The sequence below is a fragment of the Nerophis lumbriciformis genome, linkage group LG30 (assembly GCF_033978685.3).
Source record: "Nerophis lumbriciformis linkage group LG30, RoL_Nlum_v2.1, whole genome shotgun sequence".
NCBI classification, from domain to species: domain Eukaryota; kingdom Metazoa; phylum Chordata; class Actinopteri; order Syngnathiformes; family Syngnathidae; genus Nerophis; species Nerophis lumbriciformis.
In genome coordinates this window covers 9,896,603-10,002,586 of record NC_084577.2, presented here as the reverse complement: position 1 = coordinate 10,002,586, position 105,984 = coordinate 9,896,603, and the positions used below count along the sequence as shown (strand labels likewise).

At 40.3% G+C, this 105,984-nt stretch overlaps 1 protein-coding gene and 1 long non-coding RNA gene across 2 annotated transcripts; one reads left to right on the top strand and one right to left on the bottom strand.

Moving 5' to 3' along the window:
- Positions 1 to 25,462: 25,462 nt before the first annotated feature.
- Positions 25,463 to 89,896, top strand: kcnj13 (potassium inwardly rectifying channel subfamily J member 13). Its single transcript, XM_061925522.1, has 3 exons — positions 25,463 to 25,677; positions 68,328 to 68,855; positions 89,263 to 89,896. The coding sequence occupies exons 2-3, from the start codon at positions 68,339 to 68,341 to the stop codon at positions 89,835 to 89,837; spliced, it is 1,092 nt and encodes a 363-aa protein (XP_061781506.1). The 5' UTR covers positions 25,463 to 25,677; positions 68,328 to 68,338; the 3' UTR covers positions 89,838 to 89,896.
- LOC133572662 (uncharacterized) lies at positions 68,757 to 95,561 on the bottom strand. Its single transcript, XR_009810564.1, has 4 exons — positions 95,250 to 95,561; positions 90,294 to 90,494; positions 89,667 to 89,848; positions 68,757 to 68,905 (listed from the first exon to the last, which is right to left on the bottom strand). It is a non-coding gene; the product is annotated as an uncharacterized lncRNA (long non-coding RNA).
- Between the last annotated feature and the right edge of the window lie 10,423 nt (positions 95,562 to 105,984).

The following is a 105,984-nucleotide window of genomic DNA, read 5'->3' as shown; positions in this document are numbered from 1 at the left end:
AATTATTTGATATTTGTTCAGTATGACAAATGTGTTTTGGATATTGTTCAATTAAGGACACTTATGTATTGTTTAGCTTTAGTGCTTAAGTGAAGTGAAGTGAAATATATTTATATAGCGCTTTTTCTCTAGTGCGCTTTACAGAGTGAAACTCAATATCTAAGTTACAATTAAACCAGTGTGGGTGGCACTGGGAACAGGTGGGTAAAGTGTCTTGCCCAAGGACACAACGGCAGTGACGAGGATGGCGGAAGCGGGGATCGAACCTGGAACCCTCAAGTTGCTGGCACAGCCACTCTCCAACCGAGCTATACCGCCGCCCCGCTTAGTTGTTGTGTGGCTGCTAGCTCCTAGTAGCCTATAGCCTACCACCTTTTGTAATTGATTTTACTGAAATGCAAGAAAAGACCATGCAACCTTGTGTGCAGCACATTTAGCTCTTAACTGGCTGTCGAGCTCTGCACAAATTAACACGCTGCAGAACTGCTTGTATCAGAAGACTTTTATCTGAGATTTTAAATGCAAGCCGGTATAATTGAATACTTTGCTGAGATCAGACTGACATTCGGTATTAATATTGGATCAGGACACCGCTATCATAAACATTGGTGAAAAATATTAATCTCATTACACTAGTATCAATCTGATATTGGAATCGATACTAATTGTATTTTGAGTATTTTGATCAATTTGTCCAGTCCTGTTCAAAATTCTCTGCAGTGATTATTAAATATTTTCTACTCGTGTGTGTCGTTTTACTACTGGACCCTGACAAGACTATAATAACTATAATAAGAAATAATAAGTGTCACATGAACACGAACAACAGAAAAGTGACAAGGTCCCACTTTACACTAATCAGAATGAATGAAAGCACATGACTTTGGACATGCCACACATTCTGACATTTGGGACTACCATATCCCCAGGGGGACCACTGGAGGACAGCAGTGTGGTGTGACACTTTCAGATAATTCCTTTGAAAGCAGAAAACCTGTGCTACAGTTTTAGGCCTATGCTGGTCAACGTGCACACATTAAATAAAAAGAAAACTTAACTTTTGACCTGTGGTAAGTAGCAGTAAGGACATGCACTTTGTAACCAAGGGGTCACAGTTACTGAGTGAAAAATCCTAATGAACATACCAAAAAAAATATGTCCTCTGTTGAAAAATGTTTGTTTTCAGTCAGTCAGTCATCTGAATATGTTTAATCTATTCTATAAGAGCAGCCAAGTTTAAAGTAGGACTGTCAAATTTAATGACTTAAGACGTGATTATTCACATAAAAAATGGCATTCATAATCACACAATTTATTTTGAGCGCACATGCTCCTTAATCTTAACCGTGGATGGATACCTGAAAAGGGGCATGGGATGCTATATGCAAAAATGAATGAGGAGACTCCGACTGCGGGCTTACATTTTGTTTTAAAATACATCCAGATGCAGCTAACACCAGTAATTTGCCGCGATAAATTCTCTTATCTCAGCTAGGGATGCAACAATTATAGATTTTGACTGCATGATTATAGTCTGAATACTGGTAATAATAATAACGATTAAGTAATAACGATTATTAAGCATTAATTAATTTCACAACAAAGAATTTCTAAAATCCCAACAGGCGGGCTGGCCAGCGACAGGCCCACCATGACACAGGGCAGGTCAGCGGCAGGCTGCCGACGGACGAGCCAGGCCAAGGACAAGGCACTGGAGAAGCAGGAGACAACTAGCCCCCCCAGCCAGGGAGAGACCACACCCCACGCAGGCAGAAAGACGAGACGCCCTGCCCTGAGGGACCCAAAGACTCCTCGAAGCCGAACTGGAAGACCGCTTCACCGTCTTCAGTTTGGCCCGCGAGATATTCCAAGTTTAATATAAAGTCTGGCCCGCAGCATGTCTCAAATTTAACTTTAATTACTTTACAGTCTGATGCTACAAAAATGCCACCACTCTGCGGACTCTGTTGGTGGTTTTGGTCATAGACCATAAGTTTTAGTTTGTGGAATCATAAGCATTGCATTAATTTACATCACCCAATCCAAACAACCTTTCCCGCTCATGGTATAAAATACAAATAAATTATAACTGACACAGAAAGTCAACAAACATGGTCGCACATTACACACAGCCTGTACAAGCCTAACTTAATTTAAAATTACACCCATATAAATCCACAACAATGCATAATGAGTAATATGCTTTTTCTTGCCACACTTTGCCATGTTTGGCACATTTTAGCTGCTTGATATCCCTGATCAATTACAAAACTTTAAGGAAGTTGTCACAGAAGCAAACATGGTAGGAGGCAAACTTTTACTTTCTTTTAATATTCAATGTTTTATCATTTGTATTGTAGCATAATCAGAGTCTGATGTGGGGGTGATTACTAATAGTAATGTGTTGTTTAGTCTGTTAGCTTGCTTACATCAATGCAAAGTGAAGTGTCTGATCATTTCCTGACAATCCTACATTCTTTATTTTTGTATAAATGATTGTTGTTACGTCACGAAAAAAAAATTGTCATTATGTGTGTATTTGTTTATGTGTGTCTACGTGTGTGTGTGTGCGCATCCATATTAAAGTGTATTGGTGATAACCCTGGCAAATAGGGCTTTACGCTATTTGCACATCAACAACAATCAAGGGACTACAAACAATGCTGGTGGAGTATACACTTAGCAATGTTTTCACCAAAAGTACCACAGATTAATTTAATTCATTTCATTTAAACCTGTGTGTAAACTTGTGTCTGTGTTTTCATGCTAAAACCGCCAGCGTATGTATACTTTTGATCAGGGTAATTTAGGTCAGTGTACCTTAACCATAGAAAGTTGTACTACTATGCAGCCAATACTCGCACCCTAGAAGGCCACCAAAAATCTGTTTCTCAGCTGTGGTCGTATGGGCCCCACCTGTACTCAGTTGTAATACACTTTTCCTCCACTTGTAGCAGTAATGACAATATAAAACAAACGGAGGAAGTTTAGAGCTAAAGTAGCTCTAAAGCTAAAGTTTCTCAAGTGCAAAAACTATGACTAAAATGGTGAAGCTGCATTTTCATTTAAATTGTATTTACTATTTAGTTAAACATTGATTATTGATTTTTAATTTAATTTTATTTTAGCACAGCATATTTGTATGAGGATTTATTTTTCATCAGTTATTTATGAGTCCCTTCTTATGCATTCAATTTGCTTAGTACTTACTTTTCTAATCAGTCTGACCTAGGCCGAAGGGTTATGTGTTAAATAAATAATCTGTGCAACATGTTTTTATGTCATTTGACTAGATTGTAAACTGTAAGTATGTTAGATGTACGTAAATATTGAATGTGAATAAAATCAAGAGTAAATTGGTGTTAATATGTTAGTGGGCACTGGGACCCTCTGCAGTGGAAAGGTTGGGCCCTGAGGTCAAAAGGTTAAGAACCTCTGATTTAGGTAGTTTCTGTTGTAAATAGTATTTAAAAAGAGCACACAATTGTTTTATGAACCATGAGTGTAAGAAAATAATTTGTAATATTCATATTCTCTGAAAAATGGAGAATAATTCACAAATACTGCCGGGGTATGTAAACATGAGCACAACTATGCATTCACTATGTAGTGTATTTTTGAAACTTAAATTTTGGAAGACTATTTTACAGGAATGATCATGTCTAAACGCAATCTTTTTTAATAAAATCCCCTTAGGGGAGAGAAATGTTTTTAATAAATGATAACTGAGCTGATTATGGCCAGCATGTGTGCAACTTTAAGTCAGGACACAATGTCATGTCAATCCGCAATCACTCACAGAATAAAAGGTTTTGCCAATTTGTGTTTACTTGTTAATCATGAAACAGTGCTGAGATTGTCCTATCTGATTTCACAAGAGCAGTAAACAAATGTTCAATCAACAGGATATATTTAAATTAGGGCTGTCAAAGTTGACGCAATAATAACGCATTAACTATAAATTTCAAGAATGGCACTGATTTTTTTTAATGGGTGAGTAACGCACGCCCGTCCTTTTTGACCCTCAGGCCGTGCCGTAATGGGGGAACTTGGCTATAGTTCACTTGTTACTGATGAGCCACAAGCAAACAGAAATGGACAAAGGAAAGGTTATCTTATGGAAATATCAGGTTCAAAGCCATGGCAAGTTGTTTTCCCGACAAGACAGGACGATGTTTCACCTTGAGAAGAGGTGACATCCCTACAGCAAACGCCTGCTGCACACGTTGTGCTGAGGTGGGTGTTGCTTCACTTCCGTGTTCAGATTACGGTAAGGTGCAGTGACAACAAAACATTTAGATTGTTAATGTGACTGATTAACAGAAATGAAAGACAGTCGGCAAGAAGTTGAAAGGAGACTGTTTTTTTTTGCAAACAGTCGATCCAACATTTAAATGGTCAAGACACTTTCTCAAACCAATCACACACTTTTCCGGCTTCAAAATAAATGTGCTACGCTATACATTCGGTTTAACTACATTTAGAAAATGAAAATGTCTTAAATAACGATCATTCTTTGTCACTAGGGATGGGCACCGGATCTGGTACATTTTTGGCACCGACCGAAATCAGCCGCTACTACCGGGCACGATTCACCGATTCAGTGACATCACCATCCTCTACGTCTGCTCCAGGTAAAAAGCCTAGTGTATAAGAATACATTAGCTTTGCCTTTTAACTTGCAATAGCTTAACTTGCATATTCAGCTCGGTTCCCCGTACTGTACTTTGTAATGTTAATGTAAAGTTTTCGCTTCATTTTTATTTGTAATTTCAAACTTCTGAAAACATTTTTTATTTTTTTTATTTTTTTTTACTCTATCCTATTTTGCTTATTTGTTTTTAACCTAATCACATTAATTACTTCCGTGGACATATTTTCCAGATGTAATAAGAAAGGAGTACATGGATCTGGGGTTTATTTTGTGCAATACTAAGAAAATAACACTGCATTGTTGTAGTTCAGTGTTTTTATAAATTAGCAGAACAATTGCAAACATGTTACTATACAAATATTTTGATATTATTTTGATATATTTGAATAATCAATCGATAAAGAGAAACAATAATGTTACAATTAAACATTTTAAGATTTCATTATTACACAAAAATACCAAAAATTGGAAGCTTTGAGTACCGGTATTGATTCCTATGTACCGGTTCAAATGTGAACAGTACCCATACTTGCCAACCCTCACGGATTTTCAGGGAGATTCCCGAAATTCAGCGCCTCTCCCGAAAACCTCCCGGGACAAATTTTCTCCCGAAAACCTCCCAAAATTCAGGCAGAGCTGGAGGCCACGCCCCCTCCAGCTCCATGCGGACCTGAGTGAGGACAGCCTGTATTCACGGCCGCTTTCCCACAATATAAACAGCGTGCCTGCCCAATCACGTTATAACTGTAGAATGATTGAGGGCGAGTTCTTGGTTTCTTATGTGGGTTTATTGTTAGGCAGTTTCATTAACGTCCTCCCAGCGCGGCAACAACACACAACAACAGCAGTCACGTTTTCGTCTACCGTAAAGCAGTTCGTCTGCCGTAAACAGCAATGTTGTGACACTCTTAAACAGGGCAATACTGCCATCTACTGTACATGCCATCCATCCATCCATCCATTTTCTACCGCTTATTCCCTTTGGGGTCGCGGGGGGCGCTGGAGCCTATCTCAGCTACAATCGGGCGGAAGGCGGGGTACACCCTGGACAAGTCGCCACCTCATCGCAGGGCCAATACTGTACATGCATATGTGACAATAACATCTACGGCTTTTAGAGAGTGCAGTGCACAACTGTGCACACAACAAGGAGACGAAGCAGAAGAACGAGGAAGATACAGCCGTGGCGACACCGACGACGAGTAAGATGAGGAAATACGCTTGTAAGTTCCAAGCCGCAGCTGCGATTGAACATGGATAGCCTCCGGGAAGAAGTAGTGGACTACCAAGTGCTTGACAGTGAAGATCTTCCTCAGGAAGCAAAGATTGACCGGTTTTGGGCCATGCTAGGGAGAGATGGAAGATTCCAGACTCTAATGCATTTGATGAAAGCACTTTTGTGTGTGCCACACAGCAATGCATCATCAGAGAGGGTGTTCAGCATGGTTAGAAAAATAGTGACAGAGAATAGAACAAGGATGGACAATTCAACCCTTAACTCAACAATGAGTAGATGAGTGTTATGTGTGTGTGTATATATGTAAATAAATGAACACTGAAATTCAAGTATTTCTTTTATTTATGTATACATATAATAAAATAAATAAATATATATATATATATATATATATAAATATATATAAATATATATATATATATATATATATATATATATATATATATATATATATATATATATATATATATATATATATAGCTAGAATTCACTGAAAGTCAAGTATTTCTTATATGGTGAATTCTAGCTGTAAATATACTCCTCCCCTCTTAACCACGCCCCCAACCACGCCCCGGACCCCACCCCCCGAAATTGGAGGTCTCAAGGTTGGCAAGTAGGACAGTACCCATCCTTTTTTTGTCAGAGATGTATTGTAATGCTTTTGCCTGCTCAGTAGTGTTGGGTTAGTTACTGAAAACCAGTAACTAGTTACAGTTACTAGTTACTTTATTTCAAAAGTAACTCAGTTACTAACTCAGTTACTTACACCAAAAAGTAATGCGTTACTGTGAAAAGTAACTATTTAGTTACTTCTTTTCTTCTTCTTTTTTTTTTTTAAGGCTCCCATTAATGCCCTTTTAGCCTTCATTTCAGTACTGTATTCAGTGACTTATTCCTGAGTTGGTAAACAAAAACAAATATAATCTGTTGATCAACTTGACATGCATTTGCATCACTGAACTCAGAAAGCAATGTGGTCTACATACAACACACAAAGACAGATATGTTTCAAAGGGCCAATTTATTTCAGGCCAGAACAAATTGACAAAACTATTTTAAATAGCTGCAACATAACATACATAAGTAACAAACAGCATAATAACAGCATAGCTGTAAACCGGGCTTCACCCAAGGAGGGCACACATGACATACACAAAGCCTAACCAGGCATTTTTTTTCTCTCAAGGAATTCGGAAATAAAATCATGTATTCAGAAGATCAACACTGTACTGAAGCCCAGAACACTCTACGCATTTCCCCAGTTTTAGTTTAGAGATAAGGAAAGTTTGCCCTGGCCCACCAGGATCCCTCTTTATGTTTGTGAACTTTATAGTCTATACATTTAGAGTGATGTGATAATCAAACACTCTAGAAGTCTAGAATGAAAGAGTATATAAAAGAATTGACAGAGTGTGTACCTTCAATGATGAATGATGAGCAGAGGCAGAGTTTGGAGTGTTTTCTTTAGCTCGCTTTCCATGTTTATGTACTCACTGTCCAGGTACTTGGAACATGTTTTCCGTGCCATTTGCTGTTTGACGCTGGTATCATACTAATTAGCTGCCTGAAAGCGGGTGACTCCACTGTAGAAATAGCCTGCATGTCTTCTAGCACATATACTGCAATGGCTCTATCAAAGTTGTCCTGGCTATTAGTCCCGCCGTTAAAATCCTTAAGTGGAGGTGAAGTGGCATCGGAGTCTGTGTCTCTCTTTAATAGCTTCGTCGAAGCATGTTGCTTATGTAGCTGTTTCAGCAGATCAGATTTTAATTGCTGTTTTGGGCAGTATTCCTGGGCCCGGTCACTGCTGCTGCTCACTGCTCCCCTCACCTCCCAGGGGGTGATCAAGGGTGATGGGTCAAATGCAGAGAATAATTTCGCCACACCTAGTGTGTGTGTGTGACAATCATTGGCACTTTAACTTTAACTTTAAGTAGATGGGATCTTTGATCCAAGACACAACTTACATTTAAGTAAAATTGTATTTTCTTTTTGCTTGACAAAAGAAAAGTATTGAGAATGTCTCCATGTTAAGAAACTCAATTTATGGCTTCGCCAGGATGTCTTGTTAGTTGTTATGAGAGTTGCGTATTTGTGTGTGTGTGTGTGTGTGTGGCCCTTTAAGATATGACAGCATGTAAGGTGAGTGATGTCAGTGAGTGGGAGAGAGGTGAGGGAGCGGCAACAGTGAGTGCGTGCAGGTGATCTAGCTTGGTGGATGGCTATGTGCAAGACACCAATAAAGTTGCAACAAACCGCCGGCCTCGTCATTCACCCTTGAGTCCGGAGCTGTAAAGACCCACTGCCGGGTAAAGTGAAGGTTGTTAGCCCCGAAGTACAAAGGCCCTGGAGGAACGTCTCCCCTGCGCTCCTCAACTACGGTCTGGGAGCCCCCCCCCCCCCCCCCCGCCCCCACCCACACGCCTTTTCTTTTCCTAGTGACACAGAAGGACGACACAGAAGGACGACACCGCAGCGCTCCAATAAAAATACACTCAGATCTTCTGTTTCTAGCGATACTACATAAAAAATAACGTAAAATAACGCAGTAACTCATCATGTAGTAACGGTAACTGAGTTACTGAATATAAAAAATAACGCATTAGATTACAGTTACCGCCGAAAATAACGGCGTTACAGTAACGTGTTACTGCTGCTCAATGGCCTTGTGGTTAGAGTGTCCGGTAGGTCATGAGTTCAAACCCCGGCTGAATCATACGAAAGACTATAAAAATGGGACCCATTATCTCCTCACTCAGCATCAAGGGTTGGAATTGGTGGTTAAATCACCAAAATGATTCCCGAGCGTGGCCATCGCTGTTGCTCACTGCTCCCTTCACCTCCCAGAGGGTGTAACAAGGGGATGAGTCAAATGCAGAGGGTAATTTCACCACACCGAGTGTGTGTGTGTGTGACTATCAGTGGTACTTTACTTTAACTTTAACTTTAATGTTATTATGGGATATTTAAACATAAAGAAGTGCTAGTACAGTTTAGGGATATGGGGTGGGAGGGCTTTTATAACATATTTTGGTCAATTCCTGAATTCCAGAATGATTAGCAGGCTATTATATTTTATTAATTAATAGAACAGGTGAAAACATTGTCATGCAACAATATGAAGAACATTAACTTGTACAACATGTAAGGTACAGAATCTGAGAAGCATTAATCAGGTAGAAATATCACAGATTACAGCTGGGATAGGCTCCAGCTCCCAACGCCGTGATCCCAAAAGGGACAATTGCGGTCGAAAATGAATGGATGGATATTACCAAACATCTTTGACAATCAAAGAATGATCATAACAATCCACATTTTGTGTTATTAATGCGTGCAACTGTTATCTAAACATGGAAATGTAGCGCCTCCTATGAATTTCTACAAAATACAAAATCTGACAATACACCAACACACAGCAAGAAAATGTTTTTATTGTCATCAAATGGTGTTTGTTCTTTTTGTGTTGAGCCGTTTAAAAAAGCATAATGTTTAAAACACATTTCATTAAAGAAAATTGTCCGTTCATGGTGTTAAAACTTGAACATTAACTGTCTAAGGTACGCTTATTAATGATGAAAAATAATATACATCTGTGATAAATCACAATACATTTTGAGTCAACAATGAACAAAATGCGATTAATCGTGATTAAATATGTTAATGGTTTGACAGCCCTAATTTAAATATACAAAAACATTTGTATTAGTTGCAATGCTGGTATATCTGAAAGTAACAGTGACACAATGTCAAAGCATGGTGCAGTTTATGAGAGGGAGGCGAGGGAATGTTTGACATTTAACCAGCTGAATAACCAAACTGTCTGTTCTCTAATACAACCCATCTTCACCACATGCTTTTCTTGCCTGAGAGGAGGAAGGACAATTTTTAGCTGTTTTTCTTTTAGTTTTAAGTTCAAGAACATTTTTAAATTTAGATCCTGCAAATTAATTCTAGACTGTAAAATAAGTATCTAGTTTCACTGAGAAGTTAATGTATATGAACAAGTGGAATGGATAAGACAACACAACACATTAGTGATGAGCGATAAGGCCTAAAATGTACTGTATATTGCAATATATATTGCTGTCCCCTGTGATAACGATGTATCACACTATATTGTAGCTGAGATAGGCTCCAGCGCCCCCCGCGACCCCGAAGGGAATAAGCATTTCAAAATGGGTTGCAAAGAGTCCTAATCTGGCTACAGACATATTTGGTAACAGTGTGTTATTTCCAGTTCTATTATCATTAATAATATTATTTTCTCTAAACTATTAATAATTTATGTGTTAATATACTGGTAATGTCTGGTTAGTTTGTTGTAATATGTTTCTATCTACACTTCTGTTAAAATGTACTAGGCACCTATTATTCTGTTGTTTGATACTTTATATTAGTCTTGTGAGATACTTCCAAGTTGTGTATTGATCCAATTTTAAGTATTTACAGGGGCAGTATTAGCCATATTAATGCTGATACTGTTATGATTATATTTTTGATCACAACTATAACCAGAAAAAACACAGGATGGCGGTGTAACAATATCAATTAAATATGTCAATGTTTTTTTGCACTTCAAGTCCTCCTGTATTTAGTGACTTATTGCTGAGTTGGTAAATAAAAATAAAAATGTCAAAATATATTTTTGATAATAGAAAATATCGATCCAACCACTGTAGTACTGAATATATGTAATATTATACTTGGTATCATGTCTATGAATGTTTTCATTCATCCAATCCATTTTATGGCATCAATAGATCGCAACTGGACTGTTTGGTTTGTCTTGGAAGACCTTTTCGCCTCTCATCCAAATAGGCTTCATCAGTTCATGCTCATAGACTTAGATTGGTCAGATCTAGTCTAGCGACTGGTGTCATATCCCAAATGTTTATACTCCAAAAAACCAGTAAGGTGTGCCTGGGCAAGGATGGTTTCGCCATATCGTAGTGAGAAAAACAACTGTTTTGTTGCCACGAGCAAGCCTACTGTCAAAGCCAACAATGTATTGTGTGCAGAACGATCGCTGTGGATCGACTACTACCAGTCCAAAATAGTCGGAATTACTTTTTTGGACTGTGATGTCCACATTTGAGAAAACAGGGGCCTCAATGTTGGGGTTTACCGAAAACCCACACATACCGATTAATACCAACTTTTTGACTCACACCACCCACCGGAATACAAACTGGGCATTATCAGAATCCTACAACACAGAGCTGATAATTTTCCTACCAGCTCACAGGCCAAAGAGAAAGAGCATAGGCATTTGAGGGAACCCCTCAAAACCTGTGGTTACCCCACTGATTGTTTGTGAAAGTGCATCTAGTCCCAGAAATAACAGGAACAGGAGTGGATGAGGAGGAAAAAGGTGACAGACGCAACAATATTGTCATTCCATATGTATCAGGTCTATCTGAAAAACTCTGAATAATTTTTTAACCACCACAACATCCCAGTACACTGCAAACCAGGCAACACCCTTAACACAGAGACTGGTGCATCCTAAAGACCGGACACCCCAAACCCACAAAAACGATCTTGTGTAATGGTGAAAGCAGGGATTCATATATTGGGGAAACAAAACAACCACTAAGCCGATGCATATAACAGCATAAACGAGCAAACCCTTCAGGCGAAGATCCAGCTGTCTACCTGCACCTCAGGGAGAAACAGCACTCCTTTAAGAACAAAAATTTACAGATTCTTGACATTTAGGATAGTCGATACAGCAGAGGAGTGAGGGAAGCCCTCCATGTCAAGGTTGACACCACCTGTCTCCCCAATACAACACTGTCCTTTATACTATTCCTAAAATACACTGCAATTTAGCTTTCAACAAATAACAGGAGCTAGAAACATACTGGTCACCTTCTGTGACCAGTATGCCATTTGTTTACAACTGAGTGGAATGCTTACATGAGGGATTCCGACTATTTTGGACTGCTAGTAGTCGATCCACAGCCATCTTTTGGCTACAAAGTACCTCAATGCTAACAAGGGGAAATTACACTTCAACAACTGTTGTTGGCTATGACAATACTTGGTAATGTTACTGTCGATATAGGTATCGATCCGCCCACCTTTGTTTACATTCAAGAGCTCTAGGATAGTGGGTAGCTTATCCTGCTTTGGTGAGTAGTGTAGCATTTAAAATATTCCTCTTTCTCCAATGATAATACTACTTGTAAGAAATGTACTTTATTTTCCGCCATGGAGGCGAGGATTGCTGATTTAGAAGTGTCTTTGCACTTTGGAGGGAAGCTGCTAGCTTGCTAGAAAGGACCCAACAGTGCAATGAAGACGCGTTTGTACGCTTGTCACTGTCAGATTTGTGGGACACAGCTAGAATGTGTCACCATCATGTGTTATCACGATATAATGATAGCAGAGGTGGGACCAAGTCATTGCTTTGCAAGTCACAAGTAAGTCTCAAGTCTTTGCCCTCAAGTCTCGAGTCAAGTCCCGAGTCAAGACAGGCATGTCCCAAGTCAAGTCCAAAGTCAAGTCCAAAGTCAAGACTGGAAAGTCTCAAGTCAAGTCCCAAGTCCTGCATTTTGAGTTTCGAGTCCTTTTAAGGCCTTTTAACCACAGACTAATATATTTACACAGATTGTGTATGCTTTTAAAACGCTGTATTTATCTATTAAAACATAGTGCATTTGAAATTGCAGGAAAAAAAATAGTGCTGACATTGCACTTCATAATAGCACTATTAACCATCCATCCATCCATTTTCTACCGCTTATTCCCAATAGCACTATTAACCATCCATCCATCCATTTTCTACCGCAGTCATTTTAAATATTTAATTCATTCCTTTACAGAATAAACACATTTGAAAAAACAAGTGCAAGTGTACTTATTTGCACAAAGGTGTTAACATTGTGGGACGGCGTGGCGAAGTTGGTAGAGTGGCCGTGCCAGCAATCGGAGGGTTACTGGGGTTCAATCCCCACCTTCTACCATCCGAGTCACGTCCGTTGTGTCCTTGGGCAAGACACTTCACCCCTTGCTCCTGATGGCTGCTGGTTAGCGCCTTGCATGGCAGCTCCCGCCATCAGTGTGTGAATGTGTGTGTGAATGGGTGAATGTGGATATACTGTCAAAGCGCTTTGAGTACCTTGAAGGTAGAAAAGCGCTATACAAGTATAACCCATTTATCATTTATTATTTATTTCCATGGCATATTGCATTGTAACTAGTTCCACAGCAGTTTCTATCCTGTTCTTACCTTATCTCATTGATCTCATCTCATACTGTATGTGTGTTTATGTGTGCGTACACATGAAAAACATAAATACATGAACAAAACAATGAACAGAGTTGTACTTTTTAGATGTCAGGTCTAGTAGACGCAGCATTGGTTGCTGTGACGTGAGCAATTTGGCCGCCATCTTGAAGTGGTTGTATTTTATGAAAATAATATTACCACATTGTTGAGAAGGAGCAAAGATCTTCAATATTTGTATGTGAAAATCACAAAGAAATCTTCTGGGGGAGGATGACACCCCTACAGGGGTTTGGTTTACAAACTTTCAGCCCCACCTAAAACAATATTCACTAGCCGCCACTGATTATAATGCATTCTCATTTTAGGCAAAATATAAGACAATACTTTCTTAACAGTATAATTGTATCCATAAATAAGTCTTCAAGTAACAATATTCAAATACTAACATTGTTGGGTAAGACAGTATTTGGTTTTATTCTGAATCCAGTGAAACAGATTGGTGGTTTTAGCTGATATAAAGACTTTCATTTGTTTGTATATGTTTATGTTGAAGTATTTGGCAGACACTTTTATCCAAAGCGACATACATAAAAAATACATAGAAAACAATCACTGTAAACATGATCATTTAAGGGAAGAATGTAATAGAAAATATCAATACAAAGTGTCAAGACAGAATAAACTCTCTGCTGCTGCAGCAACAGAGATACAGTCTATAAGATATATAGATATCTAATGTATTCATACATTGTTTATGTAGGATATTAAATCGTCTTTTTTATATATAACCTAATCATACTGTGTCTTCAATTTAAAAATAGCTGACCGTTTTTTTCCCCCTTCTCTGGGATTATATTCCCAGTTTTGATCTCGGACGTCTGGTCACTTATAGCTTATAAGAATATTATATTACTGTTAAGCAAACTATGAATAATAAAACACGCCAAAACATGTGTCCGTTATCATAGCTACACGTATGACAAAAAAGTGCGTGAAAATCAGTGTTATTCAGTGAGGTAAGATGAATTCAATGCGCTGACAGTTCATTGCTCCTGCCAAAGGAAATGCACTGAGTGGAGCGGATCACCACTCCAAGATGGCGGCCCCGCGTCTCGTCTGCGCCAGTAGGCCGTAGCGCTCGATGCTGCGTCTACTTATAAGATGTCTATGGTTATAACGTTAGCAGTGAGTTTGCAGCCTCACTGGTTTAACTACACAGCAAATAAAAGTCACGTTACTTAGCCAATAAACGTTAGCTTACATTCAAAACTTACCCTTCTTTGTGTAACTTCAAATGTCGAACGAAGTTGGAAGTTGTTGCGTCTCCGTCTGTAATATTCGAACTGCGTGATTTGCATACGGCAATTTGTTTTTTGTTGACCAAGTCGTAGTTTTTATATCCGAACGAAACCAACTTTGGCAAAATTGTTTCTCATTGGCGCGTTGTTTGACAACTCTTGTTCATTGGTTCTCCTGCAATTTGATTGGATGAATGCTGTGTGATGAAAACAACGTAGATCTAATTTGATTGGCTGTTGTACTGAGAGCACACCAGCTGACAGGAACAACACGCTGATAGACACAGACGAAGAAAATGAAAAATACGGAGCGCTCCCAAAAAAAATTTTAAGCTTTGGGTTTTGCGGAAAGTAGCAAGTCATGTCAAGTCAAAAGGCTCAAGTCCAAGTGAAGTCACAAGTCATTGATGTTAAAGTCTAAGTCGAGTGTCATGTCTGTGTAATCATGTTTTGTTTTAGTCATGTTTTGTTTAGTTATTGACTCTTTAGTTTCTGGCTTTTCACTCCCTTGTCTTGTTTCCATGGTTACCCATTAGTTTCACCTGTTCCACGTTTGGACTCATTATGCACTCTTGTTTGTCACCATAGCAACCCATTAGTTTTCACCTGTCATGTCACGCACCTGTTTTGAGTCACGCACCTGTTGTTAATCATGTCTGTGTTATTTAAGCTTTTTGTTGGAATAATTGTTTGTAAGTTATCACAAAAGAAACGTTGTATTATGAATGCTGTCTTTCGAGGCCTAACAAGAGGAAGAAGGCTCGTGAAACGCCACTGTGATTTCAACACGGACAGATGGCAGGATCTGCTCAACTCCCAGAGGAACTCTCTTTGAAGTGTTAAACGAACTCTCTCTGAAGTATTTCACAAACTCTCTTCCAACTGTTTGGTGACCGAGGTCAACGCTGTTTACGACCCGCTGCCCTCTTGAAGTCACTGTGGTCAGGAGACGGGAGGGGTTATCCATTGTCCTCCTAACACCTGCCCCAGCTGGATCCAGGAAGAGCCCAAGCCCGAGAAATCCTCTTCTTGAACTTCAAAGCGACCGAAAACAATGACTGTTTTACATACGTCCCATTCCTGCTGTGACATGTGTTGGTGCGTGAACATTGAATATTGTAATAAAGAGGAGACGAAAACCTTCTTCGTCAGAGCGTGGTGCAGGACTGTGCAGAGAGTGCAGTGGCCATGTCTCTCCTCAATATTGAGTCCAAATTGAATTCTGTCTCTGTTTGATTCCTTGCCTTTTGTCTTGTAAAATAGATGTCCTCAGAGTTTGAACGTGACACTTTTCATTTTCTGTTGTTCGTCCTGGTGTCATATCTTTTCTAACCCTGCTATCCTCTCGTTTCAAGCCCTGTTCACGGTCCCATGCCACAGTAAGTGTTTTGTTATTTCGTGTTCAGTTTCTGCCTTTGTGCAAGTTTTGTTTTCATTCTCCAAGTTTTTTTACCTCCGCCATTGTGCGCGCTTTTCGTTTGTTCCTTTTTGATAGTAATAAATAAATCATGTACCCACCTTCAAGCCATGTCCGATCCAAATTCACTTGCATCTTGGGAAAACAAAAACTCCATAGCCCACGCTTTGACATTATGACACCAGCAAATCGCTTTCCCGCAAGGAATTTGGTCGAGGAAGGAAATTGGGAGTCGTTAGGAGCCATGGCGGAGCGAGACCTGACGTGGGGGCCAAATGGCAAGCTTATTCCTATTAGCTCCATTTGGCCCGAGGACGCCGCTCCAGACCGAGGACGTCAGGGAAGGCGAGCAGACCGCACGCAGCGCTCCCGCAGGCTCCTCCCACTCCAGGCGGAAGCAGGCTGCTGCCAGCTCCGCAGCTCCAAAATGACGTCACAGATCAGGATTTTTTTTTCAACTCTTTTTCTTTTGATCACTCACCTCCAGCAAAAGACTCTAATCCCATGACCATGATTCAACACTACCAAAATATGATTTTGAACATTAGATCATGTCAAGACAAACCACCCAAATTTCATGCACCGCCCCCCAGGACTCAAGTCAAGCCCAAGTCACAAAATTTTTTTTTTTCACCCACAAAAACACAGGTACAAGAAAAACATTTGGGACAATTTAAAGGGGAAGTTTCTGCCCCCCTCCTATCCTCCCTCCGCCCACCCCTAGAGAGAGTTCCAGACTGCAGGGAGCGCGTCTGGTATCCGCCCCTTGATGGGGGGGGGGCTAGGGCTGGGAATTGTTCAGATGGGGTGGCTCAGCATCACCATGTCAAGCCACAGCCTCCAGCACGGCCGCCACCACCAGTCTTTCGACCTGCCAAGCCACAGCCTCCAGCACAGCCACCACCACCGGTCTTTTGGCATGCCAAGCCGCAACCCCCAGCTAGGCCACCTCCACCTGCACCAAAGCTGCTGCCAGTAGCTTCACCACGCCAAGCTCCAGTGCTGCCAGTAGCTTCACCACGCCAAGCTCCAGTGCTGCCAGTAGCTTCACCACGCCAAGACCCACCACGCCAAGACCCACCACGCCAAGCTCCGGTACCAGCTCCACGACGCCAAGTGCCGCCAGTCCCAGCTCCACGACGCCAAGTGCCGCCAGTCGCAGCTCCACGACGCCAATTGCCGCCAGTCGCAGCTCAATGACGCCAAGTGCTGCCAGTCGCAGCTCAACAACGCCAAGTGCCGCCAGTCGCAGCTCAACGACGCCAAGTGCCGCCAGTCGCAGCTCAACGACGCCAAGTGCCGCCAGTCGCAGCTCAACGACGGCAAGTGCCGCCAGTCGCAGCTCCACGATGGCAAGACCCAAGCCAAGACTCGCCATGCCAAGACCAAGACCAAGACCCGCCATGCCAAGACCAAGACCCGCCATGCCAAGACCAAGACCAAGACCCACGCCTAGACCAAGACCAAGACCCACGCCTAGACCAAGACCCACGGAAAGACCAAGACCCACGCCGAGCTTCGCCGCCTGACGCGCCACGCCGAGCTTCGCCACCTGACGCGCCACGCCGAGCTTCGCCGCCTGACACGCCACGCCGAGCTTCGCCGCCTGCTTCATCTACAGCTTCCACGCCTGCCACGATGACGACGCGCCTGCCTCCTTGTCGACCACGGATATGGCCGCTACCTGGTCGCCTGCCACGCCAAGTGCGCCCACCTCCTAGTCGGCCACGAATGTGGCCATTCCCTGGGCGCCCGCCTCGCCTGCTACAGCGGCGTTCCACTCGCCGCCGCCACCTAACTCTGCCCCGGTGGATACGGGGACACGTGGTCTGGCGACCCACCGCCATGTCCCCCACCCGCCCTCCCATGACTATTGATCATTGTTTTTTTTGGGTTTCTTTATGGACATCTGGTATCTGTCCTTAAAGGAGGGGGTCTGTCATTTCTGTGTAATCATGTTTTGTTTTAGTCATGTTTTGTTTAGTTATTGACTCTTTAGTTTCTGGCTTTTCACTCCCTTGTCTTGTTTCCATGGTTACCCATTAGTTTCACCTGTTCCACGTTTGGACTCATTATGCACTCTTGTTTGTCACCATAGCAACCCATTAGTTTTCACCTGTCATGTCACGCACCTGTTTTGAGTCACGCACCTGTTGTTAATCATGTCTGTGTTATTTAAGCTTTTCATTTTCTGTTGTTCGTCCTGGTGTCATATCTTTTCTAACCCTGCTATCCTCTTGTTTCAAGCCCTGTTCGCGGTCCCATGCCACAGTAAGTGTTTTGTTATTTCGTGTTCAGTTTCTGCCTTTGTGCAAGTTTTGTTTTCATTCGCCAAGTTTTTTTTACCTCCGCCATTGTGCGCGCTTTTCGTTTGTTCCTTTTTGATAGTAATAAATAAATCATGTACCCACCTTCAAGCCATGTCCGATCCAAATTCACTTGCATCTTGGGAAAACAAAAACTCCATAGCCCACGCTTTGACATCGAGTTGCAAGTCTCTTTACATTTTGTCAAGTCGAGTCTAAAGTCATCAAATTCATGACTCGAGTCTGACTCGAGTCCAAGTCATGTGACTCGAGTCCACACCTCTGAATGATAGTATTAAAAGCTCTATTGTTGGCCAAAGGTATACCATTTATATTGTATATCGTCTATAACGCGGAACCCTACTATATACCATACATTAGCAATTTTCCATGGCAATTTCATCACCTTCAAATTTGATAATCAAACGTACAACTACAATTAAACAGATGGCGTGTAATAACTACAACACTCGGATCACCAAAAGACAAGATTGGGATATTATCTTAATACTTCTTCAGTATGGCAATGCAGCTAGGACAAACTGAAATTAATGCATACTTAAAAATGGAACTCAAAAATGTAAGAAAACAAAATAAAAACGGTACAGCAAAGCTCAATAACAAATATTAAATATGTTTATTTTTATTGTTAAACAAATTTACCTTGATTATCGCAAACACACAAATATCAAATAAACCTAAAATATAAGGAATTTGAGATTCTCCTCGCCAGTATTTAAACTGGAGGGTAATTCAACGATAGCTTTTCAAACGTTGACAAACATGCAACAATGTGACTTTGACATCCAAATACACATTCCCTGTTTACTGCTATTTACTGCTAAATATTTAAAATAATCCATGATCTTTCATACTTAAGGTAAAATATCAAATTTGGTGTAATTTTGTCTGTTTTGTGGGAAAACATACATTCATACTTCGTTTGCTTTTTCCCCACCTGTGGCATGACTGGAAGAGGAAGGCCAGGCCCTGGTACACTCGGCCATACACACGCTTGCATGGACGCAATGAAGACTTTCCAGAGAATAATCACTGCCCACCAGTAATTGATAATTGCCACCTTTCCTCATAGAAGTAAATACCAAAAAATCAACAGTCATGATCCATGGGACGCTCACAGCTGGACAGCCAGTTAACATCGAAATGTCCTCCAATAAGCACACAAGGTTGGTCTTTTTTGTATTTTAGAGAAGTCCTTTACAAAAAGGTAAACATGGTAGATTTTACTGTAGGATACTAGAAGGTAGCAGCTCCTGTACACAACAGCTAAGCACACAAGCTAGTTGTACGTAATTAGTGGTCTTAATTGAACATTATTGCAGAGTAGAACACTACATTTGTAAATATAAACAAGTATCAAAAAATGACAGTTTCATATTACTTAAAGATGCAAAGTCTCCAAATCGGAAAAGTATTAGAAAGTATCCACTAGCCAAAGTCTCTGGATCATTCAACATCCTGTGTCATGCCCTTAATTGACTGATTTATTCTGACCACTAGGTTTCACCAAAACACAAATTACCACTTCACTTCAATAGTATACAAACGTTTGTAGATCTGTCATATTTAGTGATTTTCATACCTCCCATTCTCTCTGTTTGAGTAATTTCACTTAATGAAACCTTTTCTGACATTCCATGCTACAAAAATAATAAAAGTATGTACCATGATTCCGGCTGATATTGTATCGGATTAATATCGGTATCGACCAGTACTTAAGGCTCCAATATCTGTATCGTATTGGAAGTGAAAAAGTCGTATGCGGACACCCCAATCACTTTATTTCAATTGTAAAATATCCTTTAAAAAATCAGGACGATGCTTTGGATCACCCCAAAAATCCAATCGTTCGCTATCTAAATTTTTTATATTGACTAATAGTTTTGTCAAAGTTTTTGAGCTAACTATAGCAGAATGAAATGAATGGAATGAAGTCTCTTGTTTTTCATATTCTCTGTTGGTCTCTGTGGGTGAAGGCTGCTCCATTTGCACACACACACACACACACACACACACACACACACACACACACACACACACACACACACACACAGACACACACACACACACACACACACACACACACACACACACACACACACACACACACACACACACACACACACACACACAGAAGTTTGTAACGTAAACGTGAAGTAACGTAAAAGAAATGATTAGGAACATCAAAAAATGTAATCACGTGTTCCTTATTACATTTCTGAAAGTTTCTAAACGTCTTTGAAAACTGCAAATAACGTTTTGCGCTATTTTGCTAACTAATTAACTAACTGACAGACAAACCCTGGTGTTCACCCTAATAAGCAACCTGGTGTTCAGTGGCATCAAGTAGTATTGCTGGGTTGCAACCACGCGACCTCGAGTCGTCGTTTTTCTTTCCAGTCTACTGTAAATACTTTATTTTGGTATTTTTGGCTGTGAACTATTGTGCTGTTAAAAAACATATTTTTCCATTGCTGACTCTGTCTTTGCATCCAATTATCCACAATAACATTTATCCATCCATCCATTTTCTATCGCTTATTCCCTTCTGGGGTCGCGGGGGGCGCTGGAGCCTATCTCAGCTACAATCGGGCGGAAGGCGGGGTACACCCTGGACAAGTCGCCACCTCATCACAGGGCCAACACAGATAGACAGAAAACATTCACACACTAGGGCCAATTTAGTGTTGCCAATCAACCTATCCCCAGGTGCATGTCTTTGGAAGTGGGAGGAAGCCGGAGTACCCGGAGGGAACCCACGCAGTCACGGGGAGGACATGCATACTCCACACAGAAAGATTTGAGCCCGGGATTGAACCCAAGACTACTCAGGACCTTCGTATTGTGAGGCAGATGCACTAACCCCTCTGCCACCGTGCTGCCCCACAATAACATTTAAAATATTTTATTTTTCTTTATTGGTGATCTACTTTCATTTCTGAGGCGTTTTTCTTGTCAGCCAGTGTTGGCCCATAAGATGTCTGGTGAATGCAAACATTGCATCATATTTTAGTTAACATTTTATACTTATGCATAATGTAACATATAGCTAGTGATATTTGTTTGACTGTGTTTGTAGGATAACGATAGATGCTATGCAGGGAAAATGTACAGTTTAAACCTGCCATGAGGATGCCAACGGTCTCTAAAAGCACCATTAGCTAACCACAGTCTCACAAGGCTGCTTTCACAGCTGTAGACTGTGTGCTTTGTTGTTTCAAGAGGTGCTCAAGATGTCACCAGTCAGTGCTGCAATGAAATTGCTGCTGGTGGTTTTAGGTGTACATTTTAGGTGTTCAGGATCCCTCGGCTATACTGAACAAAATGACATTGGGGTTGGCCAGTGTCTCTGATTCATCACTTCAGTATCAAGGCACCGTATGTGTTAAATTAAGCAATGCAAGATGTCACACACAGCATCTCATGAGATGCACCCCACAAATGTAGTTTATATCTTGCTTTTTCTTAAATTCAATTCAAATCAGTGCTGACACTTGATACTTTCTTTGGCCTCTTGTGAATTGTGAATTACATTTATATAGCGCTTTTTCTCAAGTGACTCAAAGCGCTTTACATTGTGAAACCCAATATCTAAGTTACATTTAAACCAGTGTGGGTGGCACTGGGAGCAGGTGGGTAAAGTGTCTTGCCCAAGGACACAACGGCAGTGACTAGGATTGCGGAAGCGGGGATCGAACCTGCAAGTTGCTGGCACGGCCGCTCTACCAACCGAGCTATACCGCCCCAATATAGAAGAATGCAGAATGATATGCGGGCAAATGGACTAGTTTCTTACACAAAATAATTAGTAGTGGTGTCCCGATCCGATATTGATATCAGTCCAATATCAGCAAAAAAAAAAACAAGTATCCAATTATATCAGTTAGCATCTAAAAACTGACATAAACTCTTCTGTACAAGAAGTCCTGCAACTTGTTTCCATGAGGTCCTTTGCAAAAAGTAAACATTGTTGGCTATAGGCTACTAGAAGCTAGCAGCTGAACAACAGATAAGCACACAATAGCACTCAAGCTCGACATAAACAGCGTCCTTAATTGAACAATATTGCAGATTAAACATCACATTAATCAATATAAGCAAGTATCAAATAATTATAGTTGCATCTTACTTACTGATCTCCAAGCCAGAAGCGTATTTTAATGTATCCAGTAACAAACGTGGTCGCATCATTCAACTGCATCGCAAGCTCATCCAAATGAAATATTGTGGCCACTATGTGTCACCAAAACATTATAATCACTGCCCCTTCAACTTAAAGACAGCATAAATCCATTCCATGTCAGGATTGGGTGAGCGTTGCTTGTAATGTCATGTGACCCAAAGGATGCAGAAATAGCAGACTGCGTGCAGGTAAAAGTATATGTATTGGCAACAGGGAGGCGCACAGGAAGCCAACCAACAAGTAGAATGATCCAGCACAGAAGAAGGGACCCAGGTAAAACTAAATAGAACTAACTAACGAGAATCAGGTGTGGTGGCAGGAGAAGGAACAGAAAGTAAAGGTGCTTCAAAACACAGAGACCAAACAGGAAATACTGACAAAACAAGAGCGCCAGGACAGGAAGTGATTAAAAAACGCAGGAAATAGAAACTAGAAGAGCACTGGTCAGGAATAAAAACACCAAACACAGGAAAACACCACATGACCAAACTGTCAGTAGCAAGCCTAAAATTCCAGACAGTTAGTAATAAATAAGTGCCTATCATTGTTTCCTGTTTGACTAATTTCGCTTGATCAAACATTTTCCAGCATTGCACTCTACAAAAAAGTAAAAGTATGTATGATTGCTGATATCGTATCGAACCGATATCAGCATCGGTCAATACTCAAATCTGTAATATCGGTATCGTATTGAAAGTGGAAAAAGTTAATTGCATTGAAAAAGCAGAATATTATAATTAATAAAATCATACAAACAAAAGAGCTTACAAAAACCGAGGTACCACAGAGCAGGGTTAGAGTTGTTTCGGGTAGTAAGTTAAGAATGTTAAAAAGACGCGTGCGAAAATGTTCTAGCATCCATTTTTTATTATTTTCCATGAAATAAAGCAGTATTTGAAAGCAACATTCAGAGGTTCCACTGCAAATTATGAATGTCCATTGTTATTAGACCAATAATGTGATGGATTAAGTGATTTTCTGTTGCTCAAGGGTCAAAAACAGTGTTGACATTTTACCTCCTGTCATGTGATTTTGCTATTCTTTTGTCACCAGCAGTTAATATGTTAACTATTCTGGGGTGAAACAGTGATGCAGTAACTGTGTCACACTTAATTAAGGAGGCCAAAGTCACATATTTCCAGATAAACTAAACCCTGTTGTCTTGTTTAACCCTTAGATGGTTTGACTTGCATTTAGACTTGACAACAAGAACTTCCTGGATTGCATATCATATTCATGATGTCTTTAGAAGGTTTCCAATAGCAGATGAAATACTTCTATTTTAATTAACTTTACATCTGGAATTTAGGTTCAGCAAATTACAGCAAATGTATAATACAAGTTTGAGATTGAAACCTTGTCTGAGTAAATCAGGATTGTCCAAACTTTTTCCAGGGAGGGCCGCATAAATAAACATTGAAAGATGAGGGGGCCACCTTGATATATTTTGTACATTGAATATACTAAAACCAAATCAATATAGGTCAATCAATATGTGCTATACTATCCAAACACAACATCTATACCTTAGTTTTGTGTTATCGGTAACAGATCATTTTCTGTCTCTTTGCCCTAAATTAACAATGTTCAAGCATAAAAATGGCCAAATGAACTAAAAATCCTAATACTACAGTCGTATTGGCCACTGGATGAGACCAAAACAATCAGACTGGGCTTTCCAGTATTGTGGCCACTGATTCACTCAGCCTCAGGCAGCGTTACCAGCATTAACATGCTAACTTTTCTAGCCAATTTTGCAGCCAAACGCCTCAAAGTCCTATGACCTGGTGCTTGACACATGCTAACTGTTAGCATGCAAACAGTAGCATTGTAACTTTTTTTTAAAGCTAATTTTACATATGTACGCTTCAGTTGTATGACAAGGTATTTGACACATTTTAACTGCTAGCATTTCAGCGTTCGCAAGTAATTTCTCCCAAAATTGCCCATTTTTTTTGTGTAGTGTTTATTTTATCTTTGGAATGTGTCAAGTACAGATAAAAACAAGTTGCGAGCCGCAAATGGCCTCCGGGTCACACTTTGGACACCTCTAGTGTAAATTAATACTTTAACACACAATGTATTCCACAATGTCCAAACTTTTTCTTCCCAAAAAGATACATTTTGTACATTCAAGATGCTCAAACCAATCCAATGGAGGTCATGGAGGTGACACAACAAATTATTAAAAATATTTAATGATTAAAGTTGTGGTATACAGGCTCCATCTAATGGTTCACCAAAGCATCACTTGATTAAAGTACAGTGTTTTTATTTTCTATATTTAAACGCAGTGTTACTGTTCAATCTGTGTGTAATGTTACATTGGCCAAAAATATTAAATATACTTGTTAAGTAAAACCTCTGCCTTGTTTTTAATGTTGGTCATCATGGTGGTACTTGAAAAGCCAAGTGTTTTCTAAAGTAGTACTTAGTGGTACTTAAAAAAAAAGGTTTGAGAACTACTGATGTAATGTTTAAATGCAGATTAATCACACTTTATTGTGACCGCACATGCCCCTCTACCTTAACTACTGATGATTACCTGAAAGTTGTAATGTGGTCGCTGATAAACTTGACTTCAAAAATACACCCAGACCGGAATTTAGATGAATGTTTTGAGCAAATAAATGACGTCCATTCAAGTTAAACATTTAAAACAATGTTCACGTATCACATTCTAGAAATAAATTTGCATCGGTGTCCAAATATTGGGGTCTTTTTTAAAGTTAACTCAAATCATGCAAGTGAGTAATAACCTGCGATTAATCATGATTAATCCAAATTTAAAAAGTGGGATCATTGGGATTTAACAAATAATCATTTGACAGCACTACTAATTATTGAGAAAATATCGATAAAAAAACAAACAAGCTTCCGGCCAAAAAAACGGGCCACACTCTGGACACCTCTCTGCTGTATGGAAATGCATCCAACGTCCATTTTAGCAAGTAGTAGCTGTGGCACACCAACCAGCAACAAGCTGCTTTTTGAATGAACTGTGACAAGGTGTTGTTCTTTCCCCCTCCCTCTGTCGTCTGTCTTCCGGGAAGGCTAATAGGCTCCATGCAGAGTAATGTGACCAATTGAATCATCCTGGGCCCAGAGCTGGCAGTTGCAAATCGGCGGGGCTGAGAGTGTTGCGCTCCCTCACCAAGAAAACCATCCAGTGGTGACACCTCAGTGGTTGTCTCAGGATTTTATGCCTTGTCCGCCCAAAGGAACTACCTTTTGCACCATTTCTATTAGCCTCGTCCACTTGGCAGACCATCATATAGGTGAAAAGGTCGGAGGGCCATTCTCTCAGTCGGTGTGCAGCTCGAGGTGAGTACAAACTTCAGTGATAAAGAAGGGACTCTCATCTCAGTTTGAGAAACCAAGCAGAATGTCTCCTTACTGTACCCATATTCTCCTGAGAAGCAGCGTCTTCTGCAATGGACATTTGTTTTGGTCAGTTTCTGTTGTCTGCAAAACACAAATGTCCACTACAGAGGACACTGGGTCTAAGGAGAATATTAACAGCGTTAGCTGCACATTGTTCATTTGTTCATGTGTTGTAAACAGCAAATGCTGCTTATTAACTTGAGCTATTTATATATGGTATATATGGTGTAATATGGTATGTCATCATGTTGTTTCTATTTAATATGATCGTGTAGCAAAGTAGAAGGTGGAAATTGATGATTACGAGGAACCACAATCCTTTTTATTTGCTTGTACAAACTCCTACTTGTGCATGAGGGAGTTGAAAAGGATGACACATCACAATCTCCTGTCGGCCATTATTACTAGTTAACACTCCAGCGCAGTGGTTCAAAACGTTTTTCACCAAGTACCACAACAGAAAAAACTTGGCCACCATAATGACAAACTTTAAATTACAGTAGCAAATTAAAGCTGCAAGCAGCGATGGACGGGAATGACTTTGACGGCACATAAAATCCAAACAGGAGCAGTAATTAAAACTCTTTCGTCAACTTTTAATCAGAAGGGTTCAATCTCTCTCCTGTGCGAGAGAAACCTTATCTCCTGTGAGGAGATAATGTTTGAAAAAAGGTGACCGGTTTTTACAAAACTTTTGTTTTGAAGGGTGAATTGCAAACTTCCTGTTGATTTTTGCTGGGGATTGTCAATCTATGAAATGTAAGTGAGACCTACATAGAGGTTGTTGTTTCATCTCTCTAAGACATTCCTACTGGAAGTTACAGGCAGTTTTGTCTGAGTTTTCTTTCTAGGAGCAGTTGTGTCTGTGTTTTCTTCCTAGGGGGCGCTAGAGCGCAATTTTGAGTTTTGGGGTTGGGTTTTTTTATTAGATTGCAATTTTTGCCAGTCCTGATGGGTGTGTGGAGTTTGGTGAGTTTTGAAGCATGTTAATGGGGTCAAATTACAGCTCAAAGAGGCAAAAGTGACTGTTTTTAGTAAACTTTTGTTTTGAAGGGGGAATTGCCAACTTCCTGTTGATTTTTGCTGAAGGATGTCAGTGTATGAAATCTAGGTCTAAGTCAGACCTACATAGAGGTTTTTGTTTCATGTCTCTATGACATTCCTACCGGAAGTTACAAGCAGTTTTGTCTGTGTTTTTTACTAGGGGGCGCTAGAGCGCAATTTTGAGTTTTGGGGTTTGGTTTTTTTATTAGATGGCAATTTTCGCCAGTCCTGATGTGTGTGTCAAATATGGTGAGTTTTGAAGCATGTTAAAAGAGTCAAATTACAGCTCAAAGATGCGGCCGGTATATTAATAATAAAACCTTACAATTACAATAGGGGTCTCTGTCCCAAAGGGACATTGCGGTCCCTAATTAAGCCTACGTATTCAATAAAAACAAAGCAGAGGTTATATTTAGCAAGTATATTTAATATTTTTGGCCACCGTAATATTACACACAGTTTGAACAGTAAAACTGTGTTTGAATATATGAAAATAAAACACTGTACTTTAATCAAGTGATTATTTAGTGTACCACCAAAATGGAGCCAGCATCCCACTAGCGTACATGTACCACAGTTTGAGAATCTTGCTCTCGTGAAGTAAAGCCTCCAGGTCTTCCTATGCCACATACATTGCGCAAAACACTGTTAGTTAGCTTCCTCATACATTTCAAATAAAAGGGATTATCTATATTCATAACAATGCATTTAAATGTGCAATATAACGATTTTAGAACAAAAAAAATATGTGTCCCCATATTTGCCACACCGCACTATAAGCCGCAGATATATACGTTGTGTATATACCAGTGACGTGCGGTCACTGGAGGCAGGTGAGGCGGGGCCTCACCTGCCATCATGGAAAAAAAAAAAGGTAAAAAGAAAAAAAAATATTTAAATTGTTATATGTATTCAGTGATTATACTATAAAGTTATTTTCCATTTAACTTCACCAGTTTTAGATTATTTTGTATTCAAAATCGCTGAATTTTCACATTTGCCGTTCAAATACTGAGAAGAGACGGTGCGGTGATCAGCAGCCAGTTGAGGCACGTCACTCAGTTGTGCCTCAACATGGATTGCGCAATGACTCGGCTAACTGCTGGCCTGCTGTGCAGTGAGACCGTATTGCTATATGAACTATATTATGCATTTCCATAGTTTAGTTAGCTGAGGTATATAATGTACAGTGTATTTTGTCAACAACTGTATGTGTGTAAAGTATTTCTTGTGCTGAGCAATCATAAAACTGCTGCGAAGACGCACTGTGTGAGGCTCGTAGTAATCCCGCCTCCTGGTGCCGGTTAATGCCCCCCCGCTGCAGAATGCACCCCCGACGGGAGCGCCACACCAACCAAAGCCGACACCCAAACCCTCCACGTGCAAGACCGAATCCACCCATAAAAAGTCACTTAACAAGAAGCCAAAAAGTGCAAAAACAACAATGCTCGCGCCGGAGGAGCCGTGAACGACTGCAGGGACACAACATTAGGTACACCTGCAGACTGCTGCACGGATTTCAAATTTCATTAATTCACAACTCCTCCAACACGAACGCCACTGTTCCCGCACTTATAAGTAAAGGTAAGACCATAATAACGTTTTTTTAATTTAATGTGCTTTTTTGTGTGCTACAGATTGTATGTGTAAAGTTAAAATTTAGTTAAAGTTCCAATGATTGTCATACACACACTAGGTGTGGTGAAATTTGACCTCTGCATTTGACCCATCCCTTGATCACCCCCTGGGAGGTGAGGGGAGCAGTGGGCAGCAGTGGCTCCGCGCCCGGGAATAATTTTTGGTGATTTAACCCCCAATTCCAACCCTTGATGCTGAGTGCCAAGCAGAGAAGAATGCTGGTATGAGCTTTTAAACAAAACCCGTTAACTGCTGCCAATCAAATGGTGAATAAGATACTCTTTAGGGTTCATATGTTTGTAAATCTGACTGTGATGAAGTTAGTGCCTCACCAGCCATGAACCTCACTGCACGTCACTGGTATATACGTGTTTTATTTACACAGAATGATTTTGTAAATATTTATTTACATACCTTAATTGTTTCCACACAGTGCATGTCAGGAAACTAAAACAATAACAAAAATAGCAAGCCAGAAGCGTATTTGAAAGTATCCAGTAATCTTGTGTGTTTTCTTAGTTGTGCTGATTTTTGTCACCTGCCTCTGATTAGTGGTCAGGACGCTTACCTGCTCCACTAATCAGAGAGCTATTTATTCCTGCCTTGCGCCACACTCTGCCTGGCAGTCTTGCTCGCTCTTCGCGACATTTACGTTGATTCCTGTTTTCACCTCACGTTTGCATTTTTCCTGGTGTAAGACTTTCTCACTGTTGCCCTAAGGCAATTATCTTGTTTTTTTTGCTCCACACATGACTAGTGTCTGAGTTTTTCTTCTTGTTGTCCTGCTTATTGGAAAAAATCACCTTTTTACCTGCACAATGCTTCCGGACGTCCTTCTGCATCTTGGAGAAACGACCACCGCAAAACCATACAACCCCTACGTAACACGCGGCCGCGTCATTCAACTGCATCGTAAGCGTAACTAAATGATATATTGTGGCCACTAGATGTCGCCAAATTATTATAATCACTCCGCTTCAACTGTAAGACAGCCTAAGTCCAAAGATGCAGAAATAGCAGATGGTGTGCAGGTAAACGTATATGTATTGGCAACAGGAAGATGCACAGGAAGCCGACTTTGATTGATTGAGACTTTTATTAGTAGATTGCACAGTACAGTACATATTCCGTACAATTGACCACTAAATGGTAACACCCGAACACGTTTTTCAACTTGTTTAAGTCGGGGTCCACGTTAATCAATTCATGGTATAAATATTTACTATCAGCATAATACAGTCATTACACAAGTTAATCATCATCAGAGTATATACATTGAATTATTTACATTATTTACAATCCGGGGGATGGGATGTGGAGGGGGTTGGGACAGGGGGGTTAGGTTTGGTTGATATCAGCACTTCAGTCATCAACCATAATATCATCTGAGAAATGGACATTGTGTCATGTCTGTGTAATCATGTTTTGTTTTAAGTCATGTTTTGTTTAGTTTCTGGCTTTTCACTCCCTTGTCTTGTTTGCATGATTACCCATTAGTTTCACCTGTTCCACGTTTGGACTCATTGTGCACTCTTGTTTGTCACCATAGCAACCATTAGTTTTCACCTGTCACGTCACGCACCTGTTTCACGTTTTGAGTCACGCACCTGTTTTCGTTAATCATGTCTGTGTTATTTAAGCTTTTCATTTTCTGTTGTTCGTCCTGACGACATCCCCGCATTTATGCCCCCTGTCACACTCTGTCCACCTCTGCGCACTTCATGTCCATGCCAAGTAAGTTTGTTTATTATTGCCACAGTTAGTGTTTTGTTTAATTGTTCATAGTTTCTGCCAATGTGCAAGTTTTGTGTTTATAGTCTAGTTTTGTACCTCCGCCCCTGTGCGCGCTTTTTGTTTGATCCTTTCTTTGTAGTTATAGTGTTAAATAAATCATGTACCCACCTTCAAGCCTTGACCAGTCCAATTCACTTGCACCTCGGGAGAACAAACCAAGCCATAGTCCCAGTCATGACAGATGTCGTCAGCAAAGAAGTTCTCCCGCAAGATTGGACGAAGGAACGTGGGAGGTCCTGCGCGCCATGGAAGCTGAGATGCTCCGCTATTCCCCCACGGAGCGCAAGGATCTCATGTGGGGTCCGACCGGCAAACTGGTGCCGATCAGCTCCGTTTGGCCCGGGGACGTTGGCGCGTCATCCCAGCCACGGAAGCGCCGCCAAAGGCGAGGGACGCCAGGAAGGACTTCCGCGAGCCAGCGGGACACGCCGCTCCCACAAGCCCCGCCCCCTCCGGGCGGAAGCAAGCAACAGTCTGCCCGGCTTCCCCAGGATGACATCACAGCCCAGGATTTTTTTTCAACTCTTTTTCTTTTGAACACCCGCCTCCAACAAAAGACTCTAATGGCATGACTTTGATAAATCATTATCAAAACATGTTTTTAGAAATCAGGTCTAATCAGTCCAAGCCACATCCCAAATTGCATGCCCCGCCCCCCAAGACTCATGCCCCGCCCCCCAAGACTCAAGTCTCGCCCCCGTCACAATTTTTTTCTTTTTTTCCGCCCACACAACCCCAGGTGGGGGATAAAAAAAAAAAAAAATTGTGGACAACTTAAAGGGGAAATTTCAGCCCCCCTCCAGACCTCCCTCCGCCCACCCCTAGAGAGAGTTCCAGACCGCAGGGAGCGCGTCTGGTATCCGCCCCTTGAGGGAGGGGCTGGGGTCGGGAGCTGTGTTGGTGGGGTGGCTCGGCATCACCATGCCAAGCCACAGCCTCCAGCACGGCCGCCACCACCAGTCTTCCGACCTGTCAAGCCACAGCCTCCAGCACGACCGCCCTCACCAGTCTTCCAACCCGTCAAGCCACAGCCTCCAGCATGACCGCCCTCACCAGTCTTCCGACCCGTCAAGCCACAGCCTCCAGCACGACCGCCCTCACCAGTCTTCCGACCTGCCAAGCCGCAACCCCCAGCTAGGCCACCTCCACCTGCTCCACGGCTAGCACCACGGCTAGCTGCTCCAAGGCTAGCACCTGTCGCTGCTCCAAGGCTAGCACCTGTCGCTGCTCCAAGGCTAGCACCTGTCGCCGCACCAAGGCTAGCACCAGCTCCTCCACGCCAAGTCCAAGACCAAGACCCTCCACGCCAAGTCCAAGACCAAGACCCTCCACGCCAAGTCCAAGACCAAGACCCTCCACGCCAAGTCCAAGACCAAGACCCTCCACGCCAAGTGCCGCCAGTCGCAGCTCCAAGACGCCAAGTGCCGCCAGTCGCAGCTCCAAGACGCCAAGTGCCGCCAGTCGCAGCTCCAAGACGCCAAGTGCCGCCAGTCGCAGCTCCAAGACGCCAAGTGCCGCCAGTCGCAGCTCCAAGACGCCAAGTGCCGCCAGTCGCAGCTCCACGACGCCAAGTGCCGCCAGTCGCAGCTCCACGACGCCAAGTGCCGCCATGCCAAGACCAAGACCCGCCATGCCAAGACCAAGACCCGCCATGCCAAGACCAAGACCCACACCAAGACCAAGACCAAGACCCACAGCAAGACCAAGACCCACACCAAGACCAAGACCAAGACCCAGACCAAGACCAAGACCCACACCAAGACCAAGACCCGCCATGCCAAGACCCACACCAAGACCAAGACCAAGACCCACGCCGAGCTTCGCCGCTGGACGCGTCACGCCGAGCTTCGCCGCTGGACGTGTCACGCCGCTGGACGCGTCACGCCGCGCTTCGCCGCCTGACTTGCCACGCCGAGCTGCCACGCCTGCCAAGTTGACGACGCGCCTGCCTCCTCGTCGGCTACGGATATGGCCGCTACCTGGTCGCCTGCCACGCCAAGTGCGCCCACCTCCCAGTCGGCCACGAATGTGGCCAATCCCTGGGCGCCCGCCTCGCCTGCTGCAGCGGCGTTCCACTCGCCGCCGCCACTTGACTTTGCCTCGGTGGATTCGGGGCCACTTGGGCTGGCGACCCACCGCCATGTCCCCCTCCCGCCCTCCCATGACTTTTGTTAAGTTTTTTCTTGGACATCTGGTATCTGTCCTTAAGGGAGGGGCTCTGTCATGTCTGTGTAATCATGTTTTGTTTTAAGTCATGTTTTGTTTAGTTTCTGGCTTTTCACTCCCTTGTCTTGTTTGCATGATTACCCATTAGTTTCACCTGTTCCACGTTTGGACTCATTGTGCACTCTTGTTTGTCACCATAGCAACCATTAGTTTTCACCTGTCACGTCACGCACCTGTTTCACGTTTTGAGTCACGCACCTGTTTTCGTTAATCATGTCTGTGTTATTTAAGCTTTTCATTTTCTGTTGTTCGTCCTGACGACATCCCCGCATTTATGCCCCCTGTCACACTCTGTCCACCTCTGCGCACTTCATGTCCATGCCAAGTAAGTTTGTTTATTATTGCCACAGTTAGTGTTTTTTTTTTGTTGTTCATAGTTTTTTGCCCCCGTGCAAGTTTTTGTTTTCGTTAGTCCAGTTTGTACCTCTGACCCTGTGCGCGCTTTTGGTTTATTCCTTTTTTGATAGTTTAAATAAATCATGTACCCACCTTCAAGTCATATCCAGTCCAATTCACTTGCACCTCGGGAGAACAAACCAAACCATAGTCCAAGTCTTGACACATTGAAACAGTGTAGGTCTGACTTCGTAGGATATGTACAGCGAGTAGTGAACATAGTGAGCTCAGAAAGCATAAGAACAAGTACATACATTTGATTATTTACATTTGATTATTTACAATCCTGGGAGGTTGGATGTGGTGGGGGGAGGGTGTTAGTCTAGGGTTGTAGTTGCCTGGCGGTGTTCTTTTAGTGCGCTTTTGAAAGAGGGTAGGGATGCACTTTCTTTTACACCTGTTGGGAGTGCATTCCATATTGATGTGGCATAGAAGGAGAATGAGTTAAGACTTTTGTTAGATCGGAATCTGGGTTCAACATGGTTTGTGGAGCTCCCCCTGGTGTTGTGGTTATGACGGTCATTTACGTTATGGAAGTAGTTTGACAAGTACTTCGGTATCAGGGAGGTGTAGCTAATTTTATAGACTAGGCTCAGTGCAAGTTGTTTTACTCTGTCCTCCACCCTGAGCCAGCCCACTTTGGAGAAGTGGGTAGGAGTGAGGTGTGAACTGGGGTGGAGTTCTAGAAGTAACCTGACTAACTTGTACTGGGATATTCGGAGTCTAGATTTGAGGGTTTTGGAGATGCTGGGGTACTAGGAGGTGCATGTGTGATCGAAAAAGGGTTGAATGAGAGTTCCCGCTAGAATCGTCATGGTACTTTTGTTGACCAGAGAGGAGATTCTGTAGGGAAATCTTGTTCATTGGTTGACCTTTTTGATTACCTTGGTTGCCATTTTATCACAGGAAATATTAGCCTCTAGAATGGAACCTAGGTAGGTGACCTCATCTTTCCTGGTGATAAAAATGTCACCCACTTTAATAGTGAAGTCACTGACTTTCTTAAGGTTGATTTGGGACCCAAATAGGATGGATTCCATTTTACCTAAGTGTATGGATAGTATTGTCAGCGAGCCAGGTGCAAATACTATTGAGTTCGGCACTGAGGATTTTTTCCACCTGTGACTTGTCCTTTCCGGATACCAGCAGGGCCGAATCATCCGCAAACAGGAACAATTCACAGTCGCATGCTGATGACATGTAGTTTACGTATATTAGGAGCAGTAAATGCCCTAATATACTGCCTTGGGGGACTCCACAGCTTACTGAGAGTAGGGGGGGGGGACACACACACAGTGCCATTCACCTCTACCACCTGTTTCATCCCCTCCAAGTAAGATTGCATCCAGCTCGATTAGGTTTTATCAAATCTGATTGCTCTGAGCTTATCCAACAGTATAGCGTGGTTAACGGTGTCAAAGGCCATCTGAATGTCCAGCATGACCCTGCCGCAGGATTTGCCTGCGTCCACCTCATGTTTGATGTGGTCGGTCAAATAGAGAAGGCATGTGTCAGTGGAGTGGTTAGTTCTGGAGCTGGATTGGGATTTGTACATGAGTTTTTTTGTGGCAAGGTATGTATCGACCTGTTCATAAACATTTTTTCCATTACTTTCGAAATGGAACTGAGAATAGAAACAGGTCGGTAGTTGCCAGGTTCTAATTTGCTTCCTTATTTAAAAAGGGGAGATACTCTTGCTATCTTGAAATTTTTTGGTACTTGGCCTTGTTTAATTGAGAGGTTTATTATGTGTGTGATGATTGGGGTAATGGTGATGGCAGAGTCCCTGAGGAATCTGGAAGGAATATTGTCAAGGCCGGTGGCCTTGTTAGGGTGGAGCACCTCGCCAGCTGAGACCATTTCTAATTTGAAATTGTTGTTGAATACTCCTAGCTTTCTGTAGTAGGCTTTAATGTGTTCTGCACCAAAGCGACCAGAGTAGTGGGACAGCTTGTTAACTAGAGTTGTGGCTATGCTGGTGAAAAAGGTGTTAAGTCTGCTTGCAACCTCCAGTTTGTCTGTAATGAGGGAGTCGTCCGCCTTGATGTTGATTTTGGTGAGTCTGGTTTTAAGTTTCTGGCTGCAGCCAGGAAGCTGGTTGTTGAGGATTTTCCAGAACTCACTTGGCTTATTTGTGTTTTTTTTAAGGATTTAGTCAGGTTGTTTGCCTTATTTCTTAATTTATTGCATTGCTTTTTGAGGGTTGTAAGGAGTGATTGGAGGTTATTATTGGGTTGTTTGTCTACTTCGGTTTTGCACTTTTGGTATTCGGAGTATTTTCTGTCTCTGTCTTTTATGGCAGCTAATAGGTCCGGATTCATCCATGGTTCAGAGCTGGCTTTGATCCTGACTGTTCTCACGGGAGCCGTATCATTTAGTATCGCTAGGAACGCTGTTTTAAAGTGATCCCAAACATCATCGACCAGGTTGCCCGTGAGCACAGGGGACCAGTCCCACTCATCTAGTTTTCGGTTGAAATTATCACTTGAGTATGTTTTAAGGGATCTGGATTGAGCTGTTATGTGGCCGTTGGCTTTGGGTTTAGCTATGTTGCGGGTGCAGAAGGTTAGATAGTGGTCACGAAGACCAAAGATAATGACCCCACTATTTTTTATGTTAGGCCGGTCTGATGTGAGAATGAGATCTATGGTTGATTGGGTGGAATCACACACCCTTGTGGGTTGTGTTATTAGCTGAGTGAGACGTGCATATTACAAAGCTTGCTGTAAGATTTGAAGACAGGCGCATCTCTGCGTTGAATATCTGTGTTCTGATTTCCAGTTATAATTTTCTAGACGTTGTCTACCTCAGCTAAGCACTCCTCGAGAGCCCCATAGAAATCACTCAGACTAGGGGGTCTGTATACAGTCCCTATCAGTACCGGCTTAGCGTTTTTAAATTTGATTTCCGTCCACACAGATTCAAGGGCATTGTGGTTAAGATCAGTGCGAGTTATGTATTTTATATCCTGGTGAATATACATACAAACACCCCCACCATGTTTATTCCTGTCCTTTCTAATAACCGAGAAGTTTTCTATCTCTATCTCTGAGTCAGAAACACTTTGATCTAATTTAGTTTCAGAGAAAACATAGGATTTTTACCTTGTTGTTGTGGAACATTTCTCTGATTTGGTCAAGTTTGGTTCCAGCGAGGCTGTTCACATTTAGGTGGATAATGTGTAGCCCACTGGAACCGAAGAGAACATCAGAGTCCGCTGGGGAAAGGTATTGTCCAGAAAATGGTAGGATGGCCATGTTGATTGTATTTGAAGAAGTGGTTGAAGAAGTGGAGTCCAATTTACTGTTAGGAGGAAGAGTCTTGGGGGAGGGGGAGAGGGAGAGAGGCCCATTGTCCATCTGCCAGGTGAAGGGTGATCCAGGTATGGGGGAGAGGCGGAGTTGGAGAGGAGGTTGGAGGGGGAGGGGGTGGTTTTCGCGGGCTTCGGTGAGGCTGAGAACAATGACCATGGTTGGACAAAGAATCCCTTGAATCCTGTGTAGGCCGCGGGGAGTCCAGGTGCCGTGGTGTTGACCATCAGGGACTGGGGGGAGGCTTCGTGGATTTCCGCTCTGCCGTCATAACTAGGGTGTTGTCGACCGCCATTTCGCCACCCGCCGCCGAGCCGCTGTCCTCACCGGTGTCTGGGCTGTCTTCCTCAGCCGCCGGGCTGCCGGCCGCACCGATGATCGGGGTGAAGTCCTCTGTCGTGCCGCTGACCGCTGGAACGCAGGTGAGCTCGGGTGTTGATGAGCATATGAGGGCTTGCGGAGGTGGAGAGCTAATGTTTTTAGCATAGCTCCAACGAGGTCCCGCAGCTAAGCTGGCTTCCTTGGCGTCGTTAGCAACTATACAGCTAGACTTTGCCAGGCGAGACAACATTAACCGGGTGGTTACTGGGCCAGGGTTTAGTTCGGTGTCTCCTGAGAGTAGAAGTAATAGTAAAATCATTGATCTTCGGTTTATCCTTCCAGTCAGGGGCTTGTTTCTTCTGTTCCGATCCGCTGTGAGGCACGAGTGGACCACATTACCTCCAAAACCCGGGTGCTTTGCCGATGATTTACCGAGGAGGTAGAAATCACAGTGATCGTCCTTTTTGCATTCACAACTCTCATTTTCCAGAGGGTATAGAAGCCGTGGTGGTTTAAAATACAAATCAGTGATCCACAATTGAAAAAGGAGGAAGTGTGGGATCATCCGAGCCTTTGTTTGGATTTCAGAGCGGGAGCAAAAGAAAATACGACTGCTCATCTCGGCGACCGGAAACAACAGTTATGACTAACAAATAAAATGATCCAGCACAGTAGGAGCGACCCAGGTGAAACTAAATGGAACTAATGAACGAGAATCAAGTGTGCTGGCAGGGGAAGGAACAGAAAGTAAAGGTGCTTCAAAACAGGAAATACTGACAAAACAAGAGCACCAGGACAAGAAGTGATTCAAAAACACAGGAAGTAGAAACTAGAAGTTCACTGGTCAGGAATGAAAACACCAAACACAGGAAAACACCAACATGACCAAACTATCAGGAAACTGAAACAATAACAAAAATAAATGCCTTTGTAAATTAATAATTGTAATACTCATGCACGTGTTGGCATTTTAGCTCATGCTACCGATGCTAGCTCGATTACATTACGATAGCATATGCATGAAAACACTCCGACAGACATCACTCATGGGACGGTTTAGTTAGTATTAGAGATGTCCGATAATATCGGCCTGCCGATATTATCGGCCGATGAATGCGTTAAAATGTAATATCGGAAATATCGGTATGGTTTTTTTTATTATCGGTATCGGTTTTTTTTTTTTTTTTAAATCAACATAAAAAAACACAAGATACACTGACAATTAGTGCACCAACCCAAAAAACCTTCCTCCCTCATTTAGACTCATTCACACTCATTCACACAAAAGGGTTGTTTCTTTCTGTTATTAATATTCTGGTTCCTACATTATATGTCAATATATATCAATACAGTCTGCAAGGGATACAGTCCGTAAGCACACATGATTGTGCGTGCTGCTGGTTCACTAATAGTACTAACCTTTAACAGTTAATTTTACTAATTTTCATTAATTACTAGTTTCAATGTAACTGTTTTTATATTGATTTACTTTCTTTTTTATTCAAGAAAATGTTTTTAATTTATTTATCTTATTTTATTTTATAAATTTTTTTTAAAAGTACCTTATCTTCACCATACCTGGTTGTCCAAATTAGGCATAATAATGTGTTAATTCCACGACTGTATATATCGGTTGATATCGGTATCGGTTGATATCGGTATCGGTAATTAAAGAGTTGGACAACATCTGGATATCGGCAAAAAGCCATTATCGGACATTCTTAGTTAGTATGAATTATTTTCGTTATATTGTAAAACTTACAACCGTTGATTGGCGCGATGAATAAAGAATCCATACGAGTTTATAGGCCATGGACCACTAGAAGATGGAACAGCGCTTATACTTCCGGTTTAAGGCACTAAACAGAAGGAAATACTGTAGACGTTCAACCATACTTACCAACCCTCCCGATTTTCTCGGGAGACTCCCGAATTTCAGTGCCTGCAAAATGTTTTTTGTGTGTCACTTAGGGCCTGATCTGCTAGTATCCCAACTAACGAAAACTAAATTGGGTGTGCATACTAAAAAAACGCAAGTGCTATTATTTTGCGTGTTGCGGGTGATCTACAACGGCTGAATGCGCAAATAATAACTGCAAAAGTGATCCGGACAGCATTATTTAAATGAGGTTTTTGCATCTCACCTTGGAGACTAAGGATGGGAAGATGAACCCATTTGCAGACATGCGCATGCGAGATACGAAAACTTAACGAAAGCTAAGTGCCAACCTCCCTGCTTGACACTCAGCACCAAGGGTTGGAATTGGGGGTTAAATCACCAAAATGATTCCCAAGCGCGGCCACCGCTGCTGCTCACTGCGCCACTCACCTCCCAGGGGGTGGAACAAGGGGATGGGTCAAATGCAGAGGGTAATTTCACCGAACCTAGTGTGTGTGTGACTATCAGTGGTACTTTAACTGTAACTTTAACTTAAGTAAAGCAGCTTTAAATTGTTGCAGTTTAGGGGAACATTTGTGTTGCATCAGATTTCACTTGTCTTGATTAAATACAAAAAATTAAATCTTTAAAATGAAAATTAAATTTTGATGTTAATAAACAAATAAAATATTTTACCAAAATTGCATTTTATAACTTTATTTTGGGTAGACCTGCTTACGTAACAGCATCAACACCAACATGGCAAGCACGGATACACATTTCCCTCCACACTTAAAATCTAAGGTTTGTCAATACTATGGGTTTTACATGAGAAACGGGAAAGTTGCAAAAACTAATGCTATTTGCAGAATGTGCCACACTGCTGTCAAATACATTAGAAACACAAGTCGCCTTATAACTAATTCAAAACAGCAACATGGAATCAGTGTCGACTTGGAATATTTGAATCGTGATGCATTGTGATTAGTATTTATATCATATCTAATTGAATTGCCAATTGATCAAGTTGTTTTTTATATGTATTGGACATTGCTTGTGAGACTAGAGATGGCCATCCCTCATTCATGGGTTCATGATACAACCAGTGTTTTTTTTTGTTTTTGTTCTGGAACATGCAGCAGACATTTATAATCTGTTATCTCTTCTGGGTTATATAGAAGTGCTCCTTCAGTGCGATCTAAACAACAGAATCAACTTTTTAGTACGCTGAATATGTGCTCCATAACGTTTCTCCTTCGAATATATATAGAGATGTTCTGCCTGAGGGGGTTGGGTTGAGCACAAGAGTCAAGTTAAGTGTCCCACCAGAAAACTCTGCTCTACCAGAAAATACAATGTTGAAAGAAGCTTTTCCGTTGGAAACATGGCACGTTCCTTTTGGTGTCTGACTCCAAATCAGCCCTTAGGTCAAAATATGGGGGCCATATCTGGTCCACCACATCATTTTATAATGCCCATGAACACCTGGGCAATGCGTAATCATTTCATACTAAAAGTATTTGTTTTTTCCATTTTGACGGAAGAAAATATGTACTGCATTCAATTGCATCCCTAAACCTAATTAGTATCAAATATTGCAACAGATATTATATTATGATATGTTCCAAACATTTTTTTGCCAAAATAGAAATAGATACCTAAATATTTGCTCGACTTATGATTTCAAAGCATGTTAACGATCAAATTGTAACCTGTGAAAATGACAATAGATTTTACAGTAAATTTTACAGGGTTTTTTTCAGCATATTACTGTAAATCGAAAAAAAATGTAACACTGTTTTTTTTATTGAAAAGTCTGTCGGCTGAGCTCCAGTATTTTTACCGTAAAATATATTATTTGTTGTTGGTGTCACTTGGTTTTATGGTAAAAAAAAAAAGTGGCAACTCAGTTTCCAGTGTCATTGTTTCTCCATTTAAAATGTTGCAATATACCGTATTTTCCGCACTATAAGGCGCACCGGATTATAAGGCGCACCTTCAATGAATGGCCTATTTTAAAACGTTGTTCATATATAAGGTGCACCGCATTATAATAATAATAATAATAATAATAATTAGAATAGACGCTACAGGAGAGGCTGGGGTTACGTTATGTATCCATTAGATGGAGCTGCGCTAAAGGGAATGTCAACAAAACAGTCAGATAGGTCAGTCAAACTTTATTAATAGATTACAAACAAGCGTTCTGACAACTCCGTTCATGTACAGGGACGGCGTAGCGCGTTGGGAGAGTGGCCGTGCCAGCAACCTGAGGGTTCCTGGTTCAATCCCCACCTTCTACCTTCTGATACGTCATCATTATGGGGCTGACGAAGGCTACCTAGGTGCTCTCGTGCGCTCTGTTTTGTTTGTTTTCGTGCGTAAATTGTGTGTCCGGGTGCTCTTACACCCGCGAAGAGCTACTGAACATCAGATCCATCATCCCTATGGACTTATTACCAGAGGTGTGGACTCGAGTCACATGACTTGGACTCGAGTCAGACTCGAGTCATGAATTTGATGACTTTAGACTCGACTTGACAAAATGTAAAAAGACTTGCAACTCGATTTAGACTTTAACATCAATGACTTGTGACTTCACTTGGACTTGAGCCTTTTGAATTGACATGACTTGACATGACTTGCTACTTTCCCCAAAACCCAAAGATGAAAAAGTTATTCGGGAGCGCTCCGTATTTTTCATTATGTACTTGTCTATCAGCGTTGCGTGTGTCAGCTGGTGTGGTCTCAGTACAACAGCCAATCAAATTAGATCTACTTTGTTTTCATCACACAGCATTCATCCAATCAAATTGCAGGACAACCAACGAAGAAGACATGTCCAAACCACACGCCAGTGAACAAAAAATGATACCTAAAATAATTTTGTTTGGGTATAAAAATTACGAGGTGGTCAACACAAAACGGTTTGCAGTATGCAACACATGCGGTTCGAAAATTACTGATGGAGAGGCAACAACTTCCAACTTCGTCCGGCATTTGAAGTTGCACAAAGAACGGTAAGTTTTGAATGTAAGATAACGTTTATTGGCTAAGTAACGTGACTTTTATTTGCTGTGTAGTTAAATCAGTGAGGCTGTAAACTCACTGCTAACGTTATAACGTTATTGCAAACACGGGAATCTGTTGCAGTTCACTACCTTATTCATACTTTTTGTTCAGTGATTTTTTTCAAGCAGGGTTACGTTAGTCAATATATCACACGTAACGTTAGACGGCGGTCAGCAGCACCGCGTATTTTAGCCACCTAAAAAAAGACAAAAATAGTAAAATAAAGGTCAGTTAAAATGTATACTATATTATGAATATGTGTACCGTTTTAGCTAGCTTTCTGACATACTGTTGGTTGTTTACCTCAGTGGTCCCCAACCACCGGGCCGCGGCCCGGTACTGGTCCGTGGATCGATTGGTATCGGGCCGCACAAGAAATAATTTTTTTTTCTTTTCTTTTTTTAATTAAATCAACATAAAAAACACAAGATACACTTACAAGTAGTGCACCAACCCAAAAAAACTCTCTCCCCCCTTTTGTTCTGGGCATTGAACATGAAGACTCTTCCTTTACTGTTCCGAGTGGCCATGAGAGTCTTGGCAGTGCCTGCCTCCAGTGCTCCAGTGGAGCGAGTTTTCAGCCATGGTGGCATCATACTACGCCCCCATCGTGCACAAATGACTGACAGACTCTTGGCTAATTTGGTCTTTTGCAAATGCAATGCAGCATAGGGCCCTGACATATAAAAAGTACAATTTTTTTGTTATGTTCACGTATATGTCATGTTTTTTCAATGTTAACACTTTTGTACAAATAAGTACATTTGCACTTTATTTTTCAATGTGTTTGTTCTGTAAAGGAATGAGTTAATGTTTAAAATGACTGGTTAATAGTGCTATTATAAAGTGCAATGTCAGCACAATTTTCTTTCCTGCAATTTAAAATGCACTCGTTTAAATAAATAAATACAGCGTTTGAAAAGCATACACAATCTGTGTTAATATATTAGTCTGTGGTTAAAAGGACTTGAAAGGACTCGAAACTCAAAATGCAGGACTTAGGACTTGACTTGAGACTTTCCAGTCTTGACTTTGGACTTGACTCGGGGCTTGCCTGTCTTGACTCGGGACTTGACTCGGACTTGAGGGCAAAGACTTGAGACTTACTTGTGACTTGCAAAACAATGACTTGGTCCCACCTCTGCTTATTACCGGTCATCTTAGCGTCAGCTACGGATTTGGTCCATTCTGTGATCAAAAGAGGGAGACCGCACCGAAGAGGGAAGCGAGCGGGCGCCCTTGTCCGTCTCCGCGGACAAGGATTACACACGCCTCTACAAGGCATCTTTCTCTCCAACGTCCGCTCACTTGCCAACAAGATGGATGAGCTAGCGTGGCTGATGAGAAGAAACAAGGACTTTCCCTCATCTTGTGTTTTGTACTTCACGGAGACATGGCTGAGCGCGAGTGTCCCGGACAGCGCGGTTCAACTGGAGGGCTTTCATCTTCTCCGCGCGGACCGAGACGCGGCGCTCTCAGGCAAAAAAAGAGGCGGCGGAGTCTGATTCTTCATCAACAACAGCTGGTATACAGACGTGACGGTGATATACAAACACTGCTCTCCTTCTCTGGAATATATTTTCATTCACTGTAAGCCCTTTTACTCACCGCGTGAGATCATTTCATTCATTCTGGTGGCTGTTTGCATCCCACCCGGCACGGACGTGCGTGACGCTCAGCGCACGCTTGCAGACCAGATCTTACATGTGGAACGGTCTTTTCCGGACTCTCTTGTTCTCGTGCTTGGTGACTTTAAACAAGGGAAATTTGAGCCAGGAATTACCCAAGTATAGGCAGTTTATTAAATGCCCGACCAGAGAGGAGAACACTTTGGATCACTGCTACACAACAATAAGCAAGGCCTTTCATGCAGGCCCGCGCGCTGCTCTTGGACTATCAGATCACGTGATGGTGCACTTAATCCCGTCATATAGACAGAGACTGAAACTGGCTAAACCTGTTATGAGGACCATTAAGTGTTTCACCGCTGAGGCTGTGGAAGAGCTGCGTGCATGTTGGGAGACGACAGACTGGGAGGCAATTGGAGCGGCCACGAACAATCTGGACGAGTATACGGACACTGTGACCTCATACATTCAGTTCAATGAGGCGCGCATCATTCCAACGCGCACCAGGGCTTGTTATAACAACGACAAGCCCTGGTTCACACCCAAGCTCCGACAGCTGCGCAAGAAAAAGGAGGCTGCGTGGAGAAGCGGGGACCAGAGTACCTACAGAGAAGCGAAGTACCACTTCAACAGGGAAGTGGAGAAAGCTAAATCTGTGTACTCTAACGGTCTGTAGGAACAGTTCCGCTCCAATGATTCTGCGGCCGTTTGGAGAGGGCTAACGACCCTTACGAACTACAAGCCCAAAACCCCCCAGGCCCTGAATGACCGCCCTGAATGACCGGACTCTCGCTCAGGGCCTCAACACACATTACTGTCGTCATGAACGGCCTCCAGCTCATCAAAGCTCTGCTCCCCCCACCATCACCCTCCCCACCAATGGCAGCACTTCATTAAAGGAGTTAAAGGACTCAATGGACTCCAAGGACATCAGAGGACTCCAAGAACATCATAGGACTGCAAAGGCCCTCTCCATCCAAGAGGAGGATGTACGCCCGCAGTTCTTGAAGCTGAATACGCGGAAGGCCCCTGGGCCGGAGGGTGTCTCCCCCTCTACTCTCAGACACAGTGCGGACCAGCTGGCTCCTGTCTTTACTGACATTTTTAACACCTCTCTGGAGCTATGCCGCGTGCTGTCCTGCTTTAAGACCTCCACCATTGTCCCTGTCCCCAAGAAAGCACGGATCACAGGACTTAATGACTACAGGCCGATTGCACTGACGTCTGTGGTCATGAAGTCCTTTGAGCGCTTGGTCCTGTCCCACCTCAAGGACATCACCGCCCCCATCCTGGACCCACTGCAGTTCGCCTACAGAGCCAACAGGTCTGTGGATGATGCAGTGAACCTGGCCCTCCACTTCATCCTGGAGCATGTGGACTCCCCAGGAACCTACGCTAGGATCCTGTTTGTGGACTTCAGCTCTGCCTTCAACACCATCCTCCCTGGACTGCTACGAGACAGGCTCTACCAGCTCAGCGTGCCCGACTCCCTCTGCAGTTGGATCAATGACTTCCTGACAGACCGAAGACAGCACGTGCGGCTGGGGAAGATTGTCTCGGACAGTCGAACCACGAACACTGGTACTCCTCAGGGCTGTGTACTCTCCCCCTGGCTCTTCTCCCTGTACACAAACTGCTGCACCTCCAGTCACCAGTCCGTAAAACTGCTCAAGTTTGCGGATGACACTACCCTCATCGGGCTCATCTCGGATGGCGATGAGTCCGCCTACAGGAGAGAGGTGGACCGGCTGGCGTCCTGGTGCAGCCACAACAACCTGGAGCTGAACGCCCAGAAAACAGTGGAGATGATCATGGACTTCAGGAAAGTCACAGCCCCACCATCCCCCCTCACCCTGATTGACTCTCCCACCCCCGTCTCCATTGTGGACTCCTTCCATTTTTTGGGCACCACCATCACCCAAGACCTCAAGTGGGAGTCGACCATCAGCTCCCTCATCAAGAAGGCCCAGCAGAAGATGTACTTCCTGCGGCAGCTGAGGAAACTTAAGGTGCCAACCAAGATGCTGGTGCATCGAGTCCATCCTGACCTCCTCCATCACCGTGTGGTTCCCCGGCGCCACAGTCCAGGATAAGCATCGCCTGCAGCGCATCGTATGTGCTGCTGAGAAGGTGATTGGCTGCAAGCTCCAATTCCTCCAGGGCTTGTTCTCCTCCAGGACCAGGAGGCGTGTGGGTCGGATCACAACGGACTCTTCTCACCCTGGACACAAACTATTCTCCCCTCTCCCCTCAGGCAGGAGACTACGGTCCATCCAGACCCACACCTCCCGCCACCTGACCAACCACCTTTTTAGTCCCGTCCTTTTACAGAGCGATCCCTCTTAAATTGAAAAGGTAAAACCTTTTGCTGTAAATGTACCAGAATTATTTTCCACTGCTCTCCCTGAACAGATCTTAATATTGCCTACAGTAAAAAGATAATAAAAATATTATAAAGTGAAGAAAATAATTCAATAGAAAAAACATTAAACTACACATCACTATAGAACTCCTATTAAAATCTCTATTTACATATATAACCCACTATAGTACAGACAAGTAAAATGATCACTATTCAAACATGCAACTCATCAAAACACCAGAGACTTTTGCTCTCATTTTGACTGTAGTAATGTTGTCTAAGCACCCCAAAAGCCACAAGGCAGATGATGCGAATTGGCATATAAGTAACTCTACCATAGGTGGGGAACAATTGTTCCTATAAGATGGGAAAGACAAAGAGAACATGATTCCAAACCTCGAACACAGCTGAGTTAAAAGATGGAGCTGATGTCACCAGTGGGACGTCACAAATGGGGTGAATTCCAAACAACTTCTTTGGAGGAAGGATGCACGGTTGTCTGCTTTCATTATTTATGCAGATGAATAAAGACACTTGTTGTATTTTGAATGTATTGTTTGGTTATTAGCAGGCACATGAGGATAGGTTGATTGGCAACACTAAATTGGCCCTAGTGTGTGAATGTGAGTGTGAATGTTGTCTATCTGTGTTGGCCCTGCGATGAGGTGGCGACTTGTCCATGGTGTACACCGCCTTCCGCCCGATTGTAGCTGAGATAGGCTTCAGCCCCCCCGCGACCCCGAAGGGAATAAGCAGTAGAAAATGGATAGATGGATGGATGAGTGCTGTCCGTTGCTGTATCTGTCACCTTTGCACGTGAAACATTTTTGCCATCGTTGCTTTGTTAGGCTTAACTATTTTGTTAAATATTATTTGGTCAAATTTGGTTAAAACCACTTTTATCTCGAACATGCTTATGCTGTGTATTATAACTGATTTTATTGAAAAAATTCAAAGTCAAGTCATGAAAATGTATTATTTTCCCAGCCCTCCCACGAATCGGTCAATCACCCCTTTAGCCCCGGGAGAGAACCAATCCTGAAGCTGTTGCTGTTTGTAAGACAGTAGGTGCCAGAGGTGGGACCAAGTCATTTCTTTGCAAGTCACAAGTAAGTCTCAAGTCTTTACCCTCAAGTCTCGAGTCAAGTCCCGAGTCAAGACAGGGCAAGTCCGAGTCAAGTCCAAAGTCAAGACTGGAAAGTCTCAAGTCAAGTCCCAAGTCCTGCACTTTGAGTTTCGAGTCATTTCAAGTCCTTTTACCCACAGACTAATATATTTACACAGATTGTGTATGCTTTTAAAACGCTGTATTTATTTATTAAAACAAGTGCATTTGAAATTGCAGGGAAAAAGATAGTGCTGACATTGAACTTCAAAATAGCACTATTAACCAGTCATTTTAAACATGTAACTCATTCCTTTACAGAATAAACACATTTGAAAAAAACAAGTGCAACTGTACTTATTTGCACAAAAGTGTTAACATTGTATTTCCATGGCATATTGCATTGTAACTAGTTCCACAGCAGTTTCTGTCCTATTCTTACCTTATCTCATTGATCTCATCTCATACTGTATGTGTGTTGATGTGTGCGTACACATGAAAAACATAACGATTACAGATTTGTACTTTTTAGATGTCAGAGCCCTATGCAATATGTACACATATTCTTAATATAGTATACATTTTAACTGACCTTTATTTGAGTATGTTTGTCTTTTTGGAGGTGGCTAAAATACGCCGTGCTGCTGAGCCGGCGAGCAGCCTAAATTGACAGTTGACAGGTAGAAAACAAAGATGGTATTCAGCGTTTTCCTGCTCAAATGAGCGGACTGTTGAAAATAGGAATCGGGGGATTACTTTTCACAAGTAAGATTTAACATTAACGTACTATTGGTTGTATTTTATGAAAATAATATTACCACAGAGTTGAGAAGGATCAAAGATCTTCAATATTTGTATGTGAAAATCACAAAGAAATCTTCTGGAGGAGGATGACCCCCCTACAGGGGTTTGCTTTACAAACTTTCAGCCCCACCAAGAACAAAATTCACCAGCCGCCACTGATTATGATGCATTCTCATTTTAGGCAAAGTATAAGACAATACTTTCTTAACAGTATAATTGTAACCAGGAATAAGTCTTCAAGTAACAATATTCAAATACTAACATTGTTGGGTTAAACAGAATTTGGTTTTATTCTGAATCCAGTGAAACAGATTGGTGGTTTTAGCTGATATGAAGACTTTCAGGTGTTTATATATGTTTAAGTATTTGACGCTTTTATCCAAAGCGACTTACATAAAATAATACATATAAAACAATCACTGCAAACATTATCATTTAAGGGAAGAATGTAATAGAAAATATCAATACAAAGTGTCAAGACAGAATAAACTCTCTGCTGCTGAAGCAACAGAGATACAGTCTATAGGTCCCTAAGATATATAGATATCTAATGTATTCATACATTGTTTATGTAGGATACACGCATGTATATATAACCTAATCATATTGTTTCTTCAACTTAAAAATAGTTTACCGTTTTTTTCCCCCTTCTCTGGGATTATATTCCCAGTTTTGATCTCGGACGTCTGGTCACTTATAACGTATAAGAATATTATATTACTGTTAAGCAAACTATGAATAATAAAACATGTGTCTGTTATCATAGCTACACGTATGACAAAAAGGCGTGTGAAAATTAGTGGTATTCAGTGAGGTAAAATGAATTAAATGCGCTGACAGTTCATTGCTCCTGCCCAGGGCCGGCCCGTGGCATAGGCCGTATAGGCAAATGCTAAGGGCGCCGTCCATCAGGGGGCGCCACGCCAGTGCCACAAATGTTGGAGAAAAAAAAAAAAAAAAAGTTGGTACTGTTATTTCTAAATACAAAAAATAATCCCACGTTAATTAAAATGCAAAGTAAAGCCTATTTAATACAAATATTATTTGTTACAACATTACGCCCCCCCCTCCTCCCCCCGCACGGTGCGCCCCCTCCCTTCCCGTATCATGACTCTTTTTGGACGTCACCACATCAAAAAAATCAACACAAGATGCCAAAACTGTCAGGTGCCCAGGGAAGAAAAAAGAGAAAAGAAGAGGAGGAGAAACGAGAAAAGACAGAGGTAGCAGGTAGGTAACGTTAGCCTACATGAAATGATTTGTCTGTCTGTGATAGTAACCTGGCTTTTTAGCATTAAGCTAATGTTACATGATTCGGCAATTGCTAATCAATAAATAGCTAGTTCTGTTTTAACGTCGGGTTAATATTGTGGAGGGGGCTAAATTGTTATGGAAAATAATAATGTAACGTTAGGTAATTACAGTACTCCCACCATTCCTCAGGGACATTTCTTTCTTTCTTTAGTTTATTTGGAACATGAACACACTTACATCATAATACATCACACAATTTCATATCATTTCATTTTACATCATGCCTGAAAAGGAGTAGGAAGAAGCAAAGCTTATTTAATCCTACCCCTTTCCCACTTCAAAGCGTTTACAAATATATAGAATCATTTAAAAGTTAAAGTTAAAGTTAAAGTACCAATGATTGTCACACACACACTAGGTGTGGCGAAATTATTCTCTGCATTTAACCCATCACCCTTGATCACCCCCTGGGAGGTGAGGGGAGCAGTGGGCAGCAGCGGTGGCCGTTCCCAGGAATCATTTTTGGTGATTTAACCCCCAATTCCAACCCTTGATACTGAGTGCCAAGCAGGGAGGTAATGGGTCCCATTTTTATAGTCTTTGGTATGACTCGGCCGGGGTTTGAACCCACAACCTACCGATCTCAGGGGCGGACACTCTAACCACTAGGCCACTGAGTAGGTACTAGGCCACTGAGTAGGTTACTGACCTTTTTATATAATAAAATAACATCTATGAATTAGTATACAACAGTTTTGTAATATGTAATTAATTAATTAATTCAGTCATCATTAACATACTGAGATGAAGAATATCTTATTTTCAATAAGGTTGAAAGTATTTCTCATAATTCTTCTTCTTTGTACTCTGTAAGCACTATTATTTTGAACAACCTCTTAAACTGGATCATATCAGTACAAGTTTTAACTTGTTTACTTAATCCATTCCATAATTTAATTCCACATACAGATATGCTAAAAGTTCTAAGTGTTGTACGTGCATATAAATGTTTGTATTAGATCTTTTAAGCAGGTGTTTTTTGTTTACATTGTTATTGCCTTCTGGTTAGCTAATGTTTGCCCTGCAGGTAATCGTCACTTTTCCACCCCTTTATATATTAGGTATAGTTGTAAGTAAAAAAAAAGGTCAAAGACAAAGCTATTCGGGTTCTTGTGAGTATATACACTTCACTGCCGATGTGGGGGGGCGCCACCTAAAATCTTGCCTAGGGCGCCAGATTGGTTAGGGCGGGCCTGCTCCTGCCAAATGAAGTGCACTGAGTGGAGCGGATCACCACTCCAAGATGGCGGCCCCGCGCCTCGTCTGCGCCAGTAGGCAGTAGCGCTCTATGCTGCGTCTACTTATAAGATGTCTATGGTTATAACGTTAGCAGTGAGTTTGCAGCCTCACTGATTTAACTACGCAGCAAATAAAAGTCACGTTACTTAGCCAATAAACGTTTTCTTACATTCAAAACTTACCCTTCTTTGTGCAACTTCAAATGTCGAACGAAGTTGGAAGTTGTTGCGTCTCCGTCTGTAATATTCGAACTGCGTGATTTGCATACGGCAATTCGTTTTTTGTTGACCAAGTCTTAGTTTTTATACCCGAACGAAACCAACTTTAACATAATTGTTTATCACTGGCACGTTGTTGGACAACTTGTTCATTGGTTGTCCTGCAATTTGATTGGATGAATGCTGCGTGATGAAAACAACGTAGATCTAATTTGATTGGCTGTTGTACTGACAGCACACCAGCTGACAGGAACAACACGCTGAGAGACAGACGAAGAAAATGAAAATTACGGAGCGCTCCCAAATAACTTTTTAAGCTTTGGATTTTGGGGAAAGTAGCAAGTCATGTCAAGTCATGTCAATTCAAAAGGCTCAAGTCCAAGTGAAGTCACAAGTCATTGATGTTAAAGTCTAAGTCGAGTTGCAAGTCTCTTTACATTTTGTCAAGTCGAGTCTAAAGTCATCAAATTCATGACTCGAGTCTGACTCGAGTCCAAGTCATGTGACTCGAGTCCACACCTCTGGTAGGTGCTATGTGGCAAAACCATAGCATGCATGAACATTTTCGCCACCTGCAGTGTTAAATGTGATCTCATGAATAGGAAATTTTAAATTTTAAATTTGACATGATTATCTGGGATTCAAATGTAGTTTTGAGTCTATCACAACACCAAAATATTTAAATTCTGACACAAATATCTGTCTGCTTATTTGAAATGTTAGATTTAGAAAAGAATATAGCAACTGTTTTGTTTACATTGAGCAGGATTGGTTTAGCCATAAACTGTGTACGTTTGAGTTGTGTTCAGGCATTTGATCGCCCTTTGACAGAAAAAGAGGAAAACTGACGAAAAAAAGAGGAACATTTCTATCAGCACGAAAAGCACAAAATATATTGTTTTCAGTCAAGACTACATTTCCTATAATTGGGTGTATTTCAGTTCAGTTCAGTTTCAGTTTATTTCGAACATACATCACATATTTCCAGTTGTTTTATCATAGCACGTCCGAATAGGTGTAGGCAGAAGCAGATCTTATTTAATCCTACCCCTTCTCATATAATGGCAATTTCATCCAGTTTCCTTGTTCTGTTTGTGACAGAACAGTGAATAAATAATTCATAACATACAATAAGTAAGTAAACAAATATTAAATACATAAATAATCACTATCTTAAAAAAAAAAGGTTCAAGATGTTTATCGTAATTGTTCTTCTTTGTACTTTGTGAACACTTGTAGTTTGAACAATCTCTTAAACTGAATCATATTGGTGCTGTGTTTGATGTACTTCGGCTTCCTCCCACCTCCAAAGACATGCACCTGGGGATAGGTTGATTGGCAACACTAAATTGGCTCTAGTGTGTGAATGTGAGTGTGAATGTTGTCTGTCTATCTGTGTTGGCTCTGCGATGAGGTGGCGATTTGTCCAGGGTGTACCCCGCCTTCCGCCCGATTGTAGCTGAGATAGGCTCCAGCGCCCCCCGCGACCCCGAAGGGAATAAGCGGTAGAAAATGGATGGATATATATCCATAATTCAATTCCACATACGGATATGCTAAAGGTTTTAAGTGTTGTATGTGCATACAAATGTTTTAAATTAGATGTTCCTCTAAGGTTATATTTCTCCTCTTTTGTTGAGAAGAATTGTTGTACATTATTGGGTAGCAGGTTATAGTTTGCTTTGTATATCATTTTAGCTGTTTGCAAATGCAACAAATTATTGAATTTCAATATTTTTGATTCAATAAATAAAGGGTTTGTATGTTCTTTATATCCAACATTATGTATTATTCCAGTTGATCTTTTTTGTAACACTGTTAGTGAATGAAGTTCACATTTGTAGTTGTTTCTCCATATTTCTACAAAATAACTCAGATATGGTGACACTAGTGAGCAGTGGAGAATAAGAAGAGATTTTTGGTCCAGAACATATTTAGCTTTATTCATTATTGACGTGTTTCTTTCTACTTTATGTTATATATTTTTTACATGAGGTTTCCATTTAATTTTATCATCTATTATTACACCCAAAAATGTGTTTTCTTTTATCTTTTCAATGTCTACTGCGTCTATTTGTATTTGTGTTTGACTTTCCTTTCTACTGTTACCAAATAGCATTATTTTAGTTTTACTGAGATTCAAAGATAGTCTGTTTTTGTTAAACCATCTTTTTAATTTGTAAATTGTTTTTGTTATTATTTGTATTAGCTTCTGTGTGTTATTTTCAGAACAAAATGCAGTTGTTTTATCGGCAAATAATACTAACTTTAATCCTTTGTAACTTTACAAATGTTGTTTATATGAAGATTGAACAATTTTGGTCCCAGTATTGCATACTTGCCAACCTTGAGACCTCCGATTTCGGGAGGTGGGGGGGTGGTCGGGGTTGGGTGGGGGCGTGGTCGGGGGCGGGGTTGGGGGCGTGGTTAAGAAGGGAGGAGTATATTTACAGCTAGAATTCACCAAGTCAAGTATTTCATATATATATATATATATATATATATACAGAGGTGGGTAGTAACGCGCTACATTTACTCCGTTACATCTACTTGAGTAACTTTTGGGATAAATTGTACTTCTAAGAGTAGTTTTAATGCAACATACTTTTACTTTTACTTGAGTATATTTATAGAGAAGAAACGCTACTTTTACTCCGCTACTTTTACTCCGCTACTTTTATCTACATTCAGCTCGCTACTCGCTACTAATTTTTATCGATCTGTTAATGCACGCTTTGTTTGTTTTGGTCTGTCAGACAGACCATCATAGTGCCTGCGTTTCAACAAATACAGTCACAGGTGACGTTCACTCCGTTCCACCAATCAGATGCAGTCACTGGTGACGTTGGACCAATCAAACAGAGCCAGGCGGTCACATGACCTGACTTAAACAAGTTGAAAAACTTATTGGGGTGTTACCATTTAGTGGTCAATTGTACGGAATATGTACTGTACTGTGCAAACTACTAATACAAGTTCCAATCAATCAATCAAAAGTGTGAAGGAAAAAAGACCATTTTTTATTTCAACCGTCAAAAGCCTAAAGACTGACTGCACAGTTCCTGTCTTCACAATAAAAGTGCCGCTCCATCGCGCCTGCGCTTTCAAAATAAGAGTCTCCGAAAGCCTGCGCAAACAAGCTAGCAAGCTACGGAGTTTGCCGCCAATGTATTTCTTGTAAAGTGTATAAAAACGAATATGGAAGCTGGACATATAAGATGCCAAAAACCAACCACTTTCATGTGGTATTAGACAGAAGGAGGAACTTTTTTTCTCCTCCATTTGAAAACGTGGACGTTTGTCATCACTACTGTCTGATTACAATCAATGCAAGTCATCAGAATCAGGTAATACACCAACTTATATTCTTGTCTTCATGAAAGAAAGGAATCTATATGTGTTAAACATGCATGTATATTCATTAAAACACTATTAACATGTAAACAAAAACGGCAAAAAAAATAAATATAAATTATATACTGTATATATCAATGTATGTATATGTATATATATATATATATATATATATATATATATACATATATATATATATATATATATATGTGTGTGTGTGTATATATATATATGTGTGTGTGTGTGTATATATATATATATATATATATATATATATATATATATATATATATATATATATATATATATATATATATATATGATATGTGTGTGTGTGTATGTTACTCATCAGTTACTCTGTACTTGAGTAGTTTTTTTACAACATACTTTTTACTTTTACTCAAGTAAATATTTGGGTGACTACTTCTTACTTTTACTTGAGTAATAAATCTCTAAAGTAACAGTACTCTTACTTGAGTACAATTTCTGGCTACTCTACCCACCTCTGTATATATATATATATATACAGTATATATATATAAATAAGAGAAATACTTGAATTTCAGTGTTCATTTATTTACACGTATACACACACATAACACTCATCTACTCGTTGTTGAGTTAAGGGTTGAATTGTCCATCCTTGTTCTATTCTCTGTCACTATTTTTCAAACCATGCTGAACACCCTCTCTGATTATGCATTCTGCTTCGTCTCCTTGTTGTGTGCGCAGTTGTGCACTACACTCTCTAAAAGCCCTAGATGTTAAAGACACATATGCATGTACAGTAGATGGCAGTATTGTCCTGTTTAAGAGTATCACAACATTGCTGTTTACGGCAGATGAACTGCTTTACGGTAGACAAAAACGTGACTGCTGTTGTTGTGTGTTGTTACCGCGCTGGGAGGACGTTAATGAAACTGCCTAACAATAAACCCACATAAGAAACCAAGAACTCGCCCTCGATCATTCTACAGTTATAACGTGATTGGGCAGGCACGCGTTTATATTGTGGGAAAGCGGACGTGAAAACAGGCTGTAGACACGTCACTCAGGTCCGCCTGAATTTCGGGAGATTTTTGGGAGAAAATTTGTCCCGGGAGGTTTTCGGGAGAGGCGCTGAATTTCGGGAGTCTCCCGGAAAATCCGGGAGGGTTGGCAAGTATGCAGTATTGATCCCTGAGGTACATCACAAAATATTTTCAGCTCTGTAGAAGTGTGTTCGCATATCTTCACGTATTGCTTCCTGTTGGTTCAGTAGCTTCTTACCCAGTTCAAGACCAATCCTCTGATTCCATACCTTTCTAATTTGTTTATTAAGATATTATGATTGATTGTGTCAAATGCTTTTGTTAAATCCACAAACACTGCAGCAGCACATTTTTTGCCATCTATTGCATTGGTAATCTCTTCCGTTATTTTGATTGATGCCATTGATGTTTAGATGTTGGCTCTGTATCCGTATTGGTTGTCTGTGAGTATTTCATTTGTATTTATACATGTTTCCAATCTGTTGTTATACAGTTTTTCAATGATTTTAGAAAATTGTAGAAGTAGAGAAACAGGTTTGTAGCTTGTAAACTGGTGTTTGTCTCCAGTCTTATACATTGGTACGACTTTTGCTATTTTCATTTTATCCGGGAATTTGCCTGTTTGAAATGATAGGTTGCTGATATATGTTAAAGGTTCTGAAATCTCTTCAATAACCTTTTTTATCGTTTCCATATCAATTTTGTTGCAATCAGTTGAGGTCCTGGATTTAAAATTTTTCACAATATTGATTATTTCCTCTTTTGTCACACCTTTGAGGAACATTGAGTGGGGATTTCTGTCTATCAACTGACCCAGGATGTGGAATATTTTTCTCCAGATTTGTTCCAATGTTCACAAAGTATTTATTGAAGCTTTCAACTACTTTGTTCATATTGTCATTTTTTACATTTCCATCTGAGAAGTATTTCGGGTAATCCTTCTTGGCACCATTTTTAATAATGCTATTTAGGATGCCCGATGTTGCTCTCATATTAGTTTTGTTCCGGTCCAATAATTGAATGTAATATTCTTTCCTCCGTATTCGTAGTATGCCAGTTAGCTTTTTCGTATACGTTTAGTACTTGTTTTCTGCCTCTGTAGATTGTTGTGTTATAAATGTTCTAAATAATGTATCCTTCTTGTTGCAAGCATTTTTCAGTCCTTTTGTCATCCATGGTTAATTATTTTAATTTTGCTTCTTACTAAGTTGTTTCAATGGACAGTGTTTGTCATAAAGCATCTCAAAGGTATTACAAAATACCATATCCATCATCTTCATTTTCACTGTATACAATGTCCCATTTTTACACAATATTTTACCTTTATTTTAATTCTCGTCTACCAACCTCTTTTGGCTGTCTTTTTTACACTTACATGCCCCATGTAATGTACAACATCATTTTTTGTAGATAATTTACTAACATTATTACTTTTGAAAATGTCATGTAAATTCTATAACATGCAAGCATAGAACTCATTAAACATTTCCCATTTGGCAGCTCTATCCTGTAGCCACGCCCCCTCAAGTATTATACTTCCGGTGTTTTGACCTCTGTGTACATCCGTCACGTCAAAAATATACCCTCTTGCTGGCGTCTAATAAATACTCTACAACTACAGCTGGTTACGAACTAACTGTGTTCGGGTTGTAATTATCCAAATATGATTGGCAGCGAAGTAGAGAGCTGTCAATGTGATGGCTCAGAGAGCAAACGCAGCCGACGACAAGTAAGCTAGCTCGATGATGCTAACTATGCTAACTAGCGAGCTTGTTTCGGCACTCCTGATCGTCTCCCTGTCCCGAAAATCAGTGCTGTGTTTAGGCAAGAGGAACAGTGAGTACCTGCGGCTGAAGCAGGCGTTCAACAAATTTTGTTTGGATTGTATTTTTTAATATAAAAAACAACTGTATTATCTGCATATATTTAGTTTAAAACATTTTTTTAAGTAGCATATATTTAGATTAAATTTGTTTTTTTCAACAAATCAACAATGCGCCTTATAACCCGGTGCACCTAAAGTATGTATTAATTCTGGTTGTACTTACTGACCTCGAACCAATGTTGTACGTTACATGGTGTATTGTGACCAGTAGATGGCAGTCACACAAAAGAGATAAGTGTGGACTGCAGGTTGACACCTGTTCAATAAATGACGCTAGCAAGTACCGGTAAGCAAGCAAAGCCAGAACTTTAATGTTTTAATGAAAATATAGAACATTACAAATGGCACTCAAATACCTGTCAAAATGTTTTAGTATGACTTTGGTGAGCTACGAAGTCGCACCAATTGTCAGATAATTACGGCTACCGTAGTCAAACGTACTGTGCTTCAACATACGGGTGTGATTACGGTGTGTGTATAAGGACCCCAAAATGGCACCTATTAGGAGACATATTATCTGACGTTTTGTTTCAACCTATTATGCAAAACCAACTATTCTTACCTATTGGTACCTGCTGTTGTGTATTTGGTATCTACATAAATCCTAAAAATGTGCACATGTCTACCATTATAGTCCGCGCCGTAGTCAAAAAGCTCTTTCTTTTCTTTTTGTTGTGGGGCAGTCATCCGCCGCTGTTCCCATTCTAATACAAAGTAGTGTATAGTTCCAAATTAATCTGCCAGTAGACTCGCTATGGAAGCAATAAAAACTACAACAAAAGATGTTGGGGAGAAGACGCTGTCGAAGTGAAGGCACGTACATTAAAAGACCCGCCCAAAAAACGGGGCATCCTGAAGAGACGGTCAGAAAGTGACTTGAAAACTTTGTGTAAAAACATTGACCGAAGAACCACCATTACGTGTTTTGTAGACTACAAGGAAATAAAAGGAAAAAACCTTTAATGCGTCTTAAAATCCGGTGCGCCTTGTGTATGAAAATAAACCCGAAAAGACCAATTTAACAACAGTGCGCCTAAAATACGGCGCAATGAAAAAAGCAAATGCCCATAAATGGAACCTTGCAGCACACCTGGGAGTAACAACCCTGTGGCCCCAAAGGCATGCCACCCCCACAGGAGGCTTTAATGGTTACAGTAAATGTGCAACTAGATAAGATTAAACAAATCTGCTAGTTCAGTGTGTTTAAGCGGTGAAGGAATGTTACTTTGGAAGGGCTAAGTGTTTCAATTATTATCCTAAATTATTATCTTACATTTTTTTAAACTGTTTGTTGCAATAGTGTTTTGTTTTATGAAAACATTCATGACATATGATATTTGGTATTTTGCCCATTTAAATGTTTTTGGTTTGTATTGTCCTCAATTTTTGTCTACCTTTTTTGGTTGAGCTTTTAGCTTATGTTCTTCTGGGATTGGGGATGTAAAGCATGTGTATATTGACACAAGTGCAGCGCAGCAGTTACCATAGCAACACCATGCAGCTGTACCGTACGGTGTTGGGGTCCGGCGGTTTTAAAAGGTTAACTTATAAATAGCACACACATGTATAAAAAATAATGAATGTTTACCATGTGTAAAAAGATCCCTACTGAGATCAGGTGTGCCTTGTGGGGGGCCTGGCTCCCATGTAACTTGACTGTAAGAGACAGCTTTATCTATACACATCCATTTTACAATGGACTCTAGATCTAAAATACACAATCGAAAGTAAGAAGAACAACGCTAGAATGTTTTCAGCGGTATGTAAGGTTCTATTGCACTGGGACCATGCTTCACCCACCTTGCAATTATAACTTTAGCACCGTACAGTACAGTATTTTGTGCTAAAATGACGTCGTCTTTGTAGTAATTGTGTTTAAATACTTAAAATGCCCGAACCTTCACTGTTTGTTTTATTTAAGAGACATACACGCAAAATGCAAAAGTACGATTGCAAACATTTGATATGGTAATAAAAGTGCATCATAGTCAGTGAACAAGATGAGTGTAGTGTGGTAAGTTTAGAGCTCCCTGCAGATGAAAGGCACATTCCTTCTCTGCATGTCGCTGTGTTCCTCAGACCGATTCCCAGCTGGAAACTGCTCTAATCTCCTGGCAACAATATTGACATAGAAATAGAAATTCTGGAAAGGACTGCCCGTCAAACATGCATCTGGCTATCAAGAGTTGCTGTACACACTTTGATTCAAATCCATGAAGAAAGATGAACATGTTTTCATGGAAAATACTACTAAATAGAATAGTAGGATATTATAAAAACGAGGGATCTTCGCTCTGTCCACTTTAACCACAGGCCAGTTGATGGTAAGTGAGACTTATGGTGGTATTGCAGTGTAATTGTCGACCAAGTCATCAAGTCCAGGTCCAATATGTTCTTCTTTTTACTCGTTTTACCGCTTTTGTTGATATAAGATTTCAGACCAGAAAGTGTCAATTCTATGAAAAAGAGGTGAGTTTGTGTTGACTCGTATTAAAGGCCTACTGAAACCCACTACTACCGACCACGCAGTCTGATAGTTTATATATCAATGATGAAATCTTAACATTGCAACACATGCCAATACGGCCGGGTTAGCTTACTAAAGTGCAATTTTAAATTTCGTGCGAAATATCCTGCTGAAAACGTCTTGGTATGATGACGCCTGTGCGTGATGTCACGAATTGTAGAGGACATTTTGGGACAGCATGGTAGCCAGCTATTAAGTCGTCTGTTTTCATCGCAAAATTCCACAGTATTCTGGACATCTGTGTTGGTGAATCTTTTGCAATTTGTTCAATGAACAATGGAGACAGCAAAGAAGAAAGCTGTAGGTGGGAAGCGGTGTATTGCGGCAGGTGTTGTGCCGGATAACGCACCCCGCCCTAGAATGCACCCCCTGACTGTTGTGCCGGATAACACAGCCGGTGTTTCATTGTTTACATTCCCGAAAGATGACAGTCAAGCTTTACCATTGGCCTGTGGAGAACTGGGACAACAGAGACTCTTACCAGGAGGACTTTGAGTTGGATGCGCAGACGCAGTACCGTGAGTATGCATGCAGCTGCGGCTTCCAAACATTTGATCGCTTGCCCGTACATGCGTGCCGCTAAGTGCATGTCACGTACGTAACTTTGGGGACTTTGGGGAAATATATGTGCTGTATGAACTTTGGGGAGGTGAACGGTACTTTGGGCTGTGGGATTGAGTGTGTTGTGCAGGTGTTTGAGTTGTAATGGTGGGTTATATGGATGGGAGGGGGAGGTGTTTGTTATGCGGGATTCATTTGTGGCATATTAAATATAAGCCTGGTTGTGTTGTGGCTAATAGAGTATATATATGTCTTGTGTTTATTTACTGTTTTAGTCATTCCCAGCTGACTATCAGGTCCCACCCGCCTCTCACAGCATCTTCCCTATCTGAATCGCTCCCACTGCCCTCTAGTCCTTCACTCTCACTTTCCTCATCCACAAATCTTTCATCCTCGCTCAAATTAATGGGGAAATCGTTGCTTTCTCGGTCCGAATCGCTCTCGCTGCTGGTGGCCATGACTGTAAACAATGTGCAGATGTGAGGAGCTGCACAACCTGTGACGCCACGCGCATATCGTCTGCTACTTCCGGTACAGGCAAGGCTTTTTTATCAGCGACCAAAAGTTGTGAACTTTATCGTCGATGTTCTCTACTAAATCTTTTCAGCAAAAATATGGCAATATCGCGAAATGATCAATTATGACACATAGAATGGACCTGCTATCCCCGTTTGAATAAGAAAATCGCATTTCAGTAGGCCTTTAAATTAACTTAATCATTATCGCGCACGTGTTTCAGCATAAGACTTGCTGAAATGTCAAAATCAATAAAAAAAAAACAATAAAGAGGCCACAAGAAAAGAATTGCTGCTTACCTTCCAAGTTTCGGCACAGGCCCAAAGGTCCTTTTTTTGTTGTGTGCGGTAATGGTGGCATGCGGCGTTACCCCAAAATGCAGAGACCGGAGGAGAGGTGCAGGTAAAAGGGAAACTCGGGGAGCACCAGCGTGACAGCAGGGACTATTTTATGGTGGTCAGAGGGGTCGTGGGCGCAAATTGGCAGCCAAGCTTCCGAGAGTCTACCCCAGGGCAGCTTTGGCTAACAATGTAGTTTTCCACCATCAAGGTGTAATGTGGAGTGAATGAATGATGGGTTCTCTTTTCTCTGTGAAGGAGTGTGTAGAAAAGTGCTGTATAAATGTAATTATCCAATTAAAATTATTATTATTACATTTTTTGAGAATCTTTTTTTTTTGTGCAAATTCTTTAAGAACCAATTTATGGATTAAAAACATTAAACAAATATTACTGTTATTATTATTATTATTATTATTATTATTATTATTATTATTATTATTATTATTATTATAATTATCATCATCATCATCATCATTATTATTGATACTGTTGATTTTATATTTTTTGGTTTTCCTGTTTTTTTAGTATTGTTTTCTCAATTTCTTTGTAAATTTCTATCTTAAGTATTGTAAAGATGGGATTGGGTTGGAGTTGCCTTATTTTATTTTATTACATTAATTAACATTTTGTGATTTCTGTGAATACAATATATAAACACATTTTTAGAAATAAATTTTTTGGGCCAACCCTAAGTCATACGTTACCAGCCAAGGAGCTTTTGTAACCTGTAACTTTTTTGGAAAAGGTTACCGTATAATTTATAAACCAAATAACATGTTACGAAAATCGTATTGAATCAAAAATCGATTCTGAATTGAATCGTCACCTTGAGAACCGGAATCGAATCATCTGGTGCCCAACCAAAGATTCCCACCTCCTTTAGCAACAAACCAGCAGAGGTAAAGTCACAGGAAGTTAGAAACAAAAATAAGAGCACTGGACAGTCAGAGTCCAGAACCGTCACAATTGAACATGACAGACTTCTCAGGTGAACATTTTTCATGAATAGGGGATGGGGTGGCTCTGTTGCTAGCGCGGCCGTGCCAGCAACGTGAGTGTTCCTGGTTTGATCCCCATCTTCCGCCATTCTGTTCACGTCCGTTGTGTCCTTGAACAAGACATTTCACCCTTGCTCCTGATGAGTCGTGGTCAGGGCCTTGCATGGCAGCTCCCGTCATCAGTGTGTGAATGTGTGTGTGAATGGGTGAATGTGGAAATAGTGTCAAAGTGCTTTGAGTACCTTGAAGGTAGAAAAGCGCTATACAAGTATAACCCATTTACCATTTACTTTGAATACATGCAAAATGGAGGAAACTGATGTCCTCAAACAGCCTTATGTTTAGAAACTATTTATAATCCACCAGTCACAAGTAAATGCGAAATAAATGGCTATTATAGGTTATGTTGACAATCGCTTATAACGATGTGGGTCAGTCAATCTGACCCACATTCAGGAAAAGGCACTAGGACAAAACATGTAAGAAGAGGTTCCCATTTCCATCAAAGTCATAAGCAGCTGAAACAGTTACAGTCTTCTCCAGTTATCGCTGTTGATTGGTACGGGACATTAAATGTTTTTTGTTTTTTTTAAACATTATTAGAGCCCTTTTAATATGAAATAACACCTGTATAATCACCTTTACACTCGCTTCATCCAATAGCCGTGAATGTGTTCTACTGTAGATTACAATACTCACCAGTCGCGCGGAGGATCCTGCAAGTGCCATTGCTATGGCCGTCGTCCGGCCAAGACTTAAAAGTATTTTGTCACATCCCGGATAATTTCTGAACGTTAAAACTGAAACCACGGGCATAAGTTGTTCTGCAAAAACTTGGTCAACAGTCGCTACAATCACTATGTTTGTAGTTACTTGTGAGCATTCCGTCGTGATAGCAATGCCTGTCCTGCATTGTCGTTCTACATAGCTCACGCCAAAGCTGTGTTGTTGAAGTCAAAATTAAGTGCATCTCGAATCAAGAGAGTTCATCTCCATTTTGACGGAACAGCTGTTGCTATCTGATAGAAGCCTAAACCAGCCTGAAGTGCCTCACCGAATGTTGGATAATATATTTTCGTTGTTGTCTTTTGACATCGATTGCGTCAAAAACTTACCAATGTGGAGATGTGTCAATGATGAGGTACGAGTTTCAAGAGGAAGTCTGTTAGAAAGTTGTTCTGCCAAAAGTTGGACAATTTGAGATTATCACTGTGAAAATAGCGCCAAGATTAGCGGTTTTGTTAGCATCGTTACCTTATCGATCGTCATAATATAATAATAAAAAATAGGACAAATACTTCACAGTAGCACAGATAATGCAAATAAAACTTATCTTTACACATAATTGAAGGCCACAAAATGTAGAATTTGCTGAAAAAAGTTTAAAAAAAAGTGAAAACAAAATCTCAGATGTAGTAAAACCAAGGTATTTGAAACGCAATGTACTGATGTATGGTACTTTGATGCCTAAACAAAGAAGAGATAAGTATTGTTGGCAAATTACTCCAAAAAAAAGAACCATTTTCAAAAACTTTAAAAAAATATCTGGCGTGCGCCGTTTTGAGATGTCTTTTTAAGAAGATTAAAGTTACTTTAGTAACAAATTACGACAAAACACTTTGCTTTAGGACGTAACATGTCACTGGGTGAGTTTGGTGTTGTTTGCCTGACTCCAGGATGCAGAGACTATTGGCGGCATTGAGGTAAAATAATATTTTGATGATAAAAAATAACGTGAAAAAAAGCATCGGTCGACGGGTGAGTCAAAAAACTAAACTAGTAAAAAGCCAAACATGAACCACACAAACGTACAAGCATAGAGCAGCATAAGGAACAAGGAACCATAATAATAAAATAACCTGAGAAAAGTAAGGTGTGTCTACTGATCTCCAGTCAGGAAACATGTGTTTATTATATATTATAATAATATATTGTATACCTTAATTGTTTCTAAACAGCAGTGATGGGCAAGTTACTCTCGTTTAAATGTAGTTAAGCTAAAGGGGAAGCTATCCCTGGAGAATTGTAGCAAACCACACTACAAGTTACGCGGCAAGAGTAGCTTGCTACATTAAAGCTGCATTTAATGGAATTTCTATCTATCAATGTTAATGTATCTGAGAGTGAACAGTGTAATGGACCCAATAAGGGTCCATTACTATTAACTATCTGTCATTCAGCTGGGACACCTTTCAACTACCTCTAAGAGTATGTTATATGTATGTATTATTTATTTAGTTTTCCTTTTCTTTGGCCCACCCCTATAATGTTACTTATTTTCTCAGCCTACAGTAAAAAAGAGAGAAAAAAAAAGAAAACAGCATCTATCTATATCTTGACAAACAAAAACAATGACTTGTGTGTTGTTTAGGGATAAGTAATGGTAATGTGCAATAAAACTTTTCATGAACTCAACTCACCTTAATGTGTGTTCCTAAATTTGTTTTGCACATTTTAGATGAAGAGAGCAGTTATGATTTTGGTTTACAGAGTAAACAACTGAAAACTATGGCTTTGGGCATTGTTTTCTCTAAATGCGTACATCTGTCTAAATATGGCCAAGGCCGCGCAGTTTTCTGCATGTCATCTGCATCACTAAAAGAAAAATCTAATCTGCGAGATAAAAGTCCTCTGCCATTTTTAGGTATGTTTTTTTTGGTCGAGTCGTCAGTTTGAAGCGTCCCTCTGTCTCTGACTCCCTTGTCGTCATGTGATATGAGTGCGTGACTATTATGATTTCTGTTACTAGTTTCGATGATTCTCTTGCATCTGATTGGCCAGTCCGTAATATGGATGTTCTCATTCATCCAGGTCGTTGTATTTTCTCAATATTTTGAGTGGCCTGGATTTGCAGTCCATTTTCTCTCTTTGTAGCTTATAGCTTTGATGTAAGCTACCTAGCTACGTGGGTCGAAAAGTAGCTAAGTTACAGGAAAAGCTACTCGTTAAAAAAGTAGCTACGCTACCACCAAGCTCCTGGAAAATATAGTTAAGATACATAGCTTAGCTACATGTTTGATCAGCAGTAAAACAGCTGATCAAACAAAGCAGAAAAGCCATTTATGCTTTTTATTCATCCTTTATGAGATTAATAAAATGTTCTCTTGTTTTAGTAAGGGTCAAAATGTTTATCAGGATTCTTCCTTCTTGTACTTTCTAAACATTTTGAGTTTAAACAGTTTCTTGATGTGGATTATTTTAATATATTGTTTGTTTCTTTTCTCAACCCATTCCAAAATTTAGCCGTTAGCGAAGAAAAATCCATATATTAGCCGCACCTTTGTATAAGCTGCGGGGTTCCAAGCTTAGGAAAAAAATAGCAAATTATAGTCCGGAAAATACGGTGATGTCTTATCAAAGTCGTATTATCTTTTTTTTTCCAACACCTTACCTTCCTTCTTAAACCTTAAATGGCAAAATGTAAGAAAATTAAATATACAATTAATGTCTTGCTTGTGTGGTATTGTGTGCTGAGCTGTTGTGTAGCTGCTAGCTCCTATTAGCCGTTAGGCTCCCATGTTTACCTTTTGTAAATTACTTCACTAAATTATAAGAAAAGACCAACTTTGTGTGCTCATTGGAGAGCATTTAGATGTTAACTACGGTGGCCTGGAAGTGCAAAATATCTCTACAAATTTCAATTACAAAACACAAAATAACAAAAGACAAAACAATTTACAATTACATAAACAAAAACAACAAACAACAAAACAATTTGTTAACTGGCTGTTGAGCTTTGCACAAGTAAACGTACTGCAGGATTGAATCGGATCGCTTATAGTGGCAATTTTAGACGCGAGCTGATATAATCCAAAACTAGTTTTTTTGCTGGTATCGGCCTGATATTCAGTGTGTCACGATCCGATATTGATATCAGATTGTGACACTGAAATGTGGCGTTAGCATAATTGAAAACTAATCTTGCAACCTGAACCCTGGAACCCTTGCAACATTTATTCCAGGGGACCTGGACAACCTGCTCAGTGGCAAGCCCACCACTAGTGTCTGACTGGTACATATTTTCATCATGACAGGACACGCGAAAATCATCCAAGTGCAAACTGTCAGCTGCAGTTTCAGGGGGGATTTGGACCATTCCCAATTTGGATGGATGGATGGATCTTTATTGTCATTGCAAATGTACAACCAAATTTCATTTTCAGCACAAGCCTGTTCAATTATAGACACACATTGTACAAAGACACCGCACCTTGTAAAAGTTGAGAAAAAGGTAGACGCTGAGGAAGGATGCTAAAAAAAAACAATTGATCTCAGACTGGGCTCTTATTGGGAGCCCAGTCTGGTTTAATCAGAGGCAAGATAAGTAGAAAAACCATAATAGTCATGCACTCGTGTCACATGACGACGAGGAAGTCAGAGACAGAGGGACGTTTCAAGCTGACCACTCAAAAAAAAGAAGCATCGTTGAAAATGTCAGAGGCATTCCCTACCGCAGATTAGATTTTTCCTTTAGTGATGAAGATGACGTGAAGGAAACCCACAATAATGTGTGTCATTGGCCATATTTAAACAAATGTATGTATTTAGAGAAAAACAATGTTTAAAACCATAGTTTTTAGTTGTTTACTCTGTAAACCAAAATCATTACTGCTCTCTTCATTAAATTTAGGAACATACATTAAGGTGAGATGACTTTATGAAAAGTTTTACTGCACATAACCATTACCAACTGTTCCCACACAACACAAAAGTCATTGGGTTTTTTTCCAGATATAGATAGATACTGTTTTTTTTACTGTAGGCAGATGAAATTAATAACATTATAGGGGTGGGCCAAAGAAAAGGCAAACTAAATAAATACATTGAGTGGAGTGTGGGGAGCCCTAGAGGTAGTTGTAGGTTGTCCTTTTGCCGTGTAGCTTGCAGTGTAGCTTGATACAATTCTCTAGGGATAGCTTCCCCTGTAGCTTAGCTACATTTAATCAAGAGTAACTTGTAGCTTAGCCTAAAACATTTTCCAAGTACCTTGCCCATCACTGCACATATACAGTACATATTACGACATACAACTATAGACTTGCAACGAGGGGTGAGAGGGCGGGCATCCGGCCCGAAGCTGCCAGCCACTAGGGGCGCTGCTCTGTTTTTATCATACCACGTGGGGTGACGCATCGAAGGTGTGTGTGTGTGTGTGTGTGTGTGTGTGTGTGTGTGTGTGTGTGTGTGTGTGTGTGTGTGTGTGTGTGTGTGTGTGTGTGTGTGTGTGTGTGTGTGTCGTGTATTTTTAGTGGATGCATATGTGTGTATAAGCCTGCGATAGCACAGCCTGTCAGTCCAACAAAAGTCAACAGCAACAGGTGTGTGTCCATGAGAGACAGGGAAGGAGTTTGTTACGTCTTCACTGCACTGTCCTCTGGGAGAGTCTCGAATCAACAACCTTGTCACGTCACTTGCAGCCAGGGAAAACAATTCCATCCATCCATTTTCTACCGCTTATTCCCTTTTGTGGTCGCGGGGGGCGCTGGAGCCTATCTCAGCTACAATCGGGCGGAAGGCGGGGTACACCCTGGACAAGTCGCCACCTCATCGCAGGGCCAACACAGATAAACAGACAACATTCACACTCACATTCACACACTAGGGCTAATTTAGTGTTGCCAATCAACCTATCCCCAGGTGCATGTTTTTGGAAGTGGGAGGAAGCCGGAGTACCCGGAGGGAACCCACGCAGTCACGGGGAGAACATACAAACTCCACACAGAAAGATCCCGAGCCCGGGATTGAACCCAAGACTACTCAGGACCTTCGTATTGTGAGGCAGATGCACTAACGCCTCTTCCACCGTGCTGCCCGGGAAAACAATTCCGATTAGTAAATTTGTGTTTGAGCGAGTGAAAAATTGATTTTAACTTTTCAGTCTAATTGTCTATTTCTGGTTCTCAAATTCATCATACTTCACCATCAGAGCAGCTGGCGTCTTGAAGATGTCACCAAAGTTTGCAATATGGTCCAAAATCGCAAAAGTCTGAGTGCCCACAGTTCTGCTCGCATGCTGCAATGGTTTGTGGCACCTTTAAGGTACTTTGAACGGCTGCCAGCATCTTCCAAATTGTCGATACACCAGGGCAACGCTTATTCCAATCAGCAGATGTCCTGTTCACATGATATCTTCAACGTCCTCGACTTTAAGGGTAGCCAGGCATGCGGCACTCCTCTTCTCCCAAGAGTCCGTTGTGTGTCCGGCAACAACGTTCCGTCAATACAGGCAGGTTCCCCCAAACCCGAGACCTTGTCAATTTTGTTGAGAGGACAAGTGATCAATTCCATTGTTTCGATATGAGAGAGCAGTGCAAAAAGAGGCAACAAGAAAGTCAAGACAAGACAAAACAAAGAAGCAAGGAGAGATAAGGGAGAGGGAAAGGGAGCGTCTGCCTTTGATGAGTGTCAGTGAGAAAACTTGCTTAATACGTCTAATTTTATCTGTAGAATACACAAGACACACTGCAAATTTTTTGCCACTTGCCAAGATTTTAAATTGTATTTCTAGAGTTTTCCTTAGTTTTAAGAGCTATTAACTTACTTTTAGTCATTGACATTACATCATAATCTCGATTTTAGCATAAAAAATAATATTTTTTCAAAAATGTTGAAATTGCAAAACATAACTATTCAAAATAAGATATTTTGGTTATGCCCACATAACAAATCTTGTTCAGAGATTCTGCAACATCACATGCTTAATTTAAGAAGTGCAAGTTGAATAATGCTTGTTTTTTTAGAATGAAATATTGTAATTATTTTTATCTTAATAGTCCTGCTAATTTCTAGATATACAAATGTTACTTAGCATGTCATATTTAGTCAAATTAACTAGCTGCGGAGACAGATAATTTCACTAGTTTTTAGCATTTTTCTTTCTAGACTCTAGTCTTTTTATTTTATATTTCGTCAGCTCTTTTTTGCAGTGCACAAAATAAGCTGTTGGTCGCACTTTGGACACCTCTGATCTAAAATCTCAAAAAATGTTGCTAAAATACTTATTTTATGACATATTTTTTATTTCAGGCTCTTTAAAGATGACAACCAAATCCAACAGCAGTGTTCTGGGTGGCAAGGCGTCGTCCTCCCCTCTTCTGTCCTCACCAAACCGCCAACGTTTGGTCACTAAAGATGGACATTGTACCCTCCGCCTTCCTCTGTGTCCCTCGGGCTCATGGCTTGGAACATCAAGCCGGGCCTGGCTGCTTGCCCTGCATGACATGTGGGGACAGTTAGTGGGTCTGCGCTGGAGATGGGTTCTGTTGGCCTTCTGTGCATCATTTGTGGCTCACTGGCTCCTGTTTGCTTGCTTGTGGTACTTGCTAGCCCATATCAATGGAGACCTGGATGTGCTGGATCATGACTCCCCTCCACAGGGGCACGTGGTTTGTGTGAAGCACATTACCAGCTTCACCGCTGCCTTTTCCTTTTCCCTTGAGACCCAGCTCACCATCGGCTATGGCACCATGTTCCCAAGTGGTGACTGTCCAAGTGCCATAGCTCTGCTGGCTGTGCAGATGCTGCTGGGGCTCATGCTGGAGGCTTTCATCACAGGTACACATTTTCTCAACCCTTCTCTCAGCAGGCGATCACGTCTGGAGTAACTAAAGGTAGATTTGGAATCATCAAAAGAAACTAACCCTAACATTTATCGCTTGTCTAACATTTTTTTTATCCTAATATGTTATCTAAGTCAGGGGTCCCCAACCTTTTTTGCACCGGGGACCGGTTTAATGTAGGCATTATTTTCACGGACCGGCCTTCCATGTGTGCCAGATAAGTATAGCAAATAAGTGCATGAAAAATGAATACATTAAAAAATGCACCATAACGTTGAATTAGTGGGAGCCCCTGGCCTTTTCCCTTTGCAAAAAATCTCTCCATAGACTTTTGTTTTTTACTCATTTTTGGTAGTAATATGAGTAATGGGGTTATAGGTGATACATCACATTCAAGGACAAGAGCATGGATATATATAATAAAGCTAGAAATACTTGACATTAGATCCAATATATTTCTGTGGATTTCTATTTCCATTCTAAAAGTTATGTATTCATATTTTGTGCAATATTTCATACGTAGATGCACTGTTAGCTTTTTTTGGTCCAATTTACCATGTGTAAATACATCTGTTATTGCTAACTACTTGTGTAATAGGACAATGTGCAATAATACCAGTACTTTAACTTACTAGACAAAAGGAGATGTGTATTTCCTTCCTTCAGCACAAGTATTATATGCAACAATTTAACACTTCTCCATCTGCCTTATGCACTTTAACTACTATGGTCACTTTGTTCCTAATCCGCCCTGATCTTACGTCATCAACCTGCCACGGACTGCAGATGGAACCTAGCTTTTGGCTACGATTCGGCACCTTTACATTTGATATGTTTATTAATGTGCATTGTCCCATGTAACGAAGATGTAACAAATATAGCAAATGGCGACTTCCTATCAGGAGTTTTATAATACATCTATGAACAAGCTTATTGGTGTGTCTGGTGGGACTAGCAAAAGTTAAGTAGGAGAAAACGCAGTCGGTTATAAATTATTTAATGTCTCTGTGCGGCCCGGTAGCAAATGCGTCATGGACCGGTGCCGGTCCCCGGACTGGTGGTTGGGGACCACTGATCCAAGTGATATCTTAAAAACATAATAGACGTGCTAAAAACAAACTCTTTATCATATATTAAGGTGGTCCTTGTGTTACAAAGTTGCATGGTTACACACACTCCCATACATCATTAATTAGGTACCAAAAGAAAAAAGAACTAGTTGGAGGAGTACATATGTCAGCCAAATATTACGCCATGGCGCTACACTGGGGAAGGACAACATCACATTTGTTCCTTTTGCAGTGCATCCTGAAAGTATTCACAGCGCTTCACTTTTTCCACATTTGGTTATGTTGCAGCCTTATTGTATAATGGAATATATACATTTGTGTCCTCAAAATTCTGAATAAAACAATTCCCAACACATTCATTTGAGTTGTTTATCATGTAAATCCAAATCTCAACATGGAAGACGTGGAATACACATTTAAGAACACACATGATTGTGGACGACATGTGATGACTTTTGCTACAGTATAGTCCAAATGCTACATTTCATTTGCATTGGTGTTTTACAACCAGACAGTAGCTGAAGTGAAGTGAAGTGAATTATATTTATATAGCGCTTTTCTCTAGTGACTCAAAGCGCTTTTATATAGTGAAACCCAATATCTAAGTTACATTTAAACCAGTGTGGGTGGCACTGGGAGCAGATGGGTAAAGTGTCTTGCCCAAGGACACAACGGCAGTGACTAGGATGGTGGAAGCGGGGATCGACCCTGGAACCCTCAAGTTGCTGGCACGGCCACTCTACCAACCGAGCTATACCGCCCCTGACATTTTGTTCATTATTTCCACTCTTTATATTTTGACATTGAACAGTTGAATCATTTTGAAACAAACAACATGACTGTAAGATATTTGTTATTTCATGCTACGAATCACGAATGGCTATTCAGATAAAATAAGTTAACTAATAGAATAAACTTTGTTTGTACTCTTTATGATTTTTTGCATTTGGAGCAGTTAGAAGTGGAGAGGGAGTCAAAGAGACAGAATTTGGCTATAAAATCCAAGGCAGAATCCACTAAAGCAGAAACAAAAAGGAAAATGCAAGCTGCTCAGAAATTTGCCAGGAAGGCTCATGTCAGAGCTATCAAAGTAAAAATGCCAAAGTAATGTGTGAATAAACCAAAGTAATGTGTAAATAATGTAAATAACTAGATGAACCATCTGTGAAGTGAACACTAGTAAGGTTGTAAATACTGTATAGCGTAGACTAACCCATGTGGTTCCTGTGGATGTGAACAAAAGTTGTAATTACTGTAGTGACTAAATAACACAGTGACTGAAACATACATAGTGATTCATTTGGATCAATGGGGTATGTATTTATGTCAACACTGTTGATCATTTTTCAATTCTTTAAACACTAAAACATCTTTAAATGGTGCTTTTTTCCCCCACATTTTTTCATGTTCAATTGCTGAAAAACCAGGAGCCTCGGGGAGGGGGGGGGGGTGTCCCCCCTGTCCCTCCACCTGGCTGGACCTGGCGGCCCCCAGATCCCCGGCTTATTTTCAGTCTTTTTCATTAAGTTCAAATCACATGCCTGACATAAGTATTCACAGCCTTCACTCAATACTTTGTTGATGCACCTTTGGTAGCAATTACAGCCTCAAGTCTTTTTGAATACGATGCCACAGGCTTGGCACATCTATCTTTGGGCATCATCAGGTTGGATGGGAAACAATGTACAGAGACATCCTGGTTGAAAACCAATGCTTCTCATCCAACCTGATAGAGCTTGAGAGGTGCTGTAAAGAGGAATGAGCGAAACGGCCCAAAGATAGATGTGCCAAGCTTTTTGTGGCATCTTATTCAAAAGGACTGGCTGTAATTGCTGCTAAAGGTGCATCAACAAAGTATTGAGCAAAGGCAAATACTCATGTGCATGTTTTATATATATATATATATATATATATATATATATATATATATATATATATATATATATATATATATATATATATATATATATATATATATATATATATATATATATACGTCCGACCGGTAGGAGGCCACGGGGAAGACCCAGGACACGTTGGGAAGACTATGTCTCCCGGCTGGCCTGGGAACGCCTCGGGATCCCCCGGGAGGAGCTGGACGAAGTGGCTGGGGAGAGGGAAGTCTGGGCTTCCCTGCTTAGGCTGCTGCCCCCGCGACCCGACCTCGGATAGGCGGAAGAAGATGGATGGATGGATATATATATATATATATATATATATATATATATATATATATATATATATATATATATATATATATATATATATATATATATATATATATTTATATTATTTTTTTTATTTTTTTTTTAAATAAATTCGCAAAATAAAAATAAAAACTTTTCACAAAGCCATTATGTGTAGAATTATGAGAACAAATATGATTTAATTCCATTTTGTAATAGGGCTGTAACATAACAAAATGTGGAAAAAGTGAAGCGTTGTGAATACTTTCTCGATGCAGTTTAGTTCACTTTTTTCTTTTCATTTTCCCTCTGTGAGTCAAACACTTCTGATGGAAGTGCGTCAAGTGCAAATTTATTATAAAATGCTCAGAATGTGTGAAAATGACGATCAAGTAGGATAAAATGGTTACTTTGAACCTAAGAAAAGATATTGCGCCAATGAAATTGACAGTGATGACTAAGCAGTGTAGTGGTGTTGTTTTTGAGACATCCTCCTCCCAATAAGCCTGTCCCTCCCTTCCAGTGTCACAATGGAATAAATGGAAGAAGCTATTCTCTTGTTTTTATGACTGTTCAGTGTAAAAAAAACAAAATAATAATACCAGGATTTCACCATATTTTTTCACAGTAAAATACAGTAATCAAAATTGACTGTAACATTACAACAAATTATTTTTTTTAAATTACAATACCGCAAAAAACACGTATCAGATTGTAGCTTCTAAAATCTCTGATGTAAGCGCTCAGGTACAAGCAGTCCTGCAGCGTGTTTACTTGTGCAAAACTTGACAGCCAGGTAACATCTAAATGTCCTCCAATAAGCACACAAGGTTGGTCTTTTCTTGTATTTCAGTTACATACAAAAGGTACCCATGGTAGGCTATAAGCTACTAGGAGCTAGCAGCTACATCACAGCTAAGCACGCAACAGCACTCAAGCTATACAGAGGTGATTAGTAGAGATGTCCCGATACCTGTCATGGGATTAATATTTGCCTTTTTCAACTGATCAGAGATCGGCTGTGAGCTGACAAGCCTAACAGATCTTTACAGCTGCTGTGTCCTGGTGTTCGCATGGATAGAGATTTTACTCGTATGAAATATTGCTTCCAAATGGATTTCCTAAAGTTTGCTTGACTTGAACTTATCAAGGGCCTTATTTTCCCGTTTGCGCTTAAGTGGGGGGTTTTTTGGGCGCATTTTTTCTTCTTTGTATTTTCCCATCCACCCAGCCCGTGTAAGTGAGTGTGTAAGTCTGGAATGAAGGCGGGCTCATTTGTAATAATGCCTTTTTTTGTAGCATGAAGTTTTACTAACGTTTGTAAAAGTCTTTGAAATCCATGAAAAAGGGGTGACGTCATCAAGCTGAATGGCAGCTTAGAGTAACATCTCCCTCGTAAGCATACTTGCCAACCCTCACGGATTTTCTGGGAGAATCCCGAAATTCAGCGCCTCTCCCAAAAACCTCCCGGGACAAATTTTCTCCCAAAAATATCCCGAAATTCAGGCGGAGCTGGAGGGGGCGTGGCCTCCAGCTCCATGCGGACCTGAGTCCGCTTTCCCACAATATAAACAGCATGCCTGCCTAATCACGTTATAACTGTAGAATGATCGAAGGCGAGTTCTTGGTTTCTTATGTGGGTTTATTGTTAGGCAGTTTCATTAATGTCCTCCCAGCGCGGCAACAACACACAACAACAGCAGTCACGTTTTCGTCTACCGTAAAGCAGTTCGTCTGCCGTAAACAGCAATGTTGTGACACTCTTAAACAGGGCAATACTGCCATCTACTGTACATGCATATGTGACAATAACATCTACGGCTTTTAGAGAGTGCAGTGCACAACTGCGCACACAACAAGGAGACGAAGCAGAATGCATCATCAGAGAGGGTGTTCAGCATGGTTAGAAAAATAGTGACAGAGAATAGAACAAGGATGGACAATTCAACCCTTAACTCAACAATGAGTAAATGAGTGTTATGTGTAAATAAATGAACACTGAAATTCAAGTATTTGTCGTATTTATATATATATATATATATACATATATATATATATATGTATATATATATATATATATATATATATATATATATATATATATATATATATATATATATATATATATATGTATGTATATATATATATATATATATATAATAAATATATATATATATATATATATATATATATATATATATATATATATATATATATATATATATATAGCTAGAATTCACTGAAAGTCAAGTATTTCTTATATATATATATATATATATATATATATATATATATATATATATATATATATATATATATATATATATACATATATATATGAAATACTTGACTTGGTGAATTCTAGCTGTAAATATACTCCTCCCCTCTTAACCACGCCCCCGCCCCCCACCCCCCCACCCCTCGAAATCGGAGGTCTCAAGGTTGGCAAGTATGCTCGTAAGAAAAGTTATTTCACCCCATTACACCGTAAAACACCAAATTTTCAGATAATCTCTGAACAAAGAAAAGGGGCAAGAATGGGGAAAACCAGAGGAAATCGAGGAAATATCGTTGCAGAGCCTGTAAATGAGGAAAGCTCTGTCCACAAACAGCTCACCTGTAAAGCTAAAAGATGGCGGTGCTAATGCTAACCCTCGCTCAAAGGAGGCGGACGCCGAAGGTTTAGCCCAAGTTCTGGAGGAGATTCGGGACTTCCGAAAAGACATAAAAGAACAGCTGAACGATAATAAATCCGAGCTCACCAACATCAAACAACACATAACAGACACAGAGGAGCGAATTGAAAAGGTGAAGGGCCGGATTCAAAACGTGGAGTACGGGTTGAACAAAATGATAAAAGTCATTCATCAGCAAGAAAACAAACTACTCGACTATGAAGGGAGATCCCGACGCGAGAACTTGAGAATATACAATGTTCCCGAAGGAGCCGAGGGACCGTCCATGCCAGAGTTTGTGGAAAAACTGCTGAAGGACATGTTGGAGATCCCCGCAACCACGCAACTCGACATCGAAATGGTGCACCGCGCGCTGGCGCCACCACCCGCCGGAGACAGAGAAGACAAGCCGCGGTCAAAAATAGTCAAATTCCTCCGCTACAGTATTAAAGAAGAGGTCATGCGCAAAGCTTGGAGAAAGAAGAAGATTTTTCTGAACGGGAGGCTAATATACTTTGACCAGGATTACCCCGCAGCAGTCCTGCAAAAGAGGAAAGAATATGCTGAAGCGAAGCGAGTGTTAAAGGAAAGAAATATCCGCTTCCAGACTCCGTTCCCGGCCAAACTACGAGTGTTCTATGAGGACGGCACGCAGCTGTACCGGACAGCAAAGGAAGCGACAAGAGACATGAAGGACAGAAGACTGACTGCCAGTCAGCGTGATTACGCCGAGGGAGAGCCTGCTGGATCAGCTGTCCCGCTCCGCCTGGGAGACCATGGGAGGAAGGAGCCGGGAGGGGACAGATGAGGAGCCAGAGAAAAGCATCAAGGAGAGACTGCAAGCCTTCAGAAGATAATCATCGCCTTCTCCGGAGGACCTGTTAATCTTGACTGACTTCTCAAAGTGTTGGTAAGATGAACAGAACCAAAACAGGTGACTTTAAATTCACTCCAAGACATTTGCGTTTTTATAATAACCCCAGCTAGATGAGAATATATACAAATGAGGGATGTATCTATGTAATGAACACAGATTGTCTTTCTCTTTCTACCAAGTGCCATGATGGGGGCCTTCAGCCTATATTTGGGAGAGGATTTCCCCCACAGCTAGATGTTTTATCTAGCCTAACTCAGGGTCATCTATTAGAGACCCCTGCCTTGGAACTACATCTTTCTTTTTTCTTTTGTCCTTTTTTTGTTTTATTTACGTTATTTCAGTTTTTTTCATTATGGGAGTAGACTTGCTAGGCTTTATTTTGAATATTTTGTTGGTACACTTACAAGTAAATACATATGGTTTGTGACAAAGTAAAATGTGTATCGTTTAATGTTAATGGGCTATTGAACGCAATTAAACTCAGTAAAATCTTATCGAAGGTGACGAAAGAACAAGCCCGCATAGTCATATAAATTAAGACATAGGAGAGGAGTTGCTATCCTCATCTCAAATAAGCTACATTTTGAAAAAGTACTGAAATTTGGTGATAAGGAGGGTAGATTTATTTTAGTAAAGGGAAAGATAAATGGGAACCCAATCACCTTATTGAATGTCTATGCACCCCCTGGGAGTGATATTCATTTCTTCCAAAAAAATCACCAATATGGTAACGGAAACCGAAGGTCTTTTGATTTGTGGTGGGGATTTAAATATGTATATATTTACAGCCAAAATTGGACTCATCTAGTATAAAAATACATAATGTTAAGCCCCTTTATAAGAAAGTAAACACACTTTTTGAGGAAGTAGGCTTAATTGACATATGGCGAGACTTCTTCCCAGACAGAAGGGATTATACTTATTTTTCTGCTCCGCATTGTCTTTATACAAGAATAGATTATTTTCTAAAATTTGGGAAGGATAAAGATAAAATATGTACCTGTGAAATTGGGACAATAGATCTAAGTGACCATGCACCTATATACCTATATCTATTGACTTTAATCTGAGGGCAAAAACTAATACATGGAAACTAAATTCAAGTCTGCTGAATGACCTATCCTTTAAAACACAAATTAAATCTGAAATTAGTCTCTTCTTGGAGTTCAATGACAAAGGAGAGGTTTCACCTCCCATGTTATGGGACACCCTGAAGGCTGTTTTAAGAGGGAAAATTATAGCAATATCTTCATTTAAGAAAAAAAAATAGAATACAAAATCAGATGACTTAAAAAAAACAACTAAAAGAATTAGAAAGAAGACACAAACTATATTTGGCACAGGATACATTAAGGGAAATAAGAAATATCAGGAATTAAATCAACAGTTTGACCACACAAGAAACAAAAACAATCTAATGTTTCTGAAACAGAGATACTATGAAAGTGGCTCTAAGTCTATGAAAATATTGGCCTGGAAACAAAACAAAACAAAAAAAGATAGCGGAAAACACAATTCATAAAATCAGGGATCCAAGAACAAAAGTGATAAAAACTAAACCAAACGAAATACAGGAAGCCTTTCAACATGTTTATAAAACGTTATATTCCAAGGTCTCTAGTGGGAGCATAACCCAAATTGATAGCTTCCTGAACTTCCTGGATTTACCTATTTTAGATGAAAAACAAAACCAAACAATGTCTGCAGATATAACTGAAGATTAATTAAAAGTTGCAATTAGTAGGCTTAAATTAAGTAAATCGCCAGGATCAGACGGTTACACGGCAGAGTGGTATAAGGAATTAAAAAAAATAGCTGTTTTACTCCCTGCATTGAATTGGGTCTTAAAAAAGGCACAAACGTCACTTAGTTGGAAGGAGGCAATTATCTCAGCTATACCAAAAGAAGGCAAGGATAGAATTGAATGTGGATCTTACAGGCCAAAATTGGTTCTCAATGTAGATTATAAACTATTTACTTCCATTATGGCCAAACGATTAGAAGATTTCTTACCTATATTGATACATAATGATCAAACAGGTTTTATACATCAACGCCAAACACAAGACAATATAAGAAAGACACTACATATTATGGATCATATACAAAGAAAAAACATCGAAGCAATTGTTATAAGTGTGGATGCTGAAAAGGCCGGCCTTTGACTCGGTCAATTGGAATTTTCTTTACAGAGTTCTATATAAATTTGGCTTTCAGGATACAATAATTAAAACTATACAGGCACTATATAACAATCCTACTGCTAGGATTAAAGTCAATGGATACTTATCAAATAGTTTTACCCTAGAAAGGGGCTCTAGACAGGGATGTGCATGGTCACCATTACTCTTTGCGTTATATCTGGAGCCATTAGCTCAGTCTATCAGACAAAATGAAGATATCAAGGGAAATATGATTAAAGGAAGAGAGTATAAATTGGCCTGCTATGCGGACAACATTGTGGTCTACCTCGGGCACCCAACATACTCGCTCCCTAAATTAATGCAATCATTTGAACTGTATGGTCAACTATCAAGATATAAAATCAATATAGGTAAAACCCATCTACTCTCTTATAATTATAACCCACCAGGGTAAATCAGAAGCAGTAAACAGAGCAAACAGAGTCTTTTAAATACCTGGGCATCAATTTGTCAAAAGATCTAACAAAATTATCAGAATACAATTATCTACCCATACATAAAAAAATAAAAGATTACATAGCACAATGGAACTTAATTCATTTTTTTAGCCTTAGTTCTAGAATTGATTCCATTAAAATGAATGTACTGCCAAGACTGCTGTACCTATTTCAAACCCTGCCAATAGAGATGAACCAAAACCAATTCAATGAATGGGACAAAATGCTATCTAGGTATATATGGCAAAGTAAAAGGCCAAGAGTTCGTCTGAAAACTTTACAACTGGTCAAACAAAAGGGAGGATGGGGTTTACCTTGCCTCCGAAATTATTATTTTGCAGCCCAGATGAGTGCAGTGATATGTTGGTGCAACCCGTCATATGTTGCTCAATGGAAAATGATTGAAGAAGAAATGCCCTTCATCCCCATACAAGCAATCCTGGCGGATAATAATTTACAAACCCACATAAATAATATTGATAACCCATGGGTGAAATGGACCCTTAAAGTGTGGAAAATGATCATAAAGGAATACAAACTTGAGAGTGATATTGCAGTTCTTAAATGGTGTGCCTATGATTCGGAGTTTACACCTGATAAATTAGACTCAAGATTCAAGGACTGGATATCTAAGGGAAAAACAGCTTTATGAAAGATAAAAAAAAATGCTTAGTTTTGAAACTATTAAAAGGACGCTGTATATATATATATATATATACATACAGTATATATATATATATATATATATATATATATATATATATATATATATATATATATATATATATATATATATATATATATATACATATATATATATGTATATATATATATACATATACACGATGTGGCGCAGTTGGGAGAGTGGCCGTGCCAGCAACCTGAGTGTTCCTGGTTCGATCCCCACCTTCTACCAACCTCATCACGTCCGTTGTGTCCTTGAGCAAGACACCTCACCCTTGCTCCTGATGGGTCGTGGTTAGGGCCTTGTATGGCAGCTCCCGCCATCAGTGTGTGACTGTGTGTGTGAATGGGTGAATGTGGAAATAGTGTCAAAGCGCTTTGAGTACCTTGAAGGTAGAAAAGCGCTGTACAAGTATAACCCATATTAGAAAACCAAGACTATCGATATTTGCAGTTGCAGCATTTTGTTAATCTGAAGGTGAAAAGTGTCACAAAGACAAGTATATGTTTGATTGAATTCACTGTAAAAAAAAATTCTGTAAAAAAACGGTCATCTACTGGCAGCTACGGCTGCCAAACGAAAACCATAAAATTAAAGTAAAACATTGTAAACCAAATAATGATCAAAAACATTATATTTACAGAAATTTTCATGAAACGTTTTGCGGAAAAATATCGTAATTTTACAGATTTTTACTAAATTATTAAGATCAACCACCTTTAATAAAGTGACGATGAAAACAGTTCTGCAGAAAAATATCTTTATTCTACAGAGTTTTTTCAAATTATTACGATCAAACACCTTTAATGAAGTGACAATGCTGGCAGTTCCACAGAAAAATACCATTATTTTACAAAATTTTTCTGAATTGTTAAGATCAACCACCTTCAATAAAGTGACGATGCAAACAGTTCTGCAGAAAAATACCTTTATTCTACAGCATTGGTGTCAAACTCTGGCCCGCGGGCCAAATTTGGCAAGCCGTGTAATTTCACTTGGTCCTTGAGACGATATCAAATTAACACTAAAGCTGGCCCGCCGATTATATATTGCGGCGATGCCGCGGTAGCACCGCATTCACTGCTAATTCTAATACTTGCCAACCCTACCGGGAGTCTTCCAAACTTCAGCGCCCCTCCCGTAAATCGTCACGTCTGCTTTTCAGCCAGTCCAACGAGTGCTGGCCCAGTCACATAACATGTGCGGCTTCTGCAGGCACACACAATTGAATGCAACGCATAATTCATTAACAGCGATACAGGTTACACTGAGGGTAGCCGAATAAAAAACTTTAACACTGTTAGAAATATACGCCACATTGTGAATCCACACCAAACAAGAATGACAAACACATTTCGGGAGAACATCCGCACCGTAACACAACATAAACACAACAGAACAAATACCCAGAACCCTTTGCAGCACTAACTCTTCCGGGACGCTTAATGAATATCCTACTGGTGGCTTGTAAAAAGACCAATACTAGGAAATAGTAAATGGGTTGTACTTGTATAGCGCTAATCTACCTTTTTAAGGAACTCAAAGCGCTTTTACACTATTTTCCACATTCACCCATTCACACACACACATTCACACACTGATGGCAGGAGCTGCCATGCACGGCGCTAACCAGGCCCATCAGGAGCAAGGGTGAAGTGTCTTGCTCAAAGACACAACGGACGTGACTAGGATGGTAGAAGTTGGGGATTGAACCAGTAACCCTCAGATTGCTGGCACGTCCACTCTCCCAACTTCGCCACGCATGGATATCCCAGGAGAGCCCAACTTTGAAGCAATGGATGAAAATCACAATGGACATATATCAAATGTAGAAGATAACTGCCTTTATTAATTATAAATTGGAGAAATTTACTTCATACTGGGAAAATGGGTCAATTATGCCACGCCCCATGAGCCTGACTTTAATTTCTCGAATTAGTGATTGTACTGCTTAAAAAAAAAAAAGATTACTCCCTATATGTGTGTGTGTGTATATATATATATATATATATATATATATATATATATATATATATATACACACACAGGTAAAAGCCAGTAAATTAGAATATTTTGAAAAACTTGATTTATTTCAGTAATTGCATTCAAAAGGTGTAACTTGTACATTATATTTATTCATTGCACACAGACTGATGCATTCAAATGTTTATTTCATTTAATTTTGATGATTTGAAGTGGCAACAAATGAAAATCCAAAATTCCGTGTGTCACAAAATTAGAATATTACTTAAGGCTAATACAAAAAAGGGATTTTTAGAAATGTTGGCCAACTGAAAAGTATGAAAATGAAAAATATGAGCATGTACAATACTCAATACTTGGTTGGAGCTCCTTTTGCCTCAATTACTGCGTTAATGCGGCGTGGCATGGAGTCGATGAGTTTCTGGCACTGCTCAGGTGTTATGAGAGCCCAGGTTGCTCTGATAGTGGCCTTCAACTCTTCTGCGTTTTTGGGTCTGGCATTCTGCATCTTCCTTTTCACAATACCCCACAGATTTTCTATGGGGCTAAGGTCAGGGGAGTTGGCGGGCCAATTTAGAACAGAAATACCATGGTCCGTAAACCAGGCACGGGTAGATTTTGCGCTGTGTGCAGGCGCCAAGTCCTGTTGGAACTTGAAATCTCCATCTCCATAGAGCAGGTCAGCAGCATGAAGCATGAAGTGCTCTAAAACTTGCTGGTAGACGGCTGCGTTGACCCTGGATCTCAGGAAACAGAGTGGACCGACACCAGCAGATGACATGGCACCCCAAACCATCACCCAACCATGCAAATTTTGCATTTCCTTTGGAAATCGAGGTCCCAGAGTCTGGAGGAAGACAGGAGAGGCACAGGATCCACGTTGCCTGAAGTCTAGTGTAAAGTTTCCACCATCAGTGATGGTTTGGGGTGCCATGTCATCTGCTGGTGTCGGTCCACTCTGTTTCCTGAGATCCAGGGTCAACGCAGCCGTCTACCAGCAAGTTTTAGAGCACTTCATGCTTCCTGCTGCTGACCTGCTCTATGGAGATGGAGATTTCAAGTTCCAACAGGACTTGGCGCCTGCACACAGCGCAAAATCTACCCGTGCCTGGTTTACGGACCATGGTATTTCTGTTCTAAATTGGCCCGCCAACTCCCCTGACCTTATCCCCATAGAAAATCTGTGGGGTATTGTGAAAAGGAAGATGCAGAATGCCAGACCCAAAAACGCAGAAGAGTTGAAGGCCACTATCAGAGCAACCTGGGCTCTCATAACACCTGAGCAGTGCCAGAAACTCATCGACTCCATGCCACGCCGCGTTAACGCAGTAATTGAGGCAAAAGGAGCTCCAACCAAGTATTGAGTATTGTACATGTTCATATTTTTCATTTTCATACTTTTCAGTTGGCCAACATTTCTAAAAATCCCTTTTTTGTATTAGCCTTAAGTAATATTCTAATTTTGTGACACACGGAATTTTGGATTTTCATTTGTTGCCACTTCAAATCATCAAAATTAAATTAAATAAACATTTGAATGCATCAGTCTGTGTGCAATGAATAAATATAATGTACAAGTTACACCTTTTGAATGCAATTACTGAAATAAATCAAGTTTTTCAAAATATTCTAATTTACTGGCTTTTACCTGTATATATATACATATATATATATATATATATATATATATATATATATATATATATATATATATATATATATATATATATATATATATATACATATATATATATATATATATATATATATATACATATATATATATGTTTATATTCTTTTATTTTATTTCTGATTATTATTATTAATAATGTATTGTTATTTCTTTTTTTATTATTATTTCTTTTTTCTTTATTTAATTGGTATATTTGCAAATACTATTTTGTTTCTCTGCTGTTTATTTCTTTTTTTGGGGGGTGGTGGTATGGTTGGGATATAAACAAAAAAATATATTTTGACATTTAGGGCAGACAACAGATATATGATATATGTGAATATGATGTAATGGATAGGAATGTCTGATGCTGGATGTCAATAAAAATAAAATGAAAAAAAAATAAATCCACAAATAAGATAACACTTTAAATTTGACAAGGCAGTATTCATCAAGCCGCACTATGTTGTATGTGACGTTGTGTGTATATGCAGGCTAATCCATGGATGAAACTTTTTTTCACTTATTTCGGGTTTAGCAACCCAGATGTTATTTGTGATGTTAAGAGTTCTGCTTAGTACAACTGTTTGTGAAGTCGTGACGCGTCAGAGGGGCTTGCATTGACAGCTGTGTGTGTGTGTGTGTGTGTGTGTGTGTGTGTGTGTGTGTGTGTGTGTGTGTGTGTGTGTGTGTGTGTGTGTGTGTGTGTGTGTGTGTGTGTGTGTGTGTGTGTGTGTGTGTGCGTGTGTGTGTTTAAAAGTACCTTCCATATGAGGACCGGTGAACAAGTTAGGACCAAAATCATGGTCCCACTACGGAAAGCCATTGCATCTAATAGAGAGTATGTGAATATTGCTCCAAAGTCAGGATTTTTGGTTGATTTAATGTGCATACAAAAGTAAACATTGACAGGTGCAAAGGCAGAAATATATGATAAAACAAGACGGCAGCTAAAGAAGGACTTCCCTATTCATCCCATAAAAAAACCCACCAGGTGAACAGCTGATTTTACAACTTCCGATGCTGACATTAGACAACCCGCGTCCCATATGTGACAATAAGATGAACAAATACAGTACAGTACTAAGACTATAGTGGCCATTAACAGTTAGCTTCTACTACTGTGTTGCACAAAGTGCGGCACATGGGCCATCTGTAGTCCGTGACTCGTGTGTCATCGGCCTTAAGCACATTACAAAAAATAAATTCAAATGCACCCCCTTTGGCCAAAATTTATAAAAATAAAAAAAATAAATGATTATATATAGAGAGACATACTGTAATAACTTGAAGTAAATAATGAAGATTAAAAAAAACAATTACAAACAAAACATTCAACAACAAAAAAATAACTAAAAGGCTTACCTTTTTTATATTTGCATAGTATGTACCGGTACAGTATATATTGTCAATGTTGTAAATACAAATCTTTATATACCTAGAAATAGTGGTCCTAAAGAGGTAGGCATTTTTCGGCGGTCTCAAGAAGGTAACAAATACAACAATGTGTGTGTGTGTGCGTGTGTGTGTGTGTGTGTGTGTGTGTGTGTGTGTGCGTGCGTGCGTGCGTGCGTGCGTGCGTGCGTGCGTGCTTGCGTGTGTGTGCGTGTGTGTACATGCTGACAGTTTGACACTAACTGTCAAAAAATCTATCAACTCAATTGAATATCATTCACTAAATGTTCCAGTTACTCTGCTCGCTGATCTGTTCAATAAAGCAATTGTTGATGATCACCTACTCGTCCTTTTTATAGCGTCTGATGAATTTCTATTAAATAGTTGCATTGTGCAAAGAGGACCTCACCGTCCAGCAGAAATCATTGCATCCATAGATCGTCCGAGAATGTCAAAACTCGGATGATATGTGCACGATCGCCTTGTGTTTTATGTCGAGGTTACGCCCTTCTTCTTTTCCGCTTATACAGAGACATAACAGGTACAGTAAACGTTATGCATCTGAAATTGTGATTGTTTATTCAAAGTGGCAATATGATCCTTTATCTGTTTCCAGGTGTCCACAATTGAAGCAATTAGAATAGATTTGACAGCCTCCGCAAAGTTTATTTCATCATTTTATTATGTGTTGTACACTCCCAGCATGCACAAGACATTAAAACAGACCTGGGCCAAATACGGCCCGCGGGCCACGTGCAGCTCGTTAAGATTTTCAATCCAGCCCGGTCTAATTTTTTTAGACCTTCAACATCAAAACTGTCGCCCCCATTATGATGTGCAGAGCTGTTTTTAAATTACCGTACGTCTTGAACTATAGAAAGTATTTCAATGGTCGAAATCTGCGCTTTTGGGTGTTATAAGAGTTATTATGGTAATCTACGTCACAGCAGCTCAGACGAGGAACAAAGCAGAGTGGGCGGGGTTTGTTTTCAGAGCAGCCAGTCTGTTTCTGACACGTGAGTCAGAAACAGATGCGGAAGCAGATTCTTAGGTTATAATATATCATATTGTAAGTGTTTATTTACACTTTTATATTTTGCTGTTTTTTACATTTTTGTTGTGTTTTGCTTGGTCTGAGAAGTAAAAGAGGTGCGACGTTCATATGCTGGTAATATTCAGTGTTTTATTGTTCATAGTTAATATTGTAAATCCCACTTTCTTTATTTTAATGTACATTTTGGGTGTCCCATTCAGTAAAAAAACGAGTAAAATTCCATTCCGTTTTTTTGATGTGGTCTGTCATAACGTTTTTAGAATTCTATCGGACATTGTGACTTTTGGTATTAGTGTTCCTGGAAAAAAAGGGACCCAGACACACATACTGTACAGCAGATTTTTACAGCTAAATGTGTACATATAATTTATACACACATACACCTTGGCCCCCTAGACAATTTTTTTTCTCTCAATGTGGTCCCCGAGTCAACATTTTTGCCCAGCTCTGCATTAAAACAACATTGAAAACTTGTTGAATTAGGTCCTGACGTTGAGCAACTCAAACCTAACATTGGAACAACATGCTTTTTGACGACGTTTAATCAATGTTGGGTTCTGACAGTGGTAATGTGGTAATTTCCCAACCAACAACGTGGATCCAACATTAGACACCAATATTGTCTTAATTTACAAATACAACTATTTTGCAACGTTGTTTCAAAGTCAATTTGAAAGGACATGTATGTATAATCAGCATTGTATCAATGTCTTGTGCCTGCTGGGCTGCATCCAAACTTCAAGTGCAATATAATGTTTCCCCATCCCGAGGCACTTGACTTATTGCAGCTTCAGAAGCGCGTAGGAGCAAAATTACTTAAGTCGATGGGAGAATTCTCGCAAACCCAGATTTGACAGGGAACGCCTACATTTAAGGGTCATCATCTTGGATGAAGGCCAGACTGCAATCAATTGTGCAGCTTTTTTGGAGAACAGGGCCCTAAGTCTCTAAGTGACATATAGTAAACATTTTGGAGTGGTTATGTGTGACAGTCATGTGAATATGCCAGGATATGGAACGCATGTGAAAGCACTAGTTCATTTCAAAGCATTGTAACAATAAGGCTATAACATGGAGTACATTATTACAATTCAACTGTTCAAACTTTCTACTATATTTATTTAATTAATTCATTTAAAACACGCTATGAAAATATTGCTGTCACTTTTTAATATTAGGCTTCTAGCCCCATTTTAGCTATGATTGTAAGTAAAATGATGGCAAATATACAGACTAAGACACATTTCTAATGTTTTTTTTGTCTGAAATGCAACTAATTATTGTCATATATGTGTGATATTACCTACATGTGATGTTATTCATCTTTAACGTATTCCATATTTGAAAAAAAATCTCAACTTCACACTTTTTGTGCTTACTTTAACAGACATACCGGGGAAAAAAACAACCATATAGTTATATCATATCATCCATCCATCCATCCATTTTCTAACGCTTATTTCCTTCGGGGTCGCAGGGGGCGCTGGAGCCTATCTCAACTACAATCGGGCGGAAGGCGGCGTACACCCTGGACAAGTCGCCACCTCATCGCAGGGCCAACACAGATAGACAGACAACATTCACACTCACATTCACACACTAGTGCCAATTTAGTGTTGCCAATCAACCTATCAATTCCACATAACTAAAATGGCATTTTACGAAGCGCCTTATTAGTATTTTTGCTATTTTGACAAATACGTGAAATTATCATTGCCTGTTTCATGTGAAATTATTCTAGAAATATTAAGAGAGGCAAAGGATATGATAGAATAGGATAGACTTTATATATCCCATATTGGGGAAATTATGTGGTTGCATTGTAGATACAAAAAATTATAAAAACACAAAACGAGGTAAAATCAACAATAATAAAAGAGCACAAAGCGGATGCAATCAGCTGCCACTTCTACATACAGCACAACAACAAAAGTAAAACGCAACAAAAAAAAAAACAAATTTGCAATAAATAATACATATTGTGCATGTACAAACCTCAATTGAATGCACTACAAATACAAAATATTTGATGTTCAAACTCATAAACTTTATTTTTTCTTTACAAATAATAATTAACTTAGAATTTCATGGCTGCAACACGTGCCAAAGTAGTTGGGAAAGGGCATGTTCACCACTGTGTTAAATGGCCTTTCCTTTTAACAACACTCAGTAAACGTTTGGGAACTGAGGAGACACATTTTTTAAGCTTCTCATGTGGATTTCTTTCCCATTCTTGCTTGATGTACAGCTTAAGTTGTTCAACAGTCCGGGGGTCTCCGTTGTGGTATTTTAGGCTTCATAATGCGCCACACATTTTCAATGGGAGACAGGTCTGGACTACAGGCAGGCCAGTCTAGTACCCGCACTCTTTTACTATGAAGCCACGTTGATGTAACACGTGGCTTGGCATTGTCTTGCTGAAATAAGCAGGAGCGTCCATGGTAACGTTGCTTGGATGGCAACATATGTTGCTCCAAAACCTGTATGTACCGTTCAGCATTAATGGTGCCTTCACAGATGTGTAAGTTACCCATGTCTTGGCCACTAGTGCACCCCCATACCATCACAGTTGCTGGCTTTTCAACTTTGCGCCTATAACAATCCGGATGGTTCTTTTGCTCTTTGGTCCGGAGGACACGACGTCCACAGTTTCCAAAAACAATTTGAAATGTGGACTCTTCAGACCACAGAACACTTTTCCACTTTGTATCAGTCCATCTTAGATGAGCTCAGGCCCAGCAAAGCCGACGGCGTTTCTGGGTGTTGTTGATAAACGGTTTTAACTTACACTTACAGATGTAGCGACCAACTGTCGTTACTGACAGTGGGTTTCTGAAGTGTTCCTGAGCCCATGTGGTGATATCCTTTACACACTGATGTCGCTTGTTGATGCAGTACAGCCTGAGGGATCGAAGGTCACGGGCTTAGCTGCTTACATGCAGTGATTTCTCCAGATTCTCTGAACCCTTTGATGATATTATGGACCGCAGATGGTGAAATCCGTAAATTCCTTGCAATAGCTGGTTGAGAAAGGTTTTTCTTAAACTGTTCAACAATTTGCTCACGCATTTGTTGACAAAGTGGTTACCCTCGCCCCATCCTTGTTTCGTGAATGACTGAGCATTTCATGGCATCTACTTTTATACCCAATTAGCCTGTTCACCTGTGGGATGTTCCAAATAAGTGTTTGATGAGCATTCCTCAACTTTATCAGTATTTATTGCCACCTTTCCCAACTTCTTTGTCACGTGTTGCTGGCATCAAATTCTAAAGTTAATGAGTATTTGCAAAAAAAAAAATGTTTCTCAGTTTGAACATCAAATATCTTGTCTTTGTAGCACATTCAACTGAATATGGGTTGAAAATGATTTGCAAATCATTATATTCTGTTTATATTTACATCTAACACAATTTCCCAACTCATATGGAAACGGGGTTTGTACAAAATGCTTAAGACAACTAAGTTACTGCTAAAACATTAACTTTCATTTACGAAACCCAAAACCAGTGAAGTTGACACGTTGTGTAAATTGTAAATAAAAACAGAATACAATGATTTGCAAATAATTTTCAACCCACATTCAGTTGAATATGCTACAAAGACAACATATTTGATGTTCAAACTAATAAACTTTTTTTTTTTATCAGTTTGAACATCAAATATGTTGTCTTTGTAGCATATTCAACTGAATATGGGTTGAAAATGATTTGCAAATCATTGTATTCCGTTTATATTTACATCTAACACAATTTCCCAACTCATTTGGAAACGGGGTTTGTACAATTGCACCATGCATTGATAAACAACAAAACAAAATGAAAACACCATTTCAAAACGCGCACACACACACACTGCGGTGGCCATCCTATATATTACACTATAGTATAGTATTAATGGCAAAAAAATAGGCTCTTGGAAATGAGCTAGCTTCCCCACATGTTTCCTTGACACACTGACTGTCACATGACAACCACACTAAAATGTTATGTATTTGCCAGTAGGGACTTAATTAGTTGAAGTACAACACAAAGCTGTATGCGATGCACTTTAGGAGGAGAGCACTCATGGTCGAAATGAATTGGCGTGCAAACAGGAGCCGCTATATTGCAATCGTCATATACCGGTACTGTCTTTATAGTACTTCTCAATTGTGCATTTACCAGGTGCATTTGTGGCCAAGATTTCCTGTCCTCAAAAGCGAGCCGGAGCCATACAGTTCAGCACCCAAGCCGTGGTGGGCCAACACCAGGGTCAAACTTGCCTCATGCTCCGAGCCACAAACCTTCTGAGGCGCCCCCTGGTGGATGTGAAGGTGAGTGCTGTGCTCTATGAGGAGCATGAAGGCCAAGCCCTGCATCAGACCTCTGTGGACTTCTTCATGGACCATCTTGGCCAACAGCCTTGTCCCTTCTTTATCTTCCCACTCACATTTTTCCATCCCCTGGACCGCCGAAGCCCTCTCTACCCCGCCATGCATGAGGACACGTCCAGTCAGTTTGAGCTGGTGGTGTTCCTGTCGGCCTCGCAGGAGGGAACAGGCGACACCTGTCAGAAGAGGACCTCTTACCTTCGCCAGGAAATCCAGTTTGACCGTCGCTTTGTGCCTGCATTAGGTCTCGATGCCCACGGGAGGTACGTGATGAGCAACCATCACTTTGACACAACACACTCGAAGGAACCTTTGGACAAGGACTGTGTTGTGCAGATCAACGGTGACGGCAGTGACAGGATGGAGTGAAAATATTGGTTCTATTGGGACAACAAGAGATATTTGGTCAATCATTTTTGCATTGTGAAATACAGTATGTCAGTCTTTCTTAAAGGACTGTTCATTTTCATGGTTTAACTCATTAAAGCCAAAAAGGCGATAACATAAACATATACACTACTTACAAAAAGTTAGAGATTCATAATGATAATTCATAATTAATTTACCATAATTGTGTGATTGCTGAAAAGCCTTCTTACGCTATTCTATACCAAAATTGTCCTTTTAATTATTCTTAATGTATATTATATATACTGTATAATGTGTATTCATTTTTTTCTCCCTCAACTTCTTCCACTTTTCTTAACCGATTCAAACCATTTAAAAAATTACAATGCTCGGTTGATTCAGGAACAAAGACTATTATTTTTAAATACCTATCTGTAGATTTTTGTTGACATCATTAAGTGTTAATTTTCAGCTTACCGTTCTTTGTATTCACTTTTCTTTTTTTCCATTTTCAAATTACTGGCAGGGAGTTCATGTAGAGATAAGGAAGGTTTGACAAGGGGTTCAGAGCACGTGGTCCCGCATCCAGGTTTTGAGAAGAGTAGAGCAGCGGCAAGGGAACTCAGCTTCCCCTAACACAGGTTTATTCAACTGGCAATGTGGGGGCCAAATCCGGACCTGTAATGGCAGTTCAGTTCAAATCTTGGGAGACAAAATATTTTGCAGTGAATTCCTAAAAACACTAAAGTACTCGTAGCTGTATAGAGTATCTTGGACCACTGTAAACACATTGTCAGATCCTTGCATCAACATTTTAACTTTGCTAACACACATAAAACACTGGGGTCCAAACTTGGGGTTTACATAACTGAGGCATTTCTCAAAGCACTCCTTCAAGTCCTCTCCTTTTTGGCAGTTCCACTTGTTTTTGTAATATGATTCATGTAACTAAGGTGTTGTTGTAGCTTCTTTACTTCCAATGCAGTCAGTAGTAATTTGTTCAACTTCGTCAGTTAAACTAGTAGTGTTTCTCAAGGTTCCATTTTAGGTCCTCACTTTTCCATCATGTGGGCTATTCAAGTTCAGTTCAAAATACTTGTGATAGACTCACATTTTTGCAGCAGATTCTTAAAAATACTATAGAGTGCTGTCAGTGAGATACTTTTTGAATAGCTCTTTTGCAGAATGTCCTCAAAGGGGAACTGAACTTTGTTGAAATTTTTCCTATCATTCAAAATCCTTATGTGAGACAAGCACTCGTTTTCTTTTTTAATGCATTCTAATTCGTAAATAAACGTTAGCAAAAGTCAGTTAACAAGGGAGCCAATGGGAGTCGCTCTATTCCGCCTATAAAGCGCTCCAAAAACATCCAAACCCCCTCCATTAAGGTTGTATATACATGCTGTAAGCAGGACCGTAACTAGGATTTGACAAATACTGAGGCCAAAAAATGGTGGTCCAAGAGAAGCTATGAAAGGCTGAAATCATGGGTATCCCAGCACTTGACTAATTTAAAAAAAGTGGACTATTACAGAATCATGCTAATTGTCAAAGATGTTAGATAATATAACGTGATAGTGCTACCTTAATGAATTATTTCATTATTTATGTATAATAATATATAATATACATATCTAACAATTTTAACATCATTAAAACATACATTTAAAAACCCTACCAAAGTATTTTCCGCGGGCGGGTTTCGAACCAAAGGTCTTCTACTTTGTAAAGCAAGTACTAATAACATCTGCCACGCAGCCAACGTAAGTAGAATACAAAAAAGTGTTTTCATATTGTAATCAGCGACAGAGCATGATGTGGCCAGGTATTCGTTTCGGGCAAAATTTTATATGAAGCGCCTTGACATTCAATAATTTACATTTTAATGTACTTCTTCTCACGCACATTAGAGATGCAAAGCCGTGGGTAGAGCGCGTCTTCCGCATCTTGGGCGGGGCGGCACCTGATTGACACGACAATGTTATTATACCGACAGCGTTTCACATCAATTTAATTCTGGTGAAAGCAATATTAGTTACATCAGTAGGATTTAATGTTAATGTTATGTTGACAGCACATTTCTGATCGGATGATCTTTAAAGCAAAAGTGGACTACATTAATTTACGCTGTTGGAGTTATAGTGGGCCGTTCATGACCAAAGATCGTATAGTGAGAGAGGATGATCTACCACATGATGTTGTACAGCGCACACCATGTGCTACACAAAGTACTCTCGGGCATTCAATCGTTCACAACTGGACTGCTTGGTTTATTCTTGAAGACGTTTCGCCGCTCATCCGAGGAGGTTTCATCAGTTTGTGCTCATAGACTTAGATTGGTCAGATATAGTCCCACAAAGTACATTTGCTGTGAGTTACATCATCTTCTTTTTGTCACTTAGAAAAAATACAGAGGACATGACCTTAGTGTCCTCAATGTTAGTTACACTCATGGCTGTAAGTATATACGTATGTAATGTAGTAACAGGCATATTTAACATGGAATATTAACATATTTTAGTCATTTTATGGTGTCATATTAATTTCACAGACACATCACAACTTTCACTTTTCCCTTCAACAATAACAACACTACTGGTCATTTTTTCCTGTCTCTATCTTGCCATCTCCAGGTATAAGTTGTATGTCAAAGTTGACCAACTTCTCAGTTTATGGCCACAACCTTCCACTATCCGACAAGATTTATAATTTATAATTAACTTTCACCAGCTTGCGATGCAGAAGCCAACCGGTTCAATATGTCAACAATGTAGCAGCATCAGCTACCGGGTAGTTACTGCTATGTGATCACGGCGCCACTAAAAGTAGTTTGTCTGCGTTAGCACTTATAATAACAATATCGCTAATACTTGGTTAATATTCCGGCCACAAGGTGTAAATGGAATACTGTTGGCGGTTTTTGGATGTTTCTTTAGAGGGCTTTATGGGTGGGATAAAGTACTGACATTAGCTGCATTGTAAGCTACCTAATACTTGTGGCGTATATTACAAATGAGAATGCATTAAAAAAAAGAAAACATATGTGTTCTTGTCTTCCATAGAGATTGTTAATGATAGACACAGAACATGGTAGCAGATTGGAATTTACAACAGCAATTTATAGAAGTTCTTAAAATAATACAGCGTATTTATGGATTGCCTGGATGAATTACCTGGAGGTGTCCTAATCCAATATGATATCGGTGCAATAACAGCAAAAAAAAACAAGTATTGGATTTGTTAAAATAAATGACCACTCCACTTCAACTTAAAGACAGCATAAGTCATTACCAGACGGTTATTAATAAATAGCATACCAATGTAGTTACTGTATAAAGCCCTAAAACTACAACTGTTGAATAACAAAGGGCTGTGCACCACAAACAAGTACAAATGTAGAAAAGCAGAAAAGAAAATGCACAAGACAGAATAAAAATCATCATCATCAAAAAAATAAATCCGTTCAAAAATATATCTTAAAAACAATCAGTCAAATGAAAGGCAGTTCAAAATAAAATAAAAAAAAGAGTTCAAATAGGTTTTTCATACCAACAATTGTTCTCTGTTTGGGTAATTTCACTTGATCAAGGCTTTTTACTAACATTTGACACTTCAAAATAATATAAGTATGTATGATTCATGCTGATATCATATTGGACCAATATCGCTCCAGTACCGGTATCGTATCGGAAGTGAAAATGTTGAGACACCCCTAGTGTACACCATTTTTACACTTAGGTTGTATCTCAAATACAATAGTTTTGTCAGTACACTTTAAAAAGTATTGAGTGCTGTAATTTTGACCGTTTATTGCTGTGTTCCAAATGGATTACACTTTCCACCACTACAAGTTGCTCCTTCGTTATTGTTGTTCCTATCATCATCATGTTGACACTGTTCTTGGTGTGCCCATTGTTCTCTAGTCTGTCCCCCGATCGCTGGGGGAGAGATCCGCCCTCTAACTTCTCTCTCTATCTACCAGCTGTTCCTCTACTCTGTCAGTGCACTGCAGTTTGCTGTATTTATTAGCGTGAACGCACTTACGCATTGAAAAGATTAAGTGTAAATCTGCAAGTGTACAAATTGAGACACTGCCCAGTGATTGACCCTTACCACCCCAGGAAGATGCTATCTTGTGACTAACTTGAGTAGTTGCAATTAACCATAGGGAGAACCTTGGGATGGAAAAAATTCACACACTCAGGAAATAAGTACCCACTAAGGGCCTGATTCACTAAGATCTAAATACCACGCGCTAAACATCGTGTGCAATCTATAAAATAGTGTGTACTATTACTGGGCGTGTTGCTGTGATCTACTCAGAGTGCGTGTGCAGTTAAAAAGTGGTGCAGACTGCCTTGTTCAAATGAGGATTTTATGTGTACTATACGGGGAATCAGCACAGAGACTCTATTTCCTGCACACTGTAAATTCTAACTAGTTCAGTTTACTTAAAAAAAAGTCGGGAAATCAATTGCCTCATTTTTTTTAAAGCAAACTTTCAAGCCAATTTAATGTTAAACTAATAAACAATTTAAAGTTATTAGGTGAACAGATTGTTTTTAAGTAAGTAAGTAAGTTTTTAAGTAAGTTTAAGTAACATTCCGAGTAAGCTTAGTGAATGACTACAAGTGCACTCTTAGATCTTCATTTAACTTACTCAAGACAATCTATGGTTACTAGGATAAAGTGAGGCAATTGGTTTCCCAACTTTTTTCAAGTATACTGAATATGTTGGAACAAGTAGCCACAATTAGCTTCAACTTTCAGTGGATAAGCAGTCACAAAGTACAACCTTGAACTTTGACATATGCATAAAAACAGATGCATATGTGAACAACCTGTGCAGTGCTGTAGCCAGTAGAGTACATTAGGATTAAAGTCTGATAAAAAATCAAACAAGTAATACCCGTCTCTCACTGAATCTATTAAACAGTGAGGTAAATAAAACATACAAATAGTTTGTTTTTTCCCCCTATCTCCGTATACAAAAGGATCAAATGCAAGTACCGTCAGACTAGAAGTTTCAATGCAATTTTACTGGGTTACTTCAGTTGAAACTTTTAAAAAAAGGTATTGAGTACCGATGAATACTAACAAAACATATTTATATTAAAAAAAAAAAATGTCAAAAAGACCATTTAAAACTTCATTGAGGTTCTATCTAGTGCCTCACAACATTGGAGTGACAATGTTATTCTTCAACTTAAAGTGGTGCATTTGTTTGCAACAGCAGGTAGCACGATTACATTCCACTTATTTGGCGTGAACAATCTAAGTCAAAAAGCTGGTTATTCAGAGTTTTTGTAGGTCGGGTTTCAGAGACTTGCCTCCTAATGAAACAAACACCCTCTGAATAAATTCAAAGTTGTTCTGCATGGCCTTTGGATAGTCCAAATTGAGAGTATAGATCAGACCAAATAGGAGACACACCGCTTTTGGCAGATCTGGCAGACAATCGACGACAACCCATCCCTCCAGAATGATGGCTATTTCATCTTCCAAATGCAAGGAGTTTGGAGTCAGGCCTGGTTCGTTTTACGGGATTACAGAGAGCACTGCAACTGAAAACTGAATGATATCTGCATCTACATCGTCAGCCAAAGAAAAGAAAAAGGAAAAAAATCCGTTATATATCCTTCACGCACCAGGTCACCAATCTTGGCACACTATTGTAACTTAAATGAATGTGCTTTGGCCTCCAACTTTTATTAGCACAACACCCTTGAATCACAGGTTAAGCAGTGTTACTGAAATAAGTGACAAAGCTACTTCTTCTTCGAAAGCTTCTTTAACTGCGATTTACCTCCATGAGGGGTATTATCGCCACCTGCTGTTCATTATTCCAAGTGACAACTCAGGCTCTCTGAGTAAATTAACTTGAATTATACAATTTCTGTGAGATAGTGCCACCTTGATGTTCACAGCACATAGCCACTGATAGTAAAATCAACATTTTGGTTAAAATCTAGTAAACTTACATTGTTATATCTAGTAAGGTATACTATTTGCTTTTACAGTGTGTGGCAATTTAATATACTTTCAAACATGCAGGAGACATCTCCCACTTTTAATGGGCAGTTTAGAAGCAGTCATGCAGAGCATCTTTGGCTATACTTGTTTTCTATTTTAGCTTTTTTAACCACGTGTACTATCAGTTTTGCACATGTTTTAAGTATACGAAGTGAAGTGCAGGCCTATTCATGCCATACAAAGTGTATTGTATTATATTTGAAAGCTAATACTGGGAATCACTGAACCCTTTCTCAGACCATTCCGTCAATCTAAATATTTCCCTGTATATGCAAAAAAAAAAACCGGTCAACGGTGGTCATCTCAAAGATTAAAAGCAGTTTGCTAAAACCTCATTTTCTGGTGAAAATAAACGATGCAATAAAAGATGTTTCATCGCTGTTTCGTTGAATAATGTGAACGGGAAAAAAACACTTTCTCCCATCTAAATCTCGATGTTACATATTTTTCAACTTGATTTTTGCATTGATTACAATGCTTCATTGGTGAGTAATTTGATTAATCCTACCACATAAAATGCATTTTTTAACTAAAAAACTAAGGAAATATAACTACTGTTAGGTGGATGAGTGCTTTTATTTTGAAAAATCATTGCATAGATCAACACTTCCAATATTGATGTTTTTGTATTTTATTAAGCAAGTTAGTATACAAACAGGTGCTTGTATTAGATGTATTTTCATTCATGTAAAGAGAATCAAATTGTTAGATAAGATTTTGGAGCAAATTCAGCTGTTGTGACGGGTGTCATGTCATTGTGTCTCACATGCGTTGGTGCCTTTGTACAGTGTACATTACAATAAATACATATTTTCTAAGCAATCTTTTTACTGAGCCTGACTGCTACTGCTGTACAAATATGAACTTCAATATCATCACATCACATTACATGGACGTTCTTAACCACATAAAATATGTGACATATTTGATAGGGAGCTGGAGGAACAATGCTGCCCCTCTGTGGTGATTAACTGAAATGCAGGCAAAAACCTATTTGCTTCCATTTCTTAGTTAAGTTCATGATCTGTAGAAACCATGTAAGTCAGTGTATGTTTAGGGCGGGGTCGGCAACGCGCGGCTTTCGAGCCACAAGCCACTCTTTAGCGCCGCCCTAGTGGCTCCCTGGAGCTTTTTCAAAAATGTATGAAAATGGAAAAAGATGAGGAAAAAAAAATATTTTTTTGTTTTAATATGGTTTCTGTAGGAGGACAAACATGACACAAACCTTGCTGATAGTTAGAAATCCCAGTTTTTACATTAAACGTGCTTCACTGATGAGAGTTTTTGGCCAGTGCCATTTTGTCCTAATTTCGGAAGTCCTTGAACGCACCGTAGTTTGTTTACATGTACAACTTTCCTTAATGCTGCCACAGAAAGACGTGTTTTATGCCACTCCTTCTTTGTCTCTATTTGTCCATCAAACATTTTATGCTGTGCGTGAATCCACAAAGGTGAGCTTTGTTGATGTTATTGACTTGTGTGGAGTGCTAATCAGACATATTTGGTCACTGCAAGACTGCAAGCTAATCGATGCTAACATGCTATTTATGCTAACTGCATGTACTTAATGCATCATTATGCCTCGTATTTTGGGTATATTTGAGGTCATTTTATTTGTGGTTTCCGTTTCCTTCAACTTGAACACACACATCTTTACCTTTGGCCATTCTAAGCCAGACATTTCCAGGAGTTATCTCACCCTCTGAAAAGCCTCCGTTTTAGTAATGTTTTCCAATGTTGTAAACATGTGTAGAATAAATATTACATTTCAACATTTCTGTCAACCTGTGCCCGCCTACCGCCCGAATGCAGCTGGGATAGGCTCCAGCACCCCGCGACCCCAAAAGGGACAAGCGGTAGAAAATGGATGGATAGCATTTCTGTCAACGAAGATTTCATTTTGATAGTAGTCTAATATAGCTAACATAGACACTTACATCATGTGTTGCCTTCATTTTAACACTTATATAAGGCTTTACATTTTTTGCGGCTCCAGACAGATTTTTGTATTTGTTATTTTTGGTCCAATATTGCTCTTTCAACGTTTTGGGTTGCCGACTCCTGGTTTAGGGCGTTTTTCATGAATGGAAATTGAAAAAAAACAAAAAAAAACACTGTTTTCATTTTATAATACAAAAAAATAATTAAAAAAACAAAGCGTTCTTAATTTTTGCTGTCAAAGAGCAATAACTACGACTAAAAAGCGATGTGATTTCCATTTAATATTTCATAAAACAACAATTTAAATCCATAGTAAACAGAATAGGAAATACAGACCAAAACGGATGTTTTTTAATACACAGACACCAGAATGGTTTCTTTTAAAAGTAAAAGCGGGGATATTGAGGGTTCCAGGTTCGATTCCAGCTTCCGCAATCCTGGTCACGGCTTGTGTCTTGTGCAAGACAGTGGCACCTACGCCAGTGTATGAATGTACAGGACTCCCTTGAAAAAGAGATGCTAAATCTCAATGGGAATTTCCTGGGTAAATAAGGGTTAAGTAACAATTATTGTGTAATTTTGTGGGATAGTAAGCATGAGCAGTCACATGATGCATGAACCACAGTTTCCTTTTCCTTCAAGTAGTCGCGGAATACTTCGTGAGAGACAACAGAGGACTTTGGGACAAATGATGATCCAGAACCTTGGCGGACTTTGGGGCAAATGATGATCCAGAACTTTGTATGTATGTACGTATGTATGTACCGTATTTTCCGCACTATAAGGCGCACCTAAAAACCACAAATTTTCTCAAAAGCTGACAGTGCGCCTTATAACCCGGTGCGCTTTATTACGATTCATTTTCATAAAGTTTCGATCTCGCAACTTCGGTAAACAGCCGCCATCTTTTTTCCCGGTAGAACAGGAAGCGCTTCTTCTTCTACGCAAGCAACCGCCAAGGAAAGCACCCGCCCCCATAGAACAGGAAGCGCTTCTTCTTCTACTGTAAGCAACCACCCGCCCCCGGAAGAAGAAGAAAAAACGCGCGGATATCACCGTACGTTTCATTTCCTGTTTACATCTGTAAAGACCACAAAATGGCTCCTACTAAGCGACAAGGATCCGGTTCATAAAAAGACGCAATCTCTCCATCCGCACACGGATTACTACCGTATTTCACAGCAACTGATATTCCTGTGAACCGCACTGTGGAACGGGAGCACGTACGGTGAATATTCGCACCACAGGGAATGAGAAGTCATCCTTCACTGTGGTTCTAGCTTGCCATGCTAACTTCCACCCATGGTGATATTCAAAAGGAAGACCTTGCCAAAAGAGACCTTTCCAGCCGGCGTCATCATAAAAGCTAACTCGAAGGGATGGATGGATGAAGAAAAGATGAGCGAGTGGTTAAGGGAAGTTTACGCGAAGAGGCCGGGTGGCTTTTTTCACACAGCTCCGAAGGCGAACACACCTTCACTAAGACGGGCAGACAGCGCCGGACGACATACGCCAACATTTGCCAGTGGATCGTAAATGCCTGGGCAGATATTTCGGTCACAACTGTGGTCCGAGCTTTCCGGAAGGCAGGATTCACAGAACTGCTGGACAACAACAGCGACACTGACTCCGATGACTTCGACGAGACGGAACCGGCCATTTTGGATCCCACGCTTGCGCAACTTTTCAATTCGGACACCGAAGACGAAGAATTCGAAGGATTTACGAATGAAGAATAACTTCAGAAGGTGAGCGCTATGTTTATTTTGTGTGTTGTGACATTAACGTTCGAGCAACATTATGTTGCTATTGCTCTACACCATTTTGAATTTTACTATGTTTGTGATTGCACATTTGCGTACATTTTGGGACAGAGTTGTTAGAACGCTGGTTTTCAATATATTATTAAAGTTTGACTGAACTATCTGACTGTTTTTTTGACATTCCCTTTAGCGCAGCGTAGGCGCGGCTTATAATCCGGGGCGGCTTATTGGTGGACAAAGTTATGAAATATGTAATTCATTGAAGGTGCGGCTAATAATCCGGTGCGCCTTATAGTGCGGAAAATACGGTATGTATGTATGTATGTATGTATATACAGTGTATATAATAGCATCTAATCCTCTCCGATAGCTTAACAAAGACTTATTAGCCTTAATGTGTCATTGTATTTGTTGTTGCCATGCGAAAACTATACCCCTCAATTATGGATGGATCAATCTTTATTGTCATTGCACAAGTTCAACGAAATGTAGTTTTCAGCACAAACCGGTTCAAGATTAGAAAAACAAACATTGTACAGGGTTACAGAACAGGAACACTGATGGGTCGCCACACGGCGCCCTGTAAAAGGTGGAAAAAAGGTAGACTGTGGGGGAGGATGAGTAAAAAATATTCAATCTCACCCGAAAGGGATATGCGATAGAAAATGGATGGATGGGTGGATTATAGCAAAGCACATATACATATTACAACATACAACTCGAGACCTGCAACGAGGGGTGAGGGGACGGGCATCCGGCCTGGAGCTGCCCACCACTACGGGCGCTGCTTCATCCATCATACCACATGGGGTGAAGCGTCAAAGGCGTGGAATAGGGGTGGGGTATGTGTGTGTGGCGTGTATTTTTTGTGTGTAAAGCCTGCCGCGTGTCTCTGTTCCGCGACATTTGTGTTCTTGCAGCCACCAGTCAGTCCAACGTCAACAACAACAGGTGTGTGTCCATGAGAAACAGGTAAGGAGTTTGCTTTGTCTTCCCTGCACTGTCCTCTGGGAGAGTCTCAAAGCCATGGAAAAATCCATGTTAGAATGTTTGTGTTTGCGAGCGAAGATACAATATGGCTGCCGGAGTGCTTGGATAACGTCACGTGATCGATGAACAGTCTGTAACGGAATACCTTAACACTCTGCCCCTGCTATTTGCTAGGTTACCATTGGCACGCAAGTCAAAGGGTCGTGTCATATAACCTTTATACCAGTGGCTCCAAGGGTAAATATCATTCCTCTACAACAGTGGTTTTTAAACTTTTTTCACCTACAACCACCTCATAAAACACTTGTACCACCATAATGACCAATATTAAAATACAGTAGTGTGGTAGGCCTAAATATTAATTTAAAAAAGATAGAAGTTTTATTTAACACTTATATAATATAATTTTGGCCACTGTAACATTACACACAGCTTGAACAACGGGCTTCAAGTTGGGAGAGTGGCCGTGCTAGCAATCTGAGGGTTACTGGTTCAATCCCCACCTTCTACCATCCTAGTCACGTCCATTGTGTCCTTGAGCAAGACACTTAACCCTTGGTCCTGATGGGTCCTCGTTAGCGCCTTGCATGGCAGCTCCCGCCATCAGTGTGTGAATGTGTGTGTGAATAGGTGGATGTGAAAATAGTGTCAAAGCGCTTTGAGTTCCTTAAAAAGGTAGAAAAGCGCTATACAAATATAACCATTTACCATTTTACCATAACAGTAACACTGTGTTTGAATATTTAATTAAGTGATGCAGCTGGGATAGGCTCCAGCACCCCCCGCAACTCCGAGAGGGAGAAGTGGTAGAAAATGGATGGATGGATTATTTAGCGTACCACAAAGAATTGAAAACAAAACTGTTATTGAAAGGTAACCATGGGGTTGGGGTTACAACAAGACAACACTAGCCAAGCTTGGGAATACAGGTGCTGTCAAAGGAATGAACAAAACATACCAAAAGACACATCTGGAAAAAAAAGGTAAGCTTACTAACTAAAGCTATTTAATTAGCATAAACCAAAAACCTACCTATCTCCTCTAGCCAAAAAGAGAGTCCAAAATCTACAAGGGTGACAGCCACCACTAAGCCTGAGGTCTTTATACACAGACAAGTCCTACGTGTCTAGTGTATAGAGGCCTCTGTCTAACCTTTCCCAAGACTCGGCTGCACACTAAAAAGATATTTACAAAACACAGACAGTTGAAAGGTAAAAAAAAAAAAAGTAAGACAAAAAACGGGTGGTACAAGTTAAGCAAAGAGCTTAACAAAAATGGGTACAAAACAAAGTAGTGTCTATCAAGGCTACACACAGCACAGCAGAAAAAGAATCCACCTGATCCAGTGGTGAGTAGGTGTTTTTAAGGAGGATGAATGGTGGACCGGGATTGGCTGGCTGATTAACAGGTGAAATGAGGAGCAGCTGAGAACAGGAGCCGGTTGATTGGTAGCAGAGGCAGTGAATGAGTGTGACCTGTAGAAACAACACCGCTGCTGCCCCTGCTCCCCTCACCTCCCAGGGGGTGATCAAGGGTGATGGGTCAAATGCAGAGAATAATTTTGCCACACCTAGTGTGTGTGTGACAATCATTGGTACTTTAACTTTAACTTAATAGGGAGAGAAACACAAACAAACCACCACCAGCAGTGTTGGCCCTGCGATGAGGTGGCGACTTGTCCAGGGTGTACGCCGCCTTCCGCTCATGTGCAGCTGAGATAGGCTCCAGCAACCCCCTTCTCAGTGGATGTCCTCATCCTTCTACTATCAAGGTGAGAGGCATTATGTAACATCTAGAATAGGGGCGTCAAACTCATTTTAGCCCAGGGGGCCACATAGAGGAAAATCTATTCCCAACGGGCCAAACTGGTAAAATCATGGCATGATAACTTAAAAATAAAGAACACCTCAGACCCTTTTCTTTGTTTAAAAATAGAGGAAGCACATTCTGAAAATGTACAAATCATTTATTTTTTATTTTTACACTTACATGTTGCGGTTCATAGTAATTTGTCGTTATTTATACTAAATAAATGATGTGATAATGTTCATCTGTCGAATGGGTGGAATTGAGTCTGGCAGTTTTAAATGCTCTCATTGCTGTCAATTTTTAAACCATCAGCGAATCAAATTACAGGATGTGATTAATGTGCACATAAGCAGCATCATCTACAACACAACTTGTTAATTTGGACTCATTTCATTAATCACACATGAAGTTAAAAGGGGATAGTTAAATATTTTAGTTAATATTTTAGCATATTTGTGTGCGACAGAAAATGTCACAAGTACAACACGAAACATACAGATTATCAAAAGCATTTATTTGGGTAGAAATGTCACAGGTTACATTACCAACAACATCTGAGACAATCGAGGCATAAACGTAACAATCCACTTTTTGTAAACGATCAGTAATAAGCAGCGAAGTACGTAGTGTCCAAACACGGAAGTGTTGCCTCTATCTTAACACGGCATATAGCTTCGCCTCCTCTGAAGTCATGCGCGTGTTTGCTGCAGGGGATACACAGAATTGCTATTGCGACATCCAGTGGACACACGTAGAACAGCAGCTTCTTTAATTAGAAAATTTCAGATAATTTTTACTCTTAGCAAACTCATCTGAATCCGGATCAGGCGAGAAAGCAGCTCACCAGCTGATGTCCATATATACCATTGATAGTATAGCATTGCTAAAGCAAAAACGGGCCCCTAAAAGGCGCACACCATGGTTTACAGAAGAAATTAGAGCTCATAAATTATCATGTAGAAAGCTGGAACGCAAATGGCGCACGACTAAGGTTGAGGTTTTCCATCAAGCATGGAGTGATAGTTTAATAACTTATAAACGCACGCTTACCTTAGCTAAAGCTAAATATTACTCAAATCTCATCCGCCTCAACAAAAACCACCCTAAATTTTTGTTTACTACAGTAGCATCGCTAACCCAACAAGGGTCTCCTCCCAATAGCTCCACCCCCTCGGCAGATGACTTTATGAATGTCTTTAATATGAAAATTTAACTCATTAGGAAGGAGATTAAAGACAACGCATCCCAGCTACAACTGGGTTAAATGAACACAGATACGACTGTATATACGACGAATACCGCCCTCCAAAATAGTCTCTCTTTTTTTGATGAAATAACAGAGGAATTATTACGGCGTGTAAGTGGGATAAAACAAACAACATGTTTACTTGACCCACTTCCTGGGAAACTTATCAAGGAGCTTTTTGTATTATTAGGTCCATCAGTGCTAAATATTAGAAATGTATCACTTTCCTCTGGCACGGTTCCCCTAGCATTCAAAAAAGCGGTTATTCATCCTCTGCTCAAAAGACCCAACCTCGATCCTGATCTCATGGTAAACTACCGACCAGTGTCCCACCTTCCGTTTATTTCAAAAATCCTCGAAAAAATTGTCGCACAGCAGCTAAATGAACACTTAGTGTCTAACAATCTCTGTGAACCTTTTCAATCCGGTTTCAGGGCAAATCACTCTACGGAGACAGCCCTCGCAAAAATTACTAATGATCTATTGCTAACGATGGCTTCTGATGCGTCATCTATGTTGCTGCTTCTTGATCTTAGCGCTGCTTTCGATATCGTCGATCATAATATTTTATTAGAGCGTATCAAAACACGTATTGGTATGTCAGACTTAGCCTTGTCTTGGTTTAACTCTTATCTTACTCACAGAATGCAGTGCGTCTCCCATAACAATGTGACCTCGGACTATGTTAAGGTAACGTTCAGAGTTCCCCAGGGTTCGGTTCTTGGCCCTGCATTCTTTAGTAATTACATGCTGCCGCTAGGCGATAACATACGCAAATACGGTGTTAGCTTTCACTGTTATGCTGATGACACCCAACTCTACATGCCCCTAAAGCTGACCAACACGCCGGATTGTAGTCAGCTGGAGGCGTGTCTTAATGAAATTAAACAATGGATGTCCGCTAACTTCTTGCAACTCAACGCCAAGAAAACGGAAATGCTGATTATCGGTTCTGCTAGACACCGACATTTATTTAATAATACCACCTTAACATTTGACAACCAAACAATTACACAAGGCGAATCAGTAAAGAATCTGGGTATTATCTTCGACCCAACTCTCTCGTTTGAGTCACACATTAAGAGTGTTACTAAAACGGCCTTCTTTCATCTCCGTAATATCGCTAAATTTGTTCTATTTTATCCACTAGCGACGCTGAGATCAATATTCATGCGTTCGTTACGTCTCGTTTCGATTACTGTAACGTATCATTTTCGGGTCTCCCTATGTCTAGCATTAAAAGATTACAGTTGGTACAAAATGCGGCTGCTAGACTCTTGACATGAACAAGAAAGTTTGATCATATTACGACTATATTGGCTCACCTGCACTGGCTTCCTGTGCACTTAAGATGTGACTTTAAGGTTTTACTACTTACGTATAAAATACTACACGGTCTAGCTCCAATAGGGTGAGAAGCTCTGCCATCCGGGAGGAGCTCAAAGTAAGGCCACTGCTCCTCCACATCGAGAGGAGCCAGATGAGGTGGTTCGGGCATCTGGTCAGGATGCCACCCGAACGCCTCCCTCGGGAGGTGTTTAGGGCACGTCCAACCGGTAGGAGGCCACGGGGAAGACCCAGGACACGTTGGGAAGACTGTCTCTCGGCTGGCCTGGGAACGCCTCGGGATCCCCCGGGAGGAGCTGGATGAAGTGGCTGGGGAGAGGAAAGTCTGGGCTTCCCTGCTTAGGCTGCTGCCCCCGCGACCCGACCTCGGATAAGCGGAAGAAGATGGATGGATGGATGGATGGTCTAGCTCCAGCCTATCTTGCCGATTGTGTTGTACCATATGTCCCGGCAATAAATCTGCGTTCAAAGAACTCCGGCTTATTAGTGATTCCCAGAGCCCAAAAAAAATCTGCGGGCTATAGAGCGTTTTCTATTCGGGCTCCAGTACTATGGAATGCCCTCCCGGTAACAGTTAGAGATGCTACCTCAGTAGAAGCATTTAAGTCCCATCTTAAAACTCATTTGTATACTCTAGCCTTTAAATAGCCTCCCTTTTTTAGACCAGTTGATCTGCCGTTTCTTTTCTTTTCTCCTCTGCTCCCCCCTCTCCCTTGTGGAGGGAGCGGGGGGTGGGGGGGGGCACAGGTCCGGTGGCCATGGATGAAGTGCTGGCTGTCCAGAGTCGGGACCCGGGGTGGACCGCTCGCTTGTGCATCGGTTGGGAACATCTCTGCGCTGCTGACCCGTCTCCGCTCGGGATGGTTTCCTGCTGGCCCCACTATGGACTGGACTCTCACTATTATGTTGGATCCACTATGGACTGGACTCTCACAATATTATGTCAGACCCACTCGACATCCATTGCATTCTGTCTCCCCTAGAGGTTTCTCATAGTCATTCACATCGACGTCCCACTGGGGTGAGTTTTTCCTTGCCC

Coding starts and splice junctions, on each gene's coding strand:
- kcnj13 (XM_061925522.1), top strand. CDS start 68,339: ATGACAACCAAATCCAACAGCAGTGTTCTGGGTGGCAAGGCGTCGTCC. Junction 68,856..89,262: donor GCTGGAGGCTTTCATCACAG/GTACACATTTTC, acceptor TGCATTTACCAG/GTGCATTTGTGGCCAAGATT.